Source organism: Parasteatoda tepidariorum, chromosome 2 (genome assembly GCF_982258835.1).
Source record: "Parasteatoda tepidariorum strain Cologne lab strain chromosome 2, Ptep-v5.0, whole genome shotgun sequence".
Taxonomy (NCBI): Eukaryota; Metazoa; Arthropoda; class Arachnida; order Araneae; family Theridiidae; genus Parasteatoda; species Parasteatoda tepidariorum.
Genome location: NC_141756.1, coordinates 340,890 through 453,547, shown reverse-complemented (window position 1 = coordinate 453,547; position 112,658 = coordinate 340,890). Strand labels below are relative to the sequence as shown.

At 28.8% G+C, this 112,658-nt stretch overlaps 1 protein-coding gene across 2 annotated transcripts; it reads left to right on the top strand.

Annotated features, from left to right (window-relative positions):
- The first annotated feature begins 19,887 nt into the window (after positions 1-19,887).
- Positions 19,888-90,932, top strand: Hrs (Hepatocyte growth factor regulated tyrosine kinase substrate). 2 transcript variants are annotated; one of them, XM_087156749.1, is made up of 17 exons: positions 19,934-20,094; positions 23,863-24,008; positions 25,502-25,577; positions 28,760-28,844; positions 33,110-33,185; positions 35,815-35,907; positions 36,456-36,579; positions 45,570-45,691; positions 48,311-48,435; positions 59,321-59,381; positions 59,458-59,553; positions 61,736-61,789; positions 68,109-68,318; positions 68,684-68,891; positions 73,178-73,350; positions 84,425-84,701; positions 90,490-90,932. In XM_087156749.1, the coding sequence occupies exons 3-17, from the start codon at positions 25,529-25,531 to the stop codon at positions 90,726-90,728; spliced, it is 1,992 nt and encodes a 663-aa protein (XP_087012875.1). In that variant the 5' UTR covers positions 19,934-20,094; positions 23,863-24,008; positions 25,502-25,528; the 3' UTR covers positions 90,729-90,932. The 2 variants fall into 2 exon arrangements, with proteins under 2 accessions (XP_087012874.1, XP_087012875.1); XM_087156748.1 differs by lacking the exon at positions 23,863-24,008 and having other exon boundaries at positions 19,888-20,094.
- The last annotated feature ends 21,726 nt before the right edge of the window (positions 90,933-112,658 follow it).

Here is a 112,658-nt window from a genome sequence, read left to right as displayed (position 1 = left end):
CTTTTTTTCCGTTTATTATGCGAATTGTTAACGTTTGCATTAATACTTCCGGATTACAAGTTTCATTCGATAAAACCGTACTTTCCACTTTACTATCTGTTTTCTTTTCCAGACACATAAATGTATAATGACGTCTAAAACAAATATCGCATTTTACAAAACTCCTGCATTTTTTAGCCGCATGGCCAAAGCGAAAACAAATAAAGCAACAACCGCTCCTCTTTAAAATTTCCCTTTTCTCATTTATTTCTTTCAGTTTAAATTCATTACAATCCCATAAATTATGTCTATCGTTACCGCAAGAAATACATTTTTCTTATTACTCGATTCATTCAATAAACCTGACGCCGTTGATATGCGATTCTTATTTTGTTTATTCTAATTCTTGCCTCCACTGCTACGCTTTGAGGAGGGGAAGGGGGAACAATCTGAAATTCGTGTTATAGACGAACTCAAGGCCGTGGCTTTATCGCGGATAATTACTTCTGTTTTTAAAATATCGAGGATCTCTGATATTTTCCACTCATCATCATTGCTATATTTTTTAGTTATTTCTAACACTATATCTGAGGGAAGTAATTTAATAAGTATAGGACAGAGTAAAGTCCCATAATTTTCCTGATTAATTCCCAAAGATTCTAAATTTCTTATTTCAGTTTGACAAGAATCAAAAAGTTTTCTTAATGAAAAAATATGTTTTGATTTTTCTACTGGGGTTAAACTCAACAATTTATTCAAATGAGAGTTAATTATCAACGTTTTCTTGCCAAAGCGTTCTTTTAATGTTTCAATTGCTGATACATAATTATTATTTGTTAAACTGAATCCCTTAATCACATCTGAAGCCGATCCCACTAAATATGTTTTCAAGTAATTAAACTTTTCAACATTCGACAAATCAGTGTTTTTATCTATGGCAGATTCGAACTGATCGTAAAATCTTTGCCAGTCTGAAGGATCGCCAGAAAATTTCTCTATAGTTAAAAGAGGCAGTTTCACAGAAGAAGTTTCATTTATTCTTATATTAGTGTTTATCTTCGGTTCGGAAATGTTCGAATTTAACTCAGGAGACACTACCGAAGTCGACAGTTTTTCTATTTTTCTTTTTAATCTGCTTCTACTTCGTACAATATTTGTCAAATATTCATCACACTTTATAATTTCGGCATCGATTTCATTTACATCCGTTATACCCATCTGAATTTCGAGATAAATTTCTTTCAATTGTTCTTGTTTTAACATTAATTCAGCCTAACTCATGCAATTCATCTATTGTCACCTTATCATCTTGATATAGGTTTTCGATTTTGGTTAATAACTTAGTTGTTAATGACCTTATCGTAGTACGTTTTTGTTTGGATTTCTCCATCTTAATTTATAAACGAACTACTTATACACTTAAAGTCACTATTCTATGAAACTAAATTTCTAATCGAAAATAAACAAGAAATCTCTTAATGGCGGTCCCTGTTCGGGCGCCAGAAAATGTTCAATCTAAAATGAATTCTTGCTTTCTATATGAATAGTGAAAAATGTTCCACTTACCTTTAGACCGCCAATTTGATTATTCATAAACCTTTATTGGTTTTAATGACAAATAGAATGATAGAGATAATAGATGAATTTACATTAAATGGTAAATGATGATTATAAAGTGATGAAAATATTGAGTTAGGTATTAGCGCTGCATAGCGCGTCTCTAGTTACATTACATCTACTTCTACTGTTTTTAAGTTTTTGAAAAAATAAAAGTTATTACTTCTGTTGCGCTTGCGGCGCCATCTGGGGATAGTTTTCTGGGATGACATCTGGGGATGAGGGCTTGTTACAAGCGGTTTTTAAGTGCCGGCCAATCTACACCTAAAAAATTTTTCGACAAATCATGAAATAAAACACTTTATTTAGAATCAAAGTAGTCGATCGGATTTCGGTGGAAAATGGGTCGATATAGATTTTAACATAGATTCAAAACAATCTCTATTTTCTTTCACCTGATGCTGTCGCCATATGAACTCTAATAAATAAGATTCCAACTGAAAGAACATTTCCAAAACGTACGTTTACCAAGATAAAGTTTCATGTCATGGAATTGGTACATTTTCGTTTTTTTTTTGTTGTCATGTTTCGCTCCTGAAAATATAAAATTGCATCTTGTTCTGTTTTTGGCAAATCCCAAAGACGCATTTTCGTAGCACTAAAAAATGGCATCAAAAATCAGCAAACAACAAGGCAACAAGGAATCCAAAAGCTGATATCCAGGATTATTTGATAATTTTTTATAGAATGGTTTTCTACGTCCGATTGTGAATAAACAGAAGAAAAAAATATGAGCAAGTTTTTTATTTTAATGTGAAGAATTTTTAGAATTGTTTATTTATTTATTTTTTTTGTAAGAATTCTTTATTTTACGTTTTTTTAGTTTCTAAATAATGATTTTTATTGAAACTTAAAATTCTTTGATAAAAATTCTTTGATAAAAATTGTTGTCAAAAAACTTTTTTTTACAAAATTAAATTATATAAAATTATGAGCCTTAGATATACTTTTTGCTTATTTTAATGTTTGATCAAACATTAAAATAAGCAAAAAGTATATTGATTCGAAGTAATATGATTCTTAAAACTATGGAATGTAAAGTTTAAATAGACCTTTCATGTTATATCATTAAATTTAATTTCTCGGGCATTAGGTTTTAACTCTAATAAGAAGAAACATATTTTTTTTTGTTTATTTGCAAATATTTTTCCCATGTGTTTTGGATGTTCCTGCTCTTAAAAAAAAAAAAACATTTTGGTTTTATTTGCATAAGAAAGAATATCAACAATTTTTCTCTTTTAAACTTAATAAACCACAATAAAGAAGGAACGTTACAATGCTACACGCTACATTAAAGACGTCTCCAGAGTAACTGAATGACTGTTCATATAGAAATCGCAGGCATTCGTCTCATACAACAACGAAACCCTATGTTGCGATCACGAATTCTATAATTATTTTGTCTTGAGAGCCCTCTTCAGATTGCATGCAAGGAAAGAAGAGAAGTGGATTCCTCTTCAACTGCCAGTAAATGGATGGGGCAAATATATTATCTAACTGAATCTTTATTTAATTTGCATAACTAAACTTTGCATGATCTGTTGAAAGATAAAATACAAGATTGGCTCTCAATAGAAATTTAGTTTATTTCAGACAAAATTATAACAAAGCTTTCAGTTTGAATTTAAATTTTGTATTTAAGTGTGTAAATGAGATTTGTGATTATGATTTGAAAAGAGAATTTTATTTAATGGTGAAAAAAACAGTGATAGTCTCAACAGTTAATTCTCTAGGATTCGCGATCGCAACGCTCGAGTACGCCCTCTAGTGCGAGCCTGTAAATATCAAACATTAATTCATCACGCTTTCATTTAGTTCCATCAAAATCATTGGCAGAGTCAGACGCCATTTTCTTAGCAACAAATAAAAATAAAAATTTTCCTAAGGAAAAACTTGAAAAAACTCTCCAGAATATTTGGATATCTTTCAGACCCAGAACACGCTGAACATTTAAAGAAAAATTTCTCAATAATTTTTAACTTATATTATCAACAGACTTGCAACTCATAACTTCCGATTTCGCAATCGTATACTGTTACAGATGTGTGTATTAAGGTAAAATGCATTTCTTCTGTCTTCAATTCATTACAAATTAAAGTGAAGTCAACATTGCTTTCGTCATTCTAGTGAATAAATATGAGTTATGACAGAAGCGGTGTTATACGCGATTAAATTATGATTTTCGTGATTTCTCTAAGGGTGACTAATTTTTTGTCCGGTGTGCTTATGTTTACATTCTTAACGGTATAAAGAATCATTTGCATAATTTTTTTGTTAAAGAACGGCGATCGGCAGGGCTAAAAAAATCTCGAAATCATATCCATTATAATGGACATTTGCCAGAAAGAGTTAATTGTGCTAAAATTCCCAACTCTTGTGATAATGTTGCTTGCCATTTGTTGCATTGTTTGGTAACTTCAATAAACTTTTTTTTTAATTATTAGTTTAAAACTTCTGAGCTCACTAATCTACAGGTGCAATCAGTAACTTATCATTTATTGTAATAGTTTTAGTCAACCCATTTTCAATTATTTTTTGTGCCGTCGTTTTTTGTGCGCAAATGAATATTTTAAGAGAACCCATTGACTAATTCAAAAGAGGAACGCTTAATTTTACTAGGTTGCTAGGCAACCATGCTATGACTGTAAAAAAATTGAAATAATGTTTTGTGATTGCTCAGAGAGGTTTAATTCATTCTTAATAGAAAATATCTCGAAGTTTCTAGGCAATAGACAATTTTCAAGCTGATTTCTGTGTAAAAAGCAAAAACAAATATTTTTTTCAATGTCCTTTGAAAAGAAAATTTGAATCGATTTATAAATTATTTATGATTTTCTAAGTTTTTAGAATTTAAATACATTAACTTTTTATCTGATATTGTTTAGATTTTGCTGTTTTTGCTAAATTTATTCGAGGATTTCATACTAAAATCAAATTAACATAACTTATTACAGCTATATACAAAATTTTAGGGATAATCATTTTTACAGCTTTAACCCCTTGGGGACGGGTGATTCATGAAAGCATTCGTGCAAAATCAGAATCAGGATGTAAATAAATAGAAAACGGTAGCTTAAATACAGGCGTTGCTAATTTCACAGACTTACTTTGCCTTGAATTTAATTATTGTTAGTTTAATCATACATATAATCAATTTTAGTTCAAAGTATAACTAAATAATTTTATTTTGAAGTAAGTAGTGGTGAATTAAATAAATCAAACAATTGTAACCCCGCCCACAAATAAACTGCTAAAGAATTACTTTGATTACCAGTTTTATCTTTTTACCCTGGTTGATACTGTTTTATGCTGTCACGTATTTGTGACAGTCGGCGCGAAAGGGTTAATCGAGTCTTCTAGGCAAGAAAGTTTGAAGAAAAAAAAAGTGCTGAAAAAAAATATATGGATTGTATAGTAATTCTAATGCACCACAAGGTTTTCTGTAATTTACGATATTTCTTTTTTCTATAACTCAAGGAATTGCTGAATGTTTAGTGGCATTTTAAAGATATTGAAATTATGCTATGTTTAAGAATAAGATATTGAAATAATATGTTGCATATTGTATGATTCGTTGTTTGTAAAATCGCTTCATTCTGCTAGATATTTAGGTTACATGGTTTTCTTTGGATAAAGATGATTAGCAAATAGCATCCTCGTGTTTCGATGCATTCTGAAACTTACGTTCGCAAATTCACCATACAATGTCGCACAGCATATTCTTCAATTACGATAAGCTACATTTACCACCAAATACTACTACTATGATTATTTATGTTTTCTTAAATATATATATCTGATACTCTCCTTTTAAACAGAGCTAGTAAGGTCCTTAAGATACTGAAATGGGGCCCAAAAACTTAAAAGATAAAATATTTAACTTCATTAACTCAAAATATCCGGTCTCAAAATTTAAATTTTTAAGTTAAATATAACTTTTACAATATTGATGCTCTTACGTTTTCAAAGACCACATGAATCCTGTTAAAATATTAAAATGCATATGCTTGCTTTAACGTGTGTAAAATCCTTATCAAAATAATGATCAAGAACCAAATGTAAAACAGTATAATTGACGATAAAAACTCAACTGGCTTCAAAACATATGAAGAGGGAAGTAAAAGTCGACATGCTTCGAGCGTTCAAATATAATCGCCCATTCTCAAGACTTGTCAGGCTTGATTAACTTGTGACTTTCATTATTGGACGTTCAAAACCTATCTACTTTGATTATTATCTATTATTTTTCTAAATCAATGAAGTTTTTATATTTTCGATTCAGTTTCTTGGGATTATCCACAACATATTAAATTACTTCACTCGATATTAAAATAAGTTTTGAAAAGGTATACTTTATGTATCGATGCCAAAGTTTATTCTACATATATTTTAAGGTATGCTTTCGGAGTATTTTGATCGTGTTTATTTTTACCCTTATTTGCTTAAAATTATTAAATAATATGCTTAAAATAAATTATTCAAGCTACATGATGTAATGCATTTATAGTATAATAGTAAACGAGACTTCCATCGCATATTCTTAACCTTAATACCGCTATCATTAAATAAATGGAATAAGCTTAGATAAATAATAAAAGCTAATTTTTTCCCCGTTTTAATTTTCAAGGAATAATATGTTTCGATCAAGCAGATTTCATTCTGGAAATAGCGAAATTATTGAGTAGGTCCCTTGGAGCAATATCATTCTTATCCTCCTTTAACGAAATATAGGAAAAATTAGTTTTCACAGTTTCTGTTCAAGTATGTTAGCCTTCTTGCCGCGTTTTTTTTTTATTAAAATAAGTTCGGAAATTGCGTATTTTTTATAACATTTTTTTAAAATCAGATGACTCTAAAATTGGCACGGCTTCGGAATCTTCTTACAAATTTCAATTTTTAGTATTTCCTACTTAACGAAGTAAGGCATTTTCCTGATAACAAATTATACTACAATAATATCTTGGGAATCCTGCTAAAGTAAAAAATTAAACAAAATAGTTTAGTATAGTATCAGGAAAAAAATCTACTTGGTATCATAAAGAAAGAGTAAAAGATATAATGAAATAATTAGTGAATCACACGTGATCAGATAATTAAAAATTTAATTTCACAACTAAGATGTTAGGACGACATTTAAAGTACTGAGATATTTTAAGACGCTTAAAAATTTGGCTACGTATTCGACAGCTTTTTATGTTCTGTATCTTTATACTCTTTGTAGTGACTTATAAAACATCAAAACTATATTAGATAATCTATGTTGAAGTCACGAGAAACAAAAAGAAGACAATCAATAATTTATACTCTTTTTTCAAAAAAAAATAGTAGAAGTAAACAATCAGCTGTTTTTCATTAAATAATTTTAAACAGCGGAATGGTTTTAGTTTCTTAACAAGGTTTTATTCTTAGCTAGCAGACAATAATTCTTTTTAAGAAAACTTGACTATAATTTAGAAAGGAACTTTACTTTGAAGAAAACCTAAATTAAAGAACTAATAAAATTGATTAGTATATTAATGAAGAAATAATAAACGTAAAAGGGTAAAGAATAAGGTTCTTAAATATGTCAAAATTTACTTAAATAATTGGTAAAATAGTTCTGCGAAGCACTTGTGAAAGACTTCCGGAAATTTCTCTTAAGATTAAGACGATATAGGATAAACCAACCAGTGATGAAACACACCCCAGTAAAGGAACATTTCATAGATATTTTTCAAAAATAAGATTTTAAACGTTTTAATTTAGATTGATTGGTAACAGTAGCTTACTACCTAACAATAGGAAATCATCTAACAACGCATTGAGTTACCTGGTCTTAGAGTCTTCTCTGGAAAAAGTTTTGAATTTGTCAGTATCTGTTCAACGCATTGTTTCTTTGACACAATTATAAAGTCAGTGGTGGTAGTTATCAGTTTAAAGTACAATTAATTGCATATAATAATGCTTTTCTTCTCATTGGGATAAAGATAATTCAAAATATGGTTATTGAAGTTACATTTTATTTATTTCAAGCATCATAACATTAGCAAGTACTGAGATTAGGGGGTGCTTATTAACTGGATTACCAAACGATGAAAAACCAATGAATAAACAAGTGTTCCTTTATTAGGATTTTTTCAAGTTAATGAAAATAAAAGAAAAATTTTAATTTTTCTGTACTTTTAGTCATATTATACATCAAAATTATGTTGAAAGTACAAAAAACAACTTCTAACCAGTGAAGGAACAGGCATGTTTCTTCACTGGGAATAGATTTCCCAGTGAATGAACAGTATGTGTGAAATATGATTTTAAATGGATAATTAGTAGCTCTGCGATATAGAGGACACCTAAAATTCAGTTAAATGTTGTATGAATAGTTCCTATAAAAATTTCATTTCAAAATGCAAATTTAATTGCCAAATTTATTTAATGAATTATAATAATAATTTATTAATTTATCGTTATAAATGTAGTGATTAGTTATTACATCATACCCTAGACACCTTAATAAGCTATGTTTACTGACTAAATATAATAATAAAAGCTTGAATAATAATAGTAAAAGCCTTTGTGCTAATAATTAGCTAATTTATTATCTTATTGCGGTCTTTAACGTCCTGACGGGAACTGGTAGGAAAAATTCATTTAAAGACAATCATCCAGGTGAAAAATAGGTGAAGTTTTTTTTTAAGGCGACATCCACCGATAACTCAGCTCAATGCGAAGATAATTTCAAAAGGCAAAACTTCCCTTAGAGAATAATATTTGAAATACTGGTTTTAAGAATTACTGGTTTTAAGACTGGTCAATGAATTTGCTAAGCGATTTTACGAGATTACTTTTATGTGCTCGAATGGCAGGTTAGACAAGTTTAAAAAGTGGACTAACAGAAATTCAGGAAAAATTATCAGAGAGTCGGGAAATGTTTCCATATCTGATGTTGAGGACTGCTCAAAAGCTAAAGATTAATTTTTTTTTTGTACGCAGGACGAAGAGTAATAAAAAGTAATAAATTTTTTGCTACTACATAATATTTTTCAGTCATTTATTTGAATAACGTGTAATAAAAGGGAGGAATTTGGGAACCATTAGTTAAATTGCCCTCATAACGAATATAGTGAACTCTCGGTTATAGTGAACCAAAATCTCGTTCCCCTAAAGGTTCACTATAGCGGGGTTTGACTGTAATAATAAAAACATCATCGGATTACGCAATGATAAGCATTCATAATGTAAAACGGACTATTAAACTGTGAGAAAAAAAATGAAAAAAAATTTTTTTTTTAAATTATGTATTCAAACATATTTTACTTTCCATTCCATGACTGAAAAAAAAGTAAAATTTTCCACGTTAACTGTGATTATATGTTGTAATTCCAAAAAAAATCTTGCTTTTACACATTTGTGTGGCTTATGGATTCCTAACGAGCATCAAACATTCTCTAAATTAAGTGTTCATTCACTGGAAAATTTAGTGTTTATTCACTGGTAAGAACTGTTCCTTCACTGGTTATCTTACTACTTAATATTTAAACCACCAAAAGCTTAAAACCATATTATGTAAGTTATCTAATTTTTTTTTACATAATTTGTATTTAATAACAAATATGTCGACACCATCATTTAGCTAAAATTACAAATTTTGAAATTTTTATGATTTTTTCTTAAAGGCAAGCTAAGCTTAAGTGTTCCTTCATTCGTTAATTTACCCTATAAGATGCTGAGAAATTTGTGATGTTGTGAGAGATGCTAAAAAATGTTGACTACGTATTTTTATTAATATTTATAAAATATATATTCAATAAATTTATAAATATATTATTCCAAATCTATGCATACGTATGTATATTATTGAAATTGTATCAGTTATTGAAAAACAAAATAAAAAAATAAAAAATAGTCACATTAAAAGCATAATCTGGTGTATAATCATATTATATCAGAAGATCATATCATATCCTATTTTATAAAACTAGACATTCCTTGAATAAAGTGTTTTTTATTCAAAATATTTTATTCAAATTTCTTTACTAAATTACAAATAAATTATTAAGCGACTAAAAACGAAACATTGTATTTTATAGTTAGAAAGAAATAAAAGTAAAAAGATTAGCAAACGATTATTAACGAAAAAAATATGAATGAAATTTTACACTACGCGAGAGAAGTCAAGTTCCTCGCAAGTTTATCACATTTTAATATTAATCGCCCCATTTAATCATTTCTTTATTGTCGCCAAATTATTTTTTTTAAAATAATTAATTTTAATTTTTCTCAGCTTCTAATAAATAAAAACAGTTGAAATTTTAGATTTTTCAATTGAAAAATATTTAGATTAATATGGTATAAAAAAATTCATACCTTATAATTCAAAATTTTTTCATCCTCAATTTAATTAAATAATAAGAAATAATTAATAATTATTAAAAATTATTTTTTTCATGAAATTATCTTTGGGTAAATGAGTTTTATGAGCAGGTGCAATTTTCTTTAAATTGCTTTATTAGTTTTGAAAATATGACTAAAAACGTAAAAAGGGAAATTAACATTAAGGGGTGCGAACATTGGATCGCTGTCCTGACCAAACTATGGGGACCATATTTCCCAGATTGCGGCTACCCCCTATATTTTGAAGGTTAAGAATCCAAATATGTAAAAAAAAATGTATGTTTATTCAGAGAAAGTACGTTTTTGTGTCCGATTTCGTAACTTAATTACTAGTTAGCACTAGTTAATTAGCATATTTGAGGTCACCCCCAAGAACCATTAAGATTGACACTTAGTTCGTGAAAATCCGATCATTAGAACGAAAGTTATTCAGGGTGATTCGTTTTTTTTTTTTTTGCGGACAGTACATCAGATTGAAATAAATAAATAATTAATTAAGGTATTTCAATTGTCCATTTAACTTTTTTTTTAAAATAAAAATTGGTCATTCTGCATAAATGAGTGGGAAAAATATTGTTGTTCTTGTCATTTTATTATAAGCACCAGACTGCTGGGAAACGTGGTCCAATTTAACCTGATCTTGCTTTCTGCGTGTTACAAACAATCCCGCCGTAAAACAACAAAAGCTGTATATTGCCAGCATTCGATTTCATGAATTCGAAGGCTCCTGTAAAGGACCACCGTGATTGTCACCAACTTGGTCAAAGAATACGTGAAAAGGCCTTTCCATTTCCCTTCTAACCTTCAGTAAGTGTTCGGTCCGAACATGGATGAAATATAGAGCACCTCCAAAACCAGTTTCACTGTCTCCTCTACATTTTCGGTGGGGGTACGTGTACTTCCTGAGGTGTTAAGTAACCCGAAACTAATCGACTAACCACTGCCACAGAAAAGGGGGAATGCAACCTGCGGGGGTCAAAGATTTTCAAAAAGAGTTGAATTGAATAAAAGTATTTGGGAGGGAGGGAGCAAGACCCCCCTACGGAGAAGATTAGTCCGCAATCGTCTCTTGGAGAATGAACTTGGGGGTGGAAATTGCCTTCCTCCCTTACTCAAAGGTAGACAGTGACTTGTGTTTCAAAGGCTATATTACAAAAAGTAACAAAGATAAAAGAAATTGACCTACATTTTCGTAGATAGGAAAAATTGAAAAAATTATTAGTATTTTTTTTAAATTGATCACTCCGATTCTTAAACAAGAAAAATCGATTCAAAGTATGACAAGCCCGCCATAGATTTTACATGTTAAAAGCAGAATTGAGGAGTCTGCTTGGTTCAACACTTTTCTCCTTGCAACCACGATTGGGAGAGCGACTTTCTGATCATTTGAGCTCGCCCCGTGTTCTTTGTTCGCCAAAGTCACCAACATATGTGTTAGAATACAAAGCTAAATTTTCTGAGAAGAACCATTTTAAAGACAAGACAAGTGTAACCAATTAATTTACTACAGACCAGGGTTTCCGCTACGGTAGCTTTTTTCGCAAAATGCGAAAAGACCCCTCAAAAATGCTAAAATTCAACAAAGCATTTTCGCATTTTTGCTAAAGGATTTTACTAAATTCCATTAAAAAAAAAGCTTCTGCAAAAAACCATGACGCTAACATCCATGAAAAAGACTTGATCAAGCAAGAAGGAGAAAAAATCTAAATATCTTTCGCAAGAAGAACCATGACGCTAGCGTTCACGAAAAAAACGTGATCAAACGAGATGAAGCATAGCGATCAACAAAAATGGCAAGTGCTAATTTAATTTATTCTTCTTTGATTTTATTTATTCTTCTTTGAAAATAGATGTTACAAAATGCTCATCCTTAGGTACAGATGGACCTTCAGTTATGACTGGTGTTAGAGCGGGGGTTGCTGCTCTGTTCAAAAACCAAAATCCGCATTTAATTTCAGTACATTGTGTGGCTAGCATTAGCCGTGAGCCAAGCAGCGTCTGAGAATGCTTACCTGGTAAAGTTTCAGGACATAATAAAAAGAATTCACTCTTATTTTGAATGCTCCCCTGCAAATACCAGGCGATTGAAGAATGTTCAAGATATCCTTGAACAAAAATCAAGGAAATTCATAAAGTTATTAACAACTCGGTGGTTGTCTTTGGGGAATTCAGTTACAGCTCTGGATTGCAACTGGCAAGCTCTTGTTAGTGTTTTAATGGAAGACAAACGTCCTGTTGCTCAAGGGTTGTTAAAAAATATAACTACTTTTTTGTTTTTAGCAACCACTGCCATCATGAATGATATCATGTTCAACATTAATAAATTAAGCCTCATATTTCAAAAATCTAATTTAAATTTTGAATATGTTCAATCAAGTGTGAAGGCTTGTATTTCAAGTTTAGAAGAAATAAAAAATGGCACCGGCACTCTTTATATGAGTTTTTTAGATGATGTGCCTAAGAAGGAAAGTGAAAAACTTGAGTTTCAGGGCCATATAATTTTAGATGGACTGAAACAGAGGGAAATATTCCGTAATTTGATGCACAATTTTTTAAACTGTATCATTGAAAATATTACTGATAGATTGGGAGATTTGGATAAAATCGAAATGTTCAATATATTTATACCTAGCAGGATGCCCCATAGTTCGGAAGAATTACAGCATTATGGTGTAAAGGAAATCCGTTGCATTTTCAATTTGTTTTCGGAATCTCCCAGAAAAGATTTTCAGTTTACAGAAACTGAATTACTTTGTGAATGGGGATTATTTAAACACATCTTAATGCAACGATGTAAAAACATGTCATTTAATGAATTACTTTTATTTTTATATACCAATGATGTGTCTGAACAGTACCCATTAATAACTTCTGTTATAGAGTATTGTGCAACAATGCCAATGCACACTGTTGACTGTGAAAGGGGCTTTAGCTGCCTTAATTTGATTAAAACTAATATTCGAAACAGGTTGTTAATCAACCATGTAAACAATTTGTTAATGATTAATATTGAGGGCCCTGAAAGTGCATTTAACTTTCAAGAAGCATTTGTAAAATGGGCAAACATGAAAGAAAGGAAGATTGTTAATTATAAACCAAAATGTTTTGATAAATAATAAATGTGTTTTTGTTTTTTTTTGTTATAGGTATTCTTTTTGATATTCTTGTACATTAAGCTATTCTTTGTCAGATAACTTACAGTACTTGTTTGATATAAAGTAATTTTATAAGCCTAATGGCATTTTAGCATTTTGCTAAAACTTTTTTTCAGATTTTAGCTTTTTTGCTAATGAATTTTTAGACTCAGCTTAAACCCTGCTACAGACAGAGAGCATTCTTTCATCTCAGATATCTTTAAGCATCCTATAGGCGTCTCATTTTCCCTTCCTTTTTTTAGCGAAAAGAGTCCATATCTCAGAAAATTCAAATTGTCTTCCTTTCGAGGGGGGGGGGGGTTGAGATACAAATAAATGGTAACTTACGATTGAAGAAAGTGGGAGGCCTAGGAAAAGAAAAGTTTCTTGATTGACTTAATTTTTAACCAATAACATTGTTTAAGCTCCAATCAGTAACTAATTTCCCGTATTTACACACCCCAGTATATACACACAAATTAAACATTTTAGTAAACACTTTACACCTTAGAGTATTTCGTTTCAACTTGGTTCGTGTTAAGATTATTTTACATTTTTCGAATTGTTTACTTTTTATTTAACCTTATCGATTATTTTATTATTTGAATTTTGTGACTATTTGAAAAGAAAAGTTTCGGGCAACGATCATGTAAAGAGGAACAAGACCCGTGCAGAAATTTTAGATTTGACGTAAGTAACCAATTATTCTATTTAAATTGGTTCATCTTCCTTTTCCCCAATGTTTATTGAAAATGAAAATGTTTTTATAAACAATACTTGAAGAATCTTCCATTACATTGGGGAAATAATTTTAATTATTATACTTTGAACAGGTTTTTAAAGGCAGATTAATGAAATATAAGTTAAATTTTGTTCAAACAAATCACTAAGTTCTTTTTAAGAAAAGCCAAAGTCAGGTGTTTGATAAATAACGTTGTTAAAATGGTTAACTTTGATGTACCTCCACTTAGGAAATATTTATTTTCAAAATTTTTCTTTTATCATCTTTACCTGCACCGACATTTTAAATTCAAAAGTTCTTTTTCTTATTTTTTTTTTTTTTTTTTTTTTTTGGTGTTAAAATGTGTACTAAGATCTAGCAGACGGTATTTCAAAGTTGGTTATTTTAACTTATAATGTAACATTTAATGTATAATATGTAAAATAACTAACAATTTTTTCTTAAAAACTTAAAAGTTTCTTGAAGATGAAGAGCTATATCTGAAATTGTATAAGAAAATTAAATTTACAATGGAAAAACCAAATTTAAAATTATTACACAATGAATATTTATTTTAAAAATGTTTTTAAAAAAATTTAATATCTTTTACAATGAAATTCAATGAGTAAATTGCGGTATCAATACTTGCATCAATAAATCTTGGTAGAGCCACACGAAAAGCAAAAAGTAACAGAGTGGGAAGGAGATTAACAAAAGAGTTTAGCTCATAAACACTCTCAAGCAAACTATCATATGCTTAAAAAAAAAAAATTTAAAACTGCAAAACTCTTTAACCCCTTTTATTAGACCTGAAAATAAATACCCACTATGTGGAATGCAACAAAAAAAGTGTGAAATAAACAATTGCTTACTTTCGTCCATGGCTTATTTTAAAAATATATTTCCTTGAAGATGAAAAGCTATACTGAAATTTAAAAAGAAAAGAAATTAGATTTTGAAATGAAAAAAAAAAGAACCAAATTTAAATCTATTTAGCATTGAATATTTATTTGAAACTTTAATTATTTAATTTGAAAATGATTTTAAGAAATTGAAATATCCTTTACAATGAAATTAAATGGCAAATTCCGGTATCGATACCAGCGTAAAAAAAATTTCGTTAGTGTCACACAAAAAATAACACAGTGGGAAGGAGATCAACTAAAAGAATTTAGCTCATAAGCACTCCCAAGTAAACTATCATATATTTAAAAATAAAATCAAATTGCAAAACCTTTCAACTTCTTTTATTAGACCAGAAAAAAACTACTCGCTATATGGCAAATCAACAAAAAGAGTGCCGAAAAATATTAAATAAACAAATGCTTATTTTAAAAATCGTATAAGTACATCAATATAAAAAGATACTATAAGAATTCAAATTCATCAATTTATGGTTGAAAAAACCATGTAGGAGAATTCTTTAACAATTCACATATTTCAAAGTTGTAATATATATATTAATTATATATATTATTGTTGTAATATATATATAAAAAAATTTTTTAAACTTCATAAATAAAAATTTTAACACCTTTCAAAGCACCCTTCTTCATTTAACTTAAACACACTTTGAATAGACCATATTGTTGCTTATTTGCTATCATTTATAAATAATTATAATTAATCATATATCAAAAACATCTGTCTATAATCATACAATGAAAATAAAGATATTTAACTCATCATTTTGCAATATATTAAACAGGAAATTCAAATAATCTATAACATAAATAATGAAAAAATTTCAAACATTCTAAAATGCAATGGTTTAAACTAAAAAGTAGTCGATTAATTAATAATTATTTTAACATGGCAAATTTGTTTACTAAAAATTTATTTTTATCTTTATCATTGCAATGAAAAAAAAATTCGAACTGCAAAACTCTTCGTGACAAGCCAACAAAAAAAGTGGCGAAAAGTGTTAAATAAACAATTGTTTATTTTCTTCCATTGCTTATTTTAAAATTCGATTAATTTAAAAGAACATCGATGTAAAAAGACACTATATAAGAATTCATCAATTCATGGTTGAAAAAATCATGTAGAAGGAGAATTCTCTATTCACATACTTCAAAGTTGTAAATATATATTAAATATAGTTCGCCCCTCCCCCCAAATATGTTTACATGACGTTTTTTAAATGTCAGTATGCATAACATTAATTTTTTTAATTGTTCAATTAAATTTTTAGTCTCAGATTATATCTAATAGAAATTTATTTAAGAACTTTATTGAACAATAATTATGTATTCGACTAATTATTATCATATTAAATATTTAATGAATATTTATTAACTAAAAGAAGCATTACAGAATAGGACAAACTCAAAAGGCTTAATCCCGGGCAAACATATACTTATTTTTGTTTAAAAAAAATTGCAAGTTTAAAATCTAAACTCATGTTTGGGAAAATTGCAACACCATAAAGGACTTATGCGAGAGAGCTGAAATTTTCAGGAAATGCAAAGTAGAACATGATATGCAAATAATTAGAATTTCAGATCCTCAGCGCCGAGCAGCGCCCTCTGAACGGCTGATGGATCCGAACAAACAGACGGCTGTAGCGAGGCGTTTATGGCTATCGGTGGTTATCTGCTTGTGGTAAACGTTAGCTTAGTCATTACTTATGCTTCTTCGACGAAAAAGAGCGAGATTTCAACAACTGACGGAGTTTGAGCGGGAGAGAACCATCGGCCTTCGTGAAGCTGGATTGTCTTATCGTGCAGTAGCGGTTCGTGTGCTGCGCAACAGCAGCACAGTGATGCAAGTTTGGAAGCAGTGGACGGACGAGTGTCAGACAACTCGGAAATGTGGGAGTGGACTCCGAAATGTCACGTCAGCTCGCGATGATAGAAACCTGATCCGCATCGCGCTGACGAATCGTACGGCTCCCTCTAGACAACTGGCAGCACAGTGGTCAATAGCTACAGGTGTTTCATTGTGTGCTTCATCACTTCGTAGACGTCTGCTGCAGCGTGGACTGCGCGCTAGGAATCCTTTATACGGGACCCCCCCCACACACACACACACGATTATCCATCGCCACCTGCGGCTGCACTGGGCCAACCAGTATAGGGACTGGCGCGCTGATTGGCAGCGTGTCGTGTTTTCTGACGAATCTCGTTTCAATTTGTGATACCATGATGGCCGCATTCGTGTCAGACGCTATGCCGGTGAACGTCACCTTCTGGAGTGCGTTATCGAACGCCACAGTGGACGAACACCCGGAGTTATGGTCCGGGGTGCCATAGCATATCATGGACGATCTCAATTGCTACGAATTGTGGGTAATCTGAACAGCAACCACTACATCAGTGAAGTTCTACAGCCCCAAGCTGTTCCCTTCCTTCAAGCCTTGCCAGGTGCTGTATTTCAACAGGACAATGCCCGCCCTCATATTGCTAGGACTGTTCAACCCTTCCTTGCATAGCGATAGGTACAACTTCTTCCTTGGCCGGATTATTCCCCGGATATGTCGCCGATTGAACATGTGTGGGATTTCGTTGATCGGCGTCTCGCTCGTGATCCTCGTCCTGTTGCTTCTACAGACGAACTTTGGGTACGCATGCAAACAGTATGGAATTCTCTTCCTCAGACAGCCATTCAAAGTTTGCTTGACTCCATGCCACGTCGTGTAGCACCACTTATTGCGGCGCGTGGAGACTACACAAAATACTGATTTTGATCTCTTGTTATTGTCTGTTTGATTTGAAAGTTTAACCATTTATTTGTACCACTACCACTCAACTGTGTATTAAATTTCATTTAATTATGACGATTCCTTCATGGTGTTGCAATTTTCATAAACATGAGTTTATTTTGCGATTGCACTTGGCGGGACAGATCACGATACTGAAATCTTCCTAAGAAATCTAAATAAAAATGTTTAATTCCTTGTTTTACAATATTTCAGACATGAAATTTTAATACTGTAACAACATTGTCTGTATTGAACGTTAAACATTCTAGAATGTAATGGTTTAAACTGAGCTAAAAGTAGCAGATTATTAATTTTCTAATTGTTTTAACTTGACTAATTTGCTTACAGACAATTATTTTTATCTTTTTCACTGTTAGCAGAAAAACTTTGTCATAGTCGAATTACTTAGCGAACGTTGTTTTACAAGCATATTTTGAACTAATTACATTACTTATTATTTATAGCTACTAGCTAGACAATAAGTTAACAGAGAAGTCTATGTAGAAGAACTATGAAGAAGAACTATGTGCGAACAAAATGATCACAATTCATAATATTAACTGACTTTATTAGATACATGATTTTTAACTAAAGCAAAAACATTACTTACAATACTTCTTAAACGTTTCATGTAACTATCATTGAAATGTATGAAGTTTTCAAATAATTACTAAATTATAAAACCTTATGTAATTGAAAAGAAAGCAACCAAGCTCTAACAATATGGCGTCGTAAACAAACGTACAGAAGAGACATACAACTCAACAGTTGAAAAAGTTTTTCGAGTTCAATCGTTCGCAAACTACCACTAATATTATTTTTCGCTTTCTTTGCATTGGCTAAAAATGATATTTTAAGTAGATTAATTTATTGTTTTCTTTCATAAATAAATGTTTATTTATTAATAATATGGGATAATCTTTGGCAAAAATGTGGCGCTGTACCAAAAGTAATGAAATAGATGATTATTTTGAAAGTTCGTATGTTAGATCGAATACTATACAATCTTATATCATATTAGTTCTAATATTAGAGGATAGGATTCAAGAGTTTTGCGTTTTCTAGCACGGCAGTATTATATTGCATCTTTCTAATATTAGATTATATCTTTTTGTTATTGACCTTAAAAAATTATCAGTGTAGGGTATACCGGGCAGTGGCCCTTAACCTAAAAAAAGACATCAGTGTAGGGTATACCTGCCAAATGTATACCAGGCATTGGCCGTTGACCTTAAAAAACATCAGTGTAGGCCTGTAGGGTATACCGGGCAGGGCAATTCTATACTATGATTAATCTTTCTAGATTTTACTTAGATTTTCTTACCTCAACTTCATAAGAATACATGAAGAGATATAAAAAAATATTTCAGACACTATCTAATATTAGTTATGATTTTTAAAAAAATGTAATCAGAGTGTGAAAAATATTGTCTTTAAAAACATCAGATTAATTTAAAACTTATTAGAAATGTATATTTAAATCCGAAATTGATAAATGGCGCCATCGTTTTAATTTTAAAAATCTACTTGCAGAAAGAATAGGAGCTTATGTGTCTTCAAGGAAGATATTGGAATTGGATTTACTGCATAGTTCCTGCACCGAAGTGATGCGCAGTAAATTCTACTTCCCCACCTTTGAAATAAATGGAATGATCCAGTCTCAATCAGATTTACTGTGAGATTCAGGGGCTACTAAATTATTTAATTCTTATTTCAAAACTCAAGGCTAAACTCGATATGCCTTCACGCGTTGGCCTGCAGATCGAGTTTAGCCTTTCAAAACGTAACAGTTGCCATAGGTAAAGAGTTCGGATCTACGCCACCTATCGTCCGTTTCGATCGCTAATTAGCATGTGGAGAGTCAAAGAAGAAGGAACTACGCTAGTTTCTGTCCAGATTTTCAAATAGATCAGAAACTTTTAAGTTAGGAGACTATCTGGAACCAAAAACTGCATTAAACATAATTCTAGGAGAAAGCGTCGTTGAAATTTTAAAAAATATTTTTGACTATTAAACATGAAACTAAACTAAACTCAGTGGCGCAACAGCCCGTAGAGGGCCAATACCTACTGTGCCCATCTCAGTTTTCTTGACCTTGGGCACTGGGGTGCAGAAGCAGATGCTCTGGTTAGGTGGTCAGTCAAGCGCGGAACCCCCAGTGTTTAGTTCCCAAGCATGCGTGGTACTCATTTATCGACCCACTGAAAGGATGAAAGGTTGAGTTAACTTTGCCCGGCCCGAGGATCGAACCCAGGAGATGTGGTACGAGAGTGCGAAGTGCTGCCACTCAGCCTCAACCGGTCTTCTCCCTAGATGGCGTACTCAAGTGATGTGATAAACGCTTTTGTAAAAATAAGCATATCAGATTGTGCTTGAGTATCTCGGCTACTGCTCAATAAATTATTATTTTTTTTTAGATTGTAGTAGTAGTTATTTTACAGCTTGTCTGCTTTGTTTTTGTGTCAATTTCTGATGTCATATCGTTAGTGAAATTGTCTTGTGATTAGAAAGTTATTTATTGCTGTAATTAAAATTTAAATATATTTCTTGAAATAATAAAAATATATAAGGTATAGTTGCTATTATATCTTTTATAACTTGCAGTTTTCTGACTTTAGCACAGCAAGTTATGTTATTGTGTTTCAAGATATTTCTTCCTATTCATCTATTTTATTCGCTTTTTTGTATTTCTTTGGATTTTGTTTTATCTTAGTAATTTAGATAAACTAAATTAGTGTTGCATTAACCATAATGCTATGTTTTTTTTCCTAATTCAGTTAAAGTCTTAACATAAATTTATTGCTTAATTTTTGACTAAAAACCAGCATTCTCTTTATTATCGAATTTATTGTTGAATTAACTGATTTTTTTTTAAATTTAAAATTCCATTTTCAAATATTTAGCTGTAGCATTTCAAAATCTGAGTGATTGTATTATTTTTAATTATAGGTAGGTGAGTTTCGGAAAAAAGGGAGACACAACACTTAAATCTTTTTAATTAATATTTGGACATTTGTCATTTTCTTCAGAAATATATAAATTTCTAGAATCTTAACAGTTCAATACATATTATTAAACTGTTAAAATTTATAACTTATTAATTTTTGGAAAATCAGCAGTAAACTCAGTTTTACTCTTTATAATTTTACAATGCTGAAAATTTCTATTTTTTTATATACTGTCTTTAAATTTATCCTTCTAATACTAAAATATTACATCTCACTTAGAACCTTCTAGATTTTTGAAATTAATGTTTTTTGTATACTAAACAGAGTTATTTCAGTAAAAAATATGAAACAATTAAACAATCTATCTTTATTGCTGATACATTATATAGCAATATAAACAAGAGGCTGTTAAAAGCATTTCTCACAGCATCGTTCTCTGCAATACAATGTGATAGAGAATTCAGCACTATTTTTGGCAGTGTGTTGATGTATTATAAATGTCATTACTTTAAGAGTCTTATCACACACAAACAAAAACATTTTGTTAGATTATTCATATTTATAATTAATGACATTAAAACTGTTTAAATATGCCACAAAAAGAAATAACTAGGTTAAATTTATTAGGTTAAAATATTAAAACGTAATTCTTGCTCACATTAGAAAATGTTTACTTAAAGAGCTGAGCATATCTGTGTTTTTTCAAGAATTGAAAATTTAATATTTATTTTAATTTTTTTTTTTTTTTGTGGTGTAGATAAATTTTTATCACTTCTTTTAATATATATCTTTTATAAATTGTCTAATAGGGTGATTCTGTTTGATGTTAAGCAAATTTCTAAGCAATAAAATATTTAGAAGATTTATTGCAATGAATCACATTTTTGTTCTATAACATAGAGTTTTTAATTAGTTGAAATTTTGCTTAAATTTTTTTTTTAAAAGGCAAGTTACTCTTTTTTTATAAAATTTTTTTATGTTCTCTTTAGTTATAGATTTTTTTTGTCAAATTTGATATATTTTACAGGATTTGCGATTAGAATGGAAATGTTAAGCCTCCATTTAACTACAACGGATACTTAGCTTTTCTTGATTTACAAGTTGTAAGATCATTCTTCTACAGCTTTTTTAAATAGAAGAAATACATCTACCATTTTAGAAATATATTAGAATGAACTTTTTTATGGAAAGCATTGGAAGCAAGTTGATTAACGCTTCATATTTAGTCATGTTGGTGCAAATATGATAATTTTTATAAAAACATTAAAGTTCTAAGCACTACATGCTTTTACCAGGAAACTTAGTAATATCTTTGCAAAAAATTAAATACTGTATAATTATTAGAATTTATTCAAAAATGAAAGAAATTATAATTAGTAACAATCTAATAGCAATTATAAAAAAAATCTTCCCATTTTATCAATTATATATACAGTAGGGAACCGATTATCCGGAACGATCAGGACCATCGCTATTCCGGATAACTGATTTTTCCGGTTTTCTGAATCGCAAAAAAAAAACAACATTTTTTTCATTGTCAAACTCAACTAAAAAAAAACTTTTGGGAAATAATCTTAAAAACAAAAATAAACGATGAAGTAATACACTAATGATTATTTCCAAAATGATCGTAAGGTAAACATCTTTCAAAAAAGAAAGAAAAATCCTAAAATCTTATGAGGAAAAAAAAGTTTTTTTTTTTAAATGACGGGAATATTTATCGAATTTTGTTCCGGTTTTTTGGTTTTCCGGTTTTCTGATTTCCGGATAACAGGTTCTGTACTGTATATATATATATATATATATATATATATATATATATATATATATATATATATATATATTGGGATAAAGGAAATGTATTGAGTTCTAACAAAAAAAAATTTTAAAGCTCACAGTATGAACGGGTAAGAAAAAAGTACATATTTAAATGAGTAATATAAATTTGGATTTAAAATTTTAATTAAGGAAAATTTATGGGGTTTCATAAAAATTTGCCACCATTCCTAAAACCAGTGCCTTTTTATTTATATTCTATTAAAAAAATTAACTATTTAAATAATAATTACACACTGGTTAAATTATCTGTGTTTATTGGATTAATTTGGATTATTATTACAAATATTTATTTTGTTAAGATTATTCTCAACTGGTTAAATTTTTATAAGTTTCCATTTTTTTGGTGGGGATATATTAATAAATTTTGTAAGTGATTTTAAAACTATTTTTTAAATAATTACTTTTGTTTTGTTTGTTTTTAAAAATGTACCTTTAAATGTTTATTTTTTTCATAATTTTTAGTTTAAATTATGAAAAAACTTTTATAATGTTTATCAATTAATCAGTTTTTTAACTTTACTTTTTTCAAAAAAAATTTAGGCACAGTGATAGTTTTATAGCATTCCTTTAATTATTTTTTATAAACTACTTATTTTGATAAGGAGTGATAATTATTTTTTGAAATACACACATAAAATAGTACAATAGAGAACCAATTAACCAGGATGCTCGGGACCATCGCTATCCCGGGTGTCTGAATTTCCCGGCTTTTTGGATGGACCAAAATTGTCGTTAATCAATACATGCTGTTTTCAAATACATGATTCGAAACTCGCATGTCCTAATGATATCGTAGTTAAAGTAACAGAGTCGTCAAAATCATGTCGCAAAACATTGTATTCATAGGGAATAAAAATCGTTTAAATTTACGATAAAATTAGCATGAATAAAGCCTGTCAATAAGTAATCGTTTAAATGTGTGATTTAAAATTCACAAGTTATAATAAAAATTAGAATTTTTAAAATCCTGAAACAGAAATTGTTAGGAAAGAGTTAAGCATGTAAAATGAGAAGGTTGTAAAATTACGGCCATCAAAAGTCGATATTTATCGATATAAGCTTAACATTAAAGGTGATGACTGGATTGATTCTAAACTTTTCAGGACACAATTGTTTATTATTATGATATAAAACAGGTTAGATATACTACCAACTTACAGGCTTAAGGGCCAAGAAAACAGGTGTTCAATGAGTCACCCTTACTCACTGAGCTATGATTGAATAGAAACTACAGTAGGGAACCGATTATCCGGAACGATCGGGACCATCGTTATTCCGGATAACTGATTTTTCCGGTTTTCTGAATCGCTACAAAAAGCCGTTTTTTTTATTGTTAAACCCAACTAAAAAAAAAAAAAAAATTTTGGAAATAATCTTACAAAGAAGAAAAAACGATGGAGTAATACATTAATTATTATTTCCAAAATGATGGTAAGGTAAACATCTTTCAAAAAAGAAGGAAAAATCCTAAAATCTATGAGAAAAAAAAAATTTTTTTTTAAAAAATGTCGGGAAAATGTATCGAATTTCGTTCCGGTTTTTTGATTTCAGGATAACGGATTCTGTACTGTACTAAGTTGGTGGTGATGATGGGTATGATAGTTGGTACAAGACTCTTATTTCTCCTGACCCCCCGTGGCGGTGACATTGTCGCAGAACGTTACAGAGTCCTTGCAGAAAGAATTTCCCTTTAGAAAGTAAAAAATTTTGGTTTTCTTTTCTGCAAAATTTTAGAAGTTTTTTTTTCTCTAAAATTATATTGAAAAGATGCCTTTTTCACGCATCGGAGAGGAAAGAAATGTTCTTAATTTTTTTATTCTTATTTGAGAAGAATGAAAAATAAAGAGTATTGAAGCAAAAAGCTTTTTTTCTGTAGAAATGTTTGAAAGAATTTTTTCCTCCACAATTATATTCACCTTTTTTACGCATCAGAGGGGAAGAAATGCTCATGATTTTTTTTATTTCCTTTTGGGAAAAATTAAAAAACCTGGGTTTTTTTTTCTTTCACTGATTTTATGATTTTTAATTATTTAGTTATTTTTTTTTGTGATTTACAAAATAAGAAAAAAGAAATAATTCATGTGTTTTCCTCTTAAAAAATGTCAGAATACTGCCCATGATATTAGAATAAAAAAATATTGCATATTAATTTTTTTAAAAAAATACATACAATTTTATTATATCCAAATAGGCTTTTCTTTGTAAATACTAAGTTTCTGTTACTTTAAATATAATTAATAGCATGTATATTAGTTATTATTAAAAGTATCTTGCAGAAAGATATTAGTGCTAGAGAGGTTTGTCACAGAAAGCCACCAAAAATTCTGCCACAGGGCTCCTGACAGTGTAGAGAACTAATGATTATTTCTAAAATGATGGTAAAGTAAACATCTTTGGAAAAAGAAAGAAAAATCTTACAAGGAAAAAAATATAATTTTTTGAATGGCAGGAAAATTTATCAAATCTCGTTCTGGTTTTATAGTTTTCTGATTTCCAGATAACAGTTTCTGTACTAATATATACAGTACAGATGTACTGTGTGGCATATATATATACAGATGTACAGGGCAGCAAAAACAAATGAACCACCTTGAATTATAATATAATTTTCACATTCTAGGACTCATTCTTAATGATTTGAGGAGTTAATCTTGTGTATACTAATCAGTTAGTGCAGATGATATTTTCAGTTTCGAAATCAGGCTCAAAAACATGCTTTCTTTCAATAAACATAAGTTTTTTTTGACAGATTTGGATTTCTGACCCCCCCCCCCAAAAAAAAAAATTGTAGGGATTGTGGCAACCCTTTAGGGGGTAGCCGCAATCTGGGAAATATTGTCCCAATAGTTAGGTTGAGAGAGGGAGCCAAAATTTAGACCTCGTAATGTTAATTTTACTTTTCATCATATCTTGAGAGCTTTAATATAATTTTCTCCGGGTACTTGGACCCAGTACGTCTCTGTATATGTACCACAGGTGCTAGATGGCTTTTCTCAAATGAGGAAAGATTAACAATATTTGTAAATTTTTACATTGAAAATAATAAATTTATAAATCATATTTTTCTTCTGGAACTTTTAAATTATTTCTAGAAATTGGATTCTATTTTATAATCTAAACACTATTATTTAAGAAGTAATGATAAGGAATATTATTTGTCAAATACTTATTTAAGATTTTATTATTATAGATTCATTTCTGTTAAGAGATTTGTGCAATGGCGGGATTGTTTGGTGGTCGTACTTCAACATTTGACAAGTTATTCGGTAGTATTAATTTATCATTCTATGTATAGTAATTTATTTAAGAAAATTTTATGTTGCTTGTTTTATTTTTATAATATTGATTTGAAAACAAGCACCAATTAATGTATTTATTTTTACTGAAAACCATTTCAGTTGTAAATGTCCATTCTTCCAACAAGTAAGGGTTTGGAATCTATTTTCCTAATTTTTATTTTAAAAAATATTTCTGAAGAAACTCTAATATTAATATTAAAAAAACATTTTACTTTTAATGTGTTCGTACTTTTTTAAAACAATTTTATTTCAATTAATTTTTTGAATAAATTAAAACTTGATAAGAATAAAAATCTGTAGATTAAGACAGATCAAGTAACTTCAATTGAGGATATAAAGTATTGTAAATATCAAGTGCTTTTTAAGTAATAAATCAGTAAAACTTTTTCAATAAGACTGTAATTTAAAAATGCTATTAATTATAGAGTCAAACTCCACTTCCACTCCACGAAGTGAACCTTCAAGAGACCGAAATTTTGATTCACTATAACTGGGAGTTTACTATATCCATTCTACAAACAATTTTAACGAATGTTTCCAAACTCCTCCCTTTTATTGCTCATTATTGAAATAAATTACCAATAAAATGAAATACAAAATTAACTGAAAAATGATACGCAGTAACAAAAAATATTTTAACTTTTATTTTTTGTTACTCTTCGTCTCATGTAAAAATAAAAATAAATGAGTAATCTTTTGCAGATGAGCAATCCTCAAATTTTCCAACTCTGCGATAATTTTTCCTGACTTTATGTTTCTCTTTTTAAACCTGTCTAATCAGCCATCCTAGCACATAAAAGTAGTCTCACCAAATCGCTTAGCAAATTCATCAGCTTTGACTTGAATCATTTGTTCAGATACTGGAATATTGCGGCTTCTTCGAATGCTGAACCACTTCAGTAATGCTTCTTCAACATCCTTGTGATCTGGTTTAATTTTTATGGCCATCTAAGTTTTTTTTTATGAGCAGAAATTGTTAATTGCCTTTTGTTTTGTTTTTTCCATATGCTACAAATTATAGATTTCGATAATTTATAATCCCTGCAAATATCAGCTTGATTACATCCATTTTCAATTTTTCTCTTTCTGCCCATTTCATCTTCAATGGAGAACGTTTTACGTTTAGTGCTCACCATAGTTTGACACTTATGTTTTTTGACACTTATTTGCAGGATTCTTTAACTGAACTGAGAGTAAAAACGTGTTGAAAGGAGCGCCTTAACAACACAGTTTAGTGTCAACCCATTTGACCAATAATAACTAAGTACACATTCCAACACGCTGCCTCTGACAGGAAATGGATATTGACCATACTGACCCCTTACAGGTGCAACGTCTGATGGGTTTGGCCTTTGTTTAGGGATGGGAAAGAGAGATAAAAGAAGCAAACAAGAAAAAATGCTCATCCATATATTCTGTAGATGGTTTTAAAATTGGTATATGTATTTATTTTGTTGAAATTTCAAAATTATTACAAATATGAAGAAAAATTAATCAAAGACAGAAAAAGTTCTTAGTTTCCTTTCGTTTTTTTTTTTTTTGGTTCACTGTGTCCACAATAAATAACCTTAATACGTGTATAGCAAGACACTGGAGAGAGCATTTCAATCACTATATCTGGGAGTTCACTATAAGCCATGCTCACTATTGCAGGGTTTAACTGTATAATTATAGTCAGTCAAGGTATTAAATGACTGATAATATTTTTGCTCTTCAAAATTTATTATTTTACTCACGTAATTTCTTACTTCCTCCTCTGTGTCATCACCTTTCATATATTGTACATATGGGTCATTCTCAGAAAAACAGTCATTTTCATGTCCCCAGTATGCTTTGTTTATTTTTTGACTTATGAAAATAAGTTTTCAGGGAAAAGTGTCTGCTAGAATGCAGGTTAACAAAAGACTAAAAATAAAATTATCAATTTTCATTTTTTATTTATTTTAGATAATTAAAATGTACCAATATGTCCCCATACTATACAGTTCCACAGAGTTCAGAAAATAAATTTAAAATTTAATTTCTGATAAAAACAAAAAGCATTACCATAGCACTATTTTAAACTTTGTTTCTTATAACAACAATATATTTACTTACCACAATCCTCACAGAATAAAAATATTTTAATAAGAAAACTTTAGTAGTTTACAGCCAGCATCAAACCGACCGGCCTGTATAGAGGTTCTGGGTTCAAATCCCGGGCAAGACATGGATGTTCTTTCATTCTCTGTACTATCTGTCCTTACTGTGGGAGCAACGTTGGCCCACCTAATATGGTGCCCCTGAAAAAGTGGTCAACAAATCTGCCCTTCAGATGTCTGTATGACCTAGGTCATTCTCCAGGTGGACATCGGAAAAAAAAAGAAGAAAAAAAAACCAGCATCGTAGAACAAAATTGCAGTAAAATTGCAAAGGGAATGATTCTAGTATAATATTACCTGATAAAGCTAACATGATCTTACAGATACTTTTGATTGAAAAAATGAATTAACCTGATTAATTTCTATTAAAATTAATCAGGTATAAATTTAAATTAATTCTATTAAAATAATCTAATAAAAAAATCTAATAAAGTAATTAAATTGTTAAGCTTTTCTTTGAGAACTTGTTTTCACAAAAATTATTTTTAATATTTTCTGAGTAAATGAGTGTCCAATGATATCAAAGTTACTGAAAAATTATTTTTTTGCAACTTTTTTTTAAAACAAATCAGTTCTGAAAATGTAAGGTTTATAGAAGAAAGACCTGCTTAAACTTACTTATGAATTGTCAGTAAATTAGTTTCATCTCAACTTGACAGTTTAATTGTGAGATTAAAAACTCAGCATTTGCTAAGAACAAACATTTTGTATTGTAATCACCCTTTAGAGTTCTCTTTGCTTTTATAGAGTCAGTGCCTACAAGGACAAAGATGTGTCATTTTTATGAGCCATCATGTTCTTGAATAAAAAATAATGTACAGCTTTTATCCTTTATATTAAATTGTACTAAAATATAGGGTGCCAATTACATGGCCTGAGATTTGTAGACCCTTTTTTTTCTCAATGATTTTTTTCCTCCATTTTCCCAAAATTACTACAAAAGCCATTTTAATTTATTATACTTTTTAGTTAGATCTATGTTAAGTATGTTATTATCATTTTTTTTAGAAAAAGCCACTAGTCATCTTTTGTTGGAACCTGATTGGGAAAGCATTTTGAATATATGTGACAGTATTCGTCAAGGAGATGTGCCGTAAGTACATTTCTTCTGCTGAACTGAGTCATTTTAATTTGTTTTTATCATTGCCATTGTTATATATCAGTAAGTTTTTTATTATTTATAATTTTTTCTTTAAGGGTGTGAAAATGTTGCGAATATTTGTATATTAATTTTTATAATTATGCAATAATATTTTTTAAATTATTCACCTTAGCTCATTTAGTGTGATTATTTGGGTTATTTTGCTTTTTTAGGGGGCAGGGAGAAGAATTCCATCTTATAGATGCCCAGTAATGCTTACATTATAATTTAAATTTATAAAAAGAAAAAAGAAACTTTTTAAAATTTATCTACAAAAGGAACTACTTAAAATGTGATGTGTATAGATTTGATTGTATGAAGATTACTAAAATGAATTTTGCTTAAATGTGTTAGATCTGCTAGGAAATAAAAGTAAAATAAATTTTTTGATGTATGATGGACAGCTAATCATATTTTCATTTTGTGACATAGCTAAACTAACTGTTAACCAAGTTGTCATGAAAGCCACTTATTTGCTTTGAATGTAAAAATGGTGTTTCAATCAAAGCAAAAATTCTGAATCGGATTAGTTCTGATTCTAAAAAACCTCTTCAGAACTCTGAAGGGGTTTTTCCCTTCTCCATAAATACAGAAAGCAAATCTCATTTCTTAATAGAACTAGTTGATCCTCCTTTATTGCTTCAGGAGATCGCCTTACTTGTGAAACAAGCATGAACATCAAACCAAAACAGTTAAGAGGCTGTTGGTGTTGAATAAAAATGCTTTTCGAATGACAAAGAATATTTGTTGGCATGGTCATTTTGAAAAGACATGATATTTAGAGTTTTGAGTATAGAGATAGCTCACAGTGATATAGGGTGTTGACGCATGAAATTAATATCCTTACCAAAATATATTTATTTGAAATGTATACCTATTTCTGAAATATCTCAGTACCTAACATAAATACATAAATATAATATAATTTTATTTACACTCATAAAAGCAATCTGTGTAAAATTATAATTAATACCTAAGAATACATTTCCTTCAATAATTGAAGAAAGATTTATGCAGTTTGAATCTTCTCAGAAAAGTGCCATTTTATTTCATATTTTGTGATACTTTTTTTAATCCAGGAAAATCTCTGAAATAATTGGGTTTAAAAACACTTCATATCTTACAAAATATTATTATAAAGACACCATCATGATTTGTAACCAAATGAATCCCATAAAATGAAATAATAAAGGAGTATCCTTTTTATTCGGAAAACTTTTTGTCGTTACAGAGGGAGTGTGCACCAACTTTTGCACAAATTTGTACTTAAAGAAATGGAATTTCTGTTTTCTTGATCATATCCAATACATGAAAATCTTTTTAGATTATTGTAAAAACTAAATATGTTAAGTTTCATGTAATTGAAAAAGTACTTCAAATTGTTCTCAATATTTCCAGTTGGGAATCTAAAATGATTTCAAGTTATTTAAAAACCAAGTTACACACGTTATCATGGTTGTATTTTAATATTTTATAGTAAAATACCGCTACAATTGTACAACAATAGATATTCAGACCTGCCAACTCTCCTACTTTTAGCAGGAGTCTCCTGCTTTTGCCTCAAATCTTCGCCCTCAGGCCTTCAGGGTGTTTTCTCCTGCTTTTTTCTATTTAGTGCAAGATAGAGGAAAAAAACAACAATTTGTGCAATTTCCTTCCCAACTTGTGCTTCAGATCATGCTGGGCATTTATTTAGAAAAACTTTGCCCCATAGCAACATCACTAAAAATTACGTTGAGTGTGAACCAAAACAGCAGCAATAACCAATGAAATGGCAAAATCGGAGATATCTTGGACACCATTAGGCAAGATGTTTTTTCACTTTCTATAGATGCCAGGTTTTTTTTAAATAATGCTGAATCAGCAACATCTGCAGTTTTAAAACAGTAGCAGTTAAAAAAAAATAAGAAATGCATTTATAAAGTATTGTATTCATTATTGACATATTTTGTTAGTTTTGAACTTCTTCCTAAATTTGAAAAAATCAAAAGATATGTTTTAATATAATTCTATAGAACCTTATATTTTATAGTAAGAACACATATCTTTATTAGTCAGTGTCAGAATCTTATTGTGGTCTATTTTATGTAATGTAAATAATATATTTTGAAATAAACTTCTTGTAGGAAGTGTGAATCAGGTTTAATTTTCAATATTGCGCTATGTCGTGATACAGAAAGAGTCTCCTGCTTTTTTATTTTCTAAGGTTGGCAGGTCTGGATATTTCAAGAAAGTTAACCCATAACTTATAAGTGTGTTTTACAATAGTAAAATGTATTATTGCCATTTCATACATTGGTTAAATTTTAATTCTGTATTAAATTTGATTTTTCTTTTGTATCACTTAGTACAGTACAGAACCAGTTATCCGGAAATCAGTAAACGGGAAAACTAAAAAACCGGAACAAAATTCGATAAACTTTCCCGCCATTTTAAAAAAATTTTTTTTTTTTTTCCTCTTAAGATTTTAGGATTTTTCTTCCTTTTTTGAAAGATACCATCAGTTTACCTTACCATCATTTTGGAAATAGTCATTAGTGTATTACTTCGTTTTTTCAAGATTATTTCCAAATATTTTCTTTTTAGTTGGGTTTAACAATAAAAAAAAACTGCTTTTTGTAGCGATTCAGAAAACCGGAAAAATCAATTATCCGGAATAGCGATGGTCCCGATCGTTCCGGATAATCGGTTCCCTACTGTATATTAAGTGCCAAAAATGAATGCAAGGGAAATCTGTATTTTAATTGAACATTAAAGAAAAAAAATGCCAGATTGGGTGTCAAAGATTTAAATCCTGATCTTACTAACTTCATTTTCTTCTCAAAAAATTTATTTAAATCATTTAAAAAAATCATTTGTCCTTTTTTGAAAGATCTCGAATTTTCAAATCAACAAAGTCATTAAATAATAATTCAATGGTTTAAAAAAAAAAATTTTTTTTTAAAGCAATTTATATAGCATTTTGTTACTCACTGAATTTATATATTTTAGATCTAAAAAGGTACTACTTTTAAGAATTTAAAGTGGTTATATTATTAATTGTCTTATAATTCTATGCTGGTGATTCTTATAATCTTTAATTAAAATATGTATGAAGCATATAAAGATAAGTATATCAAATTTGTCCATTTTGCAATAATTGAATGAATTATTGATTATGTAAAAAAAATAAGTGTCCTAGAATAATCTAACATAAAATATTTAATAATTATTAAAACTTCAACTTTTGAAAAATTACTTTGAAGATTTAAGTGAGAAAACAAATAATTTAAGAATTCAAACTAAATAAAATAATGCTCTTTTATTTTTTTAATTTTTACTGAAAAGGTTTTAGATTTTTTTTTTCCATTCACTTCCTAATTCTAACACCCTACTAGCTCAGAAAGTAAAATTTAAGTTGATTACAAGGCAATCTTTTATTTAATTGCCTTATCAGGGTTTTCAAAAGTGCACTTAATTTTTAAAAAATACTCTCCATCTACCAAGATAAAAATCAGATGCAACTTTTATTTAAAACCCTTTTAGAATCATAGGTCAATCAATTTTAACAACTAATTTTGTGGATATTTCTTATGAATATCCATTAATAATTTTTTAAACATCAATTATTTAACGCCAAGTTACGTAAACAAAATTCCTGGCATGTATTCGTAAAATACAAAGATAAAATAATGAATAAATAGTTATTATTAAAGTTACTTTTGTTATACTGAAATTAATTTTTTATAGTAATTCGAAGAAAATGGGAGTAAGATTGAAAATAAAGGCTTTATATAATTTATATAAATAAAATGCATACAGTTTATATAACTAAAATGTCTCCTTATTTTAAAAATATCTTTGAATAATAAACTGTAGCAGTATTATTGTTCAAGTAGCAAAATGTCATCGAAATTTAGAATACTGTCAATAACTTTTGTTCAGAATAGTTGCAGTACATGTACTGACATATCTATCAACAAATGCATTCTTGCTATTATAAACATTGATAATATTTACTGATGTTTTTTAAGTATTGTACGGATTATTTGTGTATAATTTATGTTGTAAGAGCATACAAAATCTGTTATTACTTATATTAGAATTTTGTAATGCTTAATAATGAAAAAAAAAATATTAGTAGGCTATACTCTTCTGAATCTTATCACAGTTAGCCTTTTTTATGCTAATATTTTTCTATTTATTATTATTATTAACATTGTTCTTTTGTATTTTAGACCAAAATATGCTGTTTCCTGTATAAAGAAGAAACTTTATGCTACTAATCCTCATGTGGTTCTGTACACTTTACAGGTTATTATTTTCTTTTAATATGTTCTAAATTATTGTTGTAAAATGTGACATATAAAATCCCTTCACAGTGTTTGATACAATCCCTTCTTGAGTTGTCATGGTTTTTTGAACGCAGTAAACTAGTTATAGTTTACTACGCTCTTAAGTTTTAAAATGTGGAGTCAGACAAGGTGATGTTGGATGTCAAAATGTAAAATCATATGTGCCACGTTCTTTCCAAATTTAAAGTAGAATTAGCTTAATGTTTAACGTGATCTCCTTTTTAAAAAAAACTCAGTACAATACTTTACAATGAATACAATAAATACACCTACACAAATACACTGAAGGTCAAATTAGTTACGTCATTCCTCTTTTATTTTAACTGTTCAAATTTACATTTAACATTTTAATTAAATATTCACAGAAAGATTTTAAAATTATTTATGCAAGTTTTTGTAACTTTCAGTGTTAAATAGAATGTAAAGAATAAATTCAAATACGTCAAGACAAAACCATTTTCATTTAGGCATGCTGCCACTACCGAATCAAATTTAAAATAGAAATTGAACTTTACCATCAACCTTTATTCATATTTCATGTTAAAATATGAGTAGAAACTAATATAAAATTGTTCATTGATATACTCGCTTTTCATGTAATATTTAATCAGGGTGAATATCCTTTACTCATATGGTTTTTCTCATTAAATACATAAGGCTTTTAATTTAATTGTTTTCCAACCCTATTCATTCTTTCTGAAAAAAAGTTTTGTTTAATTTACATAAATTAAATTAATATTACGTGCAAATCCTGGGCAATCAACTAATAAAATTAGTTCTTAAATTTTGAGTAATTTTATAAAACTTAGTAATTTTATAAAAAATTAGCAACCTTCTCCTACATTAAATTGAAATAAAAAAATCTATTTAGTAAATGTTTTTAATTTCTATAAAAGTCATTGAATTAAAATGTTCTATTTTAAAATGACTTTTTTTCTAATTATAATTTCTGAGTTATCCTGTTTCATATATTACCTTTACGCGTATCCAATATTTGGTTGAATCCAAAGCAATGAACCAATCAGATCAGTTTTTAATTTCAGCATGAACACACATTAAAAAAAAAAATTCTCCTCTGTTATACTTGAATTTCATATATTTTATAACTTACCAATTTAAGTAGATAATTTATCTCAAATTAATTGTAATATGCTATTATCTCTCAACTCTATACATTTTTTTAAAACATTTTTCTGTGTTTTTTTCTGCATTTTGTTGCTGTTTTCACTTGATTAAATTATGTTAGTGAAAAAATCTATATTTTTTTTGATGTTCATAGTATTTGTATTGTTCCTTGTTTGCAATATTGATATAATATCACAAAGTGCTAATTTTTTCCAAGTGTAACAGTGGTTTGAGAAAAGTGTCACATCTTTTTGTTATTAATTTGCCTTAATTTAATTAATTGATCAATTTTTTCATTTTTTTCCTCCTTTATTATAATTTTTTATTGCATTATTTTTTGTTTTCTGAGACCTTATTTCCTCTGTGTATATATTCCATATATCTACCATTTATGTATATTTGAATTTTTCATGAACATTAGTCTCAAAAAAAGAAAGAAAGAAAAGGAGAAAAACAAAAGGACGAAAAGAATAAGAAAGAAACTTCTTTAAAAAGCTTTTTTAGTTATGTATTATCATGAGGAATATTAAATTTATTTCTATAAATATTTTTTAAGGATTTACATGCATCTGTGCATTTGTAATCTTTCTGAATAAATATTATTTGTATTAATGCAAAATTTGAAATTGCGAATGGCTGCAGGTTCAAATCCCTCTCAAGGAAGGGATTTCTCTGTGTGTTGTCCTCTATTGCATAACGTGTGAACGGGTATCTGTGGCAGTGTGGCGTGGGTAATGTTGCTCGCCTCTGTGACTTTTGTTCACAGGTACCCACCAGGTAATGATAAATGAGCAACACCTCTGGCATCTTCTAGGCAAAGAACGGAAGTTCAATGCCTGCCGTTATTAAAAAAGGGTCTTAGATATCTATGCAATCCTGAACAAACCTACATTTGACATTGCACAAACTTTTTTTTTCTGTTTTGTATAAAAATGATATTTTTTTAATCACTTATTCCACACTAAGTCAAATGTTTTTTGTAACGAATACACATTTGATTTTTCCTCTTAAGCATCTTGCTTCTACTTCGAGTTGTAGCTTGTAAGAATCTTTTATTAATTTTTTTTAAGAAGTCAACTTCTGAAACCTTTCTTCTTCTTTTTATTCTTCTCTTCTTTTATTTTCTAATCTTCTTCTTCTTTTTATTCTTCTTCTTTTAAGAATCTTCTTTTTATTTTCTAAGATGCCAACGTAACTTCTTAATTAAGATAACTCCTTGAATATGCAAAAGATGTTTTTTTTTCCTTCTTTTTCACAAGATTTTTCCTTAATGCTTAATATGTATTTCATCTCTTCATTAATTTGATGAATAATCACTATCTTCCCTTATTTTTTCTAAAATTAGTTTTATAGAGTTTTAATTAAATAATGTCTGAACTATTAGGAAGCTCAAATTCTGTTTAACATTTGTATCAAATTCTGTTTAGCATTTATATCACCTTAAGAATTTTGTCTAATTTTAGGTATTGGAATCTTGTATGAAAAACTGTGGCAGTCCCATTCATGCCGAAGTAGCATCCCGGCCATTCATGGAAGAGTTAAAAGATTTAATTAAGGTGAAGATTTTTTATTACCTTTTATATTTGTTTGCTTATTTCTTCATTCCTCCTTTTTTTTGTCAGCCATAGTTTCTTGCACAGTGCATTTTTCTAATCTTAAGCTCATATTATTGAATGTTATTTACTATGAGATGTATAAATGTACTTGCAATTCTTTTGTCTTGAATTTGTATTCTTAATGTAATAAAAAAAATTTATAAGATGTTCTTGAATCAAAATAAATGAAAAAAAAATTCTTTATATCATTAAAGCTAAATAAAATAAGAGTTGTGTTATGAATGAAACTTTAATTTCTTTGAACAAAAAATTTAACCTTTACGAAAATGTTTAAGTAATCTTATATATCAATATTTTCACCTTTTTTAAAACAAAGCAAAAAGTGAAACTTTGGCACATATTAAGTGTCCTTTCTAATTGCCCAATATTTGTGTTTAGAATAAAAATGTATGTTATTATTTGAAAGTGATTTTTTGCTTTTTCAGTTTATATTTAGACTCTCATATTTCTGAATGTATTTAATCGTTAAATTCAATCCCTTTCTTTAGGCCACTACCAATGAAAATGTGAGGAATAGAATATTGGAGTTAATTCAGGTTTGGGCTCATGCCTTCAGAAATGAACCAAAGTATCGTGCTGTTCAGGATATATTCAACATGCTAAAAGTGGAAGGTAAATACACTTCATTCACACTATTGTCAAATCATTGTTTTAATCTTATTTAGCTTGCATAGAGTCATAAAAGGAGGGCTTTCTAGGTTTGAATTATCAGAAATTACACAAAAATATTTTTACTGATATTTTAAAAATTTTATAGCGTGTATTTACTTTTATTTCAATCAAAGTCAATATCTTTCATGTTTAAATTGATTTTATGTTTTCTTGAACTTCTATTTTTGTCATGATATTTTTCTCTGATATATCTCCAGGTGCCTCTTTAAATATTTTTTATTCTTCTTACTTAGTCAACCGCATGCTAAAACATTATTATTCACAGCACTGGCATTCCACTAACCTCAATCAAATTGGCTAATCTACCAGAAAAAACATTTGCCAAATAAAAACAATTTTTAGCACAATTTTCTTCCCCACCCCTAAGTTACTGATCTAAACTTAACTATTAGTTTATTCAAACAACTGAATGAGTTCTAAAAAAAGTATCAAATTACAGAAACATATAATAAGTAACATTATAAAATATATTGAAATAAGTAAATTTTTATTTTATTTTCCAATTGAGTTAAAAAATTCTAATTGAATTTCTAATTTCTTTTCTAATTAATTGAGTGAAATAAAGCTATGTGGTCAAGGAAAAAACTAAAGAAAGAAAATTTTTTATTTTGAATACAAAAGCTAGAAATTTTTTTAATTGTACATCTAATATTTTGGCCTATATTATTGTTTGTTACATTGCCAAATGAGATGTTTTGGTTAGAACTCTGGTCTACAGTGACAAAATTGGGCTTTGGAAAAATTTTTATTTCCGTATTTTTCTCTAATTGTGATCCAGAAGTATCTGGAAATGCAAGGTCCAGGAATTTCAAGAAATCAATAATCACATTTATGTATAAAAATTCTTGTTATTTATTTAAAAATATTATTAACTACAATTTATACTTGGCAAGAACTACAATTTATCTTTTTCATTTGTAAATACCTTTTCTGGTAGAATAATAAATGTGATTAGAGATAAAATTAAACTTATACATAATTATCCATTTAAATCAAGCTGCATATAATTTATTTAGAATTTCATGTTATCTAAATATCGATGATTTAAATTTATAAAGACATAAATTTTTTTTAATTTGTCATTAATGATTTTACTCAAGAAATTTTCAGGATTTTTGAGTTGGGCTTACAATTACCCCTTCATAATTCCGGTTTCGTTTGGATTATGGTTCTTTCCTCTTTTATGAGTGAATATTCTAATCTACACACTCATATTGCATGTCTAGTTCTTTAGGAATAAATAATTCCAGTAATTTCTTTTCAAATATCTTAATAGGTTTTTGAAATGATTCATAAAAATATTTGAGATGCATGTTAAGATTTGGAATTTAGAAAAAAGGCATTTAAAATGCTTCGGAAACCAGAAAGAAAAAACATTTTGACAATTCAAAATATTTTGTGAAATCTAAGATCACCAAGAAATGTGTTTGAATAAAAGAAGTTTTTTCTACAAACAACCTATCCAGGGTTCCCACGGTCCTTAAAAGTCCTTAAAAACTGCTTAATTTTTATTTTGGAAAATAAGGGCCCTTAAAAGTACTTACTTTTGGTACAAGGTTTTTAAAAGTGCTTAACCATGCATCGAGAGTAGAGCATTTTAGAGAAACTAGAAGGAATGTGTGTGAGGGAGCTACTTTTAAGAAAACATGTCCTTTCATTAATATATTATTCCTTTTGCCTAGAATGATACTCTATGAGGAGAGTGAAGCATTCCAAATTAAAATAATAGTGTGTGGACAAGGGGGATACTGGACATGGAATCATACCATTTTTTGTGGGCGGGGGCAGTTAATTCTAAGTAGAAGACCCCAAGTTATCCTTTAAAATCAACAGAAAATATAGAACAACCTAAAGCCCTAAGATAAGAAGTTTCAGAAGAAATGTTTGAACTAGAATCCATAACGAAAACTAAGCACACTTGTAACAAATTTAAATCTGCTCAATTAAAAGATCCCAAACTTTTTGTTATTAATGTCTATTAGATTAAAATTTAAATTTAGATTTTTTTTAATCATTTTGTTCAATTAACATTGCAACTTAATATACTTTTTTTTTGGTTGCTTTAAAATTAGTCCATGTTTCTTGCTAGATTGTGTAGTAATATTATGTAAAGTTAATTCTTAATTTCTTAATAACAGTTTTGACTGGAAATTTTTTTATGTAAAGCTCATAATAAAAGTAAATATAAAACATTTGCTGTTTTGTAATAATTTTAAAATGGTTAAGTTACATACTGTATTCAATATGTTTTTCCAAACTTTTCAATATTGTTTTTACAACATTACCTGATAAGGTGATATTGCCGGATTACTTTATAATAAAAGAATACCACTTTCAGTTTTAAACTGTTAATTTAGGATAAAAATAAAATATCAAATCATGCTAATAGTAGAGAAAAATATTAAGAATGATAGAGGATGATAAAGAAATATTACAAATAAATATCTGTAAATGATGAAGAAAAAAAATAATTATCAGAATTTGTTAATTAAGAAACCTTACCAATTTTCAGGCCATAGGAATGTGTATATAACTTTGAAAAATCATTTTGACTCTTTTATTTATGTGTTCCACTGAAAACTAATATAAAAAGCATATTGGTTTAAAAATTATAAATCTTCTCAAGCATAATTGTATTTTTATTCTATAAAATATAGATTACAATGAATTTAAAGGCCTAATAGAAAAATAGTGGAATGATTTAAGGTGCTTAGATATTAGTAGGTCCTGTATTTATTTGAAATAGGGCTTAATTATACATGTCATAGTTAAGAAAACTACTTTCGTGCGTAACTATAATTGAACTTTTTAGTATTAAATTTTTTAATATATACCCATGTAACATTCTATTAACAGAAAAGAAAGAATTTTTTTTTGGCATAACTGAATATTAATCAAAACTGCTCATAACTGAAATTGTGACACAGTAAAATAAAGAAACTTGTTCTAATAATTTTTTCGATGTTTTTTCCAAATTTCTTTATTTCTTCTTTTTTTCATAAACGAAAAAAAAAAAAAATTTGAATCTTAATTTCTGCACTTTAATTTTAATGAAATCATTGAAAATGGAATGCGGATTAGTTTCATACATGCCATTAACTCTTAACAATCTGAAAATATTTTTACATAAGATCCAACCCGGGTAGGCAAAAGTTGCCTGTTCCTACTTTAGTGAACCCTGTTAATTAATACAATTGTATCGGTACTTGCATTGTAATAAAATTGTTTTTTATTGAATATAAATATAATTTTTTATAACTTTGTATATATCTTTCTTACGAAAGGTCATTGTCACTGATTGCATATGTATATTCGATGATAAACAATTATACTATTTTTAGGTCCCTAATTTTTCAAAAAAATCCTTATTTTTTTCAAAAAAAGTCTTTAAAAGTCCTTAGTTTTTGCTATGTTAAAAGAGTAGGAACCCTGCATCAAACGCATAAGGAATTCAATATTTGTTTATGATTATTTCAAAATTGTGTGGCAAGTGTCATTTGGAAAATTTGTAGATATTTTAATATTAGAAAAGTTTGCTGAAATGGTTTTTCTACTGTTGTTGTACGTGCTGAATTTTTTTGATTTTTAAATACAGTGAAACCACGATTTTACGTTTTCGGTCGGACTAGCGATAAAAAACACTCAAAGCGCAATAGTGTAAAATCGGGATTAGGAAAAATTCATGCATATTTTTAAAAAATTGACACCTACCAGTTAAATTAATGGAAAAAATTAGTAATCTTTACTTCATTTTTGTTTTTAGCTACAATTTCATCTACAGCTCGTTCAGTACTAACAATTTTTTGCAAATTTGCTTCTTGATTTACATTTGCAAGTAAAAATTGTTTTAGAGTTTTTATGCTTTGTATTGCTTGATCAGCTGTTGGCACGTCTTCAGTTATTTCATTCAGCACTATCGTCAGAATCGAGCATTAAATCACTTATGGAAGGGATTTTTGAAGTAATGAGATCCGTGTCACAGTCGATGTATGTACCATCAACTTCCAAAAGATCCTCAACTTCCGGCACGCTGCCTTCTTCTTCTTCCAAAACAGCAGCGCCCTCGTCCGATAAATCCTGCTTTATTGAATCCATTGATAATGCACTTTCGGTCGACACTGTCCCAAGCTGAAGATATCAAATTAAGAGTCTCAAGAACATTAATTTTTGCTTTAGAAGCATCCTGAAAGTCACCAAAATCAAGAAACATTAGAGATTTTCTAACCAGTTGCTTCCGGTAGCTCTCTTTAAATGATCGGATAATTCCTAAATCCTGTGGTTGAAGATGGCTCGTACAGTTAGCTGGAAAAAACTCTATTCGCATGTTTTTCAATTTAAGGTTTAAATGAGCAGTGCATTGGTCGAGGAATAAAATTATGTTGTGCTTTTGAAAACTCATTTTCTTATCCAGTTTTCAAAGAAAATTTTCAAATAATGTTTGAGTCATCCATGCTTTTTTGTTTGAAGCGTAATTGGTAGGAAAACTCTTGATATTTTTGAAACACTGTGGTTTCTCTGCTCTACCGATCACTAGAGGCGTTAACTTTTGGCTTCCATCAGCATTTGCACAGAGCAAAACAGTCAAGCGCATTTTTGAAAGCTTTCCTCCATGGCAATTTTCACCTTTAATTGTCAAAGTCTTGTTTGGCAATAGGTTGAAAAAGATCCCCTCTCGTCCGCATTAAATATGTCACTTAGATTATAGCCCTTTAATAAATTTGGCAGAGTTTCTTCTTTCCACTGTTGCACAGTTGTCATATCCACACTATCAGATTCGCCACAGATAGATTTGAAGCATAAATTGTTCCTTTTTTTTCAATCGATCGATCTAGCCATTTGATACACTGAAGCCCTGTAGTTTAAGCCTTTCAGCAATTTCAAGTTCCTTTTCTCTCAGGATTGATCCATTTATAGGAATCTTTGCTGCTCTGACTTCCTTGAACCAGTTAATTAAAAAAACTTCTAACTCATCATTTGGAGATGTTTTAAGGGTTTTTCTCTTCTTGGGATATTTTCCGAGTTTTTTAGCTTTTAGTTCTACTGAAGCTTCTTGCTTTAAAATCGTTTGCAAAGTTGAATACGCAATACCCAAAGATTTAGCAAGATCAACTTTAGTGCTATGAAATTCTTTAGCTTTTTCGACGATTTCAGCCTTTTCGCTCAGAAAAAGCATTTTTGGTTCGACATCTTTCGAGAAAAGAACACAATGACGGAGGTTTCGAAAATGAGAAAAAATGCTATAGCTTTCAAACTCAAACAAAACCAACTGAAAATCTTATTTGGTATGCTAGCACGGAAAAATGAGTGAAACCATTTTTCACGGGGGAGAATTGAGGAAACGACCATTGACAAATACACAAAGCGGAACAGAAAGAATCCAAGAATTGCTCCACACAGCTGAAAAATAAGTTTCTCTTGTTCAAAAAACTAGAAAAAAGTTTGTGTGAGAATTGTAGAAAAAAAATTTCTTTTTGAGCTGCTGGTAGAAAAACGCATCAAGCAGAATTTTTATAAGAGGAGTAACGCAAAATCCGGGATTTTTAAACATTAGCGGTATAGGCAATTTTCACTTATCAGCAGAGAATGACGTAAGAAGCGGGATAACGTACGAAACGGACAACGTAAAATCAGGTTTCCACTGTATAACAATAAAAAAACATAGATCAGCGTGCAAATAAAATCTGTTTAAAACTCAAATGTGAATAAAACCTCTTTTGCACCAAACCTAACCAATTTGCCTATTATTATTTAAATTATTATAAAATTTTACAAACAATTAACTGTGGTAAGAAAACAATCTTGTCTGAAATGATCTCACTCTCTATCATTGTATTCAAAAACAATGCAATGAAAAAATGAAAAATTTATGAGAGTTTCATGAAAGTGCATAAAAGCTCTTTCATTTTAATTACATGTTGTTGTTAGTATATTATTAAATGCTTAGCTTAGTTCACAGCTACTGATAACTGGAATAAAATAACTAATCAATAATTCAATTCCTAAATAAGTTGGTTAATTATCACTTTATTCCCGTCGAGACTCTAAAATGTTTATTATCCCATATAAAACATTGTAATCACAAGAAAATAAAGTAGAATTGGTTATTTATTGAAAAACATCCATGTAATGGTTCAAATTACTGAAAACTTTATTATTTCTTTATATTTCATTTCTGATTGAGGAATTATGAAAAGATTTGGATCGCAATTTTTTGAATATATATTTTTTCCTGAATTTGTTATGTGTTTGATGTTTAAATGCAAATAATCGTTTTTTTTTTATAGTTTAATAAATTTAGCCTAATAATAAAAATTTTACTGTTTTGAAAAATTAGCATGTAGAGTGTGTTTGCCATCTTTTATAGAAAAAGTATAAAAATTATTATCCAATCATTGATCTAAAGAATCGGGTCTCAAACTGTCTACTGTATATTGTGTTAAATTTTTTTATATATGTCAAAAACCATTGAATATTTTGTAAATTTTGTGAAGTCTTGAAAATTTGAATTTAAGGACAGTAAAATTAGCCTATCTAAAATTTTGTATAAATTGCTGTGCTTGTTTTCCACGTATTTAAATATTTACAAAAAGTAGATAAATATATAAATACTGTATTTTTCAAGTATGTAATATAATATATATATTTATTTATTTCCTTATTTTTTCCTTTTTTTAAATTAAATCTGTATATCTTCTTTAATTTGTCAGTTTATTGCCGCATCATCGTGCTGCCATGATGCTGGATTTTATGTTTCTAAAATGCTGCACCCGTTTAAAAATTATAGTGTACCAAATGTATATACAGTACACTCTCGATTATCCGTGCGCGTATTATCCGGTTTGCGGATTATCCGTGCTCATTCCGGAGTCACACAAGAAATATAAAGAGAAACATTTTCAGGACTAAAAAATTTTGATTCATGAAGTTATAACGCTACCAAATTTTTGGAAGCAATATTCGTTAGTGGATTGAAGTATATGGAATATCAGCAGCCTGGTCAAAATTAAAATCGTCTACGTTTTTACGATCTTGGAGAAAGATCATACCGCTTGATGAACAATCTTCTTCAGATGTTCAAGAAAAATATGATAACAGTATTCTCGAACAAGCAAAAGAAATCTAAGGTTTCGAAATCAGTGGCGTACGCAAGGGAGGGGTTTAGGGGTTCAAACACCCCCCTTGAGCTCAGACAAAATGGCAACAAAAAAAAATTTTTAGTAGAAATTATGCGAGCTATTATTTTTTAAGACTATATATTTTTATTTGCCTTATGCCTACTTTTTTTTCCTCACGGTATTTCTCAAAACATCTATATTATATAAAACGCTAATGCGTATGTATCAATAAAACCGATGATATTTCTTTTCTCGTCTTGGGAACAGTTTTCATTTTTAATTGATAGGCTTCGGCGCGCAAGAGTACGTAATGAGCATCATATGGCTAATCTATATTTTATAAAACGCTAATACGTTTTAATTGAGAGGCTTCGGTGCGCAAGAGCACGTAGTGAGCATCATATGTCTAATCGGGTGAATTCTCACTGAATTATCAAAAAAATTCTCACAAAATTATCTTCATCGAAGCCGATGCTTTACATCCGGCCTTCAGTACTATTTCATATTGTTTTACAACACATGGTTTTAGCCCTCCGGTGGGAAAGACTTTAAAACAAAACTTTTCTCAACAACTGAAATTTAGAATAGTGTGATTAAGAAAAATATGTGAACTGTTTGCAATTTCAAATTAATATTGAAATGCACAGGTTTCGACTTTTCTACAGTGAAAAGTTTTCGGAACTTCGGAAATGAACTGCGGAAGCAGTTCCGGGGGTTGGCGAGCGCTAGCGAGCAGGGAGCGAAGCCTCCTAGTTTACTATAATAGGGTTGTACTTTTGAAACCAAATTCACGTGATACTGTTACGGACTGGTTCCTTTCTGTCCTGCCAGTACAGTTTTCGAGACTGGCTGTCATTCGCGAGGTCTTTACGCGATGATTCTGGAATCCTAGACGTTCTGTCGTCTTTGAGACAATTCGAGAATTTTGAACGTTTTTCTGTTGTACAGAATTGTGATACTTCCGTTGAAGAAAACGTTTCTAGCATAACAAAATCTGATGAATGTGAAAGTGGCCCTCAAAGTGTTACTTCCCACCCATATGACATTGGACTTTTTTTAGAAGATATTACTTTAAGTTCTTAAACTTAAAAAATCAAATCAAAATTTAACTAAACAATGTTGTCTAAATAAAAAGTCAAAATTGTCTAGCTGTCTAAATTAGGGAAATAATAGTGCTGTATTACAGACTCGAATTTCTTTTAGTAGTTTCAGAAAATTATGAACACCCCCCTTGAAAAAATTCTGCGTACGCCACTGTTCGAAATTCTTGATGAAGAAAATTTAGAAGATTGGTTTCAAAGTGATGCATGTGAGTATGGCTTCCAGTATTTGACTGATGAAGACATCGTTATGTTGTTAAATCAAATAGTGATGATAGTAACTGATGCAGAAGATGTAGTAAATGAATGAAATACAATTTCTCATTCTGCTGCTCTGTGGAAACTTTATTAGATTATATGGGAGGATTTGATTACGGTGACATTAATGCGGTTCGTAAAATATGTGTATCGATATATGGCGAAGACGCATTACACATTTTTTAATAAGGAAAATTCCTAGTTTGATGTTATGCATGCAAATGTCAGTAATTTTTATATTTTTTGTACTGATATTGAATTTTTCTTTAATGAAAGGAGTTTTCGGATTATCCGTGTTTTTCGATTGTCCGTGCGACCTGTCCCGGTGATTAACCCGGATAATCGGGAGTGCACTGTATATTAAATGGATGGATAAGAAAATGTATGTTTTTCAATAAAATAATTGAAGTATTTGAATGTGAATATTAACACTAAATAATATTGTGTTTCAAATTAGGCTACAAGTTGCAAATTTTGAAGGAAAGTGATGCAATGTTTGTTGCTGATACTGCTCCTGACTGGTCGGACGGAAGTTGTTGTCATCGATGCAGAACTCAATTTACTGTTATTCAAAGGAAGGTAATCTGTTGGAGAAACCCTAACCAAGATAATACCTTTTTTTTTAAAAAAATTGTTTAAAATACCGATAATATTGGCCTCTGAGAAGAGCCCAAATTTATAAATACCAGTATATTTATGAATTTAATATGTGTTTGAGATCCAAATGAGTTTTGTTTACAATGATAGTTGTTTGTTGATTACTAAGAAGAAAAGTTCATCCATTTGAACATGCTATTTGTTATTAAAATCATTGCATTTTAGTTTTATTAATTTGGGAAGTTTCATAAATTAACATTTCTGTTCATGGTTTTAGATGTTATTTTTTAATCATGTTTTTTTTACTTGTTTTTAAAGCTGTCTCTTAAACTACGAAAATTTTGCCAGAAATATGTTTTTTAAAGTAATTTATTTTAGAAAACTCTTTTTGCATATAAGTAATACATTATTCTTTATTTGCCCTTATATTTAGTTGGACTAATGTTGCATTCCTAAATGATAATAGTGTGTTAAGTATTTAAATAAATAAAAAAATTATGAGTTTTTATATTTGAAATTACTAATTAATTAAATAAGTATTTTATTGATTGTTTATTTAAATAATTTATTTCTTTATTAATAAATTATTTACTGATATCACAATACTTTATTAATGTTCATATGATTTCAAGGGCATAAAACATATAACTTAATTTTAATATTTAACAGAGTTAGCAATTTTCTTCCACTGAGGAAAAAAACCTGTTTTGGGAGAAATAGGTTTATTGCTAATGAAAGAAAGGGCCCTTTTCATTTTAAAATTTCTTGTTTAACAAAATTTATGGATCTCAAAAGGATTTATTGATCTATTATTTACAAAATATTTTATTTATTTAGTAATAAATTATATATTCATATTAATAATTTTTTTCACCTCAAGAGAAAGTTTTATAATTTAATTGTCAGTGTTAAATATCACATCTCTATGTAATAACTAATTTTTGAGAAAATTGAAATTAAATATTTTTTAATAAAAGGTGTTATTCAAAAAAGTATTTATTGGATACTGTTTCAAATCAAATACATATAAGTAATAGCATTAAATTTGAAAAGAAAAATGTTTTTTTTTTTTTACATAAATACTCGAAGTTATAGTCTGATTTGGAAATAATAAGTGAGCGTACAGTTAGCAAAAGCTTACAGTTTACCTTTAGTATATCTGAACAATATTTTATAATCATTAAAGACCTTTAAAAAGCATTCTTAACTGTACATGTAAAATATGATACTAAAATAAGGCTTTGCAGATTGATAAACTTTTCTACTTTATATTTTAGATCTACTTAGAAATTTCATTTTAGATTAGTTATTTAATTTAAATAAATACATTTTGACTGAAAAATTAAGTTTTAACATAAAAACTAAATGTATAAACTGACATACATTGACATATTTTGTTATATAAACTATTTCAAAACTCATTTCAGACAAATTTATATTGATTTATTAACAATATCATACCCACATGCGTCTTTGCGCCTATTTGCCCTCTCATTAACTGACAGAAACCCTCCTTTTTATTACCACGTTTATATAAACTTGCCTTCGTGTATGTCTGTCCGGGTGGAATTTTGTAATCAGTTTTAAACTAACTTCCCGACTAGCTACAAACTTCAAATTTGGCAGTTCAGAATTGGATGACAATGCATGAAAATGAAGAGAAAAAAGACATACAAAGTAAAATAAAATTAAAATTTTAAAAAAAATTATTTTCGAGATTGTCTTTTGTTGTCGATTCCATTATTTTAAATTAGTATTACATATCAGGTGAAAAGATTTTTATTGTCGGAGTATTTTTATTGGCTGAAAAATCACGTGGTAGGATCCAGTTTTTCCTCATTCATTTTCAGATTTTTTTGGTTGTCATCAGCATAAAACTAATGAAAGTCGTAAAGGTATTGTTTTTCTATAAAGATTTTTGTATCCCTAATTTAAAATGAAAGTTCTATTATTTTAGTAGTGGTCTTGTAGTAGTCTTGACTACTCTTGACTAAGAAAAATAATCTAAATAAAAATATATATTTTTAAAAACCACGTTTTTTGTAGTGAAGAATAATAATTAAAAAGTAATAATTTTTGAAAAATATGAAATAAAAATTAAAAATTAAAAAAATTATAATTTAAAATAAAAAAATTCAAAATAAAAAATAATATTTTTAAAAACCATGTTTTTGTAGTGGAGAATAATAATTTAAAAAAAGTTGAAAAACAAAAAACATGGGGTGCATGAAATACATAACAGTACATATACACATACATATACACATTTTCTTACTCATGCACATGCACATGCACAGCCACATATACATCCACATACTTATGCATATACACAAACATATTCCACATCCACATTCAGATACAATTACAATTACAGATATACATACACATATTCTCAAGAGCACACATACACACGCTAATATAACATTACTGTTATGTATTTCATGCGCCCCACGTTTTTTGTTTTTCAAATTTGTTTAAATTATTATTCTCCACTACAAAAACGTGGTTTTTAAAAATATTATTTTTTATTTATATTATAAAAAGATATAACGATTTTATAATTTAAGTTTTATTTCGATTCTAATTCCGTATTTTATACAGCATCATTGTAGGAATTGCGGTCAGATATTTTGCAACAAGTGCTCGTCTCGCAGCTGTCCCATTCCCCGCTTTGGTATCGAGAAAGACGTCAGAGTGTGTGAAGCATGCTGGGAAAAATTGACCAAGTATGTAGGAACTCTTACTTTTTTTTCTTGTTCATACATTATGATACTACTTCAATGCTCTCATTGATTATGTAAGAATAAAAAAATATAGTGTTTAATAGATGAGTAAATCAGTTGCTGATTTCTTTTATAGGAAATTATCTTATCTCATAAATATTCTGAAAATTTTGTATTCACTACAGCTAGCTAAAATAAAAATATCTCATTAATTTTTAAAAAAAAAATTTTTTTTTTAATATTTCGATGGAATCAAGTTAATTAAACAAAAGAGCATCTCTGGGCAGTAATCCATAAAACTACTTCTGTGATTACCACTATTTGTTACAAATCATGGTAAGTTTATCTTATCCCATGTAGTCTTATTTGAAAGTAGTATTCGTATAGATCATGTCCCTAAGCAGAAATATTAGGTGAAAAGGTACTTTATCAATGTTCTTTTTAACCAGAACTTTATTCCACTTATCAAGTATTATTACACATTTCTTCCTAAAGCTGCTCATAATTTTAATTTTGCAAATTTCTTTAACATTTACGTATTTGAGGGGGGGGGGTTTAAAACAATTTCGTTTTTACCATTATTATCCCTTTACCAGAAAAAACTAAAAGGAAAGAATTAATCGGAAGAAACACTGAGTCCCTAGAAGAAGAAAAGAAGAGCAAAATATCTTATGAGTTAAAATAAGTGTGACTCAAAGATATATGAAATAACAATTTAAGTATTTAGAAAAACTACTGACAGGGTGTGTAGCGTTTTTAAAAGGTGCTTATTTTTTTGTTGAAAAATTTACAGAAGATAGATAATTATACAAAATACTCTTGTTGACACATCACTAAAAGATCTGTTTTATTGGATTTTGGATTCTGATATTCTGCTTTGCTCACTTAAATTTTTGTAGATAAAATTCTTAAGTGACACAGATGCATTCTTTTTCTTCAGTAAAAGCTAACATATTTATTTGAAATGCATCTTAAAAATATGTTTAAATCAACTCATTTCATATTGAGCTGTTCTTTTAGTTCTGATATAATAATTTAGAATGTAACTGGGCAAATTTTTGTATCTTGTGGTTCTTTCTTCAAACAAAAGTTTGTTTATTTTTTATTTTTTCTAAAAGTCACATTTTTAAAATTTGATTTCTCAGGAACTATTTGACCGATTTCACTGGAATTTTGTATTTTGCCATTTAAAATTACATTCTTTAAAATGACATAAAAAAATTTCTACCTTGTAATTCAAAATTTTTTAGACTGTTTTTAAATAAAATTAATAAAAAATACAGACGTGCCAACTCTCCCGCATTTTGCGGGAGTCTTCCGAATTTTGAGTTATTCTCCCGCCCTCCGGAATTGATTTGAAAAACTCCCGAATTTTACTGCGATCGACGGCCAAACTCAAAATTACCTAATTTTTCCGCGAAAGTAAGTTTTTCTTTCAGCTTGAATTCCATCCCCTCTTATCAAACTACCATCTGCCTGAAGCGTAGCTGAACATGCTTTATTTTCCCCCCTCTTCAACGTTACCTCTTAACACTCCTATTTCACCCGCCCCCTTACACTGGGGGCGGGTGAAATCTTCCTCTTCTTTCGTGTGGAATGCAATGACGTCACATGTCGTTATCGAGTGACGTCCGTTCAGGAGTGGGGAAACTCGTACTCTCGATAGTTGGAATTGATATTGTATCCATAGAGTTGAACTCTATGATTGTATCTTGCTGTTTTTATAGTTTTTAATGCGTATTTTTCCACGGTTGGCAACAAGCTCGTAAACTAGCAACGTGATATCAATTATTCGTTTAGTCTTCGTATATTTAAAAAAAAAAATTTTTTTTTCAAGGATGTCTTAAGTCGAAACGGAAGTATGGATCAATTTCAACAAATCATGTACCAATGACTTAAGCAAGACTTAATAGCGGAGAGCTAAGTCTGCAACTCTTTTTTTCATGCATACAGTAGAGAACCATTTATCTGGTATCCAGATAATCCGGAAAAAAATTGCTCGGTTCTCCCGCCATTTTGAACTAAAACGATATGAAAAAAAAAGCGGAAACTGGACTAATCCTTGAAGTTGAGTAGAGGAAAATGTGAGGAAGGGAAGAATTTCTTTCCCCGTTTACCCAGAGAAACGTCATTTCTTCCGCGACCTTGAAGATTTTAGATCTTTATTCTCTTTTAGGTCGTTAAACTCAAAGGAGTGGCATGATGATTTCGTTTGCTGTTTGATTTACGAGGGGGTGGGGAAAATGCATTGCACATGCATATCAGTGAACAGAAGATGAAAGAGAAAAATATATTTATCTATTTGACATCGATTAATGAAAATAAAATGTTTTTCTTTTGAAGTGCGGTATCATTCGCAAGTTTTTCTTGATGTGGAATCACACCTACTTTAATTAAAAATCGCGTTTTTATAAAAATAAAAAAAAGGAGAATTGTTTATTAATTTAAGCATACAATTATTTTATGAAGCAGATTGCAGTTTCGTTTTTCTGATTCCACTTTCTTTTTTTTCTTTTTCATGATAAATTTTGCACTCAATAAAATTATTTGTATTACCAAATTTTTTCATTAGTTTTTTTTTTTTAAAGTCCGTTGATCTTGCCTTGTTCTAGGTTTTAATATTTATGCTAGTGCCGTTTTTTAACTATCGTTTCGGTTCGATAATTTTCAAGTGTTTTTATTTAGATTAATAGGTTTTTCTTTTATTTTCGCCCCCCCCCCCATGAAATATATTGCGTTATTTAATCATTGATTTTGTTTATTAGTTGATTTAGGAATCGTAATTATTTTTTAAACTTGTTTTTCTTGTCTAAACTTGCAAATTTTTTTATTCTTTTAAATTTTATTTTACTACAATTTTTTTCCTTTTTAGATTTAGGAGTGCTTTTCTTTTTTCTCTTACTTTAAAATGTGTTTAAATTTTTTCCTTGTAATTTGGGTTTGATAAAACATCGATTAACGACACTTTTTTGTCGATCCAGGAAACCGGGAAATTAAGACATCCGGGATAGCGATGGTCCCGAGCATCCCGGATAATTGGTTCTTTATTGTACAGACATTAGTATTTTTATACATTAGTATTGAATTGGTTTTTTAAAATAAAATAGTTATTAAATTTGTTTATTTTTTAGAAGTTTTTGTGCATTTTTATTACAGTGTCAAGGGTTTTTGAATAATGTTTTATTAAGGAAATGGTATTTATTTAAAGAGTATCTACCTAATATAGTTTTGTGTTGCTAAATCTGTGTTTAATTATTTTATTTCCATTTAATATTTTTAAACAATTATTGCTCTATTAGTGTGTAAAATTTCTTGCATTCTTATATTTAATAAATTTTTTACTTAAAATTCCTTAGAAGTGCTAAATGTTGCATACCATGCACCTTTTTTTACCCCTCCTGAAATCTCCTGAATTCTTGTTAGGGAAACTCCTGAATGTTAATTTTGCTAGGTTGGCACGTCTGAAAATAATTAATATTTACTAAAAGTTATTCTTTTTCATAGAATTATGTTTTAAATGAGTTTTATAATTGTGTGCAGAAATTTTTCTGCTCAATTTTCTGGAGATATGATTAAATATGCAAAAAATAAAATTAATATTAATGAATCCAAACTTTGAACCGTTCTCCTGACCAAACTATTCCTAGATTGTGGCTACTCCCTTTATCATGGGGATTAGTAATCCAAGTCCAATGGGAAAAAAAAAAGGTGTGTTTAGTCAGAAAAAGTATGTTTTTGTATCTAATTTTGTAATTAAAAGTCTTATGTGAACTAAATAATTAACATATCGCCATTTCAAACCTTTAAGATTAAGTCCGTGAATGGAACAATATGATCATTAAATCAAAAGTTATTCAATGGTGGCAATTATTTTTTTGAGAACTATACTTGTATGGAAGACAATTAAGAACAATGTATTGTGAATACTTTCTCCCATTACTACAGGAATCTGGTGGCAAAGCAACAATGATAAATCAGAAATCTGAAAGAAAAAATGAAAAATCAATTTTTTTCCTAATAATTTTTATTTACAGTCAAAGCCAATTTTACTTTTTTGCATTAAGAATTATCTTTTACAACCTAAATACCTGTTCTTTATACAGATTAAAAAAATCAATATTACAAAATTATGCACTAAACTGTTAAGCATATACCAACACAATTGGAATAAAAATTTAAATAAATCCAATTATTTATTATTTCTTTCTTTCATGGGCCTTTACACTATTAAACTAATCAAACCATGTATTTAGAAGTTGATCCCATGAAAATAAAAATTAACAATCATTTATCCTGATCTTACTGCTCTCAGCCAACTCTTGATAGTTGAAATTTACTACAATCGTAGAATTTATCCTGTACTTATTCCTTTTAAGGACCTTAATGAACCTATTAACACATAACCTATATTACATATCATTATTTATGTATGTGGCATCTATTAAAACAGCACCTATTAAGACAATACCAGTGGTATGAATTTTTCATGATTTCTTGATATGAATAAACACATTTCTCCATCAATCTTGCTTTTTCTTCTATAATTTTTTTTTTGTCTAAATTACCGTTGATTTTAAATTATTTACTCTTATGGAAATACCTTTAAAAAGAAAACCTGTGAACAAAATAAACACATGAATTTTGATAACTGAGCAAATATTAATTTAGTGACATCTCATCCCCTTTTATTATCGATCTTACCTGAAAAAGCGTTTAAAACTAATTAAACATGGGATAAACTCTTTGTTTTATTAAATATATTTGTAATTTTTCTTTTACATATTTTAAAAAAGAGATTAAACATGCAGTTTGATTTATAACAATGGTTAATACTAAACTAATAAGAAATTTTAATTTTTCAAGTGTCTCTCCCAAACCATCTAATTTAAAATTTTTAACAATTTGTAGGACAGAGGGTTAAAAGTTCCTTCTTCACTCTGTCCAAATTTCATGATAATAACACAAACGGTTCTAGAATTATATGAGAGAGACACTAACTCTTCATTTTACTATCATAGATTTACTTTTAGGAGTGTCAGTTTATTTGGATAGCCCTCCCATATTATTTTACTTCAACAATAATATTTTTTTTCCATTCCTAATGACAGATTACAGAGACAACTGTAGACAAAACTTTTGCAAAGCGAAAAATAGAAAAGAAGAGAGATATGTCAAATATTTCTTTGTGTTAAAGCTCAATTGCTCTATTTGTGATTGAATGCACAAATTGAGACAGTAATCATAATAAACAGAACAGAACAATAGAAGGAATCAGAAAAAATAAATGATTGGCACTTTGGCTTGCATTTCAAATCAATAGAAATACAATGCATAGCATTATGGCAATGAAGGGATCCAGAGTCGAAAAATTTTCAATGCTCCTACTCCTCTCCCTTATAATAAGCTAAAACTTCAGCTCCGCTGAGCCTCCGGTATTTTTCTTATATGTTATGCACGTTTATGAGTTTCAGATTTTGATTTGAGATTTTTTTTAAAATTAGGAGGACAAATGAGGACATTTATTATTATTGAAAGAGACATAGTATTTTAATTATAAAAATTAAGAGAAATTATAGATAATATTATGATTAATATCTCATAACTGTTAGTTATAATAAGAATGAAAATTCATGTGTATAACTCAATTTTGAACAAAATGAAATAAAATGTAATAGCCAGACAAAATTTATCTGTATCAAAATTACATGTATTGAAAACATGAAGTTTCTCTTCTTTTTTTTTTTTTTTTAATCATGAAAAATTGGAAATCTATAAAAAAAGTATTATTAATAAAAATGTAAAAGATCTCTTGAGCAGTAGAAAGTTTAGAGCCCCAGGGAAAACATAACTCCAAAACACTCTGGTTCCAGTTACAGGTCCCGGATGCAACGGATAAAGGGGAAGAGGCTCTTTTTCTCTGATTTTTATTCATATGCCTCTTACCAGCTAGCCGCAATTAACTAGTTTCAGCACACTTTTTTGAAATTGTTTCTTTTTACTTTCCCATAATCCTTATCTTTATTGAGATATATTTAATTGTAAATCATTAAAATCATTGGTTTGAGATTCCCATTAATAAAGTAGAAAACAAAATTCCATGGATGATTTTTTTGTAAATTGGAAGTTTACTGCATTCAGAAACATAGAAATCTTTTTTTTCTAAAACTAATAGAAATTTCTTCGTAAACAAAATTTTTTATAAAAGTGTTATGCAGATTTCATTTGTACTCTTATTGTTAGTTACAATATGAGTTTATTCTTATCTTTATGTTATCCACAATTTCAGAAGTATGAAAATGCCAGGACACAAAAACAAGTACATGAAATACTAATAGTCTTTAAGTATGGAACTTATATTTAAAATTATATTAAATAGATGTTGTTCATTGACAAAATGCAAACAACCTTAATGCTTTGTACTGTGGAAACTCCTTAAAATTTACACAAAATATTTTAGGAGGTTAAGAAAATATGACCTTTCACTATTTATGAAGCCTCACACTTTTTTTGCCTCACTCTATTTGTGAATAGTAGAAATCTTTATTCAAAGAGTTTTATCTTTTTTCTTAGTGCTTGTAAACTTTAGTCAATTGTAATTGTCATTTTAAATTTTTGTTGATTTTAAGCATGAGTATGAATAGGTAATCTTTTATTTATTTTTAAACTTTTATTTTTTTATTCTTTGTGTCATTATACAGTGCCCGCTGCTAATAAAATCACGGAATAATAAAACCAGTCGCTTTATAAAATCAAATCGGCAAGAACCGAATCGTTACAATATTAATACATGTTAAAAACATCCTTTAATAAAATCAATGCCGCCGCTTTTTGAAATCAAAATTTTGACTGCGTAATAAATCAAAAGTGCAATATTTCAGCTTTTTTTGTTCTTATTTATAAAATTTTATTCTTTCGAAGTTAAAAGATTTTTTTTAGAAGAACCAACAGTTACTCACAAACCTGTGAAACAGGTGTGGTTAGCACTTTCCTGCGATATACATAGTGTAAGAGTTAAGGAAAAATGTAGGTAATAAGCGGCGAGTTCATAGAAATCAATGTCAATTCCTTGACTTGAATGAAGTTTGGAGAAACCTATCTCACTCAACAGGGGGTCGAATTCTTATCTTACTTTTTATTGAATGAGCCATAGAAGGGAGAGAAGTTTTTTTTGTCATCTATCTTAACAGAGAACATGAATAAATTTCCAAAAACTGTCTGTGCGCTTGTTCCATATTATTTATGCCGTTTGAGTAAATTATAGTTAGAGCACTTATCATTTTTAAGTTCGTTTGGTTTTAAATTTTATCAGCATGCCAAAAAGGAAGGATTTGAGTCTTAAAGATAAATTCAAAGTGTTGCAAAACTATGATAGGCTTCCTAAATGTAGTCAACGTTAAGCTTCAATTAAATTAGGGATTTCCTAAACTGCTCTTGTCAACATTCTGAAACAAAGGATAAATATTTCCGAAGAAATGAAAAAGAATGGAAATCTGTCAAGAAAGCATAAGCATGAAGGAAAATCGTTGGAAATTGAAATAGCTCCGTTAGAATGGTTCAAAAATGCATGTGAACGAAGAATTCCAATATTCCATGGAATTTTATTTCACAAAGCGCAGGACTTTCCTAACTTATTTGGTGATTCTGATTTTAAAGCTACAGATGGGTGGCTAACCCGATGGAAAGACCGTAACAACCTTGTCTATTGTAAATTGCATGGTGAAAAGCAAGATGCTGATTTTAGCTCTGGTGCAGAATGGGTAAACGACGTGTGGCCAACACTCATCAAAGACTATAAACCAGAGCAAATTTTCAACACAGATAAAAACAGCATTATTTTTCCGAGCACTTCCTGAACATACACTGCTGTTTAAAAATGAACCGACTGGTGGATGTAAAAAAATAAAGGAAAGACTAACCGTGCGGCTAACATGCAACATGACAGGAACTGTGAGGAAAAAAAAACTTTAGTGATAGGAAAGAGTTTGAAACCTCGGTGTTTTAAAGAAGTAAAACACCTGCCCACCAGTTATGACAACAGCTAATTAAATTAGTTAAAATAAAGCTTTAATGTTGTTATTATTTCAGCTTTTAAAGTGTGTGCATTTAGAATATACAGTGGGTGATCGGTTAACAAACAAATCGGTTAACGAACACTTTCACGAAAGATTTTTGTGTTCGGATAACGAACACTTTCAAGAAAGATTTTTTGTGTTCGGACAACGAATACATATTCGGATAATGAACAAAACGAATTCTAACGAACACTTCTCGGCCTGAAAAAAAAATTTTATTAAACATTTGTTATAATTTTGCATACAAAATAAAATCACTGAAAGGAGAAATGTTTAAAACATGCTTAGTATTGATAATTACTAAATGAAACTTGAATTAACAAGTAATTTAAAGGTCATTCAATAATTATTATTATGACTAAAATCAATACACACTTGAATACTTCAATTTCAATATGAATATCAATATTTTCTGACAGCTGATAAGTTATGGGCGAGTGGATTTGCTGACATGGCGAATAAATTAAGCGAATTCTTAGTTCTTTCAAACAGTGCAGACTATAAAATATAAAGGTGCCGATGACGCGCTAGCACCGTAAGAATATGTGAAATTATGAAAATACGGGAAATATGAGAAATTTCTAAATAGTCAATCGTCTTTTAGTCGCCACTGGCAGCCCTGAATGTGGTAATAACACACGTGCGGTGCTAGTGTGAGTCGAAACTTTGTCAATTGTGTACGCTAGTTGGTTCCTGTTCCTCTAAAATTTTCGTATGTGCTTTTCTGAACCCCTTATAAAAAGACAGAAAATCTGACAATATGTGTCCCAAAAAGCTTGGAGTGTCAAGGACTGTGCTCACTATAAATGCCAAGCGAGAAATGATAGCCAAAGTTGAGAGTGGACAGAAAATGGCTGGATGTTGCGAGACAGTATGGCTTGAACAGGTCTACAGTATGCACAATATTAGCTAAGAAAGATATCATCAAGAAGACTCAAGTAGCTGAAGGAGTAACGAAAATCACATCTGCGAAGCAAAGCAGTGCCATCCATGATAAAATGGAGAGGTTGCTTTTAGTTTGGATAAATGAACGGGAAATGAAATGAGATGTAACTAGTATGCCTATCATTCAAGAGAAGGCTAGAGAAATTTTTGAGAAATTGAAAGAACAAACTTCAGGTTCGTCATCCGAGGAGTTAGAATTCAAGGCTACCACTGGCTGGTTTACAAAGTTTAAAAGAAGGTCTAGAATTAAACATGTATTAATGTATGGTGAGTCTGCTAGTGTAGATAAAGAAGCAGCTGAGAAGTACTGTCTAAAATTTTAAGAATTCATTGAAACAGAAGGGTATCGTCCACAACAAATATTTAATTGTGAGGAAACTTGTTTGTTTTGGAAGCGCATACCGAACCGTACCTACATCACGAAAGATGAGAAAAGTGTTCCTGGGCATAAACCTATGAAAGACCGATTGACGTTACTTTTGGGAGCTAACGCTAGTGGTGATATGAAGCTTAAGCCACTTATCGTTTACCACTCTGAAAATCCCAGAGCATTCAAAAAGAAATTCCATAATAAGAGCAAACTGCCAGTAATTTGGAGATCGAATCAAAGGGCATGGGTCATGTAGTATCTTTTCAAAGATTGACTATTTAAAGTTTGTGCCCTGAGCATCAAAGACTACCTTGATACCAATGACTTGCCCTTGAAAGCACTGCTGCTATTGGACAATGCACCAGGATACCCAAAAGATCTTGAAGATAATTTGTTGACAGACTTTCCCTGCCTACAATTCAGTTTTTACCTCCGAATACGACTTCGCTGATTCAGCTGATGGATCAAGAGGTTATCGCGGCTTTGAAGAAATTGTACACTCGCACGCTGTTTCCTCGGTATTTTGAAGCAAGCCAATTCTCCTGAACAATGACTTCAAAAAAGTTTTGGAAAGAAACATTTGACATTCTTGAAGCTATTCGTATCATTCAAAAGGCGTGGTCATAAGTCACACAGCGACAGTTGATTTCTGCTTGGCGGAAGCCGTGTCCATCCTTCGTTCAAGGAGACGGAGGTGATCAGGAAATTATGGGTGAAATTTTGACAACTGCTAGAGATCTGGAATTGGAACGAGGATGACATAGAAGAGCTCATAATGGGACATGAAGATGAACTGACGACAGAAGAACTCCAAGAAATTTTGAATGAAGAACACCAAGAAACACAGCGAAATGTGTCTCCTTCTGAACAAGAGGAAGACGAAAGAGGACCAATGCCGACATCTGCCATTAAAGATCTTTTGAAAAAGTGGGAGGATGCCAGAGCAATGGTCTTAGAATGGCACCCAAACCAAGCTGATGTCAGTAGGATTGGGGATCTTTACAACGACAATGCTATTAATTACATCTGGAAAAATCCTGAAAAAGAGAGAAAAACAATCGACATTGGACATGTTCTTCAACGTCCCATAAGCAAAAAATGAAAAGGACTGGTTAATATGCAAGACTATATGTATGTATAATTTTTTTAAAAACTTACAAAGAAATTATACATTTTTTAATATTTAATTTTTAGGGTCTCCAGAACGAATTAATCAATTTCACATAGAAGTCTATAGTGAATCGATGATCAGTTAACGGACGATTCGGATAGCGAACATAGTCTTGGAACGGATTATGTTCGTTAACCGATCACCCACTGTATTGTAAAAATTTGATTTTTTTTTCAAATGTTGAATCGCCTCTTAATAAATTCAGCCGCTTCATAAAATCAAAAGAGCGTAAAACGAAAGTGATTTTAATAAACGGCAGGCACTGAATTAGATTCTAAAAAAGTCGCAATAAAAATAAGTTAATTTTCTTCTTCTGTTTCCTGTACAAAGGCCATCGACCAAATCGATTTCTCCTCAGCCTGAGCAACTTTCTCCTACAACTACTTCTCAAGTAATGTTGTTTTACATTGTTACGTATGAATAATTAGCTTCTTTTGATTATATTAAAAAATCTCTTTCCCTTTCAGGAGTCTTCAACAAGTAAAAGTGAACAAGAACTCAAAGAAGAGGAAGACTTACAACTGGCTCTTGCTTTATCACAGAGTGAAGCAGAAAGTAAAGAAGTAAGTATTCATTTTTCACTTCCATTTCTTAACCCTCACAGAATTTCTGAGAAACTTCTGTTCTTTCACATTCTTCATTGTTTATCTCTTAAAAGTTTAAATAATCCACAAAATTAAAGAAGACTTTGTTGATAAATTTTATAGTTATCATAATAATATGTTAGAACATACTGATAATATGTTAATTGTATTAAAATGGTTTGAGAAATATTTAACTGTAAATTAAACTTAAGAATTCAGAATGTGTGACACAATTAAAGGAAATAAATGATTAAAAAAAATATATTCTTTAAAAAACTTATATCATTATAAATAATAGGAAATGGTGCTTGAATTAATTTTTTTATATTTTCTGGTGTGCAAAGGAAATAATTATGTAAAGTTGTGTAAAACAAAGGAAAGTGAAAAAAAACTTGCGTAAAAGCACTTAAAAATGTAATAACATGTTAAGTTTTCAAATTAAAATGGCCCTTACAGCTTGTGGAATTTCAACTCTTTAGTTATGTTACTATAGTCTGCAGAGAAGCTTGTATGCTACTTTTACTACAAATTCCTCAATAAATAGTTCTCAGTTTCCAAACATATTTTAATTTTATTTTTTATTCTATCATACTGGTATATTTTGCCATCCCCCGGTATAATTTTAAATTTCAAAGTCGAATGTTTTTTGTTTTGTTTTTTGCAGAAAAATAACAGGAAGTTATGTAACACACTAAAGGCGCTTAAAATTGCAATCACTTTCAAACAAATTGGAATTTAGCAAAAATATCCTGTTTTAAGTTTATAAATAACTGTGGTCCTTTTCAGCATATAAATTTTAAACTCTGTGATTGCATTTCTTGCCTGTGTGGTGTTTTTTGCTACAAGTTTTACTAATGATAGCAATTCTTAATTTTTTTTTCTATCTGTGTACACACCTTAGCAATTTAAAATTTCTAAGTCTTAAAGCAAAATGTAAAATTGAATACCAAAAACAGCATTTCTTCTGACTTTTTTTATATAGAATAAAATTAAAAAAAATTCTCCTTGAAAATTTTGATATTTATATTCTTTCAAAAATTTAATTTAATTTTTATTTTAATAAAATGAAACTATAATTTTATAAATACTTTTTTATGGTAATGCAACAAAATGTTACTATGAAAATACTCACTTTTTTCACTTTTCACCGTGTTTTGTTTTATCAACGGATAGAAAACATTTTGGTTGTTGTATAAATTTATTCATCCTTTTTTTAATACTTGATTCCTTCAAGAAATTTTTTGGGCTGTATGAACAATCAAGGAATCTGTCAATCAGACTGCATTTAATTCACTTTAACTTTTTGTCATACTTTTGTGGGGGAAATGTCTTCAAAATAGTATTATAAATTGCTTAATTTTTGCAGAAAAAATGTTTTAAGCTAAGTAAAAAAATGCCTTTTTATTTTAATTAGAATTAAAATTATTATTTCGTTTCAATAACCTTAATTTTTTCGGTAGGTTACATTCTTAATTAAAATTATTAGATTGTAATTGCTACTTTTAATTGGCTATATATTATAATGTTATCAAATACTTAAGTTTCAATTTCGTAAATTAATTATTTTCTATCAAAAGAATATCCCTCACATATTTGTAAAATAAAAGTGTTGTTCCTAGTCGTGTGTCTGGTTGTGAGGGAGCCGCTGCCATAGCCTGAGTTGTTTCAAAAAGTGGAAAGGTTTTGCCTATGTATTCCTATGTATGCTTAGTCAATTGTTTTGTTGATCTAATAACTGTCCATGTCCACTAAGCAGCACTACATTGGTATGGCAATGGCAGCATACATTTAACTCATTATGTCATCACCTGCTCTAAATGCAGGTAGTCTTCCTGATGTAAGCTACTGGCATTATGTAGCTGAACAACCGTTGATTGATGATTTTAAAATAATTAAATCAAGTGTATTAAAATTTTATATCCTAGGAGAGCTATAAAATCAGGCAAGCCTTATTTATTAAAGTTAATTACTTACTATTTACTTTTTTTAAATAAAAATACCTGCTTTTTTTATTATACTATGCTATTAAAAGTGGATAAAACAGTTCTTTTTCTTTTTTACTAATCGGTACTTTATTTATTTATTTAATTTTTAAAAAAACTACAATTCTTTTTGATTGAAACTGTATCAGTAGATAATTGAGTTTTTTCCTTTATTTTAGAATAAAAAATCATCTGCCAAAACAGTTGTGTACTCTTCTTTTACACCAGTAGAGGTAAAACACTTCTTTTCATTTAAGTATAGTAGTTGGTTGTCATATAAAGTAAAACCTCCGTTAAGCTGACATTTGTGGGACCGAAAAAATTTTCCATTTACAGGAAGGGTACCCTAATAACGAAGTTTAACACGGTAAACCATTTTTAGAATATTTTCCAAGATGTAGAAATAATTAAATTATCTACAATAACTCTCTACAAGGATATTTATTTAAACTTTAAGAAAGATAAAAGTATATATATATAAGGAAGTTTGATATAAATATATAATTCTAGATGTAGCTTCAGATAAATTAATATAATTTTCCCATTAGCATAGATACTCAAGTTAGACATATGATACCGAATAGGAGCTTTCAGTTCTCAGTCGGTTTCAATTATTAGGTTTACATCCTCTTACACCTACCTACCTATTGTTTGATAAGGAAGTTGGCCAATACCTTCTTGGAAGTAAACCTCCCACGATTTACAGGAAAAAAAAAGCACTGCATACATGTAAGTCATGAGGATCTATGGAGTTAATTGTTCACAATTGATCAGCTATCAAGTGTCTGAATAAATGTTTCATTCATATTAACACCTACCTTAAAAATTATACTTCTGTTCTCAGTTTATAGATGGTAACGAGAAGAGTTTTGTGGTTGCTATGGTGACTAATAAGAAGGTAAATTGTTTTTTTGAGTGAGTGTGAGATTTGTTTTTTGGAACTGCGATGCTGTAATTTTATTGTTTAGTTAATAAACCTTCCTTTTATATTAAACGTGATAGTAGTTTCCTTAATTATTTGATTCGAAGTCCTTGGAGTTTTATTTGAGGTCAGTTTATTTTGTATTTTTTGACAAGAGAGAGCATTCTCACCAAACGAGATTTCTTCCGAAATTCAATGTTTTGTTTATGCAGGGTTTTTCCATTGCAATTTCTCTTATTTAAATTTTTAATAGACTTAATTATAGCCAAAATTTTAACCTTTCTAAAGAGATATCAGTTTTAGAAATTTTATCTTAAGATTTTATACTATAGCACATTTCTAATAGGTTTAACGAATTACATGTCATTTATTTGAATTCAAATTTATTTTAATGACTTAGTATTTACTAAAAAGATGTAATTTTTTTTAAAAAGAAAAGTTTTTATATGGATTTGAATGATTGTTTTGAATTCTTAGAATTTTGTGCATTTGCAATGTACAGTAGGGAACCGATTATCCGGAACGATCGGGACTATCGCTATTCCGGATAACTGATTTTTCCGGTTTTCTGAATCGCTACAAAAAGCCGTTTTTTTTATTGTTAAATCCAACTAAAAAAAATTTTTTTTTGGAAATAATCTTAAAAAGAAGAAAAAACGATGGAGTAATACACTAATGATTATTTCCAAAATGATGGTAAGGTAAACATCTTTCAAAAAAGAAAGAAAAATCCTAAAATCTTATGAGGAAAAAAAAAAATTTATTTTTAAATGGTGGGAAAATGTATCGAATTTCGTTCCGGTTTTCTGATTTCCGGATAACGGGTACTGTACCTTAGTTTGTAGCGAGCGAAGCAAGCTTGGTTTACAAAGCAAACCATATAAGATTGCGTAGCAATTTTCGGGGGTTGGCGAGCAGGGGGCGCAGCCCACTAGTATATACTAGTTTTGTTTAAACTTAGTCTTCAAGCTTACATTTGATAACATACGCTAATTGTCCTTCTTAAAAAAAGTAAGAAATTATGTTTTATTTCATGAATTTGTAAATGAAGTTGTCTTAAAACATTTTCATATTGCCTGCTTTTAAAATTATTGTAGATTTTATCTTCTATTTATTTTGACTTCCTACCACTGAGTCAAAACATATAGTATTTATTATGGATAGGTAAAAAAAAATTTAGTATTTTTTTTTATTAGCATTTTATTAATTTTAAAGCTCGCATAAAGTAAATTACATAAAGTAATAAAAAGTTTTTAAATGTTGAAAGTTAGTCTTTTTTCTAAAAGTTTAACTTTACTTCATTAAAAAATGTTATTCAAATTTAATGTTGAATTATAATTAAAAGAAGTATTCTAAGTAAAATATGTTTGAATATTTCATATGACTGTTAGTTTAACTTTAGAAGCTATAAAAAAACATATACTAATAACATTCCATAAAATATAATCTTAATGAACTAAACATGCAATCTAGAATCTACTCATCTCTAAATCGAGTTTTAAGCAAACACATATTAGCGTAAAATACCTCAGCATTAGCTTAGAAAATGAAGAGTCTTGGCTTTAGGGAAATGTGTCATTTCTTCTGCTTTTGTTAAGTTTGTACAAATTATTTACTTTATAAGTTAAAATATATATACATATACATACATATATAGGCCGGGAAGGAGGGTACAAAATTTATTTATTAATTATTAGACGGAGCAGTCATGAAAAGTATGTAAAAGTTGCGCTCCTTGGTTATATGTTAGGGAAAATCTTGCAAAGTAAAATCCGTAAAATGTCTTAATTTAGGGAAAGAGGGAAATCTTGGTAATTGCTATTGGTTCATGAAATAGATTAAGCATTTCCCACAGAGAGCAAGGGGAAAATGTCCTTCTTTTAATTAAATGCATACTTGAGCCAAAAACAGATTTAAGAACAGGGTGTGGCTTTTAAGAGTGTGTGAAAGTATTTCGATTAGAATAATTAATTAGGATAACATAAAAAGATTAATTGAAGCTTTTTATGTTACATCCCCCCTCGCCAAAAAATGTTTAATTACAAATCAAAAATTTTAAAAATTTTCTATTTGCAAAATCTTCCCTCTGATAGAAGCACAATTAAAATAATCAAATTTGTAATATTAACAATATATAATAGTATATGAATTAACAGTTTTTTCAGCTCTAAGTCTTTTGTTTAAAGGTCACAACACGGCTTTTACACTATAAGAAGTATTCATCATAAAAAGTATTCCTCGTAATACCACAATTTAAGTTAACTCTTCAATCATGATGACAAAAATTTATAAGCATTTGTTAGAAGTGTATAATTTAAAATGTAAAATACAAAAAACAGTTTTACAGGAAAAATTTCAATCTGAAATTAGATTTGAGTATTGTTTACCTTGTTTGAAAACAAAATAAAATAAAAAATGACACAATGGTTATTATTCTGAAGACCAAGACTTCAGTATTGTCTTTATTTCACTTTATTTATTATTTACCTTTCATATTTATCACTTGAATAGCAAAATATCCGGAAGCCTTTTTTTTTCTTTATGTCCAAAATTTGCCTTATGTAACATTTTTTCTTTTCCTCTCTTATTTTTCTTTCTACTTTCTTTATATTTATTTATTTATACTTTTATTTTCTTTCTTGGTATTTTTATTGCAATTATTATCCCGGATTTCAGGAAATATGTAAAGACAAATTGCTTTTATAATCAGAAAAGGTGATCAGTCTTCTCAGATTTTGCTTTACAACCTGTTTAACACAATCACTAATTGAAATCCAAAACAAAGCTTTCAAATTTAATATGGTATTAAGGTAAATCAGTTTTTAAAATTTGACTGACGTAGCTATTTTCCTTATTTTTAATCTGAAGTGCAATTTTGATTAAGTTACAAATTACCTTTTGTTTGTTTTTTTTTAATTTTTTTATTTATATCTTTCTTTCTTTTTGGACATAATTTTTTTTTTCCTTTTTTTTCCAAAATTTTTAGTTCGGATATTTTTTAAAGTAATTTTTGTGTAGAGATCTTAATTGGTAATTTAATTTGTCACAAATGTGTTAGGAAATTCTAATATTTTCATTTCTATTTTAAATCTGTTTTTTAAGTGTATTCAGTTACTAATACTTTTCAATTTGTGTTTGATCATTTTCCTATCTGTATGCTAGATAGGAAAAGAAATACATTTTAGTACACTTACATATAGAGAAAAAAAAAACATTTTAAAGGGAAAATTTATTTTCATCAAATTATAATTTAAAAAAACTTGCAGGATGTAACATATACATACAGCTCTTTTCTAACTAGCACTTTTTTTTACATGCGTTCAAAATTATTATTATTCCTTATTAAATAAAAAAAAGGTATAAAATTTGCAATGAAAAATTTTAATAGATACCTGAAATTCATTTTGAGTTTTTATTCATCAAGTTGATACAGGTATTTAACAGAAATATGTCTTGTTATCTTAATTATGGTTTCCACTTTTGATTATATATTTGGATGTTTCTGGTTTTTTTATTATTATTATTAAAAGATTTTGTATGTAACTATAATGTAGGTATTGCATATTCTAAAAGCATTTTAAGCTATTACATTAGAGCACTGCAACAATAACTCTCTTTTTAAAAAAAAATACCATGATACATTGTGATATTGTTTACATAAAATTAGTTTTTACTGTACTTTTTAGAACCCTTAAGTGTACACACTGAAGCTTGGTGGACTAAGATACAACATGTATTAAATGAAGCTTAGATAAATCAAACTTTTCAGAAACTTTTAACTGATTCTGCATTTTTCTTACTCTTGTATTCCTCCTCCCTTTTTTTTTCATTAACTAAAAATTTTCACAATATCGGGGATAAAATTTTACTACTCAGGGATGAGATTTTTCCGCTTTTTAACGGATTTCCGCCTTTTTCACTTTAATCTCTAGAATTTCAGCGTTTTTTTTTTTTTCTATCAAAAACACCAATTCTCTAAAAGTTTCACTTTTTTTAAATAAATATTGAGATTTTTCTAAAAATTCAGTCCTTGAAATAAAATAATTATATTTATTTCTGTTTTTCAAATCTAAACAGAAAATTTAAACTACATAGCTTCCAACCCTACCGCATTTTTACTTATTTTAACTATTTTCTCCGCTTTTATGTGCAGAAAATATCTCATAAGATTTTTCGCATTTTTACCCGCCCACCAGATTGCTCGTATTTTCGTAATTCAGTAATTCTTCTATGTTGAAAAAAAGTGGCATGTGTAAAAAAAGAAAAGAAAAGCTTGATATATGGTGAAAATATTTATTTGCCCACTCAATAAATCTTGTAAATTTGTATTAATTATGGCTAAACAAAAACAATATAAGCAAGCTTCACATGTATCCAGACCCCGAAATCTGCTGACATCTTGATTCTTATTCACGTGATTTTAATATCAAACATCGATTTTCGTATTTTCCTAATTTAAAAGTTACGCATTGCGATTCTTATTCACGTGAATTAAATACCGTACTTCGATATTCTTATTACGAGATTTAAAAATTCAATGTAGCGATTCGTATTTACACGTTTTTAAAATCCATGATCGCGATTCATATTCATACGATTTTAGAATCCAAGATCGCTATAAATCACGTAATAGTATTTAAAGAAAGGGAACGTAAATGTATATTCTCAGTAGTTTAATGTGCTAAACTAGGCAGATTTTCAAGTAATAATTGTCTCCTTTGTGTGAACTGAAGAAAATATAATTTCTAACTTTATTTTTTGAATTGGTAATTTTACTTTTTTCTAAATGTTAAGTATTGATGTAATCATTCATATATTAATAAATTAGTACGCAATTCTATATAAACACATAATTATTTTTTGTCTTAAATTGTCCGGAATTCATTATTAAACGATTACACACACGTAAGATTTACTCGCATGGAAGTTCAGCTTTTTTGCCTTTTAGTCAATCTCATCCCTGACTACTTTTCTATCAAATTTCTATCTTTTTATATGAAATTTACAGCCTTTTTTGTCACTGTTTCTAAAATCTCCATTTTCTTCGCAATGAATGATATTTTTTTTTTTATAAAAATAGTATTTTTCTTCTTATTTAGTATGACATTACCTTTTTATTAACCAATAAGGTTGTCTTATAATGAAGAAAAGGGGGGGATGTGGATAAGTGCTTGCTTCTTTACATTGTCCTTTATCTGTCACCTTTACTTATTTTCCAACCCGAAGAATTTAGAATATATGTGGTTCTTATTGCATGGAAATTAGAAGTTTTTTATTCATTAAATAATAAACTTTGATTTGTATTTTTTGTTTTGTGTTTATTAAATATTTATTAAAATTATTTGTAAAAATGTTACATACAAGAGAAAATACACAAAAAATGTATTGCAAAGGAAATTAATCTGTTATCAGATGTCATCTGCTTTCACATTATTTCTTTTTTGTTAACTTTTTAAGTCTAAATGTAAAAATAATAAATATATATACTTTTATTCTTCCAATGCATTCATTTAAAACCTGAAAAACAGTTTCAGGTAAGAAACAGTTGTTTTGCAGAGGTATTATATTGATTGTCTTATTTTGCATCAAGAACCTTAAGTAGTAAGTGATTATAGGACATTTCATTGTAGGAAAGTGTAGCACCAGAGAAAAAAAGTTCACCTGTTGACAGTGAATTGGATCGTTACTTAAATAGATCCTACTGGGAACAGCGACAACAGCAGCAGAAGGAAGAAATTGTTCTGTCCCCTTCTGAGACTAGGAGCAGCCCTACTCCCAGTGCCCCTGTACCCAATTCAGGACCTCCTACCATCAGTTATGGAAAAAGTAGGATCTCTGAGGTAACCCTACTATATTATTTCTAGAAAACAATTATTTTTAAAGTAAATAATCTTTTAGTTTAGTAATGTTTGAGCAATTTCCGAAAGGTTCAGGGACAGATCTTATATGCAGGAAGCTTTTTAAATTAGATCCCTATTACTAAGTTCAGAAAAGGAAAAAGTGAAACATGATTGCAACAAAATGAACTTGTAAAAGTTTCAACAGTTCTTACAGCATAAAGGTAATAAGGACTCATTCAAACTGATTTTGTGGTTGAATTCAATATTGGTTTTATCCCACCTCCTCCCCCACTTGTCATTAATTTGAAAATCAATTAACGCTACTTTTGAATGGTTCTACTAAATTCTTTTTTATTATTATTTAGAAATATCAAAATGGTGAAGTGGATGAACTGACTGATTTTCTGAGGAATCTCAGAACAACTGTGGAGATATTTGTAAATCGAATGAAGAGCAATTCCAGCAGAGGGCGCCCCATTGCAAATGACACGCATGTCCAATCACTCTTCATGAATATTACCAATATGCATTCTCAGCTTCTGAAATATGTCCAAGAACAAGATGATATGAGAGGTAAGTCAGTTTAGTTTCACTACAATACACCCTAAAATGGGTACTTAGGTTAACATTATTAAGATAGATAGCTGCACTTCAGAGAAAGAATTGGAGCAGTAACCTTTCATTACATTCTGTTTGGTAACAAAAAATTTAATGCTACAAAAATCATTATGAAATGTTAAAAGTATTTGGTATTATGCTATGTTAACTACAAAATGAAATGATTATTTTGTACATCAGCATATAGCTTTGAAAATTCATTTATAATTATATTAAAAATAGCTTATTACCATTTGATTTAGGAAGCACAAATTGATTTTTCTATTATAAAATCATATTTAAGTATTTCTTAATTCCATTAATGCAGTTGGAGAATCACTATTGCTGCTGATTACTGACATTGAAGAGGCAGCAAAGCCTTCTAATTTACTAAATATGATGCAAGTCAAAACAAGTTTGTGTCTTTATAAAATTTCTATCAGTCCACAGTGGCACACCGTAGCCCATTTCTGTCTACTAACTGGACAAGACTGTCTGGCAGAACGCCTGCACCAAATTTGAATCAAATCCTTGCTGTCCTCTCTGTAACTTTAATGACCCTACGAGAAGACCTGACCTCTATCGATGTGTGGTTCTTAAAGGCGACTCTGAAAAAGGTTGATTCTTTATTGGCAGGGCAGAGAACTTTTAGGGCAAAGACTTCAGTCAATTCTGATTTATCATTTTTTTTACTAGTTTTTGTTAGCTATTTGTTTTTTGCTTTGCCTGTAGAAAACAATTATTCCTATTATACAGGGTACGTTCTGAAAGTAATGCGCATGCTTTTATTCTGACTCGACTATTGATTGCAGCGCACTCAGATTGGTCGAAAAGTGTGGGGGGGATTTGTCCTTCCAAACGCGCCTGGTCTCAGGTCGCTCCAAGCAGTAGGAGCGGTAGGGCGTGTCTTCGCTCTTCTTTTTTTTGATCGAGTCACGGCGTGATGGAGTGTTCGCTGGAACAGAGGTACGCGATAAAGATTTGTATGCGGCTTGGAAGGAATGCGACAGAAACTCATCTTCTGATTGTCATCTTCTGATTCATCATCTGATTGTCTTCTTTGACACCTGAGGAATCGTACATTTTGAGTTTGTTCCGCAAGGACAATTTGTCTCTGCAGCTTTTTACCTGGAGACTGAAACGCCGGGTCGCGTGCGTCTGACCTGACATCAAAGACACCTTCAAGCTCTACCATGACAATGCCCGAGCCACACGGTCTTCATCGTCACCAACTACCTGACCCAAAGTAAGACCCCCTTGGTGCCCCAGCCTCCCTATGGCCCTGACTTGGCGCCGTGTGACTTTTTTTGTTCCCCCGACTGAACATGGAGCTGAAGGTTAAGCACAGGGAGTCGGTGGAGAACAACCAAGCTCATGTTACAAGGTTCCTGAGAGGCATTTGAGGGTGCCTTCCAGGCTTGGCAGAATCGTCTCCACAAGTGTATTGATGCACAAGGGAACTATTTCGAAGAATTTTAACCATTTGTACCCATAGGATCAATAAATCTATTTTTCCCAGAAAATGTGCATTACTTTCAGAACGTACCCTGCATATAAATAATATTGTTATGAAAGTAGTTTAAAGGTTATTCAAAGATTACAAGATGTCATCGGATGATTGAGGGTTCTATTACATATCACCCAATGGAATTGGTAAAATTAAATATAGACATTTATTCAAACTTTCAAAATGTTTTACTTGAGAACTCTGCAGTAGTTAAATAAAATGGATCCAAAATAAGATATTCATTGTTCATTTTTCTCCTAAATTAAAGTTCCTTATTTATTTTTGTTTATAGTTATAGCTTTGAAAATATAAATGTATTGTATTTTAATTTGACTTAGTTAAATCATTGCGAAATTCTATTCTGATTTTTTCCATACCTAATAACTTATCTAACTAATTTAGTTTTAAAATTAAAATGATCTATTGAAATAAAACTGGACTTGTTAAGGTTTTCTTTTCAAACGCTTTCTTTACAAATTATAAATTGTGTCAGCTGCTTCACTGTTAATCAAAAGTAAAATCAGTGCTGTTGGCATGGGGCCTAAGGCTAATGAATAAAGTTGGGTCCTCTTTATCATTAAAAAACTTTAATATATTTTCAAAATTAAAGATGCATTTAATTAAATGTTATAGTAATCAAAGTTGCTTCAGTTAAAGATTTAACAATTTGTTGCGTGCACAGCATACATAGTAATAATTTGTACTTATGTGCTTATCATTACATTTTTAAGTTTATAAAATATAGCAACTGTTGTTAAAAAAAATTTAAAGATAATTTATAAATAAAGAATAAAGCTAAAACTTAAAATAAGCCAATGTATTAAATGAAAAATCGGAAGAAACTGAAATGAAAATTAGTTGAAGATATAAAATTAAAATTGCTTAAAAAAATGTGAAGGGGGAAATCTTCATCCATCGTGTAGTGAGCACTTCGTGATAGAAGCCTATTCTCAAGACTTGCCAGACAAAATTTGCATAATTTAAATTGTTCGGATATGAGATTTTTATAATTGCATGAAAAGGGTCCAATCTTTCACCTACTCTTCTTCTGTCTAAACTATTTGAATCATATTTTTTGGATTTCTTATATTTTGATGGTCAAGAATCCAAAAAAGATATGTTTTATACAGAGAAAGTATGTTCTTGTGTTGTAACTTAAAAAAAAATTACAACACAAGTAGCATTTTTAAGTTTAGGCTCTCAAACCATTAAGTCTTAGTATGTAAAAATCCAATCATTAGATCAAAAGCTATTCAAGATGTTCACTTTTTTTGCACTCTGTATACATCAAATATTTTCCCAAACTAACTCAATATTTTATTTAAAATATCCAAAAAATTTACATTAATTGCAACCTTTAAATTTTAAAGCAATAAAGTTATAAATATTATACTTGATTTAAGTTCCTTAATTTAAATATGGTAAGAGCACAAAACACAACATAGATTCAGCAATTCTAAGGTTCTATAATTTTTTGTAAACTTTCTTTATATATATTGCTATATCTCTGGAAAAGGAATTTATAGCATTCCATTATGATATGCAATTTTTACACTCAATCTATGAAGTAGTTATCTATGGTTAATCTATGTTGGTTCAATATATACACAAAGCAAAGATAATTCACTATTTTAAGTTAAAAATTAATAACTTTAAATGTGAAATATAATTTATAACTTATTCAATTACCAGGGGTGAAAGAGCATTTTCTCCCCCCCCCCTCCCCATGAGTGTTTACGATAATAAGTCATTCCACCATTAACCTTTTCTATTATTCTCTTGTTCCATAATAAAAAATAGTCATTTTTTATTCATTGGATCTATAAAAAAATAGTTTCATCCAAAATAATGAAATTTTGTACCTATAATGTTCAAAACAATTGTTTTAAATTACCTTACAGGTTTATTTATACTAAAACTGACATCCTTACATTTTATTTCCTATGCTGTATAATCCATTAATGAAATAGTATTGTTGCAATTACAATACTTTACAAGTTGAAATAAAGGGAAGATTTCCTGCAGCAAACTATAAATAAAAAAAACATAACAAACTATAAATTAAAAAACATAAATAAAAAAAACATAACAGACCCACTCAAAGGGTATAACTCGTCGCCACCCTTTAGGCAAATCTCTAATTTTTTTTTTTTAAATTAATGTTAAAGATCTATTTGGCACCTTGGCAATTGTTGTTGGTGCGACAAATAAAGATAAGAAACTATTGTTTAAAAATGCAGTATTAATAGTTGCCTTATTAAAAAAAATTATCCATTAACAAAATGTAATTTACATTGAATTTTTTACCTGACTACGAAGACAGCCCTTTCATCATTGTCAATGTAATTGTCAATAGTCCCTTCCTAAAACAAATAAACTTCGTTATATTTCATAAAACTAACTACATATTTTCAGCAGATTTCTTTTTATTTCTTTCTCTCTTCGACTTGAACTGCCACTAGCAAATTTCTTATCCATATTGAGATCATCAATGATTTTAAGCCTAACTTTTCTTTAAATTTGAAATTTTTTCATAACCACAATTCAGATGTAAATTTAAAAAAACTATGATGATATAGTTACATTAATTACCCTGTTCAAAAACTGATGACTGCATTGATTACTTCACTTGGAGCAATCTGTCCAACTGATTAAGTATTTCAATGTTCCTCTCTCTTTTCTCCTTTGTGTTAAACAGAATTTTCCAAAAATTTATTAAAATGTAAATATTGTTTCATAAGTTGCAATGTTGTAGCTTACTATGAGAGACTTCAGGATAAGCTGAGCCAGGCACGTGATGCTAGGGCTGCACTGGATGCTCTACGGGAGGAACATCGCGAAAGAATGAGGCGAGAAGCAGAAGAGGCAGAGCGGCTGAGGCAGATACAAATGGCTCAGAAGTTGGAAATAATGCGCAAAAAGAAACAGGTAAATTGTTTCCCTCTGCTGAGCATCAACCTGATGTTCTAAATATTTTGAATAGCGAAATTGTTTTCATGAGCATAAATAAAAGGGAAGATATGAACTGCATTTCCAATTTTGTGTTAGCATTTTTTACAGAATTAGTAAATGGCGCAGTTTTATTTTTATACAAACACAAATTCATTAAAACAGTATCATCTTTTAATCATTTTCATACCTTTTTTATGCAGTTTCACAAATATTAAAAAAAAAATTTAAAAATCATAAGAATCACATACTTAATATAAAATATTACATTTTTTAATGCTAAAAATTTCATTTTATTAGTAATAATTAGAAACCATAAAAATTCCAATATTTCATAGCTTCTAATTTTTCTGTCAAGAAATCCTTGTTTTTATATATTTTATTGTCATTTTAGACAACAAAATATTAAGTCTTTTTTTTACTTTCACAATCTTAGGTGATAAAATAAGAATAAAGAAAATATCAGAAATAAATTATTTTGTATACCATCCATTAAAGTATATTCATAATTTCCATTCACATTATCTTTATAATAACATAATATGGTCAAGATTTTCCTTCTCCTAATTAGCATGCAACCTTTTTCAACTGTATTACCCCTTGCATCTATATCATACTTTTTCACCTAATTTTTCAAGCATTTTGTATAATCTGATTCTAGGAGAATTGGTTGTAAAGGCTGCTATGTATAAATATGTAGTTTTTAAATATTCATATTTATAAGACGTTTCTTTGCAATCATCATTCATAAAAATCATATTTAAATCTTTATTTCATCATTAAGTATCATTTTATAAAAATCTTCTAATTACATAACATATTTCTTTAGAGGCATTATTTTTCTGGCCAAACTTATCACCCAGAAAAAAAATTTATTTGTCTGTGATATGAACATGAAACCTAATTTTTTTTTTCAAATAATCTAATTCTATATCTAATTTATCTTTAACAATTTTCATGTAATTTTTGTAATTTCTGTTTTAATATATTTTTTAATATTTTTATCATAATTAAAATCACATTCACATCTCTACTAATTTGAATGCAGCATTTTTTTTTTATTAATTTTTTGTGTTTTATCTTACAAATCTCGTATGCATGATTATTTCAAATATTTATTGTTGATTCTCCATAATATATTTTACATCCATGCCAGTAAAGTTTATATACTGTTTTTTCCTAAACACCATCTACTATGTCAAATTTTTCATCTAATTTTAATTTTTTTCTCACCACTATTCAAAGCATGTTGTATTATTTAGCTAAATAATATTACCAGGTTATTAAATTTTTACTTTTTGAATAATATCTTCTTCAATGGAAAATTGCTTCATGTTTGAGATCTCTGTAACATTATAAACCTGCTAGTGTAACATTACAAAATGCATCTATGTTGCATGTTTTTAAAAATAGTCTTCATAATTTTATTCCTGCTTTTCTTAAAATGTCTACATCTGATCTGCAATATTTAACAAATTCCTTTTGAAAGTGAAATCCAGCAATCCTCGAGTGGTATCCTTGGAAAAATTAAAGGGTTTTGCAGGAGTTAAGACTGATATCAACAAAAAAAAATTTTGTTTTAAACATTTTCGAAATTTGTAATTGTATTGAAATTGAATCAATTATCCATTATTTAGTTATTTCAATTGCTTTATTGAAATTATATATAAGGTAATATGCCAAGGAGCGAAATGGCTTTTTTTTTTATATAAAAATTATATTATTTTTCTAACAACAATTATAAAAATTTTGCAATAGTATTTCACATTGCACTTTTCTAATCAAAACAGAATAACTGAATTCTTTATTTAAGAAATATGTTTCCCTAGTAATCACTTTCAACATTTATTACAATTCTTTTTTCTATATAGCAATATGAAAGCAAATTTTTAGTTGGACTAGATTCATCTCCAAAAGACTGTGAATTCAACTGTCAAACATAAAACCTAATTTTAGATTATTAAATATTAAAAAGTCTATAATCCAAGATGAAGAAGTCTTTTTAATGTTAAATAAATAAATAATCACAGGAAATTTAATATTACCTGATTGGAAACTTCATTTGCTTAAAAAATATTCCAATTTGTATATTTCTGAAGCAAGTGGCAATCAGTGTTTTTAAATCAGTCTCTTAATGGTTATAAAGTACAAAAAAAAAAATTTCTTCTGTTTACTTTAAATGTGAATTTAGGATTCGGCTGGAAGGAGCTTGATTATTTAGGGTTCTCTATCGCCGAAAAAAAATTGGGAACCACTGGTATCATTTTTTTTTACCATTTGTTAAATTTTTCAAAAGTCATAGAGGCATGTAATATTTACGAGGCATTTTGCTTATATTGTTTTGGGTTTTTATATGTCTTCCAAAAGTGAGGAAAAGTTATAACTTTTTGCTAACTATTAAATTAAGCATATTGAGAAAATTTGTCAATGGAATCAATGTAAAGTTGATTGAATCTACAAATCTTTTATTATAATCTGTTTTTTTTTCAATATAAATAAATTTTTTTCCTTGATAAATATTAAACACTTTGAAAATCAAAACCTTTACGATACTGAGCTATGGCTGTAAGCCTCTTTTTGTTATAGTGAGAATCAAAACCTTTACAATACTGAGCTATGGCTGTAAGCCTCTTTTTGTTATAGTTTAGACCATAGATTCTCAACCTTTTTAACGTTGCCGTCCCCTTAAGGAGCAGAAAACATTTCAACGCCCCCCTTTGTTAAAATCCAGTTACTTAGAGTATGGAAACGTAGGGAGGTGTGCTGAATTATAAGAGGCAATATTTTTAAGCAATTTTTTACACATTAAATTTGTTTGGTTTTTTAAAAAAAGAAATAATGTGTACATCAAGTCGATAATTTTCCCTCGGCAGGTAATCGCAGTCTATTTGTTATGATCAAAATAAATACGTTTAATGAAAAAAAAAAATACAACAAAGAAACCAATGCTTTAAAAGAATAATTTATTCTTAATTAGATTATTAAGAAAAACACCAAAAAAATTTTTTTTACACTAAAACTTAGTATTAATGAAATATTCAAGTAACTATGATAGTGTGATGATTGTACTTAATGGTTCAGAACCAATTTCTTTACGATCGGTTCAATACTTTCAGTGAGAGACGACGCAAATCACCTCGTTGCACAATTTCGAGTTGATTTCTCCTTTTTGTGACAAGATCTGTAACAGCACTGAATCCACGTTCGAAGGAAGGGATGGCAATTTAAAAATTTTTTACGATAGTCTATAGTCCAAGATAGAAACGACTGATGTTACCTTTAAGCAAAAATTCTGCGAGACGATCACCATTTCTAAGTTTCATTAGTTAAAAGTTCGACCAATTCCTCGTAAATCTGAACCTCTGCTATTTCAATGTTCACTAAAGGGTTCAAAACCCATAAACTCATTGAGGGACTTCCAGAGAACAAAACATCTCTAGAAGGATCAGAAAAAGTTCATATGAAAAGAGTCAAGGTGTTGACAAAATTCTACTTCCACAAAATGAGTTTTTTTAGAAAGGCAGAAATAAGTGATTTTGTAGGGATCAAATTGAGCTCGTCGCCTTGAAGTTGTAAATTAACGCCATTAAATTTTGCTGATAAATCAGCCAAAGTCTTTCTTAATTTCTAGCAATCTGCCTCTCAGAGCTACATCTCTGTTTTCGAGGAACTCAAGTACAGAGTCGAAAATATTCCAATACCTATTAAGACAGAAGCTTTTGGAAAGCCAGCGAATCTCGGTGTATAGTAGCAAGCGATTGAATTCTTCATTGGTTTTTTTTTACACAGCTGTCGGAATAATCAATCCTAGAGAGCATTACTGCGAATTTTGTTTACAGCAGATATGGCATATTGCAATGATTGATGCAAATGGTGGCTGAGATTTTTTCCTACTAAATGCTGTCTGTGAGTCACGCAGCTAACAGCTAGAATATCTGGTACCACCCTTTCCAAAAGGACGATGTCGACCCACCATTGTAGGAGCCTATCAGTGGCAATAGACATACTATTCGCAAGAGGAATGTTTTTCTCTTTAAAATAATCTTTGACAGTATTAAAAATAGATTTACCTTTGATATCTATAATCAAGCTTCTTGCAAAAAGCATCTCTTGAATAATTTTTCCCACCTTTACAAACCGGACCTATACCTACAGCAAAGTCTACATTACCTGGCAAGGTTGATTCCTCAACTTGAAGGGAAAATTCATTGGATATCAAAAGTTTGCATAAAGAAATTTCAACGTCTTCAGCCATCTCAACATTTCGTCACCGCACTGTATCGTTGCTTATGGGATATTTTTTTATTACATTGGATGCGGCCAGATGGTGTAAAACTGCTTCAAAAACTTCCTTGTCAACAGGCAGTATCAACTCTGCCCCAATGGTATGAGCTCTCCTAGACCAATTGAGCTATCAAACCATTGTCACATTTTTGTGATGAGGTTGCTAGTAACCCCGAGACCGAAGGTGCCTTCAGAAACGTGAAAAAAAGATGTTCGGGAAAAATGGCAAATCTTTATTTTGTTTGTCAAGATGAGTTTTTTGCAAATGCTCCTGCTAACGGTAAGATTTCATTACCTCATTAGACGAATTCATTACCTCATTAACGAATGTTTACTTAATAAGACTTCATTACCAAGTAAGCACATGGGTAGTTGAGAGTTCAACAGTGATTGAACAAATCCCTACTTCAAGTGCGTGGCACTCGATGAAAGAAAATCAACTATTTCTTAAAATTAATAAATAATTTATGATAAAGAATTAATTTGCGCACTTACCTGGCCAAATAAACTATGAGATCTAATCGAAACTGGGGAAAAAACTGTAAGGAAGCTAACGAAAACCATTATAGGAATCAGAGGTCAAATCAAAAATTCAAATTGTAAGCTCATGCACTTCAGTTTCCACCATATGCCTTCAGTGAGTCAGAGGCTAAACCTACTGACTCATGCGCTGAGCTGTGTTAGTTCGGATCAGAGAATAGGTGTATAAGTTCGTTTTATTGCTGGTACAAATGGTGTATCGGATAATCTTTATTTATTATATTAATTTAATCTTTTTTTCCTTAATATTAATTTTAGTTATTAAATAAATTTTAATTTAGTAATTTTAATTGTAAGTTATAAAATTAAATTTGAATGACAAAATATGCTTATCGCCCCCCTACAGCACAAAACATCCCCAATGCCCCCCTACTGCCTAAAACAAGCTCACCGCCCCTAAGGAGATGGTTTCGCCCCCGTTGAGAACCAATGGTTTAGACCAAGTAATTATTGACAAAATTCATGTTCAATACTAAATTATTTTTTCCGCCATTGTAATTATGACTTATAACCAAATTTATTTCATGAGTTCCCTTTTCTTGATTAGTTATTTTCAGTATAAGCTCCAAATCAATAGTACAAATACAACCTTTTCTTCTGTTGTTTAACAGAGTTTTTTTATACATTCTGAATTCTTCTTACAAGCATTAAACCTTCATTTCTTTTTAATCTAATTTGTCTACATCCTTTTGTTTCCATTAAACATTTATGACCACTCGTTCTCTACAGTTTTTACATTCCAATTCTCCACATTTATGTTTTTTAGGAATCCTTTACCTCCACCTAAAGGCCAAGAACACTTCTTAATATTCCATAACATCTGAATGACAGTAGTTGAGAGTGTAACATTCAAGGTTTAATTTTATTTACAAATATATGAACACACAAAATATTCAATGACACAAACAAAACAAAAATAACATGCCTCTTAATCGGAGTTTCTATCAGTTCTCCCCCGAGCCAGAGCGCTTGGTAGGAGCTTGGATTAACTTTGAGCCAGGGTTGGCAGGTTTTTGACATGTGACAGTTTTTGACAGTTTAAACCATGGTTTAAACCTCACTGTCAAAAATGTTGAAAATGTCAAAAACCTATATTCATATGTGAAATTTAATTAATACATAAAATTTATATATTTTTTATAAAGGATAGTGTTTCTAAATATGTTCTAGAAAAAATAAATTTAAAATTTTGAAGAAACACTTATATTTTGAATAGTAACCAAAATCTTGTACTTTTGAAAGCTCACATCTTTTGTAATATTATGTATTCATTTTCATGTGTTATTGAAAATCTACAGTGATATTATTAAGAAATTTATTTATAACCAAATTTAGTGTATAGTATAGATTATACTAAAAATTAGACATTTTTAAAGATAAACATTAGCAGTTTTGCACATTAGACATCTTTTAAAGAAAAATCTTTTTAATATTCTTTTAAATCTTCTTAATAATCTTTTTAACATAAGACAATACAAATTTAAGTGCTTTCTGTTAAATACACAGAGTAGTTAGTGTCGATTTACAGTATATTCAGCCTATTCATTTACTATGCTGAAAATTTAGTTTATCCAAATACTTGTGAATTTCATTTTGCTGAATACTATATACATAGTTTTGTTGAATATCTAAATTTTCAGCTGTTGAATAATTACTTCTTGCTTTCAAGATATGCATTATTTGTATTCTTAATACAAGTGGGGGAAAAAATTAAGAGGTAAAAATTGTTTTAAAATGATAAGTGTAATAATTATAAATAAATATAATAAACAATATGAATTATATTTATCATTATTCCCAAATATAACTACTTTTAAATTCAAATTAACATACTGGATAATAAAGATATTCGGTATAACATTAAAATTTTTTTCATACACTTCACAACTTGTAAGTTCCTTATAAATATTAGTTATATGTTCCTTATATGTCAAAAATGCATAGTAATAAACTTTTAATTTTCTTAAGTATCAAAAAAAAAAATTTTTTTTTCAAAATATAAATATTTAAAAAAATTTTGTGCAAATTTTTCTGCACATGCATTTGAATATAAATTTCTGAGATTTTAAATCTGTTATTTTACCTTAATTTTAATTAAAAAATATTTTAAAACCAGCTGATTACCTATAGTATAATTAAATTTCAATATAATGCATGGCAACTGTTGGTAGTTTTGAAGTTTATATATTTTTTTGGCAAACTTTAGTTTTTGACGGTTTAAACCAGTATTATAACCTTGTCATGTCAAAAACCACTTTTTGACGTCAAAAACCCAACCCTGCTTTGAGCACATGATGATCATGTGCGCATGAGAGGAAATTAGGTGATGGAATTAATAAATGTAATTGCAATTCCCAACAGCTATTGTTAAGTTTATGTTTTAAAAATCTTTTATATACATAACTTTTATCTTTATTCGGCATATTATGTATCATTTTACTTACTTCGTGTATTTTATATCATATTCATACCTTTTTATCTGATTTTATTTATACCTTTCATCTGATTTTATTCAGATCTTTTATCTGATTCTATCAACCAACTTATACCATTTCATCAGTTATAATTGTAAAACAATTAAAGTGTTGCATGTGTGTCTTTTGAACTGTTAACGTGGCGCAGCATGTCCTCTTTCGGACTTTGTGCCACTAAACCTTACATTCAATCCTATCCAATCGGCATATTATGATTATCTAAACATTATTTACCTTTAAATTTTCTGAATGTATAATAAAACACCTCCTCTCCTTCTCAATTTAAATTTTCGACAAAACATCTATCACATTTTAATAAATATTCATGCATATCTATTTTTATCATAACTAATTTGACAATAATCGCAATAATTTATTTTACTTAAAAACCCCTTTAATAGTAGTTATAACATCAAAATGGTTTTGATTTTTCAATATCTAAATGCAGGTATTTTTATACCATTCTACATTCTACTGCAAGTAATCTACTGCTGTCTAATAATACTCTTTTAGTGCTTCATGAAAATTTACTTGCCATTCTGACAAATCTCTGCAAGAAGTATACAAATTATCTTTTCTTTGTGTGAATTATAAAATTGATCTTAATAATATATTGCTCATTTTTTTTATTAGAAGACAAAAGTCTGTTTTATTAACAATTCTATTACAATACGAATACAAAATTTTGATCAACATCTTGAAATTTTTTAATCATAAGCATTGTTAATTTTTGGTATCTAGAAGCAACATGCAATACATTCATGAAATGTACTTATTAACACTTATCATATTGAGGAGTTTTTACATTTGAAATTCTTTAACTCTATGCATTAAAAAATCTTTTGATTTGTGTTCCATAATATACAAAAATAATCGATATGTTCTCTTTTAACAACATCTGTTTTGTTTAGAGAAACTTTTACATTTGATGTGATTTTATCTTTAGCATCAACATTATTTTTATATATTAAACTTTTATCTCTTAAGAGGATGCTATACCATGGACCACAAATTCTGCTTTAACTAATTTAAAATATAGAAAAAGTTGAGTTCAATCTAGAGTATGCCATGAAGTTTCAATTGCTGAAAAAATAAATCAAAATGCTAACAAATTATTGGAAGAGAACTGATCCTGAGTTATCCTCTCAGAATTTGTTTTCATTTTGGTATTTTGAAATTTTTGTTTCAGCATACGAAACTTTGTGGTTTACTCAAGGTTTGCCTGAACTCATACTTCAAGTTATTTATGGAGGAGAAAGAAAATGTGCAATAAAAAGTTTCTCCCATGGCATTCTCCTAATTCATCTACATATTTTGTAATTGGAACAAGTTCTTCTCTAGGGTTTCCTAAATTTTTTATATATTTTTGTTTTGCATTGAAAAATTTTTTACCCTGAATCAAACTGTTAAAGTTTCAACTTTTTCTTTTAGTTATCATCAGTCTAAATTTTAGTTGCAGAATCACTGTCCCCTTGAGGGTCTAACATATTTTTCAAATCTTATCTTTCCGTATCATAATTGTCATTATTCGTTAATTTAAATCCGGCAACTGGCTGTCATAAATACACAAGTGGGCGACCTTTGTGCTAAAATACAAACTAAGGTGAACAACGTTTAAGAGCACAAAAAAATATTTATAAATGCAGACAGCTGTTTCGGATGCTCAAAGGGCAACCTTCATCTGTTGCACTGATGAAGGCTGCCCTTTGAGCATCCGAAACAGCTGTCTGCATTTATAAATATTTTTTGTGCTCTTAAACGTTGTTCACCTTAGTTTGTAACTGGCTGTCATGGAATCCTTTCTTTTTTTTCATCATCTTCCAGTGGAGATATTATTAAAAAAATAAATTTTTATTTTTTTAAAGAAAGAAAAAACTTAGTTTTCAGAGTTTTTAGTCATTAGAATTTCTTGACTTTTCATATTTATTAAACAATGGTTTCTTTCTTTCAAAATAAATAATGTTTACTAGTACCTAGTACTATTATTTCTTAACCTCCAGTTAAATTAAATTCTTTAAACTAGTATAATTTTCATAGTTTACTGAATTGAAACAAAAAATAGAACACTGATGGAAATTGTAATTATAACAGAACTGTCATAAAGCCTGTTTCAGTATTTATGCTATTCATTGCTGCTTCTAAAAAAGCATAATATAATCACTTTTATTAAAATTAACCAACCTTTTTTCATATCTAAGTGATCAAACATTATTCATTTCTTTTGTTGTATGGAGGTATAGACTATCAAAACTTCATCAGATGTAACCGGAATAGGATAAGATGTCATTTCATTTGATTGATGTTGTAACGAACCCAACTGTTTTCAATAGTAGAAGATAATCTTAATGCAGTGAATCCTGCTGAATATTTAAATTTATCACTCTACCAAAGTGATAAAACTTCAGCAAGGACTTTAATAGGATGGAAAATATACTACTCGAGTTTTTAACCACTCTTTCACAGACAGCTGATCCTACTCTGTAACACTCAATTAATGCATTTTTGTTTTGAGTGTCTCCTAGGCAGACTCACCTCTCTGCAGATTTGATGATAGATGTAAAACTGTGGAGGAAAGAAGTACTGGATTTTGTATTCAGTATGAAATAACCATAAAAAGAGGCCCCAAAATGAACTAAACAGAGTGGAAATTGCATCCTGCTGCCTTTAACTATGATTTGTCATTGCTTACACTTTTTTCGTTTAAAATAATTAATTAAAAAAAAATCCAAGTTTGTCCTTTTTTTTTAATTAAAATGATAAATCCCAAATTGTTAGTTTTTCTGAAGAGTTCAAGTTTTGCGAAAAAGAGAAGAAAAAAAACCTAGGTGATTCTATACTTGGCATTTTAAGATCTTTAAAATTATTGTAATAAAGAGTGGGAAAATGAGCACTAAATGTGAAGGACAAATTATAAATAGAAAAATACGAGGGAAACTAGGAATAACTTTTTGAAGAAAAAAAAATATTGTGCTCTTAGATTTAGCGTAAAAATTTACTGAGCAAAAGTGGTCATTTATTAAAAAAGTTATTTGGGCAAAATTTGCATAAAAAGTGGGACTTGTTTATGTAACTTCTGGATTGTCTTGAGTGAATTTTCGCTTCCTGGATAATTTTAGAAACAACAAAATAAAATTTACTATATTACAAATTTTCAAATGAATGCTCTTATACTTTAGTGAGGCCTTTCTTTATAGATAATCTTTTTCATAATTACCTAATTAAATAATCCCAATTATCTGAAATGAAACATTTACTTCAAAAACTATAAAGGAGAGAAAAGTAGACATACTTTGAGTGCTCAAAAATAAGTTCCCAGTCTCGGAATTTGCCAGATTCAGTCATTTCATAGTGAAACACCACTGTTATAAAAATACTTTGTTCATAAAGTATAAATGATTCCATTTCTCTATAGATATTAGCAAAAAAAAATGCTTTTAACTTATGTTCTTACAGCTATGCATCTAACTTTGTAATCTGTTTGACTATAGTTTCAAGGGTAGCTTTAAGCAATGGGAAAAAATAGAATGTTTTCATATTCATTCCGTGATGTTAATAGAAGTCGTACTTTGTTATCGAGCATTTTTAATGATTCTATGGATTGATTTGAAACTATTATGAGTTGATGCTGGGAACTTCTTGACCAAATAATTATGAAATGTATTATTCTTTTATGATAAAATTTGCTTCTATTTACTTAAATAGAGCTAATTATGCTTAAAGCCTGGATTTGGTCTGAATGTAAAATATCATTGCAGGAGTATTTGCAGTACCAAAGGCAGTTGGCCATCCAGAGGATGCAAGAGCAGGAACGGGAAATGCAACTTCGCCAGGAGCAACAGAAGCAGCAGTACCAAGTGATGCCCCAAGCTGCCCCATATCCACAGCAACATGCATATGTTCCACCCTCTCAAAACTATGGAGTGCTCCCTCCTCCCAATGGCAATGATCCAAGTATGCAACAACAACAACCTTATCATCCTTCCTTCAATCCTCAAATGGCAGACTATCGACAACAACCCTACTCTATGCAAGGTAAATGATTTTACTAAACATTGAATTAGTATAAAGCCCTCACTCACTCAACATGTGATCTTTTTTTTTAGATAAGTAGGAAATCTAAAAAGGTTTCAGTAATTTTAATTACCCTAATTGAAAGACTAAGTAAAATCATAGGTAGAAGTTACAAATTTGGACCATGTATTCTTTATAAGATTAATAGAAAAACTAAAAAGTTTCATTTTGCCATTTAGTAATTATTGAAGTAATTACCCCTATTGAAAGTTAACATGAAATAAAAGTTAGATAAAAGTTTCACATTTAATTTCGACTCCTTATCAGATAAAGGGTAAAACTGAAAAAAAAAAAAAAAAACATTTCTTTTTGAAATTTTCTAATGATAGAGGTAATTAGCCTAATTAACAAACACAAGGTTTAGTTTACCTCAAAGATAGTAGTCTTAAAAGTTGACCACGTTTTCCATATCCATTAGAGGGTAAAACTTTGATATTTTCCAATTATTGGACCAATTAGCTGGTAATTAGTCTAGATGATGTTAATGATAAATTGTAAAATCTGTTCATTATAAAATAACAAAATAAACTAAGTCTTCATTTCAACTAAACTAAAAGCAAACTTTTGTAATTATCAGGGTAAGTGCATTTTTTCAGATAGTGAAACCAAGAAAACATTTAATCTTGTAAATAATTTTTTATATTTAAAAAATAATTTTATGTGGGTACATCCGAAATTTTTAATATATATGAGGGGAACTGGACTATCGCATTGATGTATGTCGTGTAACCAAGGTTCACACATAGAACATCTGTAATGTATGTAAGTAAAACTTTAATAGTTTCGGAATAATTTCATATGTTTCTTTTTTCATATTCGTCTTCTTTTTTTTACTATAACGCTTCGAAACCCCGGAGGGAATTATGAAAATCCCTGTATATATATACAGTAAAACTTGTGTAAGTTGACCACTTGTGGTGCATTGTTTTAGTGGTCAACTTAGACAAGTGGTCAACTTATAGAGGGGGTGGGTCATTGCTTACTTTTTCGTTTCCTATATAATGTTGCTATATATTTAAATTTTTTTTTTACTTGACTTAAAAATTTAATTCAGAAAATATGCAAATGAATATCCTAAGAAATGTGTTTAAACCTGAATGAACTTCAATTTGATACATATAATTCTAATATTTAACTAATTTTAAAAAAAAAATTTTTTTTCGTTAGTTATGCATGTGAAGTGTTTAATAAGTATAATTTCTTAAAATATCAGAACACGAAAACATGTAATTTGAAAACTTTAACAAAATAAAATTATTTGAACACTTTAAAATATATTTACTACACTTAAAGATCAAAGACCATAAATAAAGGATCAAAGCATATTTCAGAGCATTCATTTATTCAAATGCTCACTATTGCAACTGGAAGAGCAACTTTTCAACTAACACACCTGTTTTCAATGAACGGAGGAAAGAAATGGTCAATAGCTGACCCCTTACAGTTTCCCCTGATGGTCAACTCACAAAAGGGTTTAGATTAGCTTTTTACACTATTTCACCTAACAAGTGAAATTTTAACATACATTGCAAAAATGGCAGAAAATTTTCAGATTTTTTTTTCCTGGTCAACTTATGAGGGTTTTAGAATAGAATATCATAATACTCCTAGACAAAATTGACTTATTTCAGTGGTCAACATACAAGATAGACAGGTGGTCAAGCTACAAAGGTTTTGCTTCTTTATATTATATAGGAAAAATTCTGTTCTTGATAATTGAGGTCAACTTATGCAGGTGCCCAACTTACAAGGGTGGTCAACTTGGCAGATTTCACTGTATATATAAAGTTTAAAATATAGAGAAGACATGGAAAATATTAAAGGTTAAGGAAAAGAGAAGAAAAATTATGAAAATAAAATATTACTAAAAAGCCAGAAAACAAAATAATGAAAAGAGATCTCTTCATCAGCTCACACAATTATATCTACTAAAAGGAGTGCCTTCTATTATTGTACCCAAAGCAAAATATGTCAATACTATAGTGTGAGGAGTACTCAAAAAATTAAAACGAAAATAGAACACATTAAGTAAAAAATGTATCGAGCAAAAAACAGAAAATATAACGTAAAGAAAATACAGAACAAAACACAAAAAAATATTTATAAAGCGAGTAGCGAATTGAAATGAACTTATACGTACTGGAATCTTTCAAGAATGATTTAAAATATTTTCATAATACAGGGTTCCCACGGTCCTTAAAAGTCCTTAAAAACTACTTAATTTTTATTTTAGAAAATAAGGGCCCTTAAAAGTACTTAATTTTGGTTCAAGGTTTTTAAAAGTCTTTAATTTTTTAGCATCACTATGGTTGATAGCAAAAATTTTTCTGTTCAATTTTTTAAAACAAAATAAGAGTTCTTTTATCACTTAGAATTAGACCATGCATCGAGAGTAAAGCATTTTAGAGAGACAAAAATTAATGTGTATAGGGGGGGGGGGGTACAGACAAGGGAAGAAAACATGTCCTTTCGTTAATATATTGGTTATTTCCTTAATATATTCTGCCCTTTGCCTAGAATGATACTCTATGAGAACAGAGAAGCATTCTAAAAGAAAAGAATAGTGTGGACAAGGGGAATACTGCAAATGGAAGAGATATTGTTTTTTTTGGGGGGGGGGAGCAGTTTTAAGGACCCACACTAACCTTCAAAATTGACAGAATTCTGGAAATTCAGTTCTACTGGTTATGCATCTGCTTATAGGAATTAAGTAAAACGCTAAGAAAATCAAAAAGTATAGGAATTAAGTAAACACTAAGAAATATCAGGGAGAAAAAATTTTGAACAGGAATCTATAACGAAAACTATTTCCTAAAATCTCAAATTAAATAAATTTGTATAATATTTCAATATATAATAAGTAACTGCAGATTTATAGAAAGCATAACATTTTTTAAAATTCAGGATTGTATTAAAAATTAAGCAGATTTGTAAGAAACAGGGTTTGAAGAATCTTAGCCCACCTAGGTTTTTCATAAAGAACCTTGAGTTTATTGATGAAAACCAAGTGTTTTTTTCAAAAATACTTAATTTTTTTCCTGAGTACTAAATAAGAAAGCAGGATTTGCTTCTAACAAGAAAGTTAAATATTTGGTAACTATTTATAATTTGTTTTGTTGCAATATAATTTTTTTTTTTAAAGTTTTAGATTGTTACCCTATTATTATTTCTTAAGGATATGCAGATTTGCTTGGTAATTCTTTGGAAGGCCTGTTAATTAATGCAATTATATCAGTTCTTACATTATAATAATTATTTTTTTTTTTTTTACTTATTGATTTTTTTAAGAAGGTAAATAATTAAATAATTTGTACTGTCACTGGTGGCATATGCATATTCAATGATAAATATAAACAATCACACTATTTTCAGAAGTCCTTAATTTTTCAAAAAAGTCCTTAATTTCTTCAAGAAAAGGTCCTTAAAAGTGCTTAATTTTTGCTTTGTTGAAAGAGTGGGAACCCTGTAATAAGATTGCCAGATTACAAAATACGAATACAGAATCGCAAATGGAGTTAGATGCGTAATTAGAGAGATTTTTTACATTTCGTTCTTACTGCAGTACTGAAGCACGTTTGATTTGTTAGTTACCAGGGATTGGCCCGAAAATGGATGTGCGCAAGGTAGGAATATTATACTGGATAGTTTAAAGTTTATAATTCATAATGTAGATATTTAATTTTTCAATTTTAATGATTTTAGAAAATTAACGTTTATAAATATTTTAAAAAAAGAAGAAGAGAGAGAGAAACACAATTAGCCCAATTTGCAAGGATTTTTGGATTTGCACGTAGTAAAAATATAAATTAAGAAAAAAGTTTTTAGTAAATTTATTAATAATAACATACAATTAACTCAATGATTTTATATAGAGCTTAATTATACTTTATTATAGAGCTTAATTATACTTTAGTTGGGTTTACTAAACTTAAAAAATAAAAAATTACTAAACTTAACATTTTTACTATTTTTTAACTCCTTATTTAAAAGTTCAACATAGATTTTTTTACAGAAGATTGTATAATTATTGTTAGCTTTGTCTATGGTTTTAATTACAAAAATTTTTTATAGTTGCTTAATTGATTAAATAATTTTAGAAAAATCTGTTGAATTATTGCTGTTATTTTAATTTTCTTTATTATTAAAAACAAAATTTTAAAGTAATAATAAACAGCCCATTTCCATTCTGATTACATACCTAAAGGTAAAGAGAATCTATTTGATATCTTCAAACAAAAACAATTGAGATCATTAAGAAAATATTTTAGAATTTTATTAATTGATTTATGGTAAATGGTAATTTTGTACCTCATTTCTAAGTATTTCACAAGATTTAAATTACCAGTAATAATATGTTTATCAGCAAAATCAAAATACTTCTCTTCTTCACGGTGACACACACACACACACATATATATATATATATATATATATATAAAGAAGTATTAAATAAGATATTGCTTGACTTAATTTGATGCTAGTTTTAGAGCAGAGCAATTCCAAAGGATATTTTTTAAACTCCATAAACTGATTTTTTAGATGACACCCAGTGATAAAAAACATTATATTTGTTTCTTCTCTAATAATTTAATTATGCAGCTTGTAGATTTCATTAATAAATTATAATCTCATGTGAAGATAAATGCATGCATTCCTCAATATTTTTTGAGAAATATTAATTTTAAACCATTTAAATAATTTTATTTGGATCAAAATGGTTACATTTCTAAAATTTAAGTAGTTTCTGTTCAAATAATTTTTATCCTCATGTTTTTCTACAATATAAATGAAAGACAAATTATTGATCTATGTTAATTTAAAGGTTTATATATAGTATGTACTCATAAATGTAATCAAATGAGTTGATTTAAATAATTTACTATATAATTGTATTAATTTATTGTTATAATAATTAGCGTCTCTCCTTTATGTAAATACAATTGTAAATGCTATAATAATTAACTTCCACATTACACTGAAGATGTCATTAAATAATTTTGTTTTATTATATAAATAATACTTATTTAAGCAACTAAGATTCTTTTTTTTAAATGATTTAAAAACTAATGAGTTTTTTTTTATTATCATTGAGTAATGCCTGCAGAAAACAGAAAAGTATTCTGCTCCTGAAGCTCCATTTGAATTTCTGAAGGTTGTTGTTATGTTGCAATCAAACATTAATATAGACATTTTTTTTAACTAAAATATGTTTGGTATCTAAGAAGACTTTTTCTTTTACTATCATTTCAATCATAGGGAATGTGTGAGCTATTTTGGCTAGTATAATCTTTTTTAAATAATTTTACACATTGTTTATAGTCATGCTGAAAGCCAAATTTAAGTTTTCAGTATTTCAGAGATAGAAATAAATATTCAAGTTGTTAATGATATACCAAAGAAGAAATTTCATGAAATCCTTTATTATAAAGTTTTTATCCATCTCTTTTTCTTCTTTTTTTTTTATTATTTTTTTTTTAATGGCTGCAATTATAGTCTAGGCGTCTAGGTACAGTATAAGATCATTTACTTAAGATTATAAAAATGGTGTAGGGGCTGCAGTATAAGATCACTTACTGCGTCCCCAAGTTTAAACATCTAAAATCAAGTTTAAACGTCAAGTAGAAACAAAAAGCATGTTTTAAGATAGGCTGATTCCGTAACTGATACAAGGAAATGTGATTGATGAATGAACAACTTTTAATCATAAAGTTCTTTATACCACCATTAACTGAAGTCTGTGTCATTTCAGTCCCTGTGTCAATGCCTCCAGGAGCACCTTTTCCCCAACAGCCAGGAATTCCAACATCTGCTGCTCCCATGAGCCATCAGATGATGATGCCCCCACCCCAACATGTCCAAATGATGCCTCCTCAGCAGCAGCCTATGATGCAACAAAACCAACCCATGCTCCCAGATGCTTTACCTCACTCCCCACAACACCAGGAGCAACAGCAGCAACACTGTGATCCCCTTATTGTGTTTGACTGATCCTCAATTAAATTGCAATTTATTTCTTTTGAGTAAAATATGGCATTTTTATTTAAAAGAAGAAAAAATGTACATTGTATTTGATTGCTTCCTATTGTTAATTTTTCCTTCTTGATTTAGTGGATATAATTATCTATCTATATATAATATATATTTGTTATGAATAATTTTTGGTGTAGCTTCAATAAAATGCTCTTCTTTTAATTTCTTTTCTTGAATTTTTTTAACTATGAAAAAAACGGCCTTTTAAGTTTCTAAAAAGAAAAAGGTGTCTCATTGTGTGCACCTTTGAAGCATTGTAAAGCATGCAGGTGAGTAGGCAGATATTTAAAAGATGACAATCAAATGGTTATTGCTATCTGTGATTATCCTGTTCATTAAAATAGAATCACCCATGCAATTCATTGTGAAATCAGAAAAAAAAAATTTTTTTTTGATTTACAGGAATTTGAAAGAGTTGTTTTTAAATACACAGACAAATATCTGCATTAAGGAAAATTATGCAAAAAAATAAATAAGTATAGGCTTTTAAATGAAATGCTGCTCTTAAAAGTGAAATCCTAACATATTATTATTATTATAGTTGTTGAAAATTTTGCACTTGACTAAAATTAACAAAACTATTCCTGTTAACTTTAATTACAATTGTTACAAATGATCCCTTTGTCTTAGCAGACAATAAGAAGTGACTGATTCCTTATCTTAAATAAAATTTTAAAAAATTGCCGGGAAATTTGTAAAACATAATTTTTTAAAAAGGTGAATAACTTTTTTACCAATTCGCTACTAAACAAACAATTTTATTTCCCTCATCGTGGTACAGATAAGAATCAAATCATTATCCATATCTATTCTCTTGTACAATTTTTTTTCACTCCATTTGACTAATGGAGTGGCTTCGGAAGTGAGCTCGATGACTATTGCAGGAAAACCCACTTTTTTTAAAGGTGGGTTTCTTCAAAATCTAGTTCTAGATCAATAGATTCAGAAACAAAATAATTGTTAATTATTGTCATTTGAGATTGGGGCTCATAAAATCTTGTGAATATTTCTTAATTTGTATGAAATTTTTATCAATCAAATTTTCTTTACAAGTGCTCTTGATATAATATAAATTATAATTAAATCAATTTACTTTAATTATGAAAAATTATTTAGTTTTTTATGAAACAAAATTATTTATGGAGCTGGAAAAAGTTGAATTTTCCTAAACTCTAAGATATAATTTATATATTATTATGGAACATAAAAAACTGTATACTATTTTAAGAATATCTATAAAACTTATTATTATAAAATTTGTTATTGTTGCATTAAAATTAAGTTTATGGGTTTTTTTTCTGAATTGTGAAGTTAAATGCAGAAATTGAGACTCGCAATGTTATGTAAAAAAAAAAAAAAAAAGGTGTGAATTAAGAAGTTTGATGGGGGGGGGGGGAGTTTTTATAAGAAACACAAATATTTTAGTGTATAGGGATGTACCAAATATTCAGTTGGACCAAGTAATTTCCCTTTCGATATTAATAAAATAGTTCATTTTTAAAGGAATATTAAAATAGTTAATGCTAAAAAGTTTAGCTGGAATTTTGTATAAGATTTTGCTTATGGGTATATCACACGATGAAAATTATCGGCAAGTAAACCGATAAGGCAATTGCTATCCTCTACTTGCTCGAAAATCCTCGTGTGATAAAGAAATCATGGCTGCCTGAAATATCAGCAACTGTTTCTCTCCGTTGAGAGAAAAATTGCCTTTAATTAAAAACAACTCACACTTGGACCAATCAGATTGTTTGCTTTTTATGGCGTTTCAATTTTATGTGATGTATGGTAATGTAAATAAAAATGGCGGTGATGTTGATGAAGAGGATGATTGGATAAAAAATTTTAGTACTGAAATTGAACAGTTTTTTTGTTTAATAATATTTCCTTTTAAATTACAGAATTAAAAATACTTTCACACGATGAGATGACCACCTTGTAGTTACCATTACCATAACAGCAACCAGCACACATCATTTTTGTTCAGTAAGCTATTTTGTACATAAATTTTCTTTTAAAATATTTATTTGTTTTAAACTAATAAAATTGAAACTTATTATAATTTTTTCCGATAAAAGTTTTGATTACTTTAAATAAATAATTTCGATTTTTATGTAAAGATTTCTACTGACGAAAAGCTTCATTGTGAAATATTCGCCAAGCAACTCACCAAACTTTGTTGCATTAGTATAACATAAAATATAATAATGGTTGTATTTCTTCATTTTTCAATTTAAATATTTATCTCTGTTGATTGTAAAAGCATGCAATCGATTATTTGAAAAAATTATTTTAATGTTTATTATTATTATTTTATACTTCCCTACGAATTCTTTTAATTTTTGAACCTTTCTTCTAAGAATTCTTTTAATATAAACCTCTATTCGTTCTTCATGAACTTGTATATCCTGACAAAAAAATAAATAAATAAACTATACCGAAAATACCGGTTTGGGAAAAAAAATCTGTAACTTTTCTAACATTACTAATTTTAGATTTGAAATACCCTTATCCGAATTCGGTAAGATCAAGCACTAAATGCAGCAAAAAATTTGGTCCCCAGTGTTATTCTTCTATTTTAAAAAAATGCGTAGTGGAGGTGTTAAGAACCGTAATCACTTTCCTAAATACTATGACGTGTTTCAATGAATCCTTATGCATTAAAATTTTTTAAAAAATATTTATAATTTTATTCGAATGAATATTTCATTACTTTAAATTGCCGTTTAACGGGCCCATTGAGTAGGCTGTTAAATTCATATAGTTACTTATGAGGTATTTTTTTGTGTACCTTTTTTTCAAGTGTTTTTTTTTTTTCATCCACCGTCAAAGCAACGGGAAGGACATACCTAATTATTAATTAATATCAATTTGTATAGTTTCAGTCTTTTCGGTGATACAATTCCTTTTATAATCATAGAATAAATTCGCAGTATTTCATACATTATATAATAATCAAACATGGAATACAAAAATATGAAAGGTTCAAAAGTTAAAAAATAAAATTGATGAAATTTTGCTTTTAAATAATGCTATTTTATAAAAAATGTATTAAGAAAAGAAGAAATAATCATTTAATCAAAAAATGGAAAGCAAAAATAGAAATTATCAATAAATAAAATATTCATTTGTGAAAATGCTGTTATCATGCACTATTCTGCGATTTCTGCCTATATAGTAAAAATTTGACTAACTGAACTCTTTTTTTTTTAGTATGCTACTATAATTGAAGTAAATAGTATTTTTATTAAAAAAAGTATTTAGCTATTTTAAACTAACAAGCCTAGCTCTCAAGGCAGTTTTTAGGGATAAATATATTTCTTCACCTGAAATAAATTACAAACTTACGACTCACCACAGCTCAATTTTTATTGATATTAATGTAATAATTGTATTTACTGCTTGTTCTATTGATTCCCATTTTGAATCACACCTTAACATTGCTCAGTTACATAGTATTATTTGGAAAAACACTCTAGTTTAAATTTTTTTTATTTATTTACAATCTGAATACCAGTTCAGCGCACGGGGTAGAAAATAGAAAAGTAAATAATCAATAAATCGATATTAATCAGCATGCACAAGCCTGTACCAAAGCAATTAATAAAGTTAAAATAATTAAATTTTGTTATTTCTTGGTCTTTTTAATGACTTCACGTTAGATTAAGAGAAACACATTTTTTGAGAAGTTCAATTAAACAAAATAAAGATTAACAAAACATAGCTGCCACTGATCAGGCCTTAGAGGAGATATAAGGGTAGAGAGAGCCAGTCTATTGTTTGGGCTCGGAAAACTTGTTCAAAGATGGGGGTTACCTTTTTGGCGGAAGATTTATAGCTGGCGGTCGCGCCGTACAGGAATATTTTTAAGATTTTTCTCTCTTTTTTTATTTTATTTTAAATGCTTTCCCAATTTTATTCGTGATTGTAAGAAATAAGTTTTCTAATAAAAATACATTATAATAAGTGCGCTACACTTAATTATTTGCTTTTAATTGCTGCATTGCTTTAATTGCTTTGCTTTTAATTGATTTTAAAGCTATTAACATATTAGTTAAGCATGATTTTACCAAACAATGAAATAAAAATAATGATTTTTTGAATCGAAGATGCATTTGAAAGTATGTAAAATATAAAGAAACAATTGCAAATGATTATATGTATTAATTATTTATTTTTTTCAAAAGGTCATAAAATATAAGAATCTTTTTCTATCAAATGAATCCGCATTAAAATGCTTAGAGCATAACACACTATTATTGGATGCTGTGAATTCTTCTCTGTGGACATTTACTTCCAATACTTTTCGTTTTATCTCATCTTTAGGAATTCTACGTATAAACAGTTAGCTATTAATACTGGGTGGTCTTAAAATTATTGTTAGACAAATAAAATAATAAAGAAACATGCTGAAAATTACGCAACAATTTTTTTCAAAATTAAATTGAAGTTGAAACTATTAACTGAAATGATTTGAAAAAAAAATCTCATAATACACTACACATTTAGTATCTGATTTTTAAAATGCAGAATATGTGTGAATAAAAAATTTTGCAAGTTTATATTTGAGTTAAATAATTACGTAAATTGTTACTAAAAACAAAGTAATTTAAAAGAAAATGTGTGTCTTCTATTAGTACAAAGAAGAATTATTAATTCAGGTTCAGATCGATGGGTCAGCTTTTTCATGAAGTAAAGGCGGGCGGTACGCAATGCTAACCACATTGTTGCTATTATGACTGTTGATCATTAAATTGTGCTAGCTTAACCTTTATGACTTTCAGACACTAAACGGGCTATTGTTCAATACCTCTGGGGGTACCGATCCAGGAGTTTCCTTGTCTTCTGCATTGGTTCAAAATTACAAGACTACGGCGTTAAACATTGGTAGTCGTAAACCCAAAAATTGGGTAGGCTGTTCAACGGCGGTCATAAAATAAAATAAAATAAAAAACGGGCTATTGTGGGAAAGCTTTGCTTTACTTATCTTTTATTTTTTCTTAATTTTTATTTATTATAAAAATATTTAGTTAAATTTTTGAAAAATATTACCCTAACATTTATACATACTTTAAAATGAGAGCCTTTTATAATTAATTTTAATCAATGCTTAATTTTTCTTATTTAGTTTTTTATTTTTATTTTATTCATGTTTTTCATGTTAATTTGTGTTTATTTAGGGTAATAATTTCTGCTGCATTTGCGCGATTAATACTCTTTTTATGTTTTTATGCTTCTTTCTCCTAGATACAAATTTTCCCCTGTTGCTTATGCACGCGGTTATTTGTTAAAGAGATATTTTTCTTCCAAATTTTGTATATTTTTTTATATAATTTTTTGGTCCCCTGCTGATTCAGGTTAGCACCCTGCTTCAGTTTAATCAAATTGCTAATAATTCCAATGATAAATTTAAATGTAAGGATAATCGATGATTAACCTGCAAATCGCTCGTCAGTGCTAATTCTTCTTTAAATTCCCCTCTTTGAAAGGCTACCAACTGTATTTATAAAATTAAATGTTTAATTTGTGATGTTATATATATTGGACAAACCTCCCAACCCCTTCACAAAAGAATTAATTTACATAGGTCTTTAACAAATAAGTTTAACTGTAATAATAACAATAGCCTTGAAATTAAACATTTTTCAGAACACGGGTTTAAAAATATTTCAATAGAGGTTCTGGATTTCGTAAAAAACCCTAAAAAACGTCTTGAGGCTGAAAATAAATATATGATTATTAATGAATCTATTTTTCCTTACGGTCTAAATACTAACTTCAATTTTAAATCTTTTGATAATAAGGAGTGTATTTATAATATTTTCAAACTTTTTAAAAATTACAATAATAATAATAGAGGAAAAAGAGGTAACAGTAAAAATAAAAATAAAATTAAATATAACTTAAAAGATTTTGTTAATGATTGCATTAATTGTTATGATGAACCCAATGCTATTAAATCTATTAAAACTAAAATTCTAGGGGTTAAACTTAATTTTCACAACAAACTTTTAAATTTTTTAAAGTTAGATCAAGTAAAAATTAATTCAAATCAATATTTTTCTAATTTTTTAAACTTAGTTGAAGATCTAGCTAGATATAGGTTTAAGAATAATTATAAGCACAAGGATTTACCCAAACCAGATTATTTTGTTTTAGATTTTACCAATAAAATTTTTAATAATCTTAACATAAATGCCATTATAGGTAAAAATAAAAACCTTCTTCCTATCCAACTTAATTGCAAACCAACTTTCAGATACACTAAGAGTCTAAAAAATTTAATCTGTAATTATAGGAATATAGCTACAGATAATTTCAACTATGTATGTAATTGTGATGATTTTAAAGATACTCCTTTTTTTGATAACTTCCATAAACACGTTATTACAGGGGATTTAGATATTATTGACAACGATAATATTAAAAAATTTATGTCTTTAGGTTCAAAATTTAGACCATCTTTTCCAACTTCTAAAAACAAAGTTATTTCCATTTTTATTAAAAATCTCGATGATTTTATTTTAAAATTATCTTACAAACATAATTTCCCAATTGAAGGTTTCTTTGAATGGAGAGAGAATATCATTAAAGATTTTAAAATCAATATTAAAAGGGACAAATTAATTTTTCAAAAGGATTTAATTTTTAACTCCGTTTTAAGACAAGATATTAAAAATATTCAAAATAAATTTTGTATAACCACTGTTGATAAAGCTAGTAATAATTTTGCAATTATTTGAAAATTTTTTTACAAACAACTTCTTTCCAATGAACTTAATAGCAATATTACCTACAAAAAACTTAACACCAACAGTGATATTATTATTAATAAAATTAATGCTATCTATAAAAGACTTAAAATTAAACCAAATAATATTAACAATTTTCCTTTTCTTTTTGCCAATCCAAAATTCCATAAGACTCCAACCAAATTCAGGTTTATTGCAAGTGGCGTTAATAGTAACATGAAAAAAATCGGTATTTACTTTGAGAACATTCTTAAAAAAGTTTATAACAAAATTAATAAACTTACTAAAAATAATAACTATTTAAATTGGAATATTAAAAATAGCATTCAGGTTTTAAAAAATGTAGATTCAATTCACTGTTTTGATTTCGAAAACCTCTATACTTCCCTTCCAACTAATAAAATTCATGATGACCTTCTTCAAATTCATAGCATGTTCAATCTCAGTGATATTATTAATGAAGATAACTGGAACTTTCTAGTACATATTAACCTTAACAACAATTATATTCTTTTCAATGACCACCTTTTTCAACAAATTAATGGTATTCCCATGGGAAATAATTTCAGTACTAACATCTGCAATATTTTTCTTTTTCTACAAGAATATAGATTTGTAAAATCACATGTTAATCTTCCAATTGATTCTCTCTTTCTCAGATTCATTGATGATCTATTAGTTATTAATTTTAATGATTTCGATATTCTAGCAAAACATATTTATCCAAATGAATTAATTCTTAATAAAACAAATAATAGTAATTCTTCAGCAAATTTTTTAGATTTGACTCTTAATATTAATGCAGATAAAAATATTACATTTAAACTTTTTGACAAAAGAAATGAATTTAAATTTCCAGTTAAAAAATGCATAGATTTCAACTCTAACTTAGCCAATAAGGTTTTTTCTAATATTATTGCCAATCAAATTCATAGATTTTACAGGAATAATTCTAACTATAACGAGTTTTTATTAGATACTGATATATATAAAAACGATTTAATTAATAGCCATTTTCCTAGTTCATTTCTTAATTTCTATTTTAAAAAAATCTTAAAAAACTTGGTTAATGACTAGTTAAAAACCAATTAAATTCATTTCATAACCTGACATGCTAACATAAAAATTGCAAATAAATGCTTGTAAGTGAGTATAAAAGTATAAAAATATTATTTGTGAAATGTCCTCCTTGAATGAATTTTTCGTCTCACCCGTATGCACGGCAGTATACTACCATTTTTTTTAAATTTTATAGTGCAAAACGCATCTCATCAATCCACCTCTAGTAAAAGACTGGGGATAGGGTTTACTGGAGGAAAAGTCGTCCAGGAATCACGTGACGATGTTCTTTGCAACGAGGGATGGGGGACTGGTTCTCTCTACCTAAATTACTCCTCTAAGGATCAGGCATGCCAACTCATTATAGATGGTGTTTTAGACACTAGGGAACGCTGCAAGCTCGGGACTGCCTAAATTTCCGGGTTACTGTTTCAGTTGTATTTTAAAGCCATTTGGCATCATTGTGTTTTGAGATTCTTGCAAACAATGTATTTGATTACTTATGTTTACAATGCTAACAATACTTGTGTTTACAATACTAAAAGTGTTAACACTAACGTAAGATGGTGCACAGCTTGCAACACGAACAAACAGTAATAAACAAATGGAAAGAGGCCAAATCAAGACTGCCAAAAAAGCGAGTTATTCAAAATCTAGCAACCATGTCACCTTTTTTAATAATAAATAACAAAATAACTAAAACACATTTTCACTCCAAACTCCCCAGAATTACATAATAACATTAATATCTTATGAAAAACGGTAGATTTGAGCTCAGAAATTATCTAATTTATTTCTTTTACTGAAAACAAAATTATCCGTTTGAAAACATCGCCTATCAGAATAACATGTAGTAAGCAGCTGCAAACTTTTTAACCGGAACTAGAGTAGGTCCCGAGCTCGAGATTGTTATTGTTTACATTTCTATTGAAAACACCATCCATAGTCAAAATTTACCTCAGACATATTTCTCCATTAATTTTACTCTAAAAATAATAATAACTTTTGCTATTTATTTCAATTACCGTTGATTTTAACATATTTAGTTTCATAAAAATTTTACAGAAGTGTAACTATACGAAATAAACACGACACATAGACGTGAACCTTGCGCCTAAATGCCGTTTATGTTGTTCCTTGAGTTTACCTGGTGAAACAAATCAAAAAATATTTTATTATTAAAGAATCTGCAATAAATGACCTTTTTATAATTAAATCTAAAGTTATATTTTTCAATTTTCGTAGGAAAATATGAGGAATTTCGGTTTTAAAGTCATGTTTTAACAAACATATTTGAGAAAACGCATTTTGAAACAAAATGTATTTTTTTAATCTCTTGATAATAGATAACTCGTTTAACTACTATGACAAACTTGATAATTGAAAAATACTTCCTTGATGCTGTCAAAAATGTAGTTATTTCAAATAATGCATAACAAATATGTTTGAGAATATTTTTCTATGAATACGAGGTAATGGCTGGACATAGCATACTTCAGGTAGACGCGTAGATAATGGAAAAATCTGTATTCCGTCTGTGCATTGTATGTATTAGAAAGCGGACTGTAGTGTTTTGATTTAACGTTTATTAAACAAACTTAATAACATAAATGAACTATATAATACACGAAGAAAATTATTATGACTGCTGCAATAGCAGTAAACAATGAAAGGTAGCTCATGAGAGAGCTGACAAGTGAACTTCCTTGTTCGAAGTTCTTGAGTGAACGAATACTTGCCTCTCTGACAGAGATGCAAAGTGGAGTGGGGGGCGTATATTTTTGAGATCTAACATATTTTGCCCCACCGTGGAAGGTCTGTCAGATTGTCAAGACATTGCACAAAACTATTCAATGACTGAAAATTAACATACGTAGTGAAAATTTTAAGTTTCACAACTAATCAAATATATGCATGACAAAAGCTATATATATGGACATAAATTATTTAAAATTTCACAAGTGTAATTGCTTACTAGAATAATAATAATAATAAAAGAAGAAACACAATAAAAAAAATAATTTCAGAATAGACAAATGCTTAATTAGTTGAAACTGGTAATACAGCCAATTTTTTAATTGATCTTTTATATATGCCATTTTTTGTTTTCACAAGACAAACTCTGACGTTATTGTCTTTTCCAAAAAACAATTTCTCAATTTTTCCTATTAACCAATTATTAATTGGAAGATTATCTTCCTTAACCAATACTATATCCCCAAACGAAATATTCTGTTTTTGGAAAAACCATTTATTCTTCTGTTGCAAATGATTTAGGTAGTCTCTATGCCACCTTTGCCAGACATATTGGACCATTTTAGTTACACGTTGCCAACGTTTTATGGAGTTATCTGACAAATCTGTTAAATTAGGTTTTACCGTAGCCAAAATCGGTCTTCCGATTAAAAAATGACCTGGAGTTAATGCTTGTTCTCCATTTGCACCAGAAGAGAGAGGTACAGTCCGCAAAAAAAAAAAGATATCACCCTGAATAACTTTTGTTCTAATGATCGGATTTTCACGATCTAAGTGTCGATCTTAATGGTTCCCGGGGGTGACCTCAAATATGCTAATTAATTAGTGCTAACTATTAATTAAGTTACGAAATCAGACACAAAAACGTACTTTCTCTGAATAAACATGTATATTTTTTTTACATATTTGGATTTCTAAGCTTCAAAATATAGGGGGTAGCCGCAATTTAGGAAATATGGTCCCCATAGTTTGGTCAGGAGAGCGATCCAAAGTTCGTACCCGTTAATGTTAATTTCACTTTTTACGTTTTTAGTCATATTTTCAAAACTAATAAAGCAATTTGAAGAAAATTGCGCCCACTCATAAAACTCATTTACCCAAAGATAATTTCATGAAAAAAATAATTTTTAATAATTATTAATTATTTTTTATTATTTAATTAAATTGAGGATGAAAAAATTTTGAATTATTAGGTATGAATTTTTTTATACCATAATAATCTACATATTTTTCAATAGAAAAATCTAAAGTTTCAACTGTTTTTATTTATTAGAAGCTGAAAAAAATTAAAATTAATTATTTTTAAAAAAATAATTTGGCGACAATAAAAAAATGATTAAATGGGGCGATTAATATTAAAATGTGATAAACTTGCGAGGAACTTGACTTCTCGCGCGTAGTGTAAAATTTCATTCATATTTTTTTCGTTAATAATCGTTTGTTAATCTTTTTAGTTTTATTTCTTTCAAACTATAAAATACGATGTTTCTTTTTAGTCATTTAATAATTTATTTGTAATTTAGTAAAGAAATTATAAATAAAACATTTTGAATAAAAAACACTTTATTCAACGAATGTCTAGTTTTATAAAGGCGTGCTTCTGATAGAATATGATTATGCACCAGATTGTGCTTACTTAATGTGATTATTTTTTAATTTTTGATTTTCTTTTTCAATAACTGATACAATTTCAATAATATACATACGTATGCATAGATTTGGAATAATATATTTATCAATTTCTTGTATATATATTTTATAATTATTAATACGAATGCGTAGTCAACATTTTTAATCATCTTAAAACTTCGTCCGGTGGCTGAGCGGTAGCGCTTCGCGCTGTCGTTCCTCGGCATGGAGCTAGGAGTAGATGGAGGAGACACTAGCAGAAATTCGTGAAGCCGAAAGCTCGGCAATGTTAACCGCGAAATTAACCGTCGGCCATCTTACATACTTCAAAACATTGGCAGTTGTAGCTCGTTTATGCTTGAATTGTCGTATGTTCGGACAGTCATTATCATTTTTATTTTATTCCTTATTCGAGTAGTCTTACTTTGTCTTATTATAATTTTTTCTTGGACTTCTTATTATTTTAATTATATTATTTTAATTATGACTTCTTGCATCTTAAGGTTTTATGTTACTTTATAAAAATTTCAGCTGTAGTTTTATTTATTACTGTCGAAGTTATTCATCTGAAAATTGATATTTTTTAATTAATATTTTTGATTAAATTGTTATTTTTTAAAACCAGGAAGTATCCCATTGCATTCCAAATATGAAATAGATAAAAAAAAATTAAATTTATTGAAAATCTAATATTATATACAAGTGATTGCATATAATATTAGATAATAATAAAGTACTCCATGATTATATATACATTTATTCTAAGCTTTATAGTGATGTAGTTTTTGCTTAATGTTAAGGTATTGATAGTTTTTGTTCTATACCTTCATTTAATGTATTTCTCCTAAAAAAAAATAAGAAATTGTTAAAAAAGAAAAGAAATTGTTTATTGCTCTCAGGGCTAAGATATTTTGAGTTAGTCACTAGAATGCTGTGATAATATTTTCTCAATCTCTAATTTTTATTTGTTTTTAAGAAATATTTTGACAAAAATTTTTTAAACTAATTTACTTAATAAGCAATTAAAAATGTCATATTTTAAGTATTCATAAAATTTTCATAGTATAAATTATTTAGGTATATTAATATGGATTTGTATAGACTAATTTTTAGCAAGAGAAATGAACATAAATTATGTATTGCACTTTCTAAAATTCTTTTTTTATATCTTTCAATATTGTGGTATTCAATTTTATTTTCTATATTGAGCTATGAGTTAGCTCCATGGATGTGACATATTCATAACCGCTCAGAGCTTGTTCTTTAAATTCTAATTTTTCTTAACGTAATATGTATAGTTTTCTTAACGTACATATGTATAGATTTATTTTTAGCAAGAGAAATTTGTATAAATTTATGTATTTCACTTTCTGAAATCATTCTTTAACAATAAACATCTTTCAATATTGTGGTATTCAATTTATTTCTATATTCAGCTTGGAGTTAGCTCCATGGATGCAACACATTCATAACTACCTAATATTTATTTCTTTACTTTTCTTAAAATAATTAGTTACCTGACTTTATGGACCTATGAATTAAAACTATCAGAGTAATATAAATTTTAAATTTCTAGAAAATAAACTTTTTTATCTTCTTGAAATTGTTTTGAAAAGTGCATAGTGATTGTTAAAGGAACTTGACCTAATATTAACTTTACCAAGAATTCCATTTGTTTTAAAAATTCTTTCAAGGTGAAATGTTTTTTCTAAAAGTTAGAAATACGTAAATTCTAACGGCTAAATAAAAATGGAGAAAGCTTGGATGGATGGATCTCTTATTTAACTTAAAAGACTAAACTCGACACTTTAAATCAAATTAAGAACCCTTCAAAACCGCCCTCCAAGCTTCGTTAAAAAGCATGGATTAACTAGAAATAGATGTATGAGCGCACAACGACGCAGCAAATAAGATGGCGGAAAACTCTCGCGGTTGCTTCACTTTGAAAGGAGTGGGCTAATGGGAGTGTCTTCTCCACTTACTTCTAGCTCCATGTTCCTCGGGCCGGGCAGCGACTTTACACATTGTCGACTCCCGGGCACCTCCACTCGCCGCGGTTTTATTTGTCAACTGTTTCACCGCCTTATCTAGTAACCCTCACTCAGAGGCAACCCTACGCTCGCCTCAATACAGCACTCGCAAAAGTCATAAACGAATCTTCGCGCTCATGGATATTTTTAAAAGTTGCTTGTTGAATTAAGTTAAAATTTTATCCTCGTTTAAGACTATAAAAATTCACATATCGAGAACAAAATACTTCGTCCTTCTATAAAGAAAGAGGAAGAAAAATTTACATACACACAATTATTTCAGTTAATTGCATACATATTTCGGTTAAAAATTTTTTTAAATGGAAACTATTCTTGTAATTTAAATAAAAATCTGGAGTAATAAAATATTTATATCTTTAGAATAATCAATTTCTTTTGAATATCTTAATTAATAAACAAAGTTTAAAAAAATAATCCCCTATATAAACCATCACATTATTAAGTGTACATAATTTTAAAGATAAAACTATTTAAAAAAATTTTACGCAGTTTGAAAAATAATTATTTTCATTTCCTTCATTTTTACCAGGTTTTTTCAATTGCTTCTATTTTGGAAAAAATATGTATTCTTCAAAATGCTTGCAATATCTTAAAAAAATTGCATATATTTTATACTGAACAACTTTTGATTGACAATATTTCCTTCATAAGAGAGTCTTTAAAAAAATTTGAAAATATTTTAATTAAATTTGTTCAAATATTTTCTGTAAAATGCGTGCTATTATGAAAACAAGGAGAAAAAATATTTTTAGTAAAGCCATGACATAAAGAAACAAATCTATGACATACTCACTACTATTCTCGTATAGTTAATTTATTTTTTATAACATCAAATCATATTTATTAAAACTTAAAGTTGTGGCTGCTTAACTTTTTTTAATGTTTCTTAAATTTGTCAGGGAAAATTCCGATATTTTCCATTTTTCTTGCTTCTATCACTATTATTTGTATATATCTGGAATTACTCACCTTCGTTTTAATTGTTTCCTAATTAATTTTATCATATATTTTGCTATATATATTTATCCTTTCATTCTATGCTTCATTAATTTCATAACTTATCCATCTTGTAACTTTTTATTCATAATTTTATAACAACTTTAGCTTATTAGATTGTATAACTCAACAATTGATCTATATATTTTATAATTTTTTTATTCAATTTTTGGGCTTCTAAATAAGATATGGTAATAATAATGGTAATAAGATATGGTCTAAATAAGATAAGGATCAGAAAAAGTGAGATGTGTATTTTAATTTATATTCTGCTTCAAAAATGAGACAAAAGAGACACAGAAAACTTTTCTGTTATTATTTAATAGTATTCATTAGTCTTTAAAATTCCAAAATAATTTTTTAGTTGCTGGAATCATATAATAGTCTCATTTGTAACAACTTGTATTTTAATTTTTTTTTACACAATAGCTTTTATTGTATGTAATTTGCTTTAAAAGTTCAAATATTTATTCTTAGATTGTCATGCAGTCTGTGTGCCTGAAAACTGTATGACCTATTTTATTTTATTTGTTCCTTGCAAAATGGTAATAATTGTTTCTTATTTGATAATAAAAATCTTACTTTTGCTGAGATAACTGATTGCAAGAGTTTTGTTTTGTTATCATAACATCGATTAATTTTTTTTGAGAAAAGTGTAAGTCCTCAGCCTTTCAACCCAATTGCTTTAAAACTACTTTCTTTATTTAAAGTAAATTATTAAATTTAAAAATTGTTAAGATTCTCTTATTTGACTCAATATCTTGTCTTTAATGAATCAGAAATAAATAAACAGATTGTCCTTAAATTGTTATACAGTTACGATATGAGAATGTCAAAGTTGATGCTTACTGTTTACATTATATTTTTATTTTACAAATCATAAAAAGTTTTCTTTAATCAAAATTGTGTTCACCTCATAAATATACTTTAACTGCTACAAATTTTTAAGTCTTGGCTACCAAAGCTGTGGACGTATGAAGGAATACGTATGAAGGAATTTATCGTTTGGGACATAACATTTACAAAATAGTGCCAAATCTAAGTACAATTGTTTGGACGCAAATATTATTGGCACTGCAAATGGGAATCATGACATCAAATTTAATCATAGATATCAATGTCAGAAAAGTAAAAAAGAATAAATTCATGCATAAAGCTGACAGCAACAATCTCCTCTTCATTACACGTATATAAAAAGAAAATGCTTAAAACTCATAAATTGTGTAGTTACTTAAATTAAGGGTTTTAAAAATTAAACAATAGGTACAAAACCCTGCTGCATTATTGAATATTGTGTCCACATACTTGGCAAAGACACCATAAAATATTTGCAATAAATTTATAAAAATAATTAAAAAGCTATACCCTACTCATATACCCTACACCCACAACAAAACTTTATCCTAAAAAGGAAATAAAAAAGTAAGAAATAAATATGTGTTTCAGGAAGTCCGAATAAAAAGAGAATGATAATAGACAAAAACTTTTAAAGCAGCTAAATTTATTCACACCTCATGTTCACTCATGCGTTTTTTAAATCGTATGTCGCAAGTGAAACATGCGCGAATTAATATTCGAAGATTTTCGCGAGAAAATTTGAAAGCCGACTTGGCGAATGTAAGATTGGCGAATTTCAAAATACGGTGCCAAAGAAGTGCCCGGGAGTCGACAATGTGTAAAGTCGCGGCCGGGCAAGGCTGACTCAGCCTTTCATCCCTTCAGTGGGTCGATAAATAAGTACCAAGCATGATTGGGAACTAAACACTGGGGGTTCCGCGTTCGGCTGACCACCTGACCGGAACATCTGCTCCTGCACCCCAGAGCCCTAGATCCAGAAAACTGAGATGGGCACAGTAGGCCCTGGCCCTCCATGGGCTGTCGTGCAGCTGAGTTTAGAGTAGAGTTTTTTAAAACTTCTTTACATCTTATATATCGCCTTAATCTTAAAATAAATTTGTAAATTACCTGTCTGTGCGTGTTTCACAGAATTATTTTTCTAACTTTTTTATTGAATTTTAATGCAATTTTTTTAAAATTTTATTATATATATTTTTTTCCAATAATATACTAATCAATCGTTTAAGTACTTTAATTTATGTTTTTCTTTAAAGTAAAATTACTTTTTAAATTATTGCTAAGTTCTTATTGAAAGAAAACTTAGAGAATTATTGCCAGGTATCTGAGAATTAAATCTTGTTAAGAAATTAAAAATATTCTACTGATCACACACAATATCATTCGAAGCAGAACAGCTGACTATTTACTAAAAATACTATTGTTTACGAAAAATGAAGATAAATTATTATTTATTTTTTTTATTGCTTCTTATTTATTCGAGTAATGAAAAGTAAATGCGTATGTGCGCACAGGGGAAAAATTGAACAGATTGTTCTGTTTTTTTAAATGAACAAAAAACTATAGGCATGCAATTTTAATTCAACATTCAAAGAAAATCTTGTGCGCTAACCCTTTTAAGTTACCCTTTTGTCTTAAAAAGTTGAAAATATTTGCTTTAAAAGTTGTTTGTATGATTTCTCAACTTTTGCACAGTTCAAAAAAATATTGCTATATCAGGAAGATGTTCGATATGCCTTGTTTTGTTAAACAACTACTAAAATAAAAAATTGTAAAAAGATTTGAAAAACGTGCTATTTTTAGAATCATCATCTCAAAAATTGTTCTTTTACTCCATTTGCCTTTCTTCTTCTTAAATAACTTATAATCATAGTTTTAACACACGTTTTGAAGAAATTATGTATACAAATATCTCCTAATATTTCGTAATAAAAAAACAAGAATATTAATGATTTATTGATTTATTTATACAGTGAAACCTGCCAAGTTGACCACACTTGTAAGTTTTACACCTGAATAAGTTGACCTCAATTATCAAGAACGGAAATTTTCCTACATAATAAAGAAGCAAAACCTTTGTAACTTGACCATCTGTCTATCTTGTATGTTGACCACTGAAATAAGTCAATTTTATCTAAGAGTATTATGAAATTCTATTCTAAAACCCTCATAAGTTGACCAGAAAAAAAAATTCAGAAAATTTTCTGTCATTTTGCAATGTATGTTAATATTTCACTTGTTTGGTGAAATAGTGTAAAAAGCTAATCTGAACCCTTTTGTGAGTTGACCATCTGGGGAAACTGTAGGGACAGGGCCGTAACTACGCCGGGGCAGTCGGGGCACCACCCCGGGGCCCCGACGGTCAAGGGGGCCCCATATGAAGGGACCACGCAAAATTTTTTTGAATAGTTTATATATATATTATATGAAAGAGATTGTGTGAAGATTTGCTAAAATCTTCTTTTTTCGTAGTTACATATCGACTTTAACATAGGGTGAAAGACTTTTACCGAGAATTATTTCCCTTCCTCAAAAGAACAAAAACGCTTCACAGAAAAGAGGAAAGGCATTTTTGAAGCTATACCCCTAATAAGAAACTTTTTACTGAAATACTAATAAGAAACTATGTTGTTCTGAAATTAACTTGAATGGGCAAATAAGGTGCCTTTTGAAATTTGGGAAAGTAAAGTGAAAGTGGAAAAATATCTTTATATTCACTCTATTTTTTGAGCGTCGAAAACTTTATTTTGTTTCAAAATTGTAAAGGAGTGCTTCACCCCTTCTGAAATTTAGACATTCTCAAAAGTAAGTTCTAGTAGAATTAGTAAATTCAGAAAGAGAAAAAAGCTATTTTTTTCAGCATTTAAGTTATTTTTCAAATAGAAAACTTAATTTTCCTCCAAATAAAAAAGAGAAATCTGCTTACATTTTTTTTAAGGAAAAGCAAATTTAAAGATATTTTCCAAGTAGAAAATTTCATTTTCCTCTTAAATTAAAACGAGGGAGCTAAGAAAGTACTTTGCTTCTTCTGTAATTCAGACATTCACGAAAATAAAGTAAAAGTAGTATTTAACTCATTTTTTTCTACTTTTAAGCTATTTTTCAAGTAGCAATCTTTATTTTCCTCGTAAATTTAATTGATGAGCGTCATTCCTTCTGAAACATTGACATTCACTATAGTGAATGTCAATGTTTCAGAAGGAATGACTTTATTGTATACAATAAAGTAATTTTTGTTTATAAAGTAGAATTAGCAATTTCAGAAAAAGAAACTACTATTTTTTTCGCCTTTTGACGCTATGTTTGAAATAAAAAAATAAAATAAAACTCCCCCCCCCAACCGAGACAAATACGTCTGTTTTGTTTGAGTTTTCTTCTACATATGACAATCTCTAATTTATTAAGAAAAAATTTTAAAATTTAAATTTAACCAAAAGAAGGGCTCAGCATAAAAAAATAAAACAAGTGTTTAGGAAACTAAAATAATTGCCTCTCTTTTCCCCTTCCCTGGTGTAATAAAATGCATCTTTCACTGACATATATTTTAAAGCAGTCCTTGACTCTCAACACCTTCAGATCACCAACCGAGACAGTTATCTGACCCCTCAAAATATAGCCATCTCCTTTTACACCATGGGAAAATGTCCTTCCTTTGACTTCTTTAAATTGCCCTGGGCTTTACGACCCTAGGCTTTTTGTCCTTTTATAAAATATCATATATTTCCAGAACCATGCATTTGTCGATTAGTCACAGTTGTCTAGGAAAACAGATGCAAGCTTTTAAGGGATGGAAGGGGATTACTTTTGTTGATATATTTTTTCTGAAAGAAACGCGGGAATCACTCTCTGTTAAACTTCAATTTTTAGTTCCTTTAATTACTTTATTTAAATTAACTATTTTTAATTCAAATATAGATTTTTTGTTAAATTTTATTTTGTTCAATCTTTCAAATTAAAATTTAACTTTAATTGATACTAATTAAAATTATTTGCAATTTTTTTTTAAATGTAAATGTCATTACTTTGGATTACAACAAAACGAAAAGGAAATTGATTTCTAAGGAGGTAAGCAATTGTTATCACTAAATTATTTAATACATTCAAAACTGAGTATTAATGTACTGTTAGAATTGCTTTTTTTATATTCCTATATCAAATTTCTTTTATGTAGTACATTTTTTTCTTATTTTATATCTTTAAAATCAAGACCATTAAATTTTTAAAATTGGAAATTCGATTTTTTATGCATTTTAACAATTTTGTTTTTCATTCAAAATTGAAGAGCAAACTTTGATTTTGTTTAAAAAAAATCATATTTAATTTAATTAAAAAATCGTAATTAATTTAATAAAACGTTATAAACATTGTTTCGTTGAGAATAACTGAAAATATGTCATCATTTAAAGTATTTTGGTTTAAATAAACCATAGTTTTTCAATCAATAAAAGAAAATTCTTCGAAGAAAATATTTCATTAGGTTGCTTCGATAATTCTTTCTTCTTTTATGAGAGACTTTTGTCGATTCTTTAAGATCTGTATTATCTACATAGCATTAAAATTAAACTAATTTCAAATTCCTTGCTTTCACTGACAAAAATGGTACATGTTGTAGTTTTATATTCTTAAGAGAGAAAAAAAAAGAAAATATGTTAATTCAAAAAACAAGGAAATATCACGATTGGGTTGCGAATGCAATTAATCTTCTTTAAAATTTACTATTTCATTCTTATCTTATATGATAACCACATTATATTGAGCGGAGCTAACACACCAAACCCATTGCACATTTATTCTGTCTTATTTTTTTGACTATCTTTGTTGTTTTTACAACACTAATTTATATAAAAAAAAGTAACTTTTATTCTAACACAAAAAATTATCCTTAACTTATACTTTAAATATTAAAATAACGAAGAAATATATTTGATACAGACGTTTAACTAAGATATTATTATTAAAAACTGCTTTAATTAGAAAAAAAAATCATATTTTCAAAAATGGCACAATTTGTTTCCATAACATTTGAGGAAGGAGGTAGTGTTGAGCGCACTTAATATAGTGTTTTTTAAATAAAACTGTTATAGGATCATCAAAGTAATTATCTTGTAATAATAACTTTCTGAGAACTTTTTTCATGCATTATTTTTCTCAGTTTATAGTATACATTTTTGAAAATTTTAATACTGAAACTATAAATATTGCTGATGTAGGAAAGGAATTTATCCGACCATCAGAATTACATTTAATCATTTCTTCAAAATGTGTGAACATTTCTGTTTATCAATTGAATTACTTTATTTTCCGTTTTCAATATTGGAACAAGATGTGTAAAACATTACACTTAAGATTCTAGTTTTGAGACTTATTATTATTTTTTTTCCATTGTGAATATGATTTTCACTGCAACCAATGTTTAAGATATTCATTGAAATATTTTCAAAGCTATATTTTTCAATATAGAAATCCAAATCAGATAAAATTCATTGTCATTACGAACCATTAAAAAGGTTTTCTTCTTATTTTTCGTTTTGGAAAAATAAGAAAGAACCTTTTTGGAATATTAAAAAATATTAGTTTCTTGCCATAATTTTTTATCATGTATAATTACATGACATCATAAATACATATATTTATTTAACATCTTGTCTGTTCAGAAGTTTCGATTGGCAAAATATTCATGAATGAATTCTGCTCAAAATACTACTTTATTTTTAGGACCCTGTACAACAAGTACCATTTTTACTTGAACTTATTTATCTTACATTGCTATGCTATACAGACAAATGAGGTAGTATTTCGTCTGTATTTTAAATCACTGAACCAAATAAGACAAAACACGAAACAGCATTGCTTATATTTGAAAGGTTGAAATGTTTCTTTTTTTTCATGTGTGTGTACAAAAGTACTGTCTTTGAAATGCACTTATTATGAAGAAGACCATTATTACTTCAAAACTATTTATCCTATCAGCCTGAATTACATCTCATTTAATTATGTATCAAAACTTTGATCGAAAATCTTTCCATACGTGATCTACTACTTACTTCTAGAAATATCTACAAGCTTTTCTTGAAACATTTGAAATGTAAATTAATTTGCATTACATCACAAAAGTTTATTTTTTTAATTCGATATAAAACAAATGTTATCAAGCAATTTTTCATAAATATATCAATAAATAACCGTCAAAATGATAAGTTATTTAAAAGCCATTTAAAACTATCTAGCTTGTTATGTATGAAGGAATGCATGTGAACTTAAATTATGTAATGAAAAAATCTTTTAACTTATTAATTAAGGATGATAGAAATTCATGATACGTTATTGAAACAACCAAAAATAAATTATAAAAATTTGATTTCCTAGTAGTCATATGTTTAAAATCTTGGATACAATAAATTAGGTGACAAGAATATGTAAAAAGCGGAAATACGCAAAAATGCAGACAAAATGTTAAAATACAAACTTAGAATATTTTTCTAAAAACACAGTTTGTTCGTTTCTCAAAATGTAAGAAATTTTGGTCAAATCGAGATATTTTGTTTCTTCTTTCTTTTCCTCACTTTAATAATATCTTAAAATTAATATATCCTATCCTTTAACATTTGAAAGAAAATTCTAACGTAACTATACTATACTATATCATAAAAATTTCTTGCTACGCTTATTCCTGGTATTCTAATGTAACACTTGAGACTTTTACACTTGGAAGTTCTGAAACTTTATTTTATATCTAAAATGACCGACCTATATGATGATAAATGACTGGTGTCGGAGGAAAAGAAAGTCTA

Coding starts and splice junctions, on each gene's coding strand:
- Hrs (XM_087156748.1), top strand. CDS start 25,529: ATGGCGGGATTGTTTGGTGGTCGTACTTCAACATTTGACAAGTTATTC. Junction 25,578..28,759: donor AACATTTGACAAGTTATTCG/GTAGTATTAATT, acceptor CATTTTTTTTAG/AAAAAGCCACTAGTCATCTT. Junction 33,186..35,814: donor TGGTTCTGTACACTTTACAG/GTTATTATTTTC, acceptor GTCTAATTTTAG/GTATTGGAATCTTGTATGAA.